Source organism: Hakea prostrata, chromosome 1 (assembly GCF_041222555.1).
Source record: "Hakea prostrata isolate BN-2017 chromosome 1, UWA_Hpros_2, whole genome shotgun sequence".
Classification (NCBI taxonomy): domain Eukaryota; kingdom Viridiplantae; phylum Streptophyta; class Magnoliopsida; order Proteales; family Proteaceae; genus Hakea; species Hakea prostrata.
Genome location: NC_142600.1, coordinates 41583063 through 41727241, shown reverse-complemented (window position 1 = coordinate 41727241; position 144179 = coordinate 41583063). Strand labels below are relative to the sequence as shown.

General features: G+C 39.2%; 1 protein-coding gene and 1 pseudogene across 7 annotated transcripts; one reads left to right on the top strand and one right to left on the bottom strand.

The window, feature by feature from the left end:
* Positions 1–60639: 60639 nt before the first annotated feature.
* LOC149028974 (B3 domain-containing protein Os07g0563300-like) lies at positions 60640–122042 on the top strand. Its single transcript, XM_089139844.1, has 14 exons — positions 60640–61069; positions 62624–62705; positions 62905–63003; positions 75717–76062; positions 76148–76559; positions 76804–76900; positions 83828–84002; positions 86819–86898; positions 101279–101326; positions 101412–101675; positions 109730–109782; positions 115836–115949; positions 120048–120118; positions 120327–122042. Exons 1-14 carry the CDS (start codon positions 60942–60944, stop codon positions 121106–121108), a joined length of 2751 nt encoding a protein of 916 aa, XP_088995970.1. The 5' UTR covers positions 60640–60941; the 3' UTR covers positions 121109–122042.
* Positions 122043–125137: 3095 nt separating this feature from the next.
* On the bottom strand, positions 125138–134063 carry LOC149028973 (vacuolar protein sorting-associated protein 28 homolog 2 pseudogene; annotated as a pseudogene). Of its 6 annotated transcripts, XR_016170714.1 has the most exons (5): positions 133943–134062; positions 132885–133653; positions 127189–127232; positions 127016–127061; positions 125138–125976 (listed from the first exon to the last, which is right to left on the bottom strand). The product of XR_016170714.1 is annotated as a vacuolar protein sorting-associated protein 28 homolog 2 pseudogene, transcript variant X3 (transcript). The 6 variants fall into 6 exon arrangements; XR_016170712.1 differs by lacking the exons at positions 127016–127061; positions 127189–127232 and having other exon boundaries at positions 125142–125976; positions 132881–133653; XR_016170717.1 differs by lacking the exons at positions 127016–127061; positions 127189–127232 and having other exon boundaries at positions 125145–125976; positions 132885–133672; positions 133943–134061.
* Between the last annotated feature and the right edge of the window lie 10116 nt (positions 134064–144179).

The following is a 144179-nucleotide window of genomic DNA, read 5'->3' as shown; positions in this document are numbered from 1 at the left end:
GACTGGTGTTGAGTTCTAATCAACCTCGTATCAAGAGATCAACATCCTCTATGCAAATGTAAAGAAGAAAACTCAAATGAACACTTGGTGAAAGAAATCTTTGTTTCCCAGAGCATCTATCTCAAGCTCCAAATGAAGTAGAGCCAATTGAATAACCCTACATAACTAGGAACAAAGGATTTTTCAATCATTGTAGTAACATTTAAGGGGGGTGGTTTCACTTCAATAGATGAATGTAGTAACATTTAAGGGGATGTCCATCCATGGTGAAGTTGTACTAGATTTAATTTATGTTTTTGTTTAGTAACAAAGTTGTGCAAGGGAGGATACAGTCAAATAGGAGGTGTAATTCGCAACACAGAAGGCAGCTTCATTGGAGGATTCGTGAAGAGAAAAATGAAGATGCATATGAATATTTTAGAAGCTGAATTGCAAGCGATCTATGAAGGAATTAACATTGCACGCAAAAAGAATTTCATGCCTTTATATGTGGAATCAGACTCTCTCAAAGCTATTGATCTGTTAAATCCTAATGCAAGAATACAAGGGAAAGTAGCAAGAGTGGTGCATGCAATAAAGGAAGAAGTGGGAAGCTATGAAGGAATAAGATTCCAACATGCGTACCGGGAGTCCAACTACACTGCTGACTGGATCACAAAGAGACCGACTTCTTTAAGGGAACCTTCACGATTTTTTCTGGAGGTTGTGCTAGGGAGGTATGGGTTATATTTATAGGGACATTTACCGTTTATAGGGGGTGTAAATAGATTGGATTTGGATTGGATATAGTGGCAATAATATGTTTGCATCCTATTATGTTCGGATGGGGATTTGGATGATATTCGGATAGTTATTGTTACGATGGTCGCCAATATTTCTACTGAAATATTGGCCAGTTTTAGCCAGATTTCATCCCACAATTTTGGGGAGTATTTTAGGTCATTTTGGGCGCAAATTTGATGCCCATAAACACACTGGAATTGTTGGTTTTGCATAAAACATCACCTAAGTTGGTGTTCTTGATCAGCACTTACCCGATTACATATGGGAAAAACCGGAACTCTAGAACATTATTTTGAACAATTAAACCAAAATGAATATGCACAAGGACAATAAACATCATTACACAATACTAGTATACAAATACAACTAAGTATATACCTATGTTGGCATCACCTATATCATTTCAATACCAAGTACTATGCCTCGGTGGATCCATCTATTGTGAGTCCTTTGACTCATGTCCCATGCTAGAAGGCTTAAAGGCTGCAACTATGAGCTTCTCCTCCATCGTATTTTTAAAGTCACTCCATGACATTTCATTTGGTGGTTATTGAGGTACAGAGAAACTAGACGTGAGAAGAACCCTAGAGCTTCCTCCTCAAGCCCAAGGTTGATCCAAGCATCCAAATGAAGTTCCTCCATTGAATATTCTTCTACAAGGTTAGTATTCGATTATATTCTTTATTGATCTATTATCTTTACTGTTTCTACTCTTTGTTTTGATTGTGAGGAAGGTTTTACACTACTGCAATGACCTATTCTCAGATCCTTATAGTGTCACATCCACCCAACCAATACCCTAACCACGATACTCGGGTGTGTGATCCACAGCCCCAAAGATTAGTTCGTGGCAATCATCCTCACACATTCACAATAATATAATCGAGAACAAGACTATATCAATGTGTAAATATTATAAATGAATAATCGAAGAAAGATTCTTAGAAAGATTAATCTATTTTGAGTATGGAAAATGATACCAATAAAATAAATCAAATATAGAGTGTGGCAGAAAATCACTTTATAACAGCAACGAAAAAGTATATCAAAACGTAAATGAAATTACAACCGTTTCAAAATTATTAGAAAAGAAATAAACTAAGTTTAAACATAAGTCTCTTCGAATCTATAAAAGTTATGTCTAAACGTAAAGACTTCAGTATCCCTATGCCGACACACAAGCACCCGAATCTGACTAATTTTCCAATTTCACATTGGTAGTCTTCACCATCGTAGTTATAACAGCCAACACCTTGGGAACTGTATGAGTCATCCGCAGGGGTCTTGTAGTATTGTCCTTCATAGTCTTCAGTAACTTGTGGTAAGATCTAACAAAGTCGTTAAAAAAAATGAGTTCAAAAGAACTCAGCAAGGCAATTCATTTCACAAACAACTCATATAACATGATAGCAGAACATATAGAATGTAATATGATATGAAACAGATATGCAAGTACGCTTCTAACTCTATGTATGCTGGTCTCTAGTGGCAGACATGCTTTAAGTCATAGCACCATACTCCTCTGGGTAGGTCTCAAATCACTCTCCCTCAACCATCTCGGTATCTTGGGTTCTCCATTGGTAATTGGGTCCTGCATCTCTCTCAAACATTCCATGGCTGGGGTTTAGGTCAACACTCTCGCTCACCACCATTGGTCTGAGTATTGGTGCATATCCGGGTTAATCTTAGCCCAATCCAAGTCATCTACTTAGTTATATCAACTCAGGGTTAGAAACTTCCATTCCTCGCCTCTCACGATCCTTTCCGGTATCCTTCCCACTAGAGTCATCGTATTCTATGGTACTGACCAACTCAAACTACGGACTCATTAACCCTATTGGTCATCCACAAATAATAGACGAGAAGCTCTCATGTCGTCTCACAGGTTGGTTACCAGTCTTGGGCCCCCATGAGCCCAAGTCTACTAAATGCAACCCTATTAATGAATGGCCCCTTACAATGTGATTCATGTCCTCTCACGGGTTGGCTACAGGTCTTGAGTGTCCACAAATCCCCATTGCTGCCACGGGTCACTCGGTCTCAATTCCCTTCTGAATCGGGTCTAATATAACAGGGTAATCCTAGCCAAACACTACTAGACATGCCCTAGGTATGTCAACCAGTAATCAGGGAAATAGTCAAAGGGTAGCATAAGAAAGCGTCCCATACCACCTCCACTGGTGTCCAAAGACAGAAATGCCAAAAGGGCATTCCCCATTCCTCAGTTACAACTTAGGCAAACACATCTCAATTCAGTCATTCATAATCATAAATGATAAACCATTCACATGAGTAATAACCAATCATTCATATTCAATATAGATAAGTGAATCACATGAGCAATGTCCTACTGTAGTTACAATAGTTATAGTAGCAATATAATTATGAACAAGTCCCAGAAACAGTAGTATAATAATGCAATTCACTTCCAATATAAGCAATCATGTATTTTAGGTTATTTGTGAAAAAATGTCCTTACCTTAGATAACTTCGTAAAACTCCGGAGAAAAGTCAAAGAATAGGTCCAAATTTTACCAAAGAAACCCTAAACAAACACAGGTTAGGCATTAGGAATAAACTCTCCTAGATTGGAGATGAAACAAATCAAAACAGAGCAACCTTGCTGTCACTGACCACTTTGGTCGGTCACCCTTGGTCGCTTGGAGCGACCAAGCCTGATCGACCAAGGCAGTACTGTATGGACAGAACCTCTAGTTTTTTATTCGAAACTCATCTTCTGGGATTCAAAAAATTTCAATGAAAAATTTAAAATGGTAAACTAAGATTATCTAGCATAGTCTAAGCATCAACAATGGTCAATGGAATAGAATTCTAATTTAATCATAAACTAGGCTTCTATCGAAATCAATCCACGGATTCTACGGAAAGACTTGAGAGAATGAGAGTTCACTCTAGGAAAGAAAGAACAATAGATCTTAGTCAAAAACTATCATAGGAATGAGTCTAGCATGCATTAGAAATCAAAAACTAAGAATGACTACACATTCATGAAGATCACACAAGATCTCTCTCTAAAATCAAACTGTGTAGATAACAAAAGCAATAGAGTGAATGGAGATTCACTCTAAACTACTGAGATTGAAAAAGAGGTCATGGTAACAACATAAGACCTTCTTCTTAATCATAGCGGTATGAAGAAATAAAAAAGAGAGCAGATCAATGAGAGAGTATGAGTGATTACCAACCTTAAGGAAGAAGATTCGCCGAAAAACTTTGGTGAATGGTTGAGGATCTTCCAAAGCTCCAAAGAGGGTGCTAAGAAGTGCTTCCCACGTTCTCTAGAGGCTTTAGAACATTATTGGGGCAGTTTAACAATGTTATAATATATAGAACTTCAAAAACCTAAGAACTCAGAGATTGACATATTTGGTCGCCCATGGGTTGGTCACCTGGAGCGACCAAGCCTGATTGACCAACACTCATAGTGAGGCCAAAAAAAAGGTTTTGGTACTCCAAAAACCAAAATTCCAAAGGGGGCTTTTCCCAACTCAACCAAAAGTCTTACCTAGCATTAAGGGACCTTCCAAAATGTGTCAAACTAGGGTTCAAGTCCATCATACAAGCTTTTCCTCAACAAGTTGCAACTTCTTCTCCAAGTCAGGTAAAGTTTCCATATAAGGAACTCCATCATCAATCTCCATAGTTTCTGAGTCAAACACCATAGGTTCAAATGAGATAGCCCATAATTGTCTTCTACCTTCACTTCGAGTCTTCGAACCTACAAACAAATAGATTATTTGGATTAGGGTTTGGGCTGGATTTCACATATAGTCTTAGAGTGAATTTGTAACAATTCTTGTAATTCCAACCCAGGATCTGTATTGTAGGTCCGATAACCCAAAGGTCCAATAGGAATAAGTTGTGGAATATCTGGATTGAAGGCCATGATCCATGCCCTGAGCCCATGGATCTGGATTTTGCTGATGAAGAACCTGCCTTACTGGGAATCGGAAGAAAAACTTGTAGAAACCTTGATGGATTGGGAAAGTGGATCACCAGTCAGAGTTAAGATGTATTTGAAGATGTCCGAAATCAAAGTAAGAACTCCCCCACATGTTGTATAGGGTTAGGTTTGAGTTGGGGATCAATCCCTCGAGCAAAGCACCCAAGTACTGAAAAGTACTAGAGGCGGTTGCTTAAAGCGATTGATTGGCCAATCAACCGCCCCAAGCGATCGCCAAGTCTACTTGCGGGTCTTTAACCCTAATTTGCCCCTAGTCTCATATATATAGCAAACACTGACCTTTTTACTAATTATTCTATTCGGGATTGTTGTTGTGGACGGTTAGGAGGCAGAGAACACGTGTTGGAAGGTGAGAGAAGAGTGGTTTGCGAAGGAGATCTAATCCTTCATCAGTTTTGCAAATCAATTGGAGGTAAGTGATCCCACACTCTCTATATTCTTTGCTCATCTCTTAGAATGGTGTGGATCTATCCCCTTTGGATTGGTGGTGAGTTAATTTTATTGGTTCTATTCCCCATCAATGATTTTGATTAGATCCTGTCTGAAAACGGATCATTGCATTCGAGTAAAGGATAGATCTAATCAAAGGAGATGATGTGAATATCGAATCATTAGAATTTTAGGGTTTTGTTTTGTGCTTGTGTTGTAGGCTCCTTAAGGACAAAATTCGGATTTAAATCTTCTCAAAATTAGATTAAAATTGGGAGATCAAAAGTCAGACTTTCAGATTTAGAAGCATTCTAGAATAGGGACTGTCGCTTATGGCGGTCACTTGACCCAACCAACCGCCCCAAGTGACCGGCTGGGTCACAATTGTCACATCCACCCAGCCGGTACCCTATCTGGCATACCCGAGTGTGTGATCCATAGTCCACAAGATCCAGTAGTTAGTGAAATCATCCTCCCACATTCACAACAATATAATCAAGAACAAGACTAAATCAATGTTAACAGTATTATTCAAACGAATCAAAGATAAGTAACGAGATAATCATCAGAGTGCGGAAAAGATACCAATAGATGTATAAATCAAAAGTAGAGTGAGGCGGAATCTCACTCCACGAGTACAGCGGAAAGTAGTTCGAAAATCAAATGGGATTACAACTGATTCTGAAGACAAGAAAGAAAGATATAATCTAACTAAACTAAAGTCTTTTCTACTTTATAAAGGATGTCCTCATAAACGTAGACTTCATCGATGATGCTCAGACGCTCCCACTCCATAGTAGGGCTAATCCTGGTAATAAGAGAGACCACTCGAGGAATCCTCACAGTAATCTTCGTAATCGCCAACACTTTGCGTATGGTACGCTTCTTCATCTTGCGCTTCCTCATATTGCGCTTCATAGCCATCAAAACCTATAGAATAGTCTAACAAAAGGTATTGTACAAAAAGGAGTGAGTTTCAAAAGAAACTTAGCAAGGCAAGTTATTCCATAATAGCATAAATAACATAGTATCACAAACAAAGCAATAAGTGATATGATATGAGACAACAATGCATGTATGAGTCTAACTCTATGTATGTTGGTCTCTATAGGCAGACATGCTTTAAGTCATAGCACCATACTTCTTTGGGTAGGTCTCATCACACAACGCCGATTGGTAGTGGGTCCTTCATCCATCTTGGACAATCCATGGTTAGGGGTTAAGTCACCTCTCTCTCACATCACCGTTTGGTCTAAGTATTGGCGCATGTCAAGGTAAAGCCTAGCCCAATGCAAGTCTTCTACTTAGTTACATCAACTTAGATCCAGATACGTCCATTCCTCCCCTCTCGGGATCCTTTCCGGTATCCTTCACACTAGAGTCAGCGTATCCAACTCTCTCAAATACGGACTCATCAACCCTATAGGTCATCCACATATAGTAAACGGGAAGCTCTCATGTCCTCTCACGGGTTGGTTACCGGTCTTGAACGTCCATGAGCCCAAGTCTATCCATATGCAACTCTACCCACAAATGGTCCCCACATGTGATTCATGTCCCCTCACGGATATAACTCACCGGTCTTGAGCACCCATGAATCCCCATTGCTACCACAGGTCGTTCGGTCTCAATACCCTTCCGATTCGGGTCTGATATAACAAGGGTATAACCTAGCCAAACACTGCTAGACAAGTCCTAGGTATGAAAACCAATAATCCGGGAAAACGTCAAAGGGCAACATTGGAATTATCCCATACTACTCCCAATGAAGTCCAAGGACAGAAATGTCAAAAGGACATTCCCGAATCCCAAATCATACCTAAGCAATCACAATCATAATTCAGTCATATCATCCACGACAAATATCTCATCATATGAAAGAGTATAATTAAATAAATAAAGAAACATACATGAGAAAGTATTCATACATAATCAAGTACATAAAGTAAATAAGGAAATAAGATTCTAATGTACTTGCAGCATTCATATCATAATAGAAACTAACATAACAGTAGCAATTCTAATTAGTTCCCAAATTAGAAACTAAATCTATGCAAATCTATGTTAATATGGTAACAACTTTCCTTACCTTAAATAGATCCGAGAATATTCCGGACGGACAAGAGGATGAATCCAAAGTTAGCAAATAAACCCTAGAATAGCATCACACAATCATTAGGAAGTAGTCCTAAAAGAATAAGCATGATTTGAATCAAATCGGACAAAGAAAACAGATTCTGCTGTTGCAGGTTGATTGGCTGGGTAGCATTGGCCACTCGACCCAGGCAGTCTACCCAAGAGCAAATCCGAAAATAAAAAGGGAATCTTGATCCGAAACCTATGCTACACAAACCAGAATGCGACAAAACTTGGAGGGATTGTCTAACACAGTAGTCTAAGACTAAAAAGCATAATTTAGACATCAAACCACCATTAAAACATTACTTACTAATTTAGAACCACAGTTTCTATTTTGGTAAAAATCATAGTTTTCATTGGAAACATGCTATGAATGAAAGAGATGAACTAGAGATGATTAGATCTCATTCTAGTACAAGAACATAGTAGATCAGAGGTATGAATAATCATAGAGAAGCATCTATAATGCTAGAATGAATCAAAATAGGAAATATTATCATAGTTTAAGAAGAAATCATAAGAATCATGTCAAGAATGAATGAGATGATCATAGTACAAGAGAATGAAAAGAGATTATAAAGATATGACTACAAGGTTGCAGCATCTTCATCATAATCTCAGTTCAAAGATGAGAGTGATCATAGAAAGAATAAATCAATAACATAAAAGATAGATTACTAACCTTTAATTGAAGAACAAGAGAGAGAGTTTGCAAGATTGCAAGATTAGGTCTTCTTCTTCACTCTTGGAGGCTTGGAGATGGTTTCCCTTCGTTCTCTAAGTGTTATGGAGGCTAGGGATACTAAAATCACGAAGTCATGGGGTATATATAGCAAGATTCTCAAAACAGAAGATTCTGTTCGAGTTCAGCAACTCTGGGTCGATTGGCTGGGTAGCATTGGCCAGTCGACCCAAGCACTCGACCCAGGCTGACAGCAAGGTCAAAAATAGGGATTTGAGGGTCTTCCACAACTCGGAATCAAACGAAACTTTAAACACATATTCTATAACATACCTAGCATGGAAAAATGGCTTTAAACCATATCCCACCAAGCTCTAAGGTCATCAACTAATCTTCTATTCATCAAGGTGTAGTCTCTTCTCTATATCCAACATTGTCTTCAAGTATGGGGTATCATCTTCAATCTCCATAGGTTCGGAGTCGAACACTATATCTTCTACCAATATGGCCCATAGTTGACTTTCACTTCTACTTCGGGTCTTCGGACCTACAATCAAAGAGTATTCGGGTTAAGGTTAGGGTAGGGTTTCACAACAATAGCTCTGTGAAGTTGGTATTTGCTCTGATTTGACTCATATCTTCGATGTAATTTTGCAACTCTATATTTAGGTGATCTCTGAGATTCTGTGAAACTGTTGTGGGTGAAGTCTACTTGCATTTTAGTAAGCTTTTTACATATTTACAAGTAAGGACATAATCTTATATATATGTGATGATATGCTCTATGATGAATTGTTTAATTCTTATATAAATCATTACTCTTTAACTTGCTGTAGTTGTATAATTCAATGATTAGTAGTTGAATGTATGTTGTAAATGATGTATATGTACTTTATTACTTTGTGATAGAGAATAAATGATTAGGTTATAATGGTTGATATGATGAAATTGTGATGGAAGGGTATCCATTTGGGTATCCATTGCTTGGGATATCGAAGGTTGTGGTATGTGACACATGCCTATTGATGCCCCCAGCACTATCATGATTGCTAGATGACATACCTAGGGAGTCTAGATTGCATGGATAGGTACCCATACTGTGAAACCCAGCCCTAACCTTGACCCGAAAACTTTGTTATTTGTAGGTCCAGTGACCCGAAGTAAAGTAAGAAGTCAGCTTTGGGCCATCCCAGAGGAGGACTTGGTGTCTGGCTTTGAATCCATGAGTGTTGATGATGAGGTTCTATTTATGGAAACTGAATCTTGATGAAGATCGGATTAGTTGATGGACTTGGAGTGCTCTCTATCATGGTTTGAAGGCATTTCTACCTATTAGGTAAGTCACTTGATATGTGTGCAAAACCCCTTTAGGATTGGATTTGATCTGGGCCTTCAATTCCCTGTTTAGGAGTTGCTGAACTGATTGGTCGACTCATTGGTCGACTGGACCAGTCGACCAATCCACTAGACCAATGGGTTCTGTCTTTGGTAATTAGGTCTTGCTTGCTCTATTTAAGTCCAATCTCGAGTCTACTTCTTATTTTCTGCCTCCAAACTCTTTGGAACAAACCAAAGACCTCTGCAAGTCATCTCCCTTGCGTCCGTGGTGTTTATCTTGACGGATCTTCGTCAAAACTCTTCCTCTTGCATCAAAGGTATGTCTACACTCTCTTCTTCTTCTTTATTCTTGTTTTCTTTCCTTTTTGAGTTGAGACAGTAGAGGAGATGCTGCATTCTCTGTTGCAAACATCTCTGGACTTGTCTCTCATGATCTTCCTAAGGATTAATGGCTAATGCAATGATCTTAACCATGATCATTGCAAGCTTTTGAAGGAATCATGATCAAATCATGATCTTGTCTTTGTTCATCTTTTAATTTAAATTCTGATCTTCTTAGATCTACCATATTGATCATGTTAGTAGTCAATCGCTGTGTTTCTTTACATGATCCATGATCTATCAATCTCTAGTTGTTTCTCTTCTACCATACCATGCTTTCTTCATGAATCATGACAGTTACATCTATGGTAGGTTTTGTTTCCTTATTTAGATTTATGCTCTTAGGTCTATTTTCTTGAAGATCTAAGTATGCCTTCCATGATATCTTTATCTGAATCAATGATTCATTCTCCTATTGTTCTTGTCTATGATTTCTATCTTGAATTCTTCAAGAACCATGATTGATCTAATTATGGTAACTTTTTGTTTCCTAATTTGTAACTTGAAAACTTGATTCGATTAGTGTTTTGAGGTCCTCTATATGTTAGGATACTATCAATGTAGTTTACCCCTTGTTTAGTACCCTTTTGAACCACCAAATTCGGTTCTTTATTCTTAAAACTCTGATTTTGTAGGCCATCGTCTCCATTGGTCGATCGATTGGTCGATCGGGACAGAGAGACCAATCCAATCGACCAATGAGTACAGCAACTCCAGATTTGGTCTGTTTTGGATGTTTTGATATCTTTTCTGTTAGGGATCTTTCCTAATATGTTGTATACACTTGTTTAGGACCTTCTTCTCAAAGTTTGTCAAGATCTTACTTGATTTCTTAGGATTCCTTTGCATGTTATAAAAGGTAAGGATGGTTACTTCTTTAACAACATAAATTGCATATCTTAGTTTCTATATTTGAATCTTGTTAATTTATTTCTTTAATTAGATTCTTGTAATGTTATACTACTGTGGTACTGTCTTGATATCAGTAGCATTACTTGTTTATATTAAATTGACACATGTATGATTTACTTACCAGTTATATACAAGTTGATTGTAATTATTGATTTCTTTCCATATATGAAGTTACCATATATGTGATGTTATGAATTGATGCTTGTGTATGCTTAAGTATGGTTTGGAAAGGAGAGGTGTCCTTTTGACACTTCTGTCCTAGGACTACTACGGGAATATTATGGGATGTTTCTGGAGATGCCCTCTGGACACCTTCCTAAACTGTTGAATGACATATTTAGGACTGTCTAGTAGTGTTTGGCTAGGATGTCCCGTTATGTCAGACCCTAATAGGAGGGGTATTGAGACCGAACTACCCGTGGTAGCAATGGGGATTCATGGGCGCTCAAGACCGGTAACCAACCCGTGAGAGGACAGGAATCACATTGTGGGGGCCATTTATTGGTAGGGTTGCATATGGATAGACTTGGGCTCACGGGCGCTCAAGACCGGTAACCAACCCGTGAGGGGACGTGAGAGCTTCCCGTTTACCATATGTGGATAACCAGTAGGGTTGATGAGTCCGTAGTCAGGGACTATGAGGACTCTAGTGGGAAGGATACCGGAAAGGATCGCCAGGGGCGAGGAATGGACGTATCTGGATCTGACTTGATATAACTAAGTAGATGACTTGCATTTGGCTAGGCTTAACCCTGACATGCACCAGTACTTAGACCAATGGTGATGTGAGAGAGTGGTGACCTATACCCCCAGCCATGGAATGTCCCGAGGGATGCCGAACCCACTACCAGAAGGCGTTGTGTGATGAGACCTTCCCAAAGAAGTATGGTGCTATGACTTAAAGCATGTCTGCCAATAGAGACCAGCATACATAGAGTTAGATTCATACATTCATTGTTTGTCTCATACCATATTGCATTTATGTTTGTTCTGAAATCCTGCCATTTATGTTATTATGGATTTAACTACCTTACTGAGTTTCTTTGAAACTCATTCCTTTTTGTACAATGTTTGTTAGACTATTCTACAGGTTCTGAGTATCATGACTGCTTGTATGAAGAAGCGCAAGGAGAAGAGGCATATCTCCAGGAAAGTGATTGCGGTTACGACAATTACACTGAAGATCCCGCGAGTGGTTATGCTCCGTACGATGCTTAGTCCGACCATAGAGTGGAAGCACCCTTGTGCCATTTATGAGATTTATACTTATAGGGATATTGCCTATAAGATTGAGAACAATTTAGTTACCTATTGTACCTGCTATTGGGATTAGATTCTATCCTGTTTCTTCTCTTTTAAAACTACTTTTCCGCTGGTTGTAGAGTGGGATTTCACCTCACTTTACTTATCTGATTTAGACATTCTGATTATATTTAGTACTCTGATTTATATATGATTCATTCTGTCCTTATTTGGATCTATGGTTTATCTTTCGCACATCGATTATTATTGTTCATGATTATGTTATTGTTTATGTGGGAGGTTGATTACTTGATACCTGATCTTCGGGTTATGGATCACACTCTCGGGTATGCCAGTTAGGGTACCGGCTGGGAGGATGTGACACATACATGCTACTACCCTTTCAGTAGGGTAATTGAAGCCGAATGACTCGTGATAAAAGTGACATGACTCTGTTTCATCCTACAACGGTAACCAGTCTGTGCGGTGATTCAGTGGTCCACTGTTGATCATGCATTGGTAGGGTTGCATATGTTAGGGTTTGGGCTCATGGACATCCAAGGAGCAGCCGGGTGTCGTGAGGGGTCATGAGAATATCCACCCTAACAATATGTGGATAACCATAGGATTAGGGAATGGAGTCCAATAGCGGTGGCCAGTCCATGAGGGTTCTCATTCTTAGGTAGAGAAGGATATTGAACCGAGTTGGTTGGTGCCATAGGGTAAGTATCTGGACTACGAGTAGTATGTTACTATATGACCTTGCATTGGATTAGAAAATCCGACATGCACCAGTACTCATGTCAATGGTCGTGGTAAGAGAGTTATGACCTAAACCCCAACCATGGTTGATTGATGAGGACTGAACCCCTTTATCCGGGATCCTAATAGAGGTAACCAGTCCGTGAGGAATCAGAGTGACTAAACCTACCTAGGGGAGGGCTGGTGTTATACCTTAAAGCATGTTCACTGACTAAAGACTTGCATAGTTAGATTCTAGCTGCATTCATATAATTGTATATCATTATTACAAATGTGCCTACTTTGATATATTGTCGATATGGATGTGAGATGTGTTTTCCTTATTGAGTTCGTCATAACTCATTCCTTTCTTTGCATGTTAAATTATATTGTACAGGTGGTATTCTCGAATCAGGAGAGGTTCCATATGATTGGGGAAACTCCTGTGAAGAAGATGTGGCAGCGTCAGCGGGTGACGGAGATGTATGTCATGAAGCCTCCTGTGGATGCATGGAGTGCACCTATAGCTCCCATTGACAGCAGAAGGAGACAGATCGTCCGGCATTTTGAGAAGTCTTTGGAGCAAAGCTGGATAGCTCCCCATATTGCTAGGACTGAAGCAAAAGTTATAGCCCAGGAGCGAGCTACTAGAATAAAACTATTTCTCGATAAATTTTGGAACTTGGCTACTTTGATTCTTTTCCTTAATTTATTTCTTGGAGTATTTGGACTCCTGTAATCCTTTTTTATTAATTATTTGAACTTGTTCTTGCTTATGATCATATTACTTGCATTTATTATTATTGATGATAAAACTGTGGATCCTGTGACGGATCGCACCCAGGAGTTGTCGGGCGGGACCGATACTGATGGGTGGTGGGGTGTGACAGAATTCTCATTCACTCTACTCTCTCTATAGACAATATGGTGTGATTTCAATGTTTTGATCTAACATGAGACCATGATCTATTCTTACTATTGTTATTTGATTCTAATCTATGTTAGATCTATTCCTAGGTTGTTTTCTATGCATGATCTACTATTTTCTTATCTTTAGAATGAATATCCCCATTCATTCTAGCCTTTCTGTGAGAATTTGCGGATCAAGCCTATTAGGTGATTTATTAGATTTATATTCCAATGACCTTGTTTGATGTTTAGATCATCATAGATAATCTCTATATGTTATTTTAGAATTTTCCTATTAATTTTGGAGTGTTCCGAGGTCATTCGGAGAGTTTTCAACCAAAGTTGGAAGTTTCTGTCCGTACAACATAGCTTTGGTCGATTGGATCGACCAAAGGCCAATAGACCAAAGGGGTCTGTGATAGCAACTAGCTCCATTTCATCTTCAATCATTAGGGTTTGTTCATACTCTCTACATGTTTGTTTTGGGTTATTTTGGTGGTTTTGGACTTGCTCTTTGATCTCCTACTTGGAATTTACAAAGTTGAATATAAGGTGAATACATTCACTCACAATTTGCACAAATACATGCTTTCATATGTTAGGAGTTATATGCATGATTTAGCTACTGTAGTTATACTTTTTCTATATTGTTATACCATTGTAAATTACAACAGGCTATTCATGATATGATTTTCATACTTGTATTGAATATGAATGATGTGATTGTGAGTTGGACTTTATAGTGATATTTATGAAATCATGATGTGATGTGACTGTCTAAGTGTGGTTGTGGATTGGAGAATGCCCTTTTTGGCATTTCTGTCATTGGACATCAGTAGAGGTGGTATGGGACGCTTTCCTATGGTGCCCCTTGGCGCTTTCCGTAACTAATAGATGACATACCTAGGATTGGTCTAGATGAGTTAGGCTAGGGAAACCCTGTCATATCTGACCCTATTGGAAGGGGTATTGAGACCGAGTGACCCGTGGCAGCAATGGTGATTTCTCAAAAGACGTGCATCAGAGCCGTGAGAGGATGTAAATCACATTGTGGGGGCCATTCATTGGTAGGGTTGCACATGATAAGCCTGGGCTTATGGGCACCCAAGACCGGTAACCAACCCGTGAGAGGACTTGAGAGCTTCCCGTTTATCAAATGTGGATGACCAACAGGGTTAAGAGTCTACCTATCCGACAAGGAGACGATGACTCTAGGGAGAGAGATACCGGAATAGACTACCTAGACATGGAAGCGAGGCTATCATACCGGAGGAACGGACTGTCTAGTGCATGGAAGGGAGGTATCCGACTCCGAGTATATGTGACTCAGTAGATCACTTGCATTGGGCTAAGTATAACCCTGACACGCACCAGTTGTCACACCCCACCCGCCGGTCTCGGTTACCCACCCGACAACCCGTGGGAGTGATCCGCCATAGGATCCACGGTTTTAGTCTATCAACAATATTAAATACAAATAAAGATAATCAAGAGCAACAATTGTTCAATAAATGAATTGAAGGAATTACAGGAGTCCAAATACTCCAATAACAATAATAAAGGAAAGAAATAATGAATAAGAGCTCAGCGGAAGTAAACAAAAGAATTATATCAATTTCTTCCCAGTTTCCTTTTCTAAATTTAAAAACTTAGACTCAAGTTTAACAAGGTGAGGAGTCCTCCAGTTCTTCTCCATTCGCTGATCAAACTTTCTGACCACCTTCCGTCTATGACCATCAATAGGTGCAATAAGCGCACTCCATGCACCCGCAGGAGCTCTCGCACATGCTATCTCCATTTCCCACTGACGGTGCCACATCTTCTTCATACGGGATGGTTCCTTCATAGGAAACCAGTCCATCTTCCTATACAATTCCTTCTTCTGTGTAGGCTAATAAACATATACAAAATAAAGGCGTGAGTTCTAAAGAACTCAGTAAGAAACAATCACGAATCCCATCAATTATCCAGCAATGCCAAAATGCACAAATAATATGAATGAATGCAAAGTATGAATGATACTATGATTTCTAACTATGCAGGTCTCTAATGGTTGACATGCTTTAAGATTTACACCAGCCCTCCTCTGGGTAAGTCTCATCACTCTGACCCGGCAAGGACTGGCTACCTTTGTAGGGATCCTGGGAAAAAGGGAAAGTCCACACCTGGCTCTCATTTCCATGGCTGGGGTTAAGTCAACACTCTCTCACCACGACCATTGGTAATGAGTACTGGCGCATTTCGGGGTTTCTAATCCAATGCAAGGTCATACTGGTTACATGTCTACATGAAGTCCGGATACATCCCCTATGGCACCAACCAACTTGGTTCAGTATCCTTTGCAACCTAGGAGAGAGAATCCTCACGGACTGGCTATCGCTGTTGGACTCCACTCCTTAACCCTATGATCATCCACATATTATTGGAGCGGATGCTCTCATGATCCCTCATGACACCCAGTCCGATCCTTGGACATCCATGAGCCCAACCCTAACATATGCAACCCTACCATTTCCATGACTAACAGTGGACCAATGTCACATCACTATCATCACGGGTCACTCGGTTTCAATCCCCCTACCAAAAGGGTAGTAGCATGTGGGGTACCTAGCCATGCAATTCTAGACTCTACCTAATAATGTCATCAAATAGTAATGACAGTGCTGGAGACATCAGCAGGCATGTGTCCCATTCCACAGCCTTCTGATATCCCTAGCTAAGATATCCCAAAATAGATACCTCTTCCATCAGAACCATATACCAACTATCATCAATACATAACATTCATAATCAACAAAGTATGTATGTAAGCAAGACAAACAACAGTAAAATAACAAGATTTATATTTAAGACATGAATACAACAGCATATATAAAGAAATACAATTTCTAATAGACAATAGATTAGCATATTTCAAGTCTATTCAAAAGATAGGATGAATTGTCCTTACCTGCATATAAGTAGACTATCCCTAAAAAGAGATCCATTAACTATTACAAGTCTTTCTTTTCAAACAGTGTATACCTAAACACAGTGTTACAATATTATATAAGTTAATTGAATCAAGGTAGATCAAAACCAAAAGTCATTTGGTCACTGTTTACCAGCCGGTCGCTTAAGTTGAGCGACCGCCACTAGTGACCGCCCCAAAAACAGAGAGTTTCAATCCGAAACTCAGGCTTCTAATTACTCGTTTTCAATCTGGATTTCGAGTAATCATGACCTAAGTCTCAAATCTAATACTCCCAAAGCCAAAGGGTGAAGGAAAACCTAGCAATTACCATCATTGGGTTACCCAGAACTGTGAAATCCAGCCCAAACCTAGCCAGGACACCCTATCTATTTTGGGTGAAGAAAGGTTAGTTTAATGTTACATCTTGAAGTTGGACCTTGATTTCAGTGTTCTGTCTCCTTCTTCTCTCTTTTCTTCTTCTTACTGTTCTATCTTGATGTTTTGATTGTGGAGAAGGTGTTACACTACTATAACTACCTATTCTCTAATCTCTTTATGTCTTAGAGTGAACTCCCAATCACTCTATGCATTCCTTGAAACCACATGGTGAATCTCCTCAATTCTTCACTGATTTTGATTGAATTTTGGACAGCATGATCATTCTACTGTAGCTTCTTTTCTCATTAATGTTTAACATGTTTGATCTTAGCCTTTACTGCTGTTCCAATGTGTTTCATCTCCTTGAATCAATTCCCCTTTCTTTCTAGCCATTTTAGCCTTCTATGTTGACCATTGATATAAGCATTCTAGTAAGTTTCTATTTTTGATTCCTCTCATTCTAGGATTAGTATTCTTTTGATTTTCTATTTAGTTATTCTTGCCTCTGATATGTTCTTGATATTTCATTAGAGAGAAGCCTTGTTCTCTCTAATTCTTCCCTTGAATCCATGGTGAGGTTGCTATGAGAACCATGCTGTTTCCAATTTAGAAACTCATGTTCCCAAGTAATAAAGTACTGATTTTTGGACCATGGATGATGCCCAATTCATGCTAGATAGTCATAGTATGTTTGTGTGAAGTTCCCTTTCGAATTTCGGATCAATCGGACTTCAAACGAAGAAGTTATGACCAAAACAGTGCAATTTGTACCTTGCTGTCTCCATTGGTCGACTGATTGGTCGACTGGGCCAGTAGACCAATCCAATCGACCAATAAGATCTGTTTTCCAGATTTAGTTCTTTCTTGCTCTATTTAAGTCCAATCTCGGGATTAGTTCGTCTCCTCTGCCTCCTAAGCCTCTGGAACGAGTTAGAACTCCATTCTAATCAATTTCCTTGCATCCTTGGTTGATCCCTCGCAAGAACTCAAGTAATCTTCTTCCTCTTGCATCAAAGGTATGTCTACACTCTCTTCTTCTTCTCCATCTCTGTTTTTCTTTCCTTTTTGGGCTGAGATAGTAGAGAAGATGCTGCATTCTCTATTGCAAACATCTCTCTACTCATCCCTCATGATCTTCCTAAGGATTAATGGCTAATGCGATGATCTTAACCATGATCATTGCAAGCTTTTGAAGGAATCATGATCTAAATCATGATCTTGTCTTTGTTCATCTTTTGATTCAAATTCTGATCTTCTTAGATCTGTTTTATTGATCATATTAGTAGTTAATCGCTGTGTTTTCTTTACAAGAGTTGTAACCTATCAATCTCTAGTTCTTTCTTCTTGACCATACCATGCTTTCTCCAAAAACCATAACTGATACATTTATGGTAAGTTTTGTTTCCTTATTTAGATTCATGTTCTTCAGTCTTAGATCTATTTTTCTTGAAGATCTATGCATGCTTTTCATGATTTCTTTATCACAACCTATGATCCATCATCCTATCGTTCTTGTCCATGATTTTTACTATGAATTCTTCAAGAACCATGATTGATCTAATTATGGTAACTTTTGTTTCCTAATTTGTAACTTGAAGACTTGATTTGGATTAGTATTTTGAAGTCCTCTATATACTAGGATACTTTCATAGTAGTTTCCCCCTTGTTTGGTACCCTTTTGAACCACCAAATTCGGTTCTATAGTCTAAAAACTCTGATTTTGAAGGCCACTGTCTCTATTGGTCGACTCATTGGTCGACTGAGACAGTAGACCAATCCAATCGACCAATGAGTACAGCAACTCCAGATTTGGTCTGTTTTGGATGTTTTGATATCTTTCCTTCTAGGTTTCTTTCCTAATATGATATGTATACTTGTTTAGGACCTTCTTGCCAAGTTTGGGAAGATTCTCCTTGATCCTTGGAGATTCTCTTCAAGTTATATAAGGTAAGGATGGTTACTTCTATAATAGCATAGATTGTGTGATTTTAGTTTCTATATTAAAATCTTTTGGATTTGTTACCATAATTAGATTCTTTTATGAAAATATTACTGCTGTATTTACTTCAATTACAGTAGCATTATTTACTTACGTTCTTTAGTTTATGAAAGTCTTTATTTGTCAACTGTATATGAGATGAATCTTATTATGGTATATTTTCTATATACTGTAAATGTGTATGATATGATTGATTTGTGAATGTGATTGATTAAGTATGGTTCAGGAAGGAGAGGTGTCCTTTTGACACTTCTGTCCTTGGACAACTACGGGAATATTATGGGATGTTTCCGGAGATGCCCTCTGGACACCTTCCTAAACTGTTGGATGACATATTTAGGACTGTCTAGTAGTGTTTGGCTAGGATGTCCCATTATGTCAGACCCTAATAGGAGGGGTATTGAGACCGAACGACCCGTGGTAGCAATGGGGATTCATGGGCGCTCAAGACCGGTAACCAACCCGTGAGAGGACAGGAATCACATTGTGGGGGCCATTTATTGGTAGGGTTGCATATGGATAGACTTGGGCTCACGGGCGCTCAAGACCGGTAACCAACCCGTGAGGGGACGTGAGAGCTTCCCGTTTACCATATGTGGATAACCAGTAGGGTTGATGAGTCTGTAGTCAGGGACTATGAGGACTCTAGTGTGAAGGATACCGGAAAGGATCGCCAGGGGCGAGGAATGGACGTATCTGGATCTGACTTGATATAACTAAGTAGATGACTTGCATTTGGCTAGGCTTAACCCTGACATGCACCAGTACTTAGACCAATGGTGATGTGAGAGAGTGGTGACCTATACCCCCAGCCATGGAATGTCCCGAGGGATGCCGGACCCACTACCAAAAGGCGTTGTGTGATGAGACCTTCCCAAAGAAGTATGGTGCTATGACTTAAAGCATGTCTGCCAATAGAGACCAGCATACATAGAGTTAGATTCATACATTCATTGTTTGTCTCATACCATATTGCATTTATGTTTGTTCTGAAATCCTGCCATTTATGTTATTATGGATTTAACTACATTACTGGGTTTCTTTCGAAACTCACTCCTTTTGTACCATATCTGTTGTTAGACTTCTCTGCAGGTTTGAAATATGATGACGGTCCATATAAGGAAGGGCAAAGTGAAGAAGATGAAGACTGAAGATGAAGAAGAGCCAACTGAAGATGTGGATTAGATTTATCTTGTTTCTTTTAGACTTATCTTTTACCTTACATGTATTAGCTTAGAGGTTTACTTAGATTTTGATCTACCTTCCGCATATGTCTGTGGAGTATATTTCCGCTATACTCTACAGTTGTCTTTTGATTTGGTATCTTGTTATTCCGCACTCTGATATTCTATAGTGATCCTTCTGAGATCCTTTCTTGACTTTTATTATAAATTACTTGAACATTATGATTTGTTCTTGCTTTTGATTATGTTATTGTGCGAAATGGATATGATCGTTCCTAAACTTGATCTTTTGGGCTGTGGATCACACTCTCGGGTATGCCAGTTAGGGTACCGGCTGGGAGGATGTGACAACACTAAACACCATGACTGGATTATCAGAGAGCAATGGTCACAGAGACCTCTTTTGCTGTTGAATTTTTGAAAATGTGATTTTTGCCTTATGGATTATTGTTTGATGACTATATGGATATATTTAAGCATGATTTAAGTTTTCAAATCATTTGGACTTGTGGTTTATGTTGAAACTTCAGAAACCAATCTGGCATAAATGGGCTGATACCAATCTATGTTTTGACCATTGGGCTGTGGATCACTAAACTCTCCCCTTGACTGGATTATCCTTCTCACGAAAACAGGGTTTCATTTACGGATAATTCATCTCAAGTAGATTGGAAAGAGAGTCACAATGATCAAAGAGGGTAACCACCATGACGAGGGGATGGGTTAACACTAAATTAACAGACAAAGAGAGTAAAGAATAAAGGATAAATTCATTACCTCATGTCAGAAAGCCAGAAAAAGGGAAGGACTGATCTCCAAGTCACTGCCAGCACTTCAGATCCACTTTCGGAACTTCCCCGCAGCCGTCTAACCTCCAAATTTAGCAACCACAAATAAAATATTTGTTACTTAGACGAGGGTTACCTTTTATAGAAGTCAGGGGGCAAAATAGGGCAAAATCCCCGAAAACCAGCCGGGCGGTCGCTTGGTTTGATCGACCACCACTAGCAACCGCCCCCCATGTAATTTTCCATACAAGGGTGCTCTTGCTAGGGGGTTGATATCCAAGTACAACCTAGCCCTAAAGAAGAGACGAGGGAGATCTTACCTTCATTCCGGACATCTCCGAACAACACTTGACTTCCAGAATTCCAAATACCAAGCAAGGGCAGGCTCTTCAGACAAAGGATCCAGATCTATGGGTTCAGGGTATGGATCATGGACTTCTATCTGGACACTCCACAAATTTACCCGACTAGACCTTCGGGTTCTCGGACCTGAAATACGGATCTCGGGTTAGAAATACGGGGGTTGTTACACCAGTACTCAGACCAATGGTGGTGAGAAATAATGTTGCCCTAAACCCCAGTCATGGAATGTCCGAGAAGGATGCAAGACCCAATTACCATCGGAGAACCCAAAAGACGTGCATCAGAGCCGTGAGGGAGAGTGATTTGAGACCTACCCAGAGGAGTATGGTGTTTTATCTTAATGCGTGCCTGCCACTAGAGACCAGCATACTTAGAGTTAGAAGCATACTTGCATTCATTGTTTTATATCATTGCATCATGTTTGTTTATGAACTACTTGTAGTTGTTTATTGTGATTGAACTGCTTGTTGAGTTCTGTTGAGCTCACCCTTCGGGGGATATGTTTTTAGATGACCTTGCATGTTCAGAAGAGATCCCGTGCACCAGTACGGAGGACCCTTCCTTATTTGTTGCAGTTGTGGACTCAATGGGAGAGGCTAGTGACCAGTCGTACGGGTCGTACACAGATGTGGACCACTCTGATGGCTCTATTGATAGTAGCAGACACCATCTCATTCGTTGTTGGGATCATGAGTTAGATGCTGATCCGAAGATGTAGTTGCATAAACCCTTGATGAAGAAGACAAAGATTGAAGAAGAAGAAGACAAAGAGCCTATGGAGGATTTAGAATAGCTTTAGTTTTCTTCTAGACTTTTATTTCGATTGTAATACTTTAAAGCTACTTTAGAGTTTGATCTACTGTTCCGCATTTTGATCTATAAAGTTATTTTTTTGCTATACTCTATAGCTATTCATTGTTTGGTATCATTTGATTATGCACTCTGATTATATTTCAAGATTATTTATTTGATTAGTTTCTTCATAAAGTTTAACATTGATTATTCTTTGCTCGTGATTGTGTTATTGTGTAATATGGGTATATGATCGCCTTAAACTTGACCATGGGACTTGTGGATCACACCTTTGCGTATCACGGTTAGGATACTGGCTGGGGGGGATGTGACACCTTTAGTCCTATAATCTTATGTGGGGTTGCAGTTAAACTCATATCGAAGATCTTCTCAGAGAGACTGAAGAAATCACTTGCAGGTGTCATCTCTCCTTGCCAGTCATCTTTTGTTCCAGATAGCCTCATTTCAGATAATGTGTATATAGCCCATGAGTTGTTCCCCCACATTAGGCATCGAAAGAAAGGGGAAAAAATTCCTTGCCCTTAAATTGGATATGCGTAAGGCATATGACCAGTTAGAGTGGCCCTTCGTCTGTGCAACCCTAATTTGGTTGGGATTCTCTATTAAATGGGTTGACTTTGTTATGGAATGCATTTGTTCAGTTTCCTACTCTCTCTTCTTGTAAATGACGAGGAATCTGGTTCTTTTACTCCCTCTGGGGGTATCCGGCAAGGAGACCCCCACTCTCCTTTCTTATTCATACTCTGCTCTCAAGTTCTTAGCGTTGTTAATTAGGCCGAACAGGGTGGATTAATTAAGGGTGTGAATATAAAAGATAGAGCTCCTGGTGTGACTCATCTCCTTTTTACAGATGATTGTATCTTATTTTCAGAAGTGAAGCTACAGCAGGTGTGTAAGCTCAAAGACTGTCTTGCTCTTTATTGTCAGGCCAGTGGGTAGGCAGTGGAACTTGCAAAAGTCCATGGTTACCTTCATCCCAATACCCCTCTTAGATTCCGAAGATGGATTTCTCAAGTACTAAAGATCAAGTATGGATCAGGTTCTACCAAATACTTTGGCCTCCCTACCAACTTTGGTCTGTCCAAAACAACTCTCTTCAAGGAAGTGGGGTGAAAAGGTGTCTAAGAGGGTACAAAGTTGGAAACAAAAATTGCTAACCCAAGCGGGTAAGGAACTTCTCATCAAATATGTGGGTTCATCTATGGCTACTTATGCGGGATCTTATTTTCTATTGACTTCTAGCATTTTGTGTGATGTGCAAAAGGAATTATCAAATTTATTTTGGGGTTGCAAAGATAAAGAGAGGAAGATTCATTGGATTTCTTGGTCTAGGTGGGCTGGGCTTTAAAGATCCTCATATCCATAACTAGGCTTTACTTGCCAAAGCGGCATGGAGACTTTGGGCTTTTCCTACACATATAGGGCTAAGTTCACAAAAGCAATTTACTTCCCCCATTCAGATTTTCATGAGGCTAAGAAAGATTCCAACTCTCTTGGGCTTGGTAGAGTATTATTAAAGGTAGGGTTGAAATTGGGCCTTTTTAATATTATTGGTGATGGGGTGAATACTCGGATCTAGAACACCAGGTGGATTCCGGGCATCTCTTCTCCCAAGCCCATGAACTTGGTCAGAAGGAGAGACAGGGTTGTGTAGGGGGGGTACGAAGAACAATGTGTTTTCAATTAAGAGTGCTTACCATGTTCTATGCAATCACAGAGATTGGAGACAACGACAAGGTGAACCCTCTTCTTGGATATATAGATTGGGGGACGTAGAATCTTAGTCTTGGAGCATAGTATGGAAAGGGAAAGGCGTGCCTGAAGTCAGAAATTTCATGTGGAAGGCCCTAGCTCAAGGTCTTCCACTGGGGAGGAACTAATGAAGAGACAGGTGCATATTAACCCTACCTACAAGAGATGTAAAGGTGGTGTGGATTTTGTTGATCACATACTATTTGTCTGTGACCATTTGAAAGCTCTACGGTTCGAATGTGGGCTTCATCCCATCATCCCTATTGATGAGGAGCCATGCTTGAGGAAGATTGTGAATCATTTGAAACCTTCATCCTTTCCAAGCAAAGAGGTGAACGACTATATGTGGAGTTTATTCTGCTACATATGTTGGAGTGTATGGTTGGCTTGAAATGAACTTTGCTTAAATGGAGTTGCTATGTTACTTGAAGAGATAATGAACAAGACCCGGTTGGCCCATCATGGAGCTTGGGCTATTTTTACAAGGAAGGATGGCCCCCAAGCCCATGGTGCTGCAGGTCCTCAACACTCAGGCTGGTCGGCTCTACCCTCAGGTTGGGTAAAGTTCAACAGTGACTATGCCTTCTCAGGCGAATGTAGAAAAAGAGGTGGTGGTTTTATTGCTCGTGAACTGTAAGGGCCCCCTTTGTTGGCTGCCTCAATCCCCTTCCTTGGTTTGTCTATTCTGGCTGGAGAAGCATTGGCACTGAGGTTCACAGTATAGGTGGTGGTTCACTTAGGGATGCAGTAGGTATTATTCAAAGTGGGTTCCAAGAAACTGGTGGATTTGATCTCCTCCAAATTGGGAGACTGTCCTGTTGATGTTCTCATCAGTGTTGGTGATATTTTGGAAGTTTCGTATCCTATGGCTACAACCAACTCGTACTACGGACTCATTAACCCTATTGGTCATCCACAAATAGCAAACGGGAAGCTCTCATGTTCTCTCACAGATATAACACACCGGTCTTGAGCGACCATGAGCCCAAGTCCACTACTTGCGACCCTACCAATGAATGGCCCCACAATGTGATTCATGTCCTCTTACGGATATAACACACCAGTCTTGAGCGCCCACAAATCCCCATTGCTACCACGGGTCACTCGTTCTCAATACCCTTCCGAATCGAGTCTGATATAATGGGTATTCCTAGCCAAACACTTCTAGACATGCCCTAGGTTTGTCAACCAGTAGTTAGGGAAAGCGTCAAGGGGCACCATAGGAAAGCGTCCCATACCACTTCCACTGGGTGTCCAAAGACAAAACGCCAAAAGGGCATTCCCTTTACACAACTACAACCTAGGCATTCACATCATGTCATGACTCCATACAAGTCTCATTCACATTCATATTCACATCATAGTCCATATCATATTCACAACGTGAAATCATCAATTCCAATATGTAAATAACATTATAAACATGTTACTGTAGTTACAGAAGTGATACAATGCTAAGAAGTAAAACAACAGTAGTCAAGTCATGCATACAAGTCATATCACAAAAAAACATGTAAATAGGCATATTGTGAGTTGGAATACTCACCTCGTAATCCGAATATATAACCTTCAATTGAGAGATCAAAGATCAAGACCAAAATCACCTAAACAAGCTTGAGAAAACATGTATAGGTCATAAGAAGTAAATCCAAGAGATAGAAGTCAAAACGGATCAAAACAGAGTTGCTGTCAACCTTGGTCGATTGGTTGGTCTACTGGCCCAGTCGACCAGGTGAACAGTACACGACAGCAAACACTACATCGGTCATAACTTCTTCATTTAAAGTCTGATTGCTCCGAAATTCGAAGGGAAACTCCACATAAACATACTAAGACTATCTAGCATGGATTAGACACCATCTATGATCAAAAGCAATACCTACAACAATACTTACTAATTTGGAAACATGACTTTCTAATTTGATCAAAACATGGTTTTCAATGAAAACACACCATGGATTCAAAGGAGAATTTAGAGAGAACAAGATTTCACTCTAAAGCAACATTAGCAATAGATCAGAGATAAGAAATATCATGAGAATGGATCTAACATGATAGAGAAATAAGATTAAGCATGCATTCATGAAGATATCAATGATCTCTTCTAAAAAATCAAATATGGAGATCATAAATCAAATAAAATAATCAAGGAAAGAATAAATAAATGCAAGTAAAGACAATCACGAGCAAGAAAATGTTCAGTAATTAAATGAAAGAATTACAGGAGTCCAAATACTCCAATAAAATAATCAAGGAAAGAATAAATTATCAAAATGTAAATGAGTTCAGCGGAAGCAATTCAAAAGGTTTAAATAAGTTTCTTTCCGGTTTCTTTTTCAAAAGCTAAAAACTTAGACTCTAGTTTATCAAGATGAGGGGTTCTCCAATTCTCCTCCATACGATGAGCAAACTGCCTGGTGACCTATCTCCTCCGCCCATCAATGGGTGCTATAAGCGCATTCCATGCACTCATAGGAGCTCCCGCACAGGCTATCTCTATTTCCCATTGCCGGTGCCACATCTTCTTCATACGAGAAGGTTCCTTCATAGGAAACCAATCCATCTTCCTGCATATTTCCTCCATCTATACAAGCTAATAAAACAAATAAAGGAATGAGTTCTGGAGAACTCAGTAAAAACAAACAATGATTCCCAACCATATGTCAAACAAATCAGAAAAGCATAAATGATATGTATGAATGCAAAAATATGAATACCGCTAAGATCTAACCATGCAAGTCTCTAACAGTTGACATGCTTTAAGATATACACCAGAACTCCCCTAGGTAGGTCTAGTCACTCTGATCCGGCAAGGACTGGTTACCTCTGTAGGGATCCTGGGTAAAATGGAAAGTCCACACCTGGCTCTCAAACCATGACTGGGGTTAAGTCAACACTCTCTCACCACGACCATTGGCAAGAGTACTGGCGCATGTCGGGATTTCTAATCCAATGCAGGTCATAATGGTAACATACTACATGAAGTCCAGATACATCCCCTATGGCACCAACCAACTCGGTTCAGTATCCTTCGCAACCTAGGAATGAAAACCCTCAAGGACTGGCTACCGCTATTGGACTCCATTCCATAACCCTATGGTCATCCACATATAGTTGGGGCAGAAAGCTCTCATGACTCCTCAAGACACCCAGTCCGTTCCTTGGACGTTTATGAGCCCAACCCTAACATATGCAACCCTACCATTTATATGACCAACAGTGGACCATCGTCACATCACTGTCATGATGGGTCATCCGGCTTCAATTCCCCTACCGAAAGGGTAGTAGCATATGGGGTACCTAGCCATGCAACTCTAGACTCTACCTAGGTATGTCATCCAGTAGTTATGATAGAGATAAAGACATCAGCGAGCATGTGTCCCATACCACAGCCCTTTGATATCCCAAGCTAGGATATCCCAATGGAACACCCCTTCCATCAGAACCACAAACCATCAACCATTATCATATCATATTCATAATCAACAAAGTATAAGTAAGGACAGTACAAACAACAAGCATATAATAAGATCAGCATGCTAAACAAGGTTACAACAGTATATGAAATGAAAGAACAGTAATAACAAACATTGGACTAGCATGTTTAAGTTATTTCATAAAGATAGGATTGTGTGTCCTTACCTATAATTATGTAGAATCCCTCTAACTTGCAATCTAGAAACTATTATAAGACTTTTATTTGAAACAAAGAACACCTATATATAGGGTTACAATAAGGTATAAGTCGAATGAATCAAATCGGATCAAAACCAAAAGTCATTTGGTCACTAGAAACCAGCCGGTCACTTGGGCCGGTCACTTAGGTTGAGCAACCGCCACTAGTGACCGCCCCAAAAACAGAGAGTTTTCAATCCGAAACTCAGGCTTTTGATCATCCGATTTCAATCCGAATTTTGAATGATCATAGTCCGAATTTCAAATCTATCACTCCCATAACCACGGGTGATACTAAACCTAACCAAAGACATCAAATTGGTTATCCAGAATCCTCCCTCTTGATTAGATCAGCCATTTTCACAAAAGCAGGGTTTCATTTTCGGATCTGATCTCACCAAGATCATCAAAAAGGTAGATAGTGCAATAGAAGGATCAAGAACAACCAAAGGGAAACACTAATCTACTTTTATCATAGCAAGTGGTGAAGTATAAGTGAATAGGGAATCACTTACCTCAACCAGATCAACTATGAAGGACAGTAGAACCTTCTGGGACTCTAACAGAACTTCAAATTTGCTTCCAGGACGTCTCCACAGCCGTCTAACCTCCAAAAACAGTAATCCCGAATATAATATTCGTAAAATAGGCGAGGGTTACTATTTATAGGAGTTTGGGGGCAAAATAGGGCAAAACCCCGCAACCAGGACCAGGTGGTCGCTTAAGGCAGTCACTTGGTTTAATCAACCGCCACTAGCAACCGCCCCCAAGTATATTGCTATATAAGGGTGCTTTGCTCAGGGGGTTGATGTCCAAGTACAACCTAACCCTAATGAAGACATGGGGGAGGTCCTACCTTCATTCCGGACATCTCCAGACATCACTTGCCTTCTAGAAGTCCAACTACCAAGCAAGGCAGGCTCTTCATCAAGAGAATCCAGATCCATGGGTTAAGGGTATGGATCATGGACTTCTATCCCACAAATTTACCCGGCTAGACCTTCGGGTTCTCAGACCTGCAATACGGATCCCGGGTTAGAAATACGGGGGTTGTTACTGTGAGATCCTACCTATTCCTAACCTTGCTATTATACCAAATACATATATACCATATGCATTGTTCGATTTATTCTCTACTGTACGAATTGCTCGTTTGGTAGAAGTTTACCCCAAAGTTGATCTATTCTCTCCACGATTTCTTCTTGTGCCTTACATTCCCTTTGATAAGAGGATGATCTTAAATCATTCCCATGACTGATCCTTCTATCCCTGCTGTTCTAGAATGGATCTCCATAAACTCTATAACCTTGTGAATTCTGCACATGATGATTTCGAAGAGAAATCAAGCGTGATCTTCATGATTTGTTATTCCTTCTAATTGTTTCAAGACTTCAAGCTTTTCATCCCCTATTCTTCAATCAAAGAATTGTAATCTCTCTTGTGTTGTATTGATCTACTCTTACTATGATTTATTCTTTGAGATTGAGATTATGAAATAGATGTTGCATCCTTGCAACATATTGATCCTTGCAACCATCTCTTCTACTGCCTTTTTGAAACCAAGTACTCTCCCAGTTTCGAGGAAAAAATTATTTTAAGGGGGGGAGAATGTGAAATCCAGCCCAAACCTAGCCAGGACACCCTATCTGTTATGGGTAAAGAAGGGTTAGTTTAAATGTTACACCTTAAAGTTGGACCTTGTGTGAAACCCAACCCTGACCCTAATCCGGAAACTTTGTTATTTGTAGGACCAGTGACCCGAAGTAAGGCAAGAAGTCATCTTTGGGCCATTTCTGTTGAAGATTTGATGGCTGGATTGGAATCCATGAGTGTTGATGCCAGTGTCCAAATGGTGGAAACTGGACCCGGATGAAGATTGGATTAGTTGATGGTCTTGGAGTGGTCTCTGTATTGATTCAAAGGCATTTCTAACTCCTAGGTATGTCACTATAGGTGTGTGCAAAACCCCTTGATGTTTGGACTTGATCTGAGCCTTCAATTCCCTGTTTTGAAGTTGCTGTCTTGATTGGTCGACTCATTGGTCGATTGGACCAATCGACCAATTGATTCTGTTTTTGAAATTTGAATCCTGTCTCTTCTATTTAAGTCTAATCTCAAGAATACTCCGCCTCCTCCGCCTCCTAAGCCTCTGGAACGAGTTAGAACCCTAATCTAACCCATTCCCTTGCATTCTTTGGTGATCTCTCGCAAAGACTTGAAGAATTCTTCATCCTCCTACAGCAAAGGTATGATTTCACTCACTCTCTCTTCTACCTCTGATTTTCTTTCTTTAATTCTGTTCTTCGTTGAGATCAGGAAGAAGATGATGCACTCTTGCAACCATCTATTCCATGATCTCATCATGATCTTTAAGATCCATGATCATCATCATGATCTTAACCTCAGCCAGTGGAATCTTCGAAACCCTAACCCTAATCCTTTAAAACCCTAACCTGTGAGATCGTCTGGAGAGCTTTTGGTAACCTCCCTTGTGAAGGAAAATCTTCTTGGGTAATATTGTGTTAACCTAAACTTCATCATTGAATGACCCTTCTTGTTATTTTTGGCTAACAATTTATCTCCCTTCATCCAGAGCTCTCAATTATTTTCCGAGGGAACCAAAAAGGGTAAAACCCTAATTCTTGGGTGAGATCAAGAACCTCTAGTTTGATCATGGTAACCCAATCAACGTGTTTTCTTTACTATATCTGTAATCCTCATATCCTAATTCTTGAATCTTTGATTATAATATTTTTCTCTCATAATCTATGTTTAACCTAGTAGGTTAACCTTTGTGTTCCTAGGTTATAATTTGGGAACTTGATTTGATTTATGATTTGATATCCTCTATACCCTAGAATACTATCATAATAATTCCCCTCTAATTTGTACCCTTTTGAACCATTGAATTCGGTTCTGGACTCTCAAAATTCAGATTCTTGCAGGCCACTGTCTACATTGGTCGACTCATTGGTCGACTGGTCCAGCAGACCAATCAATCGACCAATGAGTACAGCAACCTCAATCTTGGTCTGTTTCGATTGATTTATGATATTTTCCTTTATGCATCTTTCCTAACATGTTGTGTGCACTTGTTTAGGATTGTCTTCTCAGGTTTAGTCAAGATCATACTTGATTCTTTAAGATCCCATCCAAGTTAGAAGGTAAGGACAGTTAATTCCTTAACTACATAGATTGCTTGTTCTCTGGTTTCTACTTTATGAAACTATGAGATTACCTACTGTTGTTGTATTTTAATTCTGATCTCCTACTGTGGGAACAGTAGCACTTGTTTATATCATCTTTTTCATTATTCATGTTATATGAATTACTTATTACTGCTTAATCTAATGTTGCTTTTACATTCTCTTTTATATGATGAACTAATGGTTGTGTATGTCATGACTGATCTGAGAATGTGTTTGATTAAGTTTGGTTTGGGATTGGGAGGTGTCCTTTTGACACTTCTGTCCTTGGACATTATCGGAAATATTATGGGATGTTTCCGAGGTTGCCCATCGACACTTTCCCGAATCAATGGTTGTCATACCTAGGGATGTCTAGCAGTGTTTGGCTAGGATATACCCCTGTTATATCAGACCCGATTCGGAAGGGTATTGAGACTGAACGACCCGTGGTAGCAATGGGGATTCACAGGCGCTCAAGACCGGTAACCAACCCATGAGAGGACGGGAATCACATTGTGGGGGCCATTTATTGGAGGGTTGCATATGGCTAGACTTGGGCTCATGGGCGCTCAAGACCAGTGAAATGATCCGTGAGGGGACATGAGAGCTTCCCATTTACCATATGTGGATAACCAATAGGGTTGATGAGTCCGTAGTCAGGGACTATTAGGACTCTAGTGGAAAGGATACCGGAAAGGATCGTCAGGGACGAGGAATGGAAGTATCTGGACCTAAGTTGATGTAACTGACTAGATGACTTGCATTGAGCTAGGCTTTTCCCTAACATGCGCCAGTACTTATGCCAAATGGTTGTGAGAGAGTGTGTTGACTTAACCCCCGACCATGGTTTGTCCGAGAGGGATGCAGGACCCATTACCAACCGGCTGCCCAAGATACCTTAAATGGTTGAGGGAACCCAAGATATCTTATATGGTTAAGGGTGTGAGCGGACTTTCCCTAAGAAGTACGGTGCTATGACTTAATGCATGTCTACCATAGAGACCAGCATACATAGAGTTAGATGCATTCACACTTTATCTGTTTCATACTGCATTGCATCATGTTATGTTTTGCCACATGTTATCTATGATGTTATGGATTAACTACCTTACTGAGTTTCTTCGAAACTCATTCCTTTTTGTATATTCTTTGTTTAGATTATCCTGCAGGTACAGATTATTATGACGAGCAAGATGAAAGAAGCACAAGCCAATGAAGCGTATTACATGCAAGGTGTTTGGCGACGATCAAGATTACTCGATGATCCCCGAGCGGATCAAGCTGCGTACTACTTTTGAAAACAGCATAGAGTTAGAACGGATTCATTGGATTGACGAAGTCCATACTTATGAAGACGTTATCTATAAACTAGAAGACACTTGATCTTAGTTTATTTCTTAGTACATTTGTTTCAGTTGTAATTCCTTTTGACTTTCATACTATGTTCCGCTATTTTGGTGAAGTGAGTTTCCGCCTCACTTTACTCCTTTTTGATATCATTGGATATCCGGTATCTTTTCAGCACTCTGATTATACTGATTATTCATTATTGTTTTGAACCTTGTTTATAATATTAAACCTTGATTAATTCCTGTTTATGATTATGTTATTGTATATGTGGGAGGATGATTTCCTTGATACTTGATCTTCGGGGCTGTGGATCACACTCTCGGGTATGCCAGTTAGGGTACCGGCTGGGAGGATGTGACACCTTGATTTGATCTTAGCTTGTTTCTTGTAGACCCTTTTGGTTGATGATTTGGTGTCGGAACCCAAGCCCATGGACATTGACGATGATGCCCCTCACTTGAGAGCATTGTCAGTGTTAGTTTTGAATCTGCACACCGAAGAGGGGTGAATTAGTTGAAATACCTAATGAACTCCTGTGCCAAATCTGAATATATTTCCCGAAACTAGACTTCTTGATGGACTTTTAGGAGAAAACCCCACTCAATTTGACCCCATATAGCCCTCCAAATCTCTGTTCGAAGTTGCTGAACTATGTCTGACAAATCCTGCTTTCGCATCAAAGAAGATGAGCTTAGTTGGTAGACCTAATGAACTCCCATGCTTGATCTGAATGTATTTCTGGAAGCTATACTTCTTGATTGACTCGTAGAAGAAAACCTCACTCAATTTGACCCTGTATAGCCCTCTGAATCCCTATTGGAACCTTGTTGTCCTGATTGGTCGACTCATTGGTCGATTGGACCAGTAGACCAATCCAATCACCAATGAGTTCTGTTTTTGCTAATTAGGTCGTGGCTACTCTATTTAAGTCCAAATCTTGGGATTACTTCGCCTCCTATGCCTCCTAAGCCTCTGGAAAGAGTTAGAACCCTAATCTAATCAATTCCCTTGCATTCCTTGGTGATCTCTCACAAGACTTGAAGAAATCTTCATCCTCCTGTAGCAAAGGTATGTGTATACTCACTCTTTCTTATATCTCTGATTTTCTTTCTTTAATTATGTTCTTAGATGAGATCAGGAAGAAGATGATGCACTCTTGCAACCATCCATTCCATGATCTCATCTTGTTCTTTGAGATCTATGATCATCATCATGATCTTAACCCTAGCCAAATAAATTCCTTGAAACCCTTGTATGATCTTTCTGGAAACCTTTTGTAACCTCCCATGTGAGGGAAACATCATGGGTCATATTTATGTTAATCTAAATTTGACCTTCTATGATTTTCTTGTTTTAATTGGCCAATCATTAATTCCCTTACATTCTGTGATCTCAACCTTTTCCTGCGAGCCAAAAAAGGGTGAAACCCTAACTTCTTGGATATATGTTATTGACCCTGTTAATAGCCAATTAATGTGTTTTCTTTACTAAATTGTAACCTATCATCATCTAAATTCCTTATCCTTGATCATCTATATTTTCTTGTTTTATTGGCTAGCAATTTACTTCCCTTCATCCGGTGCTCTCAACCTTTTTCATGGGAGCCAAAAAAGGTGAAACCCTAACTTCTTGGATCAAACCAAGAACCCTTAGTTTGATCTTGTTAACCTCCAATCAATGTGTTTCCCTTACTAGAATTGTAACCTATCAATCTTTAATTCTTTATCCTTGATCATACTATATTTTCTTCATGATCCATGTTTAACCTAATTAGGATTTCTAAATTATTCTTTCTTCATTCTTGTTCTTGATTGAGATCAGGAAGAAGATGCTGCAATCTTGCAACCATCTATTCCATGATCTCATTCCATCCTTTGAGATCTATGATCATCGTCATGATCTTAACCCTAGCCAAAAGGGAGAGATTTTGAGGGGAAATTCTTGGGTAACCCTCATGAGAGGTTAACCAATTTGGGAACCCTTTTATTTCTGTTAATTCATTGGACCCTCCCCAAAACCTTTCTTGATTGTAAATTCTTTACCCTAGGGTGAATCTTTATTCTCCCTAGTCTTTCTGTGGGATACATGGATCCTTGTTAGTAAATCCCTAATCGTATGATTAGAATTTCTTTCCTTTCACTTTAATTGAGAACCTTATTTTCTCTCATTGGTAGACCCTTCCTAATTCCATTCTTGATTTTGAAATACTAATGAGATATTCCTTTATCTATCTTGGGTTGTTTTTGTGAGAGTTAATTATGGGTAACTCTTGGGAGGTAACCAACTCTTATGAAAAGTAACCATATCTGAGACCCTAATGTTCTTTTATCTATTGGAAACTTCCCAACACCTTTTCTGATTGTGTATTCTTTGTTTCTCTTTCCCTAGGGTGAATCTTGATTACCCCTAGCCTTTCCATGAGAGCCATCAGTTATGTATGATGAAACCCTAACCCCTTTGTTATAGACCTTGTGAGATTGATTTTCGGACTAAGATCTCCCCCATGTCTTCATTAGGGTTAGGTTGTACTTGGTCATCAACCTCATGGGCAATGTTTTTATTAACCTAAACTAGATTTCCTATGATTTCTTGTTATTTTCTTGATAACAATCATTCCCTCTCTTTCCGTGATCATAACCTTTTTATGGGAACCATTAGGTTGAAACCCTAATTTTTCGGTTAAATCAAGAACCCATATTTTGACCATGACTTGATGATTTTATCTTCCTATATGATTCTAATACATCCTAGGAAGTTCCCCTTCGAATTTCGGATCAATCCGACTTCAAACGAAGAAGTTATGGCCAAAACAGTTTTCACTATTCCGTACTGACTCGATTGGTCGACTGCTTGGTCGACTGGGTCAGTAGACCAAGGCAGTCGACCAATGAAGTTAGTAGCTTCAATTTTCGCTCAGTTTGATTCGTTTGCTCTCTGATCTTTTAGGCATCTTTCCTAATGTTGTATCTATGATTGTTAGGGGTTTATTTGCTAAGTTTGGAGCCTCTCTCTTTGATCTTTGGATTATCTTTGGCAATAATCAAGGTAAGGACAGTTATTCCTTAACTGCATAGATTACTTGTTCTCTGGTTTCTACTTTGTGAAACTATGAGATTACCTACTGTTGTTGCACTTTAATTCTGATCTCCTACTGTGAGAACAGTAGCACTTGTTTATATCATTTTTTATTATTCATGTTATATGAATTACTTATTACTACTTAATCTGATTTTGCTTTTACATTCTCTTTTATATGATGAACTACTGGTTGTGTATGTCATGACTGATCTAAGAATGTGTTTGATTAAGTTTGGTTTGGGATTGGGAGGTGTCCTTTTGACACTTCTGTCCTTGGACATTATCGGAAATATTATGGGATGTTTCCGAGGTTGCCCATCGACACTTTCCCGAATCATTGGTTGTCATACCTAGGGAAGTCTAGCAGTGTTTGGCTAGGTTATACCCCTGTTATATCAGACCCGATTCGGAAGGTTATTGAGACCGAACGACCCGTGGCAGCAATGGGGATTCACGGGTGCTCAAGACCGGTAACCAACCCGTGAGAGGACGGGAATCACATTGTGGGGGCCATGTATTGGAGGGTTGCATATGGCTAGACTTGGGCTCATGGGCGCTCGAGACCGGTGAGTATATCCGTGAGGGGACATGAGAGCTTCCCGTTTACCATATGTGGATAACCAATAGGGTTGATGAGTCCGTATTTGAGAGAGTCGGATACGCTGACTCTAGTGGAAAGGATACCGGAAAGGATCCCGAGAGGGGAGGAATGGAAGTATCTAGACCTGACTTGATGTAACTGACTAGATGACTCGCATTGGGCTAGGCTTTTCCCTGACATGCGCCGGTACTTATGCCAAATGGTTGTGAGAGAGTGTGTTGACTTAACCCCCTACCATGGTTTGTCCGAGAGGGATGTAGGACCCATTACCACCCGGCTGCCCAAAATATCTTAAATGGTTGAGGGAACCCAAGATATCTTAAATGTTTGAGGGTGTGTGTGATTGAGACCTTCCCTAAGAAGTACGGTGCTATGACTTAAAGCATGTCTGCCATAGAGACCAGCATACATAGAGTTAGATGCATACATACATTACTTGTTTCATATTGCATTGCATCTTGTTATGGTTTGCTTCCATGTTATTTATGTTGTTATGGATTAACTTGCCTTACTGAGTTTCTTTCGAAAATCATTCCTTTTTTGTGCAATCTATTGTTAGACTTCTCTACAGGTTCGGATTTCTTTGACGGTCCATATAAGGAAGCGCAAGGTGAAGAAGATGAAGACTGAAGGAGAAGAAGAGCTGACTGAAGATGTGGAATAGTTTTCTCTACATTCTTCTAGACTTATCTTTTACTTTACTTGTATTAGCCTAAAGCTTTATTTAGATTTCGATCTACCTTCCGCATGTGTTTGTAGGGTATATTTCCGCTATACTCTACAGCTGTCTTTTGATTTGGTATCTTGTTATTCCGCACTCTGATTTTCTATAGTGATCCTTCTGAGATCCTTTCTTGACTTTTATTATAAATTACTTGAACATTATGATTTGTTCTTGCTTTTGATTATGTTATTGTGCGAAATGGATATGATCGTTCCTAAACTTGATCTTTAGGGCTGTGGATCACACTCTCGGGTATGCCAGTTAGGGTACCGGCTGGGAGGATGTGACAGTTACAGGCCGGGAGTCATGAGGGGTCATGAGAGCATCTGCCCCAACAATATGTGGATGACCATAGGGTTAGGGAATGGAGTCCAACAGCGGTAACCAGTCCATGAGGGTTCTCATTCCTAGGTAAAGAAGGATACTGAACTGAGTTGGCTGGTGCCATAGGGAAGTATCTGGACTACATGTAGTAGATTACTATATGACCTTGCACTGGATTAGAAACCCTGACATGCACCAGTACTCACGCTAATGGTCGTGGTAAGAGAGTGTTGACCTAAACCGCAGCCATGGTTGATTGACAAGGACTAAACCCCTTTACCCGGGATCCCAACAGAGCTAACCAGTTCGTGAGGGATTAGAGTGACTAGACCTGCCCAGAGGAGGGTTTGTGTCATATCTTAAAGCATGTCAACCGTCTAGAGACTTGCATAGTTAGATTTTAGCTGCATTCATATATTTGCATATCATTCTTTACTTATATGCTTACTTGGATATATTGTCAATATGTATGTGAGATGTGATTTTCTTACTGAGTTCATTAAAACTCATTCCTTCCTTTGTATGTTAAACTATATTGTATAGATGGTTTTACCGAATTGGGAGAAGTTTCGTGTGACTGGAGCAACTCCCATGAAGAAAATGTGGAACCATCAATGGGAGACAGAGTTGTTGACCACGAAGCCTCCTGCAGATGCTTGGAGTGCACTTACAACACCCATTGGCAGTAGAAGGAGGCAGATCGCTCAGCATATTGAGAAGCCCATGGAGAAGAAATGGAGAACTCCCTATCTTGCTAGATTAGAAGAGCATGTTTTAGCCCAGGAGCGAGCTACTGGAAAGAAACTGATTTAGTTTATTAATTGCTTCCGCTGAACTCAATAAATTTAGAACTTGATTACTTTGATTCTTTTCTTTGATTCATTCTTGGAGTATTTGGACTCCTGTAATCCTTTTTGAATAATTAGTTGAACTTACTCTTGCTCTTGATTGCTAATACTTGCTTTTATTGATGATAAAACCGTGGATCCTGTGACGGATCGCACCCACGGGTTGTCGGGCAGGACAGAGATCGGCAGGTGGGGTGTGACAGTCATCCTCCCACACCACACAATAGTACAATCATGAGCAATAATAAATCAATGTATTAATGTAATGAAAGAATAAAATCAAAAGTAAGGATCTTAGAAGGATCTCAAAACCAATATTAGAGTGTGGAAGTGATGTCAAATAATTGGAGTAATATAGTGCAGAAGAATAATCAAATCTAAGGTATACATTCGAAAGAATAATGAAAGACCAACATTGTTCTAAGTATTACAAAAAGTATGTTTCCTTATTAAAAAGGTAATGTCTAAACTCAAAAATTTCCATATCGAGTATGAGGTAGACCAGCTAATGAGTTGAGCTAATCCCGGTACGCGCAGTTGACACACAAACATTGTTCACCGTGATATTCTTGATAGCCAACACCTTGTACACTGTACGGATCACTCGTCGAGGTCTCGTATTCTTGGATCTCGATATCATCAATACCTATAGCAAAGTCTATAGCAAACATTGTCCTCAAAGGGTGAGCTCAAAAGAACTCAACGAGTAGTTCATATACAAATAACAATTACAATCCAATTCAAGAAAATAGCATGATACAATATGATATGAGACAATATGCAAGAATGCAACTAACTCTAACAGATGCTAGTCACTAATGGTGGACACGCTTTAAGATGGAACACCAGCCTCCTCTGTGAAGGTATTGTCACTCTGATCTCTCACGGGTTGGTTACTGATCTTGAGATCCCGGGTAAGGGGTCAAGGCATCCCCCTCGGATTATCACCATGGTTGAGGTTTAGGTCACCACTCTCTCACCACACCATTGGTATGAGTACTAGCACGTGTCAAGGTTATACCTAGCCCAATGCAAGTCATCTATTGAGTCACATCAACCTAGAGTCATCGTATTCTATGGCACCAACCAACTTGGACTACAGACTCTTAACCCTATTGGTCATCCACATAAACGAGAAGCTCTCATGTCCTCTCACGGATTGTCTACTGGTCTTGAGTGCCCATGAACAAAGGCTTATTATGATGCGACCCTACCAATGAATGGCCCCCACAATGTGATTGTGTCCTCTCAGGGGTTGGCTACTGGTCTTGAGCGCCCACAATCCCCATTGCTACCATGGGTCACTCGATATCAATACCCACGTTGATAGGGTGTAATATGACAAGGTTTCTAACCAAACACTTCTAGACTTCCTGGTCATGACATCCAGTGATCATGAAAAGTGCCAAAGGGCATCATAGGATTGTGTCCCATACCTCCACTAATGTCCCAAGACAAAAACACCCAAATGACATTCCCCAATTCACAACCACAACTTAACATACGCTTTACAATATGATTCCAATCACATTATCATATCATAAATCATTCTGAATACAAAACAATCACACATAGATCATATATGATAAACATCATTGCTAAACTATATTATGAAATTACAGAGTCATAGTGATCATGTCTAAATTATATAACAGCAATATAGAACATGCATTCAAGTTCTATTATAAATAAGAACGTAACTAAGGTTATATGTAAGTGAACGTCCTCACCTTGTTGTCTATTCGAAACCTTTGTAGAATAGATCAAAGGATGAGTTTAAACTTGTCAAAGAGTCCTAACAATATGATGATTCAATGCTAGAAACAAACCCTAAAGGTTTGGAGATGAAAAGAGAACAAAACCTAGACTTAAGTCTGTCAGCACCGGGCTTGGTCGCCTGAGGCTACCAAGGTAGGCGACCAAGGCAGGCAACCAAGGCTGCTGTGTATGGACAGTAAAAGCCTAGATTGATAGAAATATCATCATTTGGGTTCCAAACCACTCCGAAATTTACTAGAAAATTCTGAAATCATGGTAGAACATTATCTAGCATGGTTTAAGAATCAATCATAGCAAAAGGAATAGAAACCTAACGAATCTTATAATAGGTTTCTTCCAAAATCAAACCACAAGATTCACTAATAGACTAGAGTGAATCTCCATTCACTCTAAAAGAGAGTCATAGGTAAAGGTTTGAAATCAACATAGAACATGGTCTAACATAGTTTGGAGATTAGATTAATCAAAGAGAATAAAAATCCAATAGTATCTTATGCTAGGTCTTTACAGAAATCTTACCGTGTAGTTCACAGAAGAGCTAGAGTGAATGAAGATTCACTCTGGAACATAGAGAATAGAAAAATAGGTAGTAACAGCAAGTATAAACCTTGTAGAAGGTCTATACAGTAGGTAGAAACAACCGAAAGAGAAGAACTGGAATGAAGAGAATGACATCTAACCTTTAAGAAAGCGAAACGATGAACAGAAACCTTGACGGATGCTTCCAAACCTTCCTTCACCTTGGGGAAGGTTCTCTAGAGTGTCTTTAACGTTCTTTGACGGCTTTATAACATAATGACATGTTTTAGAACGAAAAATAATAAATAGGGCTTAAAATCTAATTTCCACAAAAACCCAATTTTGCCCCAAAATAGGTTGGCCACCTAGGGCGACCAATGCATGTTGCAAACCTCTAACTTTTGATCAAAAAGGGGTTTTTGGTATTCTAAAAGCCCTAGTTCTTCTTGGGTCCTTTTCTCAATTATAGAATGGTATTACCTGGTTTTTCGGGACCTTCTACTTATTTCATCATTGTACTCTTGATCCATCTACCAAGTCTGTCAACTTTCGAGTTAGTTCTTCTTCCGTAATCTAAAAAAGTTCCCAACTTTGCATCATCTTCATCTACTTCTATTGGTTCAAATTCAAATCCAATGGTTTCAATTTGGATGGCCCACAGTTGCCTTCTTCCCGCACTCCTAGTTTTCAGATTACAATATGGATTTTTGGGTTCGGGTTTTGAGGGGTTTCACAAATATGATTGACACTATTGCAGAGGCAGGTCCTGGATATGCTAGTCCCACCCCTAAAGAGGTGATGACCACCTTACTGGTTGAGGAGAAGGAGGAGCTGCAGGAGTACATCAGTGGTTTGAGATCCATGTGGTGGTCATATGGATGCACCATTATGTGATGGATAGACCGGTCCGACAAGAAAGTCAATCATCAACTTTATGGTGTATTATTTTTTTGAAACTTGTGGATGCTACTGGCCAAACAAGAGATCGTAGGTATATACTTGGACTCCTGTAGGATGTTATTGATAAGGTTAGGAAGAATAATGTGGTGCAGATTGTCACCAACAATGGCTCCAACTTCAAGAAGGCAAGTGAGGTACTGATGAATACACCTGGATATAATCTCTATTGGACACCCTGCGCAGCTCACTGTATTGACCTCATGTTAAAGGACATCGGTAAGATCAATATTATCTAGACCACAGTGGAGAGGGCCAGGCAGGTAAGTAATTTCATCTATAGTCGCTCTAGTATGATGAAGCAAGCATGTGAGGGTGAGTTAGTCCAACCCAGTCCGACGAGATTCGCCATGAATTTCATCGCCCTCAACAGTATTTAGGAGAGGAAGGCTAGCCTCAGATCTATGTTTGCGTTAGAGGAGTGGTTCTCATGGGTTGGATCCAAGTAAGTATTTTTTTTTTCTCTACTATTTGATTTAACAAGTTCTTATACATTTATCCTATGAATATCTAATATGTAGTAATTATTACTAACTTAATGTGTTTGTGATAATTCAGTACAAGTAGTGGGCACACAACACAGACAACGATCTCCCTAGATGAGTTTTGGAAGAATGTGACTATTATGCTGGAGACTTTGGATCTCATAATCAAGGTCTTACGTATGGTTGACTCATTCCTGAGGGGCCCACTATGCCCCACATTTTGCAGCCCTTCAGTGCATGAAGATAGCCATACAAAGAGCTAACCCTAGAAGTCACACCGCTTACCTGAATATTGTGCACGCTAGATGGACTGCTCATCTAATGCATTCGATGCATAGGGCGGGTAAGTAATTAGTGTGGGAATTAATCTGTATTGTAGACTTGTACTAGATATTAATAATTCATTCAATGACAGGTCTAAGTCTTTAACTGTGAGTTTGTGAATTATGCAACCTATTATCTTAATCCCAAATATCAGTATAGTATAAATTTGGGGTTAAGGTCAGACCTGCTCAATGTCATCATGCAGGTTATCTCGAAGTTGGAGCTGAACCTAGTGGTCCAGTCAAATTGCCACATGGAAGTTAAAACTTAGTACTTGCTTTTTATTTGTGAAAGAATTTAGCTAATCATCAATACAAATGATTGTAGATAAAGATATATAGGGATGCACTGGGGGTCTTTGGTTCAGATGTTGTTGTACATAATCGAGAAAATTATGATCCAGGTTAGATGCATGATTATTATTATTATTATTATTACATTTTACATATAAGTATATAACTATAAGTAGGATTTTTTATTAAGCATTAAAGTATTAACTTAATTTATTCATAATAATGCAGATGAGTGGCGGGTTTTGTATGGGGGCAATGCAGAGAACCTCCAGAGAGTGGTAGTGAATATCCTCTCCTAAACTTCCTTTGCCTCTAAGTGCAAGAGGAATTGGAGTACATTTGGCATGATTCACTCCAAGAGGAGGAACATGTTAGGAAGTCAGCACTTGAATGACCTCGCGTGTTGCCACTACAACATAAGGTTGAAGATAGACCATGCGTGTGAAATCCAGCCCAAAACCTAAATTAGACACCCTATTTGTTTTGGATGAAGAAGAACTTGTTTGATGTTTGACTTTGAAGTTGGACCTTGAATATGGTGTTGATATGTTTAGAAGATCCTAGAAAGTCAAGTCGAACCTCTCCCTTAGTGTAGATCTAAAGGCCCGAAGTGAAGGAAGAAGGCTTGTGGGCCATCTCAGTTGAAGACATGGTGTTCGACTCCGAACCCATGAAATTAGACAGTGATGCCCCATACTTGAAGACCTTGGTTGATTTAGAAAAGAGACTACGCCTTGATGAAGAGAAGATTGGTTGATGACCTTAGAGCTTGGTTAGATATGATTCGAAGCCATTTTTCCATGCTAGGTAAGTTATAGTATATGTGTTTAAAGTTTCGTTTGATTCCGAGTAGTGGAAGGCCCTCAAATCCCTGTTTCCGGCTAAGTTGACAGCCTGGGTCGACTGGGCCAGTCTACCTAGCCAATCAACCCAAGAATACTGAATTCGGGCAAAATCTTCTAAATAGGGTTATATTGCTATATATACCATAGGACTTCGTGTTTTTAGTATCCCTAGCCTCCAAAACACCTAGAGAACGAAGGAAACTCATCTCCAAGCCTCCATTGGTGTAGAAGAAGATCTACATTCAATTCTCAAGCTTTCTCTCTCTTGTTCTTCAAGCAAAGGTTAGTATTCAATCTATTATGTTATTGATTCATTCTTACTATGATCATTCTCTTCTCTGATCTGAGATTATGAGGAAGATATTGTAATATCCAGCCCTATTCTAACCTTGACCCTGACTCGGATCCACTGTTGTATTCAGGTCCGAAGACCCAAAGTGGTGGAAGAAGAGATTTATGGACCATTCTGATTGATGATCATGATTCGGAGACCGAGCCCATGGACATTGACAATGATACCCCTTGCTTAAATGCATTGTCAGTGTTTAAGGAAAGTCTGCGCATCGGAGAAGATTAATATGGTTGATGTACCAAATGACCTCCTGTAAACAATCCGAAGGTATTCCCCGAAACTAGACTTCTTGATTGAATTGTGGAAGAAAACCTCACTCAATTTGACCTTGTATAGCCTTTCAAATCCCTACTTGAAGTTGCTGTTCTAAACCTGAGTTTTCTGCTGGAAATATTTTGGTCGATCCTTTTGGTAGATACCATCGACCAAGGACCATCGACCAAAATATCCCAATCTGCCAAGTTAATGATTCCATGGAATATTCATTTTCTATTTAATATGACCTCGAGCCTTAAGCCTTTTGCAATCATTTTCTCACCTGGGAACGTGGGGAGAGCTTCCCAAAGCAGCTCCTTGGTTAGTGTGAAGGGTACCTCATCAAAGACACTTAGTTTATCATTGATTCTTGTCTTCATCTTCCACACTAAGGTATGACTCCTCATTCCACTCTCTACCCTACCATTTTCTACTCTTTTCTATTGTCACCTTGCTGATGAGACATTTGGAATGGTGCTGCAACCTTGCAACCACCACTCCAAGTGCCTACTCATGTTCAATCCATGATTTCCTTAGCTATTCATTGATGCTATGCTTCTATCTCATGCTTAGCATATGTATTCTATGATTTACCTATTAACATCATGCCATTTGATATCAAACTGAGCTATAGAGTGTATTATGTTCATGTTTAACATTGCCATATGATGTTCCTCTAACTATTGCATGCTATTCCTCATCAATGCAATCAATTCCAACTCATGCCATGATGTTTATCACTTGAACTTGATAGCTCAAATTGGGGCTTTTTAATTAGACCATTGGATTGGGTTAATTCCTTGATTTATAGTGTCCTACTACTGTTGTTAAGTATGCCTCCAAGTTTCAGATTGATCCGAACACCGGAAGACTCATTTCGGACCAAAATCCCCAAAATCCACTATTCTGCCCCGAAGACAATTTTGGTCGATCCTTTTGGTCGATACCATCGACCAAAGTTGTTGCTGACAGCAACCTTGGTCAGTTTTGGCCCAAATGACATCCGATCTTCCCGACTTCTTTTCTAACTTATTATTGATGTTTGTTTAGGGCCTTAACAATTCTATTGGACTATTCTTGGTATTCTCAATTCATCATCAATTCATCCAAGGTAAGGATGGTTATATCCATAAACATATAAGTCATCAAATATTGAACTGTGCTTTATTTAAAGAATGAAATCCCTAAATTTCCTTTCAATCATTATGAGACTGTTACATATGTGTTCGAACAGTAGCATTTAAATCTTTATACTCTTGTTGTTTTACTTTATCATTTTGATTTGCTTATGTTTATAATGATTCGTTTCAACATCATGATTTGATTACTATTATGAATATGCATTGGATGCATGAGAAATGATGAGATTGGATGTGTGATTGCTTACGTATGACTTGGGATTTGGGGGTGTCCTACTAACACTTCTGTCCTTGGGCATCGGAGGGAATAGTATGGGATGTTCTCCGATGGTGCCTATCGACACTCTCCCGAGTTATTGGATGACATACATAGGATTGTCTAGTTGTGTGGCTAGGTTCATCCTTGTCGTGTCAGACCCGAATCGGAAGGGCATTGAGACCGAACAACCCGTGGTAGTGTATGGTTGGATGGGCGCTCTAGGCCTGTAGCCAATCCGGTAGGGGACATAAACCATGCTACGGATACCTGAAAGGGGCCATTTATTGGTAGATTTGCATATGGATAGACATGGGCTCATGGGGGCTCAAGACCGGTAACCAATCCGTGAGAGGACGTGAGAGCTTCCCGTTTACTATATGTGGATGACCAATAGGGTTGATGAGTCCGAAATCTGGGATTTCGCTGACTCTAGTGTGAAGGATACCGGAAAGGATCGCTGGGGGCGAGGAATGGACGTATCTGAATCTGACTTGACCGACTGAGTAGATGACTTGCATTGGGCTAGGCTTTACCGTGACATGCGCCAGATTTTGACCAAATGGTGATGTGAGAGAGTGGTGACCGATCCCCTTACCACGGCTTTTTGATGACTTTACCGATCTTCCCCAGGCATTCCCAAGATATGGAAATGGGAGAGTGACTGACGACCCAGAGAAGTACGGTGCTATGACTTAAAGCATGTCTACCCTAGAGACTAGCATTCATAGAGTTAGGCTCATATCTGCATCATACGTTCCATATCGCATTGCATTATTATATGTTCTGAATGTGTATGATTTCTAATTATGGAATAACTTCCTTCTTGCGAGTTCTTCGAACTCATTCCTTTTTGTGCAAATGTTTTAGATTACATTCCAGTGCACCGAAGATTACGATGGCACCTCCTATGAGGCGGACTATGATTCCACATACTACCCTCCGGGTAGTGGCGTCGGTGAGGATCCGTATATTGGAGCCGAGGAGGATTACTATCCGCACCAAGGTTAGCCCCACAGTTGTGCGGGATCGGCAGCGTTGGGTTTACTTCATCCGTACTGTTAAGGAGACTACCATTAGTATAGAAGAAACCCTAGCATAGTGCCCCATTCCCCTGGTGTATTTGTGGAACCTTGGACCTTGTAATTAACTTGTTTTTGGATTATTCTGGTGACACTTGGATATGTAACTAACTTGATTTACTTCTTTTCCGCTGCTCTGAGAGGGTGGCTACCACACCTTCTCACCCTTTATGATTTTGATCACACTCTATTATTATCTATATTCCGCACTCTGATTTAGTTAATCTTATCTTATTCATGATACTTAGTATTAACTGTTTTTACCATTGATTATTACTGTTCATGATTGTGTTACCGTGTATGTGGGAGGCATGGACCTCAGATCATTGATCCTTGGACTGTGGATCACATCCCGGGTATTCCAAATGGGGTACCGGCTGGGTGGATGTGACAGATATTGCATCTCTGCAATCATATCTTCTACAATCTCTTCTCATTCTATATGCTATGATTTCATATTCATTCTCAACATGATTTTCATGATTTCTTCTTAAACTATGATCGTGTTCTTATTTTGATTTCTTCTAGCATATTAGATGCATCTCTATGATCATTCTTACTCTTGATTTACTGTGTTCATGTACTAGAATGAGATCTCATCATCTCTAATTCATCTCTTTCATTCATAGCATGTTTTCAATAAAAACCATGTTGTCCACCAAATTAGAAAGTCTTGTTTTCCAAATTAGAAAGTATGATTCTAAATTAGAAAGTCATGAATTTTGATCATGGATGGTGTCTAATCCATTCTAGATAGTCTTAGTATGTTTGTGTGACGTTCCCCTTCGAATTTCGGATAAATCAGACTTCAAACGAAGAAGTTATGACTGATTTGGTGTTGCTATCGAACACTATTCTGGGCAGATTGCCTTGGTCGACTAAACCAGTCAACCCAGTCAATCAACCCGCAGTGACAGCAACTCCGTTTTTGATCTGTTTCGACTCCAATCTTTTGGAATCGCTTCTTATGACCTATACATGTTTTGTCAAGCTTGTTTAGGTGATTTTGGATCTGTTCTCTGATCTCTTATTTGAAGACTATAAATTCGGATTACGAGGTGAGTATTCCAACTCACAATATGCCTATTTACATGTTTTATGTATTATGATATGAATGCATGATTTAACTACTGTTGTTTGGTTTCCTTTACACCATGATACTTCTGCAACTACAGTAGCTTGCCCACATTGTTAATTTCATATTAGAATTGATTATTGATTATGAAAATGCGATATGGACTATGATGTGGATATGGGTGTGATTATGATATGTTTGGAATCATGATGTGATGTGGATGCTTAGGTCGTAGTTGTGGAATGGGGAATGCCCTATTGGCGTTTCTGTCTTTGGACATCAGTGGAAGTGGTATGGACGCTTTCCTATGGTGCCCCCTTGACTCTTTCCCTAACTGCTAGTTGACATACCTAGGATTGGTCTAGCAGTGTTTGACTAGGAATACCCCTGTTATAACAGACCCGATTCGGAAGGGTATTGAGACCAAACGACCCATGGTAACAATGGGGATTCATGGGTGCTCAAGACCGGTAACCAACCCGTGAGGGGACATGAATCACATTGTGGGGGCCATTTATGGGTAGGGTTGCATATGGATAGACTTGGGCTCATGGGCGCTTAAGACCGGTAACCAACCCGTGAGAAGACATGAGAGCTTCCCGTTTACTATATGTGGATGACCTATAGGGTTGATGAGTCCATATTTGAGAGAGTCGGATACGCTGACTCTAGTGTGAAGGATACCAGAAAGGATCCCAAGAGGGGAGGAATGGATGTATCTGGATCTGAGTTGATATAACTAAGTAGATGACTTGCATTGGGCTAGGCTTAACCCTAACATGCGCCAGTACTTAGACCAATGGTGATGTGAGAGAGCGGTGACTTAACCCCCAGCCAAGGTTGTCCATAAGGTGTACCGACCCATTACCAACTGAGGATGAGTGAATTGAGACCTACCCAAAGAAGTATGGTGCTATGACTTAAAGCATGTCTGCCAATAGAGACCAGCATACATACATAGAGTTAGAAGCATATTGCATTTATTGTTTCATATCATTGCATATATGTTTGTTTGTGAATGCATGTGAAGATGCTTATTGTGTTTGGATTACTTGCTAAGTTCTTTTGAACTTACCCTTCAGGAGACTTGTTTTTAGATGACATTGCAGGATCAAAAGAGAACTCGTGCCCCAACACGGAGAACCTTTCCTTATATGGTTCAGCTCCAGAAGTCCTTGGACAAGATAATGAACATCGACGCAGCCAACACTCGGATTTGGACTGCATTGATGGCTCCCATTGATGGCAGCCGCCATCATCTTATTCGCCAATGGGATCGTGTACTAGATGCTGATCTGAAGCTTCAAGAGCATGACCCTAAAGTGAAGAAGATGAAGACTGAAGAAGAAGAAGAGCCGACTGAAGATGTTGATTAGATTCTCTTGTTTCTTCTAGACTTTTATTGTATTAGCTTAGAGCTTTACTTAGATTTCGATCTACCTTCCACATATGTTTGTGGGGTATATTTCCGCTATACTCTACAGTTGTCTTTTGATTGGTATCTTATTGTTCCGCACTTTGATATTCTTTAGTGATCCTTCTGAGATCCTTTCTTGACTTTTATTAATAAATACTAGAATAAAATGATTTGTTCTTGCTTTTGATTATGTTATTGTGATAAATGGATATGATCATTCCTAAACTTGATCTTTGGGGCTGTGGATCACACCTCCGGGTATTCCAGATAGGGTACCGGCTGGCAGGATGTGAGAATGCCAGGATACATGCTAACTATGACATGGACAAGGACATCCCACCTTGACGATATCTTCGAGGTCACTGCAGATGAGTAGCATCCTCTCACTGATTGGTTGTTGGACTAGGGTGAGCTGGTATTAAACTAGCATGGAGGTAGGCCAGATCTAGTCATTCCTCAACCTGTGGGAGTTAATGTAGATGAGTACATGGCATCTCGAGAGGGGCATACACATGCACAAGCGGCTGCTACCACTCTGGATGAGGATTGGATGGTGGAGCCTATAACGCATGAGGATGATCTAGATAACACCCTTACTTCCATCCCAGTCAAACTCGAAGGGATGATGATGATGATGATGATGATGATGACGATGGTCTTGGTGGTGGCGGAGGAATACATGAGCGATTACATGTTCCATTACGAGAGACACAACATCCTCCAGAGAGATACAATGGAGAGACTCAGTACACGCATGCCATCCAAGATGACAATCATTGTGAAACCTAGCCCTATCCTAACCCTGACCCTGACCCGGAACCTTTGATGTTTGTAGGTCCGAAGACTCGAAGTGGAGGAAGAAGAGACTTGTGGGCCCTCGTAGTTGAAGACTTGGTGCATGATTTGGAGCCCATGGATATTGACAGTGATGCCCCTTACTTGGATACACTGTCAGTGTTTAGTGAGAAACTGCACCTAGAAGAGGGGAAGCTTAGTTGAAGTATTTGATGCTCTTCCGGTCTTGTTTTGAAGGTATTTCTCTACTTTAGACTTGTTAATTGACTTATAGGAGAAAACCCAACTCAATTCGGATCAATCTAGCCCTTCATTTCCCTGGATCAAGCATGCTGTCCATGCTTGGTCGACTGGGCCAGTTGACCAAGCTAGTCGACCAAAGGATGCCCAAATCCGAGAAAAAGATGCTTTTTGGATATTCTCTTCTCGACTTAAGTGTTTCTCGAGTCTTGAACCCTATTTTACATTTTAAGCTTGCTGAGAACGTGGGGAGAGCTTCCCAAAGGACCTCCTTGGTAGTGGTGAAGATTATTCCAATCATTGCTTCTTGTCTCCATTTGCACCTACAAGGTATGATTCCTCATCCTCACTCTCTATTCTACTCTATTCTTTTCTTTTCTTGCTGTTGTAACCTTGAAGTTGATGCTGCAACCTTGCAACCATCACTTCAAGTGTTCACTCTTGCTTAATCTATGATCTCATTATATTCCTACCTATGCTATGCTCTCATTTTGATTCTTGCATATGCATTACTATGATTCTCTTCTTAACTTCTTGTATTCTTGTCCTAAAATGAAGTATGAAGTGTGCTAGGTCTATGTTCTATGCTAGCATATGATCCTAATCCATTTCTTATCAGTTCCCCTAGCTAAATCCTTCATTTCCATTGCAATTTCATTTTATTTCAATTGATGCTATGATTCTTGTCTTTAGAACTAAGGGTTTCAATTTGGGGATTCCTAATTAAACCATTATAATATGCTAATTACTTATTAGATAGTGTTCTTATACTGTTACAATGAATCCCTCCAAGTTTCGGATCGATCCAAGCCCCAGAAGATTGGTATCGGGCCAAAAATCACTATTCAGCCCTGACACTGTTCACTTGGTCGACTGCATGGTGACTGGGTCAGTCGACCAAGTCAATCAACCAATCAGTTGCTGAATTGTGTACGTGGGCAATTTGATCCGTTCGACCTCCGATTTTCCCGATTTCTTTTCTAATCTTTCATTTATGTTTGTCTAGGGTCTTAATACCATCTTTGGATCATTCTTTTGTGACCTTTGGATTATCATCATCGCGACTTAAGGTAAGGATGGTTATACCCATATAACATAGACTATGTGATTAAAACACTGATGTTGACAACTTAGTAGGCTTAGCTTATGAGTTGTATTTGGACATCATATGACTACTGTAGGTACTTTATGACAATAGTATCATGCTTACATACTCTTGCTTATCATGATTATTAAATTCTTGTCAATTTCATATATGATTGATCATGTGATGTTATGACTTATCTTTCAATATGATGAAGTATCATTGTGAAACCCAGCCCTAACCCTGACCCGGAAACCCTGTTGTTTGTAGGTCCAGCAACCTAAAGTAAGGCAATAAGTCAACTTTGGGCCATTTCAGTTGAAGACTTGATGGATGGAGTGGAATCCTTGAGTATGGATGTTAGTGCCCCTGCTATGGAAACTGCACACTGATGAAGAGTGGATTAGTTGATGGATTTGGAGTGCTCTCAGTATTGGTTCGAAGACATTTCTACCTACTAGGTATGTCACTTTAGGTGTGTGCAAAACCCCTTGATGTTTGGACTTGATCTGAGCCTTCAATTCCCTGTTTTGAAGTTGCTGTTCTGATTGGTCGACTGGACCAGTCGACCAATCAATCGACCAATTGATTCTGTTTTTGAAATTTGAATCGTGGCTACTCTATTTAAATCTAATCTCGGGAATACTCAGCCTCATCTGCCTCCTAAGCCTCTGGAACGAGTTAGAACCCTAATCTAATCGTTTCCCTTGCATCCTTGGTTGATATCTTGCAAGAACTCAAGCAATCCTCATCCTCCTACATCAAAGGTATGTGTATGATCTCTTTCCTCTCTATTTCTGATTTTTCTTTTCTTGAATCTGTTCTTGATTGAGATCAGGAAGATGATGCTGCATTCTTGCAACCATCTATTCCATGATCTCATCATGTTCCTTGAGATCCATGATCATCATCATGATCTCAACCCTTGCCAATTGAATACTGGAAACCCTAACCCTTGAAACCCTAACATTGTGTGGTCATCAGGGGAACCTTTTGGTAAACCCCCATGTGAGGGAAACCTCATGGGTAATGTGGAGGTTGGTCTAAATTCAATATTCTTAAATTCTTCTTGTTATAATTGGCCTATCATCAATTCCCTCCCTCTTGTGATCTCAACCTTTTTCATGGGAACCAAAAAGGGTGAAACCCTAATTTCTTGGGTAAGATCAAGAACCCCTATTTTGATCATGTTAGAAGACTCTCACTTTATTTTCTTTACTAGAATTGTAACCTATTAATTTTATTTCCTTACCCTTGATCATGTTATATTTTTCCGTCATAATCTATGTTTAACCTAATTAGGCTAACTTTCTGATTCCTGAGTTGTGACCTGGAAACTTGATTTGATTAATGGTTTGTTGTCCTCTATAGACTTAGATGTTTTCATTAAAGTTTCCCCCTTATTTTGTACCCTTTTGAACCACCAAATTTGGATTCATATTCTAAAAATTCTGTTTTTTTTAGGCTACTGTCTCTGTTGGTCGACTCATTGGTCAACTGGGGCAGTAGACCAATCAGTCGACCAATGGGTACAGCAACCCCATTCTTGGTCTGTTTTGATTGAATTGTAATCTTTCCTTCCATGTATCTTTCCTAACTCATATCCGTGAGAGGACGGGAATCACATTGTGGGGGCCATTTATTGGAGGGTTGCATATGGCTAGACTTGGGCTCATGGGCGCTCGAGACCGGTGAGTTATATCTGTGAGAGGACATGAGAGCTTCCCGTTTACCATATGTGGATAACCAATAAGGTTGATGAGTCCGTATTTGAGAGAGTCGGATACGCTGACTCTAGTGCAAAGGATACCGAAAAGGATCCCGAGAGGGGAGGAATGGAAGTATCTGGACTTGACTTGATGTAACTGACTAGATGACTTGCATTGGGCTAGGCTTTTCCCTGACATGCGCCGGTACTTATGCCAAATGGTTGTGAGAGAGTGTGTTGACTTAACCCCCCTACCATGGTTTGTCCGAGAGGGATGCAGGACCCATTACCAACCGGCTGCCCAAGATATATTTTAAAGGGGGGGGGGAGAAAATTTTTTTTTTGTTGGTGGGGGGGGGGGGGGCCCCCCCAAAAAAGAGGGGGGGGGTTTTGTTTTACGTCCTCGGCGCCGGGGGCCGCCCGGCGTGGGGGGCCCCCCCCCCCCCCCCCCCCCCGCCCCCCCCCCCTGTTTTGCTTGAAGTCGGGTTTTATTTAATGTTGACTTTGAAGTTTGACCGTGATTTCAGTTTTTCTATCTTTGAAAATCTTAGGAAGATGTCTTTGTGGGCCATCTCAGTTGAAGATATGGTGTTTGACCCAAAACCCATGGATATTGATGATGGTGTTTCCTTATGGAAACCTTACTTGATTTGGTGTTGAACTATTTATTTGTGAAGAAGAACTTGATTGATGGACCTAAAGCTTAGTTGGACATAGTTTGAAGACTTCCCTCCATACTAGGTAAGTAGTACGATGTATTGAAAGAAGCCCATCCAAAAATATTGAAGTTTAGCCCATTAAATCCCTATTTTTGAATAAGCTGTCCAGGCAGTGGCATTTTGGTAAATATCTGTTTTGAAGGTTTTCAAAAGCTTTATTTCTTTTAATTTCGTGGTAAAATATTCCCACCATGTTTCTAAACCTCTTGATAGTGTGGGATCGACCTTTGAACTTCCTCTTTGGCAACCAATCAACCACCGGGGTCAATTTGGTCAGTTTGGTGAAACCCTAGTAACTCTTGAACTCTTTGTGCTATTTAAAAGGGGGAACTCCATGTGTTTCACTCTCAATCTGTTTCTAAGCCTTGGGAGAACGTGGGAAGATTCCTATAACCTCTCCTTCGAAGCCAAGAAAGATCCTCAAGCATCTCTTCAGATTTCTTCATCGGTTTCTCTTCTAAAATGTTGGTATTCAATTCGCTTCTTCTTTAATTCATTCTTTCTTCTCTACTTCTGATTTTCTGATCATGAGAAGGGTGTTACACTACTTTAATGACCTCTTCTTTAATTCTTTTAACCCTAGACTGAATCCCCCAATTCACTCTATGATCTTGAAGCCATATGGCGATGATCCTTGATTTTGATTCCACCAAAGCTCTTAATGATACTTTCCCTAATTTCCTACCTATCTTTATTATTGTGGGGAAGGTCTCATATTATTACCATGACCTTCCCTTGTGTCCTCATGATTGAGGAGTTGATCCTTGTTTTTCTTTGGAACAATTGGCAACCCTTTTATTTTCTATTAATTCATTGGACTCTCCCCAAAACCTTTCTTGATTGTAAATTCTGTGCCCTAAGGGTGAATCTTTATTCTCCCTAGTCTTTTCGTGGGATACACGGATTCTTGTTAGTAAATCCCTAATTGTATGATTTGAATTTGTTTCCCTTCACTTTAATTGAGAACCTTATTTTCTCTCATTAGTAGACCCTTCCTAATTCCATCCTTTATTTTGAAATACTAATGAGATATTCCTTTATCTATCTTGGGTTGTTTTTGTGAGAATTAATTATGGGTAACTCTCATGAGAGGTAACCAACTCTTATGAGAGGTAACCATATATGAAACCCTATTGTTCTTTTATCTGTTGGAAACTCCCCAACACCTTTTTCAGATTGTGCATTCGTTGTTTCTCTTTCCCTTGGGTGATATTTGTGTTAACCTAAACTTGATCACTATATTTTATTCATGATCCATGTTTAACCTAATTAGGATTTCTAATTATTCTTTTTTCGTTCTTGTTCTTGTTTGAGATCAGGAAGAAGATGATGCATTCTTGCAACCATCTATTCCATGATCTCATTCTATTCTTTGAGATCTATGATCATCATCATGATCTTAACCCTAGCCAAATAAATTCCTTGAAACCCTAACCCTTGAATGATCTTTCTGGAAACCTCTTGTAACCTTCCATGTGAGGGAAACCTCATGGGTAATGTTTCGCATTAGCATAAACTAGATTTCCTATGATTTCTTGTTATTTTCTTGATAACAATCATTCCCTCTCTTTCCGTGATCATAACCTTTTCATGAGCCATATGTTATGATGAAACCCTAACCTCTTTGTTACAAACCTATTATGATTGATTTTTCGGACTATGATCTCCCCCATGTCTTCATTTGGGTTTGGTTGTACTTGGTCTTCAACCCCATGAGCAAAGCACCCTTGTATGACAAATTTCATGGGGGCGGTTACTAGTGGCGGTCGCTTAACCTAAGCGACCGGCCCAAGCGACCGCCCGGTCTGCTTTTTCGGGGATTTTGCCCTATTTTGCCCCCGGCACTTCTATAAAAGGCAACCTCCGTCTCATTAACGATTAATTTATTCGTTATTTCTTATTTGGGAGTTAAGACGGCTGCGGGGAAGATCCGAAAGAGTCTCTGGAGTACTGACAGTGGTTTGGAGGATCAGTTCTCTTCTTCTCTGGCTTTCTGGTGTGAGGTATTGAACTAACCCTTCGTTCTCTACTCTTTTATCTCCGTTAGTTTGGTTTTACCCTTTTTCCTCGTCACTGTGATTACCCCTTGGTTATTCTTTACCCTTTTTTTTTATCTGCGTGAGATGGAATAACCATAAACAGAACCCTGCTTCTGTGAGATGGAAAATTCAATAAAGGAGAGGGTTAGGGATAATCCACTGATGATAGGGGATTGCTTTCTCTTACCCTTTTGTCTTTGGGAGTGTTTAATTCGAGACTTAGGATGAGATTACTCGAAAACCGGATTGAAATCGAGTAATCAGAAGCCCGAGTTTCGGATTGAAGCTCATCATTTTTTGGGGCGGTCACTAGTGGCGGTCGCTTAACCTAAGCGACCGGCACAAGCGACCGGTCGGTAAACAAATGACCAAATAGATTTCGGTTTTGATTCAATTTGGTTTATGTGACTTATACATTCTTGTAACCCTATGCCTAGGTGTTCTCTCGTTTCAAATAAAAGTCTTATAATAGTTTTTGGATTGCAAGTTAGAGGACTTCTACTAAATTACAGGTAAGGACATGCATTCTTATTTATATGCAATTACATATACATGATGTTTCCGTTGTTCTATTTACTATTCTTTGATCATGTAACTTGTCAGTAATTGTATAAAGCATGTGAATCTTATTGTACACTTGTTGTTTGTGGTATTCCTTGATGTACTTCATCTTTTATGATATTGCACAACTGTTCATGGTATGATAAAGAGTGTTGTAGTGTGATTGTGATGAAAGGGGTATTCCATTGGGATATCTTGGCTTGGGATATCAGAAGGTGTGGAATGGGACACATGCCTGCTGATGTCTCCAAAGACTATCATGATTACTTGATGACATACTTAAGGAGTCTAGAATTGCATGGCTAGGTACCCCACATGCTATTACCCTTTCGGCAGGGGAATTGAAGCCGGGTGACCCGTGACAATGGTGACGTGACTATGTTTCATCCAACAGCGGTAACCAGTCCGTGCGGAGACTCAGTGGTCCACTGTTGGTCATGTAATGGTAGGGTTGCATATGTTAGGGTTGGGCTCATGGACGTCCAAGGAGCGGACCGGATGTCGCGAGGAGTCATGAGAGCATCCGCCCCAATAATATGTGGATGACCATAGGGTTAAGGAGTGGAGTCCAACAGAGGTAGCCAGTCCGTGAGGATTCTTACTCCTAGGTTGCGAAGGATACTGAACCGAGTTGGTTGGTGCCATAGGGGAAGTATCTGGACTTCATATAGTATGTTACCATTATGACCTTGCATTGGATTAGAAACCCCGACATGCGCCAGTACTCATTGCCAATGGTCGTGGTGAGAGAGTGTTGACTTAACCCCCAGCCATGGTTTGAGAGCCAGGTGTGGACTTACCCCTTTGCCCAGGATCCCTACAGAGGTAACCAGTCCTTGCCGGATCAGAGTGATGAGACTTACCCAAAGGAGGGCTGGTGTATATCTTAAAGCATGTCAGCCATTAAAGACTTGCATAGTTAGATCTTAGTAGCATTCATATTTCTGCATATCATCCATATCATTTCATATGTGCATTCGTGGATTGTATTGACATATATATGAGAATTGCTTGTTCCTTACTGAGTTCGTTGGAACTCATTCCTTTCATTGTATGTATTATATAAACTGTACAGATGGTTGCACAATGTCGGAAGTTGGAGATGATTCATATGAAAGAGCTTTCTCGTATGAAGCTGATGTGAGACAGACAGTGGTACATGGACTTGCAGAGCATGAAGCCTCATGAAGATGAAGATTATTTAGTTATTCTTTTTGCTTCCGCAGAACTCGATATTACATTTGATTCTTGATCTTCCTTCTTTGATTATTTCTTGGATATTTATCGGAGTATTTAGACTCCTGTAACCTGTTTATTAACTATTGCACTATTCTTGCTCTTGATTATCTGTATTTGTATTTATTATTATTGATAGACTAAAACCATGGATCTTGTGACGGTTCACATCCGCGGGTTGTCGGGCGGTTAACCGGGCCTGGCGGGCGGGGTGTGACACATAGAGTTAGATGCATTCATACATTATCTGTTTCATATTGCATTGCATCTTGTTATGTTTTGCCCCATGTTGTTTATGTTGTTATGGATTAACTTGCCTTACTGAGTTTCTTCGAAACTCCTTCCTTTTGTACATTGTTAGACTATTTTGCAGGTACTGAATTCTATGGCGAACAGTTCGATGAAGCGCAAGCCGATGAAGCGTACTACACGCAAGGTGTTGGCAACCATCAAGATTACTTTGATGATCCCTCAGTTGATCAAGATGCGTACTACAATTAAAGACAACGTATACGTGGAACGTCTCAAATGGATTGATGAAGTCCACTATTTTGAAGACGTTATTTATAGAATAGAAAACCCTGATGTTAGAATTTTATCTTAGTTCCATTGTTTTAGATATTATTTCTTTTAGACTTACATTCTGCGTTCCGCTGTATTTTGTGGAGTGAGTTTCCGCCTCACTCTATTTCTTTTGATGTGATTACATCTGGTATCATTTTGCACTCTGATTATATTGATTATTCATTTCTTGGCTTTAATCTTTTGTTTATAATATTTTAAACCATGATTATTTCCTGTTTATGATTATGTAACTGTATATGTGGGAGGATGATTTCCTCATTACTTGATCTTCGGGGCTGTGGATCACACTCTCAGGTATGCCAGTTAGGGTACCGGCTGGGAGGATGTGACAATCATGGATGTATGATATGATGAAACTGAGAATGTGATTGGACAAGTGTGATTTGGGATTGGGGAATGTCCTTTTGACATTTATGTCCTTGGACATCGGAGGGAATAGTATAGGATGTTCTCCGAAGATGCCCATCGACGCTTTCCCGGATTATTGGATGACATAGGACTTGTCTAGATGTATTGGCTAGGACATCCCCGTTGTATCAGACCCGAATCGGAAAGGCATTGAGACCGAATAACCCGTGGTAGTAGTGTGGTTTGATGGGCGCTCAAGATCGGTAACCAACCCGTGAGAGGACATAAATCACACTGCGGATACCCGAAAGGGGCCATTCATTGGTAGGTTGCAAATAGCTAGACTTGGGCTCACGGGCGCTCGAGATCGGTGAGTTATATCCTTGAGAGGAAGTGAGAGCTTCCCGTCTACTATTTGTGGATGACCAATAGGGTTGGTGAGTTATATCCGTTGACTCTAGTGTGAAGGATACCAAAAAGGATCCCGGAATGGGAGGAATTGCTGTATTTGAGTCTGACATGATATGACTAAGTAGATGACTTGCATTGGGCTAGGCTTTACCTTGACATGCGCCACTACTTAGACCAAATGGTGATGTGAGAGAGTGGTGACCGAAACCCCAGCCATGAATTGTCCGAGATGGATGCAGGACCCAATTCCCACCGGTGCTGAGTGATTGAGACTTACCCAAGAAAGTATGGTGCTATGACTTAAACATGTCTACCAGAGAGACTAGCATATGTAGAGTTAGAATCATACTTGCATCATCTGTTTCATATCATCTTGCATCATGTTATGACTTGTATCATATGGCTTATGTATTATGGAATAATTGCCTTGTTGAGTTCTCTTGAACTCATTCCTTTTTGTGCAATTGTTTTGTTAGATTTCTCTGCAGGTGTCGAAGAAGTTGACGGCTCCTTCCTTGAGATGGACCCGGATTCCTCATACTACGCTGAAGGTCCTGGCTACTATGAAGGTCACAGTGAAGATACCGAGGATGGTTACCCTCCGTACAAAGATTAGCCCGACCTTAGTTTGGGAAAGGCCATGTTTGGTTTGCTATGTTTATACCTATGAGGATATCTTTTATAAGACCGAGGAGACCGTAGTCTAGACTTTGATACAGTCATACTCTTTTAAACTTTGGATCTGTAAACCTTAACTTTCATTGATCTACTTTCCGCTGTGTACTGAGGGAGTGAATTCTGCTCACCTCCTTCCTTTTGATTATACATTTGATATTGTTTTATTCTGCACTCTGATTATCTATTCTTATCTTATTATGTCATTTATTATATGCTTTTACCTTGATTATTATTGTTCATGATTGTGTTATCGTGTATGTGGGAGGCATGGTTGCTCGATACTTGATCTTTGGGACTGTGGATCACATACTTGGGTATGCCTGATAGGGTATTACCTGGGTGGATGTGACAATCATGGTGGTGAGTTTTATCGTGGTCATCATACGAGCTACACTAAGCCAAGGAGGGGGGAAGGGTCAAGGGGGGAGTAGCAGCGAATGGGTATGGATATGGTTATAGTGACGATACTCGATCTTATGGCTCATACAACCATTTCGATAAGACGGACAACTTGTCAAGAGCAATGGGGTCCATGAGCTTGGAGGAGTCTGTAGGTTTCACATCTGCTTATGGCTACGAGGCTTATGGTTATGGTGTCCCTCCCGCTTATGGACACGATTGTACATACTTGTCTTCTAGGAGTTCGTACTACTATAGGTATAATGATGGATCATCCATGAGCTTGGGTTTGCAAGACGACAACACACCTACTTATGGGGATTATGATGGCTGGGGTCATTATCATCAGAGTATCTCGATTATGCCTCCTTGGCTCGGAGACAATTGCTATGTTGGAGACAATATACCAATATCATTTGAATGTAACCCTACCATCCTATAAAACAACATTAGCACCACCACACCCACCAGGGTTTCTTGACTCTCTTCCATATCTCCATTCACATTACCCCTGATCGGAGTAGTTTTGCATTTATAGATGACATCAATTACAAAGCTCTGATTTATCTGTATGTCAACAACCATCAGAATGAAATGTCATTAAGTGATTTAAAAAAATAATGGACGAGAAGTTCATATTTGTAGCCTTTGGGCCTTGTACTATGGTATCATAGGACATACAACAGATGGATCTACCGAGGTATAATACTTGGTATTGACATGATACAGTGTGGTGCCAACACAAATATATGCTTAATTGTATTTGTATATTAATATTTTATAATGATATTTATTATTATTGTGCATATTTATTTTGATTTAATTGTTTAAAATAATGTTATAGAATTTCAATTTTGCCCGTATATAATCAGGTATATGCCGATCGAGAACACCAATTTGAGTGAGGTTTTAGGCAAAACCAGCAATTCTAGTGTGTTTATTAGCATCAAATTAGTGTAAACACCAAAATTGGGCCCAAAATGACAAAAATACCTCTTGAAATGGGGGTCGAAATTTGCGAAATCAAAAATTTGTTGAAATTTCTCCGAAATTTCGCGTGTTCGCCGGGTTTGCCAGGTAGGGAACCCGCAAAATTTCGCACCTGGGTATGGAGCGTGATCTGCGCGTGGATGTTGGAATGAGCCAACGTGAGCTGTAAGACTGCCAGTGGTACTTCCGTTCAGCTTTACTTCTTTTTTTTTGGGTAAATGTTCAGCTTTACTTACGTATGCCTGCATGACGTCTGTTGAGCGGGCCATGCATTCTTATGTTGTAAACCCATATATTTATGATATTTTTCTTGAAAAAGTATTAATAATATTTTATAAATTTATATCATAAGTTTGCCGTTTTGCATTTTTATTATTATTTAATTTAATTGATTAATCGATTTGGATAGGAGGAAAGTGAGCGTTAAACTCGGATTTTCACCCATTTGACGACGACGACGAGAAAGGAGGGAAGTGTAAGAAACAAATAGCAGAAAACCCGTAAGAAAGCAAAGAGAGGGAGAAAGAAGAGAGACGACGACGATGACGGCACGCCTCGTCGTCGTGTTCTAAAGGCCTTTGCCTTTTTATTTTTTTATTTTTATTCCTTTTCTCTTATACTCTCTCTCTCTCTCTCTCTCCCTCTCTCCGTTCCTCGCTCTTTACGTTTCTCAGTGTTTCTCTAATCCTTCATTCATGATTACTGATCACGGCAGTAACCATTGGCTTCCTTACTTCTTTTCTTGTTCTTCCATAGGGTTTTATTGCCTCGCATTTGTTCCCTTTTCCTGAACGAGGATTTAAGAGCCTTGATGTCGTCGTCTTCTTCTGCGAAAATCGCTTGCTTGAATCCGGTATGTAAAGAAGCAAAACCGGAGCAGTTCCGGAAAGGATGGCGTCTTCGGAGTGGAGAGTATGCAGACCTTTGTGATCGATGCGCGTAAGCATTTTCTCGGCTTCTCGGATAGTTCTCTTAGTGGAGTTTTCGAATCAGTTCTCATGGGATTCTGTAATGTCTCGCTATCAATTTGTATGTTGATTTAGTGGTTTTTATTGCTATTCTGGACTTGTGCTTTAGTTAATTTGGTTTTCTTGAAGCTAGAACTTGAGTTTTTTCTTGACTGGGCTTCGTTCCTGTGTGGACAACTTCAAGTGTTCTGTTTAATACACATTTTAGTTTCTTGGCTGCTTTCACTGTAGGCTGCTTATTTTACGCGGGAGCTTCAGTGGTTAGTTTCCCGTGTATTGCATTCATTCATCGTACGAGGCTTTTCCTTCCTTTTGTTTTCTGTATTTCTCTTAATAGAAATCTGTTATCAATCATTTGTTTACTTGTTGCGTGTATTGCATTCATCGTACGAGGCTTTTCCCTCCTTTTGTTTTCTGTATTTCTCTTAATAGAAATCTGTTATCAATCATTTGTTTACTTGTTGCCCGCTTCTAAGATTATTATTTGGCACCGATAAATTTTGCTTTGAGATTTGTTGCGGTCTTTATCTCTAGCGGATTACATTCTTACACTACGAAACAATTTTTGGTTCTTATTTATTTAGTGAGGCGGGAGTTTTCAAGCCTTTCTGTTTTTGTTTTTTCTCCTCATTTTTATTGTCTTGTAGGTTTCATTGATCATTTTAAAGCGTGTTTGACTTTTCTAAACTTTGAGTAACTTTTCGTCAACTACCTATTAAGTTATGATTTATTTAATAACCTCTATTTCCCTCTCACATTTGTTTGACCTGTATTGAGAAAAATGAGATGATTGATTAACCTATTCTTTTTTTCGATGCTCTCATCTGAATCTGAGCTGTTTCTATGCGAGTCTTTGGTGTTGCTAGTATTAGAACAGGCTTTCATTGGTATGGCATTATGTTTCAGTCGAGCTCCCTTCAAGTTATTCTTAATATTTTCTTGCGACTGCCAAGAGCTGTTAAATCTTTCGCAATTGGTAACCACCTATTTACAGAACTCCCTTGGTTTAAAAATATGGAAGTCTATGGGTGGGAAGGCTGCTCTCTTTGTGTGGGAAATTTAATTATTCTTTTGTTGTTGCTTATTTGAATGCACTATGTAATACACATTGACCTTTAACGGATTTAAATCTATGCTACCCGTATGCAGCAAGAGTGAGGTATGCACAAGGCATATATGTGGAAATGTCTCTAAAAAATACAAAATCAATTCTGAAATGTGTTGGTGAAATAGATCTGCATCCATTATCCATATTCACTATGCTGCTGCAGTTCAAAGATTTAAAGGTTCCCATCTTAAAATAGAGTCCAGTTAACCCCCTCATTCACCCAAAAAAAAAAAAGAAGCATTCCGACTCTCTTTATCCTGACATCCCCCCTTCTGAAAGAAAAAAAGTGGATCATGGCCTATTTACAATCAGTTAAAACTGATGATGTTTAGAATATACATTGATAGGTATTTACTTTTTCTTTTAATATTTAGATTCCTTGTCAGTTAATTTGTGATATTACTTATGTGACTCTAGTTCTGCATATGAGGGGGGGAGGTATTGTGAAACGTTTCATTTGGATCCTGCTGGTTGGAGGAACTGTGAATCTTGTGGGAAGGTGAGTTCAAAATTCAACATATTAGCTTTGATGTTTACCTGTCTGTCCTTTTGCTAGATGCATATAGTTGCTTTTGAGAAGTTGATACAAAATGCTTCTCCTAGCATATTTCTTTCATTATTATTATTATTTTTTTTGGAATGTCATGGCTATTTATGTTCTGAACCTCCTAATGATGGTATTGCTTCCCTGCCTACAGCGGGTGCACTGCGGATGTATTGTTTCATTCCATATGTTTGCACTATTGGATTCTGGAGGCGTTGAGTGCATCGATTGTGCTAATAAAAATTTCATCAGGGTGATACCTCTTTCTCTGGCACTAAATTCTTTTTTTTTCCTCAGCAGTTCTTTATCTTCCTAACCCTATTTCATTCTTATCCCTATGAAAAGTCAAATTTTGTTTTGAGTCTCAGCTTGATCATTTGTTTTTAAATTTTAAATAAAATTACCATTCTATATTGTTATCAATGGCACAGGGATTTCACTTCTATTTTTAGTGTCTGTTCAAAGCATGATTGCATCACAAATAATGGTTCTCATTTCTATGGGGTCATAATATATTGATTGGTAAACTGGGTCTAGGAATATCTGGACCCAACTAAACATGGTTCATCAAGTTCCAATTTTGATATCTTCTTCTTCTTTATTTTTCTTCTTCTGTGGAATCCATTGAAAACAATTCATAAGTTTGCTATCTCCTAGATTCGAATCCAAATCAGACATATCATGCTCATCAGGAACAGGAACAATGAAAGCATAAGAAGGAAAAGAAACAATTTGGGAAGTTAAAATTTTTTTGTTCGTTTGGTAACATAAAGTGGAGGGGCAGGTAAATAATAAGAATAATAGAGATGCATAACTTTGTGGGGTATTTAAAAGAATTTTACTCAAGAAATGAGAGATGGTGATGCACTGTGGCATATGGATAATTATAAATATTTGTTTTCTTTATCCTTGCATGTACCCAAGCATGAAATAGATTCTTGGAATAAAAGGTTCTGAGTTGATACTGTCGGCTGCAAGAGCCAGACATTCCATTTTCCTGCTCTGATATTCTCTCTCTTTCATCTCAGGTATAGTCTACTCTACCTTTATATGCTTCTGTCATTTCTTGCTTTTCAATTTTCATCCTTCCTTTTCACTATGATTGTCAGTTCGTTTCCTCTGTTCTGGGCTCTCAAACTCATTGGTATTTGAATACATGATACTCTTTAATAAGCAATCCATTGAGCCTGAGCCTTATGTCGAATAATGCCTTCCGTAGGGTGATCAAACACCTTGAATCCCTCCTCACTACTGTGTGAAATCCAACCAGTTGCTGCTCTGCAAACATGGCCAGCCAGCAAGCTATTATAGGCGCTCTCCTATTATTAAGATGGGTGTCTGGCTTTGCTCTTACCTATGTTTTACAGTCTTTGCCTCTTTGATTGTGAACACATTCCTAGACCCCTGGTTGATTTGATTCTTCTCAAGGGAAGACAGCCATCCTCTGTTGCTTTGAACCATGTTTTCTCCCTTTCATGTCACCTGTTCTTTACCTTATTCTACACTTCACTATCTTGTAATGGTTTCCAGTTATAACACCTTTTCAAGAGTTATATAAATTGCGTCATAGAAAGGCATTACCTTAAGTCCTATGTTCTTCCTTACCTTGGTTGGAATCTCATCTGTGTCCCTAGCTTTTACTACTTTCATCGTTATTAATGCCTCTTTTACTTTGAAGACAGTTTTGTGAAAGAAACTTTATTTAAAGGCATCTATGAAAGGCGCTTTCCATTGCCATGACAGTCATGGCCCTTTGATTCTTCATCATTGATATCAAATATAATCTTTTCTTGTTGCTTCTGAATTTTAAGTTAGTTGCAGAATTGGCATCCTGTTAAGATTGAGTTATTTTCTACCTTTGTGGGGCCACAGAGATTTGAAATTTAAGGCTTCAGAATCAAGGTGATACCAACCTAGGAGAGATGGTGATGTCAGGAGAAGTTCCACCAAAGCACCTGGATCCCAGGCAGTGCCTAGGTGACCTTGGAAGCTATGCCCAAGAGAAGTTATTGAAGAGGAGCTTAGTTTTTAAATAGGAAAAGCAGATACATGGATAAGACCAAGAGAAGTTATTGAAGAGGAGGTTAGTTTTTAAATAGGAAAAGCAGATATATGGATATGCAACAGAAGGTTCAGACTCTTCAGAGTCTCAAACTTCTAGCCTCAACTCTCCTTCCTCTGGTGTTTAATGGGTTTAGAATGTGTTCTTTCATTTTGGGAGAGGCACAAGTCTGATTTATTCATCAGGTTATCCTGATTAAGTTTTTGAATAATAGCTGGTGACATGAATGAAGAGTGTGGCTTGAACAAGTAAATTTGCTCGATCTAATGCTTAGATGTTCAAATTCGTGAGTCACTCTTGCCCATTTCATTTTGATAGTAACAAATACCTCTTGATTTTTGAATGCTAATATTCTATGGTTTTATTTCCATCTTTTTGAAGTTAAATTTTCAGTACTCTAAGGGGAGGCAATCACTGCGGCGGAGAGAACTATATCTTTCAAGCACAAGTCCAGGACCTGACAATATTGGGTAAAATGTCATGTAGGATTCAGTGCTGTAAACCTCAGAAATTGAACCACTCAGCTGGCCAACAGATCCTAGTTCATTGGTGATCCACTGATGAGAAATTTAATTATGAAAAACCAGAAATAAGAAATGATTTTAAATATATACGAAGAATTCAGGCAGATAGGGTAAACACCCTCCACCCACAATAAAAATCCTAATCTTCAGCCCTTGAACTATTAAGTAGAAAAGTGAATAATCAGTAAATGATTTAGGATTGATTAAGTTGAATATGATTTGGATCTCTGGATTTTGTGCACTTCTAAATTTAGAAGTCGTATAGCCTTTGTTTCATGCACACAGACACACATACACACATACACATGCACGTGCACAGACACAAACAGACTCTGAAAGAGTGGAAAGGGTGGTAAACAGGAATAGGACATAGGACACTGGGTTCAAGGGTTTCCAAAAAAAATTACTCATTTAAAAACTCTCTTGGATGATATTTCAGTTAACTCAGGTTTTATTTCCGAACCCACTCAGTCTATCCAAAGAATTGGATTCCGTGAGCTGAAAGTTTGAAAGGTGAGTTGTCAAGGTGACTGATCTCCAGTGGATCAGGTGATTCCTGAGTTTCAAGTCACAGAGGAATACAACCGTGGGTGCCAGATAGCATAGTCAATGATAACTCCATATTTCCTGAACTTTTTTTTGGGTACGAATACAAAATACCTTTTTCTAGTGCTCAGTTACAGGTGTGAACTAATTTTTATTTTTCTCAAGGAAACTTGATCATGTCATTGAACGATTTTGTTGTAAAAGTGGAAAGTTATGGTGCATTTCATCGTTATTTTCCTATTTTTGTTTTTTATAGTCTATGGACTTTGCTGAAAGCTGAATGATTTACCAGTGTCTCTTTACCATGGATCCTGCATTCCTTTTAACTCTGATACTGTTTTAGTTTTTCTTTTTAGGCTTATAGTTTACTATTGTTAGTGTCAGTTTGTAGAACTTTCAAAATATGTACTGTTTGTATCTTTTGTCTGTATGGGATCTAAGTTCCTCCCTAATTACCATTACTATATTTACTCTTTTTGGATTTGGATAATGTATTTTTTTGTTAATAAATTTGATGAATATTGCCATCCTTATCTCATGTGCAATCTGTTGAGGCTCACCCGTTTCAAATCCTCAGTCATTCTTGTTGAAGTATGCGATAGTCAATGGGTAGTTCCAGAATTATGGTTTATTTTGTTTAGATCTGATTTGATGCGAGCTGTGGAAGTTACTCTTTTTCAATTTTTTATATTTTGGAAACTGGACAAAAGTATTCCGTCCTGGTCTCTACTCTCTTTTTATATAAATGAGGGGCCTGCGGTTATAAGAGCTCAGTCCAGAATCAAGGAGAGCTTCTTCCAAGCTGGTTCAATCTTCCCTTCTTCTTTCTACGTCTCTCCTTCTTGGTCTTGGGTTGATCATTAGTGATGACTTTCTAAATTGCTGCACTTCTTACATGGTATCGGTCATCAGAGCCTCAATCTGATTTCGGGGTTGCTATTTTCTCCTGTGATTTTGAGTCTTACATAGTTCTTGGTCCTGTTTGTCTACTTTCTAATTACTGATCAGGCAATTACAGAGATGAAGGTTTAAAACTTTTTCAAGTCTGATCAGTATTGCTACTGGCCTGCAATGGGATTCTCCTTCCAAAAAAAACTTGATATATGTCACCTTCTGGGTTTTTTTGGCTACTCCTGCAATGCTGGCTGCTGCCATTCGATGAGGCTGCTATATGAAGATTCTATTCTACCCTTCACAAAAGTGCTACTTGATATGAGGATTTTTCACGGCTTGATTTCCCCCTATCGATATATCAGTGTGGCTACTCTGTTATTTCACAGTCTTTTGGTGCTCTGTTTTCTGAAGATTTTCCTGCAAGTTTCATGCTACAGTTATCTTCTCTCTGTTCAATGGCTCAGGCCCATACTCTGGGATATTTTTGGTTTCCTATGCTAGGGTTGTTCAATGTAATATGGATCTGATCCCGGCTGTTGCTGTGTGGTAATCTGTGCCTCTATTAGCTGGTGAAGATGTTCTGCTTTTCTAAACCTACTCTGACAAAATTGATCCTGTTTATATCTCCAAACCTGCTGACCCATTTTCTTGCTAATTTGGAGTCTAGTCCCTATGATTTTGGTCATCCTACTACTTTGAATCCTTTCTTTTACTTGTGATTTGCTGTTGTCTCCTTCTGTTCTATTCGATTTGGTCAGTATGACTGAATCAAAACACCATCAATGATATGTTGCATGTTCAGATCAATTAAAGGTTCTTCATTCCTTGTTTGATGGCTAGAATTAATTTTCTTCGAGGTTTTTATTTTTATTTTTAGTTAAACTTGTGGCTGCCCTATTGTCAACCACTGCCTACTGCTGATTTTAACAAATTATTCTACTTACCTTTGTACCTATTACAAGGTAAATATATATGATGCTTATCATGCTTTTTCCTCCTTGTTTCTGATTAGCTGTGGTTGTCCCTATACATCTCCCTCTTTGTCTATATTTTGCGTATCTTAGCATTAAATTCTGTCTATACCATGAATTTTTGCCATTGGACTATTTCTATCATTAATCCTACCATATGTTTACCATATTACATCGATTGTTCCAGATCTTGCTCTCGAGGGCAATCTCGCCTTTGAGAAAAGGTGAGATCTTGCTCAAGATCTGGTAATTTTTCCCTGCCTAACTCGAGGGTCCATCTTGGGGGTTTTTAAGGGTCAGGTTGGGCTCAAATGCTGTATTTAGCCTATTTCAAGGCTTCTAATCACACTGGTGGCCTTAGGATTGTGAGAAAATAACCTTATGTATGAGTTCTAACTTGGCCCTAAGTTTGAAATTGAAATGTTGCATGAATGAATATGTAAGGTTGTAAAACATGAAATATAGAACAATGAAGACATATAAGTGAATAGCAAGTGTTAAGATACATCAAATCGTTAAATACCAACAGATTTCCATCCATATGAGTACAATAGGACATCACATTCTCCATTCTCAAGAATGTAGTAGTGCAACCATCATAAGTTTAATATAAATCATAACATAACAGAAGAAGGTGAGTTTAAATCCATCAAGGCCCAATTCCACCGCCAACTCCACTAGCAGCTCCACTAGCACCACAACCACGTCCTGCAGGTCCTCTACAGTCGGCTTTGTCGCTCAGCCAACTCTATGCGGTGGTCTATAATATCATCCCTCTCAAAATCAGGGACAACAAGGCACTTGGGTGTATCCCTAAAGTTTCGAGCCAAGTCGTCCTTGAGCCTTAGTTTTCCTCCAAGTTGCAGTAGTTACAACTCATGTTCTGTCACTGGATCCATGGTTCTCCATGTTGCCAAGCAATATCATTGTCCTCCACAATTTATCAACTTATTAATAGAAATAAAACCCATCTTATTCAATTTCAATCAATGGTAAAGTGAAACAATTAAGTTACTTGTACACTTGTAAAAGTTCGAAGTTTCAATTTTCAAACCCAGTGATTGGTTGACTGGTGAGTATCACTTGGCATTTGCCCACATCCAATTTCAGCGTGGGTCACATAGGACTCCCAAGTCAAGGAGTTACTGTAGTACCTCTTATATGTGTTTATGTGGCTTAGATATGTGTCATAGTTGAGATACCAAAGTAACAAAACTTTGGGGTAACCTTCAATTCATCGTGACTACCAGCCAAATTCCTCTTATTGTTGGTGCTCATATTGAACCTGTGGTTATGGGTACCTCCCACCTGTACTCCCATATGAAATTCTCCAAGGCTAGGGTCTTGAGGAACGTGATGCTTGCATAGGAAGAGTAGCCATTATAATTGGAACCGGTGGTGTGATCTCTGTATGCATAGTCCAAGGTTTGCCAATTCTAATGGTGAGTACCACTAGCTCTAGTGTCTTTGCTCATACTCTTTGCCCTTTACCAAATCTTGCATGCTTATATAACTTGTGTCTCGATGGCCACACCTTTTGTACCTGGGCTGATACACAGGCACCATGTTCAACATCCTGTGTGGCATGGGGACACTGGGTCTCTCTAGTGAATCTGATTGGTTTTGGTGGTGGTGACCCCCCGACTAGTAGTAACATGTATACCACTACCACCTCCATCACTAGCACTGCCTTCTTGATTGGGATACTGGCTTTGAATTTGACTCAGAGGAGATTGAGTCGCATCATCATCACTGTCGGTAGAGTCCCACTCTCATCAGTTGTAATAGGTCAGCTAGGTGGCTTCTCAAATGGTACATTACTGGTTGTGTAGCTGCTTGTGAGTGCAACACATCCTCATCAGAAGAATAGTAGGATCCGACTGCTGTTCTGGCTGAACCATGACTTGTCCACCTTGATCCTTAGCCCACTGGTCTATCACATCCTCCTCCTCATCCTTTGCGGGTGGCTTGTGAAAAATTTTCAACAACACAATTGGGTCCTGAGCTTCGTCGTCCATATCTTCATGTGTTTGCGCTACTCTCAACCTCATGTCATAGTGTAAATACCTAACTGCTCGAGTTTCTTACTCCCCAATCTGTTTGTCTTATTGTGGATGAGAGAGAAAGTGCTTTAGTTCCTCTCGCAACTAGAGGATGAGCATATTCTGCGATAACACCCAAATGGCTATCTTTATCAGATTTGGAGCACTACTTTTGTGTTGCGCCCACCAGTCAGCTGCATCACAAAATGTAAGAATGCATTAGCCTTAAGGTCTTGGCAAGTAAATCTTAATATGTATAGACTTAGTAGTACTTAATTACTTGGTTATATGCTTAGTTGAACTAGCTATACTTACTAGGGTCTCCCATCTTCCTAGCTGCAATTGTAGCAGGCTTGCCAAAACTTCCAAAGCCACCATCCTTAAAATCCTTGATCTGTACAACCATCTTTCAAGTTTATACACAAAGTTAGTACAAGTACTATATTTGTAAGAGGTAGTGAAGAAACCATGAAATAAGTTTTCACCTCTCCATTGATTATCACCTGCATGCTGGGATCTGGCACTGAGTTCTCCACCACCTCTTGCACTGCAGTCATGAACTGGACCTCAAGCCCCAGATCCTGCTTCTACAAGTTTTTGGACTTGAGGTAGTAAGCTTGTGTTGACGGAATTAAAAACTTGGTTAGTGACTTAGTTGTTCATTAAATGCAATCAACAATATATATATTATACAACGTAAAGTGACTTAGTAGCCAAGTGCAAATGATGCATCAAGTGCTTCTCGCATCTCTCATCAATGACCTTGAGAGTTGAGGTAGGCTTTGGAGAATATAAGGGCAGCAGCTTGGACCAGCTCCTTCATCTGCTGGAGGGTAGTGTATTTGTGGGGCAATGTGGGCTTCTCGGTGTCCACCATCATCAAACCAAACACAATAGGCTCCAATATGCTCACTATCTTGTTATGCTTCTCCAGGAGGACTCATTTGCAATAGTTTGTTGGGCCATTCTTCCTTTTGGTGTGCCATATCTAGGCCAACCAAACCGTTCCTGACTTGCAAATGTGTCCAAGACCCACCACTTTCTTCTTGAAGCTTTTTAGTGCCACATAGTCAGTTGTAAATCTAGTCAAATCAGGCCTCACTAGATCACCACCACACTTATTAATGTATCCAGCCCCTAGTCAGCCCCAAAAGAGCCAAGAAGAGGGCCCAAACTAGGGGAGCCGAATCTGTCCAGGGGTAAAATGGTCATTTTCCTACCCCTGGATGGAGCTTAATATATTGACCGAATTATTTCTGAATTTTAATTCTGTTTTTTATTTCCCAAATTGGAGTCTTAGTAGTTGAGTATTTTGGTATTTGTTTGCTAGTGATAGGGTTTTATTTTAGAAAGTCCAGTTTTGGTAAGTAATTGGGTTCCTATTTAGTAGGGAATTCATTAGTTGAGTCCTAAATAGGTAAATCTTAGCTACTTGGGAACTGAGTTTCATTGTTTGAGTCTATTTGGGTTAAGTGTCTATAAATAACCTAGCCTTATTGTAATTTTTCAGATTCGATGATTAATGAATTGACTGAGTTTGAAGAAAGACTTGGTATAGTTGTGGGATCCCTGGGACGGTGATGTGTGGTTGGGTTTGAGCTAGTGTTGCAATTTTCAAATTCCTTCTTCTTTTTCAAGCACTCAAGCATTTATTCCAGCATTCACATGAACTAGCAATCGAGTTTTGAAGTTTCCATCATCAAGTCTAGCAACATCCTTCAAGTTTCCAACAGCCCAAGTAAGTTACGGACCCCTTCACAAACCCTAGAAGCCATCCCCCATCTCCTTCTCCCATGTTTTCATATCCCATCCCAGCTAGGACTCCCCCATTCCAGCCTCAAACACCCCATTATACCCTCTTTAGGATCGCCTAAGCCTGCTGAACAAAGATCTAATCTTATTTCCTGCAAACCTACCTTGGTTAGTGACTTTTAGAAATTCTGCACTTCATTCTTCGTTGAGAAAGTTGCAGTGTGTTTAAAATTCCAGAAAACCATAATTCCTTTACACCTTAACCCCCCCTTTCCCTAAATCAGTTCTAAACTACAGATTAGAGGCATTACCACTTCTGGACTGCAGAACAACAACCCAATCCCCCAAACCCTAACCCTAGCCGAATCCCAGTTCAATTAGGATTTGAAATTCAAGTTTGAGTTTTGGATTCTACTAAATTTTAGACTTGTTCTAGCATTCCAGCAGCTTTAAAAGCCCCTTAAAACCCTAGCCGAAACCTCAGAGAGCCCTAATTAGCTGCTGCAACCTTATTAGAAGATCCTGGAAGCTAACCCTAAACCTTGGGTTACATCACTTATCCCTCATCATACACATGATAGACCCATGGTTATATATGAAATTGCTCACTTGTCTTGTTCTCTGAACAGTATTGCCGATAAATTTCGTCTTCCCCAAGTCTTTCAACATAAGATCAATGGATGTGCTGCACATGGTGTCCAGAAGAGCTGAATCCTGCTGCTTTTCTTGTTCATAAGCATTTCCCAGGTCTTCTTGAAGTTAGCACCTTATCCGTGTCTACTTGGATAATGTTGCTTGTCCCCACCTCAAGGGCCACCGGCCTCAGAAGTTTATATAGGTAATAGGTAGTTATAATCCTTTACCTTGTCCGATGCATCCAAACTTCAAGAGCACTATTCTGCCATTGCAGTTCACCATGAAAATAATGCCAAACTGTCTAGTAGGACTGGTCCATCCATTAGCCATCATTGTGGCAGCGGATGTCTCCCATCGTGGCCTTAGTGTCTTGATTTACTCTAAGCTCCTTCGCCTTATGCAAATATTTGTTCATTGACTCCCATGTTGTTTGTGCTCTCACCCCTACATCTGCCTTGGCAGTAGCATCAATCATCCCCTGGTTATATGGACTTTCGGCTATGTTAGGTGCAATTTTGTTGTAGAACATGAAGTTGCTGATTTCATCCTAGCCTGATCCTCCTCATTGCCTCCACCAAATATCTGAGGGATGGTTGGTTGGTAGAAGTCTTGCTGCCTGAAGGTGGTGGGGTCTTGCTCAAGTATAGGATCCACCCTACTGTAAGCATGCTCCTCCCCATGTCTGGTTTTCTTTCTCCTGCCTCCCTCCTGAAATCTAATTGGAGCTGCTGACCCTGACCTAGATGCAGATGCTCATATTGCCTCACATTGTAAAATGACTGTCTGCTAACTTTAAATGCATCCTTTATTTGGCTCCACTCAGCTGCTGACTCTACACCCATACTCCTTGCGACCTCATCGTCATCTGACTCCTCATTGACATCAATGAAAGGTCTTTGTAAGACTGCCTCCTCAAACATCCTCTGCTGGCTTACCCTCTCTGCCTTCTTCTATCTTCCTCCTTTTAGGTTGGCTGCAATGGCTTGCTGTACTTCATAGGCACCTTAGCACACTTGGCCATATCCTTGTATCCCCCCGCCAAGTGTTGTTCAATCTGGTTGCACGACCAGAATTCAACACCTTCAAGCCATACTTGCAGACTTCTTTTTATCAGTGGTCAAATCCTCACTGTATTGGCAAGCGATGCCTTGTGCCCCAGTGCCTGTGCCACTCCCTAGCTCCACGATCAGCCATTTAAATTGATACACTTTACATTACACAACATAAATATACATTCCCATATATCAATAGAATAATCAAAGTAAACAGCTAAACCATTCCATCACACTAATATATTCAACTATCACATTGATAGAATAACATATCCAACATCTAAAAACACTAAATCAATGAAAAATTATTTTTAGGTTAATTAAAAACATATAAAAATAATTTATAAAACAAAAAAATACACAAACATAGAATGCTTATATTAACATGGTTGTATTTTTAAGATACACATAAGAATCATTTAAAAAAAAGATAATTTTCATAAATAAATTTTTTTTGTATTTATTTTAATCAATTTATTAAGCCTGAAAATAAAAAAATAAAAGAAATAGCAACAAGCTTGAAAATAAGTTTTGACTCCATGAGGTTGTAGACCTTCCAGTGGAGTCTAAAATATATTAGAATGAGTTCATAAAACCTAAGTATTTTTCAATATTTTTAATTTTATTTCCTTAATCTGAAAATTAAAAAATATAAATTAATAACAGAAAATTAAAATTTTTTCCATGGAAATGTAGATTAGAGCAAGATGTTGTGGACATGTTTAATCCATACTCAAAGACTTGCTCTAGAACATAATATTTGAGGAAATCAAATTTGGGGAAAAATTTCACCTTGGTTGAAGAATTCCTTCAAATGGCCTTGATTGATCTTTTTTTCTTGATGTAGATATGCTAAACCTTGCTTAGAAGTGTTGCAAGTCAAGATCCGGTGAGAACTTGGCAAAAAAAGGGACGAAAATCAAGTTGGGAAGCTCATTGGCAAGATGGGAGGCGAGAGGAGTAAGACAGGTTGAGACAATACTGGATCTTGACCTGTCTCGCTCAAGTTTTCTAAATTAAAAGGGTGGGTTGACTGAGATCTCGGTCGACCATCCAAAATGGCAAAATCTCGGTGAGATCTTGCAAGATCACTGAACGTGATTGCATCATTTGCTACCATGAGGGGAGCATGGAAATTATTTTCTTGAAATGTTATTTGCTTGAGTATTGTTTATACCATGGAGGGAGCATTGCAAATTAGTGCTTTTTTGGGTAAAAATTGTAAATTAATGCGTAGGATCTTACCATTTGGTTGTAGTGCTAATTTTTCTTATTGGATTTTTTATGGTGATTATACTTTGAGAGACACTAATTAGCTGTTGTTATTTGTCGATGTGTAATTATGCCTGCATGTGAGAGGCAGATTGGAGACTAGATGTATTCTAGAGAATGACGACTATCTAATTGGTCTGTAGTAACCCATACTGACTTTTGCCTACCTACTTGGTTTGCCACAACCTATACTGCCTATTTGGTTCACAGTAATCTATATTCGACTTGTAGGGACCTTTGTTTGAGGCTGTATTCCTACCTTTGGTTGAGTAGAAGAACTACCTATTACCTACTGCTGGCCTTTTTTGTGAAGAGCTTATTTGCAAACATTGGAGCTGCATATTTATCTACTTATGTAGGCATTAAAGTTACATTATTTATCTATTTGTGTGGCCATTGGAGTTGCATTTTTATCTTCTTTTATGGAGATCCTACCTCTCGTGTGCCATTAGAGATGATACACTTCTGAGACAATTGCTACTTACTACTACTGTCGTTTTTTTGATAGTGCTTTTGATATTATTGTTGCTGCTATATTGTGGATGTGGCTAATGTTGACTACTGCCTATTCCATTGTTGGATAGTTCATTCAACATGAAGATTATTTATTGAAGTTGCTGAGGATTATCTTGTGGGTGAAGTTTTCTCAGTGTGTCCTCGCATATGCTATTGCTACATATGCTTGAGATTGATAAATTTTTTAATATATGCTCTTGTTATTTCAAGCTGGATCCTTTGATATGTATACTCTAGCTTGAGGGGGAGTGTCAAAGTATGTAATAGCAATGGGTAGTTCTAGAATTATGGTTTATTCTATTTAGATCAGATTTGAAGTGGACTGTAGAAGTTACTTTCAGCCTTCCTATTTTTTTGGAATGTAGGCAGAATATTCGGTCCAGATCCATGTAATCTTTTTATATAAATATAAAGGGCCTGCAAATCTAGGAGGTTTGTCCATAATCGAAGGGAGCTTCTTCCCGAGATGGTTCAATTCTCCCTTCTCCTTTCTTCATCTCTCCTGCTTGGTCTTGGGTTGATTGTAGGTGCTAACTTTCTAAATTGCTGCACTAGTTACAATTGTAAGATTTTTGCTGTAAATTGGTTCTCCCATGTTGCCTTATCTATGTGCTGGAATTCTTTATCCCCTTCTCTGCTTTCATAAAAAATGATAATTTGTGATGCATGTTTAATAATCTGTCTGTATCTTGTTATCAGGCACCAAACCCTGTTTGGCCCTCTCCTTTCTTTCTGCATCTACCTCTTCCTGAAAGACTTAAAGATCTCTCTGTTGAAAACTGGAATCAATTCTCCGGATCTAGTGCAGTTGCTTCACAGTGGCGTCATGCACCCAATCTATGGAATACAGCTATGGCTCAGTCTGAATTACATCTGAGGATGGCTTATGAGACTGACAGAGTAAATGGGATTGACAAACTGATTTCTGGTGAGCGTCCATCTGCTTTGGCCATGGAGAAGATGAGAAATGAAGATTCACCTGAAAAAATCGCATCTAGCAGCCTGAAAGATTTTTCGTCAGAAAGAGTTGCAAATGGAAATGCTGGTATTTAATAGTGCATGGGCATTGAGTAGATTCCGTAGAGAAGTAATTGTTTTGGATGGTTCACAACATTCATGCTGTTTTGCAGGAGATAACAATCTGGTAGAGACAAAAAGAGGAGTGATTGTAGAACTTGATAAGAAAACTCCAGCAGGAATGACCTATGAGGCACAGCCAAGTGTGAACGTTTCAGTGCAGTCTACTCCAAAGGATGATACATCATCAATGCATTCTGATTTTGGTTTACCTTATGCAGCATGTAATGGGACAAATGGTCTTAGCAATGTTTCTGCACCTCAGTCACAAGACTCACAACGACTAATGCCTCCATCCTCAATTACAAAGCCATTCATGGCTGGTCCACATAATGTAGTGGAATCATCTAATGAAACTCTAGTACGTAGTGGAAAATCCCGTGGGGATACAAGGGGGAAAAATAATTTACTTCCTCGGTACTGGCCAAGGATAACTGATCAAGAATTGCAACAAATCACAGTGGAGTATCCACTTTTTTATTTAGTCTTTTGACATCATAATTTTTGGGTAGGCTTGGTATCAATAATCATAATGACAAAAACTTGAGATTTTGATCTCAGATACACTGATATTCTGGTAGGTTGCATAATATTTTAGACTTGTAGCCTACAAATTAGTTGCTATATAATTCCTCTAGTATGATATTCCCTGCAACCTTTTGGATTTTGCTGAAAATTTTGCATGTTATGAACCTTGACCATATTGAAGCTCAAACATGATCGTTACTCCTTTATTTGAGAAGATGTTAAGTGCCAGTGATGCGGGGCGAATAGGGCGTTTGGTACTCCCGAAAAAATGTGCAGAGGTGAGTGTTTACTTTCTTCAAAATTTTTCATTTAGCTGTAGTATCATTATAATCTAAAAGTGTGTCTCCTTTTATTAGTTTGAAACTCGCTACAAGTTCTGATAATAGATGCGAACCAGCGCTTTAGGTTTCAAAGGGGAATATGGCATATAGGTTTATAGGTCGGTAGCAGCAATTTTTATGGTACAATTTTACCTCCTAAATTTTAGGTCAGTGAGAGTATTTAGGGATGCCTATTTAATGGGAGGTTTCTGGGGGATTTTGGGGATGGGTTTTCGACCTAGTGTTGTTACTGTAATGCGGTAGCCATCCAAAATGATGGGATTACAATGGGTATTATGGAATTTTTTATTACTTTTTTTATTTTTGGGGTTTCTTTTTGTTTGGGGGGGGGGGGCTTAGGGAATTGATTACAGTTTGGGGAAAAACCAGAAAATCAATAGGAAAAGGAAGGGGCAAGAGGAAGGGGATGGATTATTCAGTTGGAACTGTTGTGGATATTCTTGCAGTAAGCTTGATTGATGGGGGTAGACGACTGATTCCAAAGTCAAATCTGGACTTGGGTATTACCCATTAAGGTTCAAACCAGCAACTTGGATATGACTCACCAAGCTTCACTCTGAATATAACCTACGATCATCTCATGATGAAGAAGAAAGCAGTGCAAGTTGGTAAAAAAATTCTCAAATTCAAATTTATTACTCATCACATGCTTGGGGTATTTAGAAGGGACTTGAACAAACCAATTACAGAGTCAATTTGGAATAGCCAATAAATATAACTACTTCATTATATTTGAGCTAAGTTCAAAACTCAACTCTCCCATGGGTTGGAAGTAACTCTATCCTTAATTACGTAGCTAATTAATATGAAAACTAAGGAAATAACTTCTATGTCCCAACTTAATTTCTCCACCATAATGTACAATTAACCAATTAAACCAAGGATCAATTAAAAGAACAAAATACTGAAAATAGACCAAGTAAATTAACCTATTTTCGTACCTGGGGTTAGTACTCATGCTTAAGGCTCACAAATTTGGTTCGTTACCATATAAACCTTGGAAAAAAGGCCGAACTCCTATGTCTATCAACCCCAAGTTGATTCCAGGAGCCCAATTTGGTACTGGATCTGCATTAAAAAGAAGTCATGAGAATAGTTTGATGAAATTGTTTGGTTAGTATTCTCTTAACTCTATCATTTCTTCATTCACGTCACGTGACTTAGGTGCCAAATTACATTTTTGTCCCTGTGCGAAAGATAGATAAGAGATGAAAATAGGCATGTCACATCAACTTACAACATAATAGCGCATAAGATACCCTCATTTAACACTCAAACTCAAGTTAGAGAATAAATGTAGTACATTACTAGTCTGCGTCGAAGGTTACGAATTGATGAGCATTATACCTTTGGCAAAGAGTTCTGCTAATGGATCACTAATCCTTATAAAAACAAGGTTCAAGATCTCACTCTCGAGGGCAATCTCGCCCTTGAGTAGGTGAGATCTAGAGTGAGATCTTATAGTTTTTTATGGGCTATTCGAGTGAACTTGAGGGTCCATCTCGAGGGTTTTAAGGCTCAGGTTGGGTTCAAAGTAGGTATTTAGCATATTTTGGGCCTTTTGAACACACTGGTAGTTTTAGATTTGTGAGAAAATAACCGTAAGTATGAGTTCTAAATTCGACCCTAAGTTTGCAATTGAAATGTTGCAGGAATAAACATGCAAGATTATAAAACATGAAATCAAGGAACAAGTTTCAGTCCAAACCAAGATTTTGACGCAAGAAAAGGCCTAAATTTTGGTTGAAACATATGATTTTTTCTTTGAAATTTTGACCCTAGGTTTCAGGCCTTATATGACGTCCATTTCATCTTATTTTTTGCCTCCTACCTATTTAAAGCATAACAAACACAATGGAGCTAGTATTTTGCCAAAAAAAAACCAGTAAAAATTTATCATTCAGGTATACTAACAAATGACTGGTTCCAACAAATACAAATTGTATTGCATACAAGCATAAAATCATTAGCATACATGAATTGTTTGATAGAATGGTTACATAAACAACGAGTCAATAAAATAAAATGACCAACTAAATCAAGTGATGGTGTCTCACATATATTAAGTTGAAGCCCATATATCATATATATATATATATATATATATATATATATATATATATATATAGAAGTACTTTAGAATATAATTATTAGAACCAGAAAGTGAAAAAATGGTAGCAAATAATAAAAAAATAAGATTAATGAAACACAATCTTAGATCATAGTCCTAGGCTAAACATATATTAATTTCAAGGCAATACAAGATCATTAAGGCATGAACAAGACAAAAATAAAAAAAGGGAAGTTTGGAACTGTTGGGTATGGCTCATGCTTCACATTCTATTGCTGCCAGAGTTTCCTTTGTAGCTATTGTGGCTTGGGAGGTGTTTGGAGGCAAAATATGAGAAAAAGAGGTGCTTGAAGGTGAAGGAGTTGTGGAAATTAAATGAAAATGAGATTAAAATCAACAAAAATTGAGGAAAAACAAGTTGGAATGTTGAAATGGTCAAAATTTTGGTCGAAACCTCCGAAATGGTCGAAATCTCCGAAATTTCGGTCGAAACCTATAGTTTTTCCGAAATAATTGGAATTTTGTTTTGGTTTTCAAAAATGCAGGCATTTCGGTCGAAATTTCGACTGAAATTTCTTCTATGCATGAAATATAAAATTCTTAGTACATATAAATGAAAACCAAGTGATAAGATACATCAGACAACTTAAATACCAATAGAACCCCATCTATATGAATACAATAGAACATCGCACTCTTGACTCTTGAGAATACAATAATACAACCATCATAAGTTTAGTGTAAATCATAAGTTCATTTCAAAAGAAGGTGAGATCAAATGAATCAAGGCCTAGCTCCACCAGCAGCTCAAGCACCACGGCTGCAGCCACGTACTCTACCAACGACTTTAGTTGCTCATCCAACTCGATGAGGTGGTCTGTGATATCATCCCTCACAAAATTTGGGACAAGCAGGGCACCTGGGTGTATCCTTATAGCCATCATCCAAGTGTTCCTTAAACATCCGTTTGCCTCTGTTGAGGACTTTGCTGGTGTAGTTACAATTGATGCTTCGTTGCCTTGGATTATGGGGACTTTGTGTTGCTAAGCAATATCATTTCCCTCCATAGGTTATCAACCTATAAATAGAAATAAAAACCATCATATTCAATTTCAATCAATGGTAAAATGAAACAATTAAATTACTTGTAAAAGTTTAAAGTTTCAATTTTCAAACTTGGTGACTAGCTGACTAGTGAGTATCACTCAACATTTTGCCACATTTGATTCTGAACGGTGGCCACGTAGGACTCTCAAGTCAAGGAGTTACTGTGTATGTCTCATATGTGTGTATATGGCCCCAATATATGTCAATGTTGGATACTGGAGGAACGGAGCTCTTTGGTAACTTGCAATAGTAGGTGACTGTCCTCTACTCATCTCGCTGTTGGTGCTCATACTAAACATGTGGTTTGGGTTCCTGAACTAGTTAGTTAGCATTCCACCTTCACTCCCATATGATTACTCTCCAAGGTTAGGTCTTAAAGAACATGATGCCCTCTATATGAAGAGTAGCCACTATAATCCGAATTGGTGGCGTAATCTCCGGATGTATATTTTGAGGACTGCCAACTCTATTGTTGGGTACCAATATGGTATTTGCTCATACTCCCCATGCTCTTAAACAGATTGTGCATGCTCATATCACTCATATGCCCTTCTTCCTACTATACATCCGGGATGGGGCACATGCACTATGGTTAGCATCTTGTGTCATGGGTAAGCTAGGTTGGTCTCTGCAGTGAATCTCATCGGCTTCAGTGGTGGTGACCCCCTTGACTTCCACTTGCACCACTAGCACCTACATGAGCGACACCACCAACATTGCCTCCTTGACTCAGTTGAGTATCATCACCGTCATCATTTGAGTTCCCTCTCTCATCTGCTGTAGTTGGCTGGCTAGGTGGCTCCTAAAATGGTATAGCTGGTCATGTGGTTGCAACTGTGTGCACCAAACCTTAATTAGAAGACATGTGGGCATCTGCATCAGCTGGGTCCATAGTAGGAGCAATAGTAGGATTCTATCGCCCTCCTGGCCGATCCAATGATTGTTCCACCTCGATCCTAACCTACTGGTATATCACATCATCCTCATCCTCTTTGGGTGGCTTGTGGAAAGTATCTGACAACTTGATCGGGTCTCGAATATCATCGTCTATCATCACGTACGTGCTCTACTCTCAACCTCATGTTATAATGCACGTACACTATTTGCTCGTGTCTCTTACTTCCAATCTGTTGTGTGTCTTACTGCGGATGAATGAATAGGTGCTCCAATCCCTCTCTCAACCAGAGGATGTGCATGTCTATGATAGTACCTTAATGGCTATCTCCCTCAGATTTGGGCACTAGTTCCTTATAGCAGCCATTGATCAGTTGCATCACAAAATATAATAATGCATTAGCCTTAGGGTCTTGGAAAGTAAATATTAATATTTTTAAACTTATAGACTATTGTCCTTGATACTTACCAAGTTTTTCCCTTATTCCTAGCTGCAACTACAAGCTTGCCAAAACTCTTAGAGCCATCCCTGAAACCCATGTTTCAAGATTTGACAAAAAAGTCTAAGTACTGTGTATGTAAGAAGGTGAAGAAACCATAATATAAGTTATGCTTGTACAAGTACTTGGGCTTGAGGTAGTAAGCTTGTCTTGATGGAGTTAAAAACTTGGATAGTGACTTATTTGTTTATAAAAATTCAATCAACAATATATAAATTACACAACATAAAGTGACTCACCAGCCAAGTGCAAAGGATGCATCAAGTGCTTCTCCCATCTCTCATCAATGATCTTGAGGTAGGTTTTGGAGAATATAGGGGCTACAACTTGGACCAACTTCTTCATCTATTGGATGGTAGTGTATGTGTGGGGCAATGTGGGCTTCTCAATGTCCACCGTCCTCAAAACAAACACAATAGAATCCAATATGTACACTGTCTTGTTAAGCTTCTCCAGAATGATTCATCCGCAATGGTTTGTTGGCCGATTCTTCCAGCCAAACCACTCCTGATTTGCATACACGTGCCGAAGACGCACTTTCTAGCCGTATAGTTGGTGGTGGTCGGTGAGACCTGGTTTGAGTCGTTTGACTAGATTTGCCACTATTGCTGATTGATTTCCTCTTCCCCAAATCCTTTAACATAAGATCAATGAAGTGTACTGGCACATGGTGTCCGAAGAGGTGAATCTTGTTGCATTTCCTATTTATCAGCATTTCCCCGGCCTTCTTGAAGTTAGCATTGTTATCTGTGACAACTTGGCTAACATTGCTTGCCCCTACCTCAAGGTGCACCTGCCTCAGAAGCTTGTACATGTAGTTAGAATCCTTCACTTCCTTAAGGTCTTGTTTGGTTATCTGAACTAGGGATTTGAAATCCCTAGATTCATGAATTGGAGATTTATACTTGTTTGGTTGTAAAACATCCTTGGATTTATGAAATCCAGGGATTTCACATTTTTGCCTAAAAACATGAATTAAGCCATTCTTGGGCATTGGGTGAAATCCATGGATTCCACCCTAACTATAAGATGGGTGAAATTTGCGGATTCATGCGGAGTAACCTGATGGGACTCTACGAACTTCGACAGATTTGAGGCTAACCAAATAATTATTTTTTTGAACCATGAATCCATACAGTTGAAATCCAGGGATTTTAATTATTTTTTGAACCATGAATCCATACATTTGAAATCCCATTTCATTTGAAATCCTTGGATTCATATAACCAAATAGGCCTAAATGCATCCACAGACTTCGGAAACATTGTCTTTGCCATTGCAATTCGTGAGGAAATTAGTGATGAACTATCTAGTGGGATGAGTCCATCCATTAATCATCACAGTGACACCGTATGTCTCTCATTGTAGCCTCAATGTATAGATGTAGTCCTCTACCTCCTTCTTCGCTTTGGGCAAGTATTTGTGCACCAGTTTCCATGCTGTTGGGCCTCTCACCCTTACACCTTCCTGAGCTACTGCATCAATCATCCCCTGGTAATATGGAATGTCGTCGAGTTGGGAAGCAAGAGGAAGCGAGAGGAGGTGAGTTAAGTCAAGTTCTCAACTTGTCTTGCTCGAAACTTGGATTTTAAAAGAATGGGTGGACTGAGATTGAGATCTTGACTCAACTGAGATCTTAATCGAGATTTTGCATTCCGTGAGACTCGCCTTAGATCTCGTCTCGAGACTTCACAAAAGTGAGACCTTGAGTGAGATTTCATGAGATCTTGAACCATGGAAGAAAGAAATGGATATCGCTGTTTTGCCCATCAAAAGAACCTTTTACCATGTGCTCTTTAAACTGCAATTTCACTTTTGAAATCAAAAGGACTTACATCTACTTCTGGACTTCTCATTCGGTTGATTTATGTTTCACTGAAATAAGCTGCAAAAATGAAAATCAAACAGTTTCCAAAACTGAAATCATCCCATGAATGAATAGAGGCTAACCTCTTCAACAATTATATGATATTAAATACCACATTACCCAATAAAATATTAACCAATTGACTGAACAGAATATTAAATGGCCTACATTCTCATGCCAAAAAATAACAAACTTGCCACTACTCATTTGTGAAATAAAAATAATTTAACACTGCAATTAAAATAATAAAAGGAAACAATGATGCTTACACTATATGGAAATATTATTAAATTATTCTTAAAAACATTAGAATATTGGACACCTAAACTAATAATAAAATAATCATTTCATGCATTTGGGGAGTTACAATGTTTAGTTTGAAGCTGAATCCACCACTATTACTGATACGCACTTTCTATTATCAGGCTTACTTTCCTGCGATTTCGCAGCCAGAAGGGTTACCCTTAAGAGTCCAGGATGCAAGAGGCAAAGAATGGGTATTCCAGTTCCGTTTCTGGCCCAATAATAACAGCAGGATGTATGTTTTGGAGGGTGTGACACCTTGTATTCAATCAATGCAATTGCAGGCAGGTGACACAGGTATCCGCTGAATTTAATTTTACTTGGATGTCATACTTGTTTCATATTCTTTCCCTGTTAGTTGATGTGTTCCTCTAAATATCTAGAATACTGGTGTATTTGAACTTTGATTGACATGTTAGGATGATAACTTGAGGGCTTGAGTCTAGAGCTGCCTTATGTATCACACTTAAAGGACGAAGTGCAGACCTTGTATCAGATTGGGCCTTATTAATCAAAAATAGTTTACACTTTACACAGGATTATGTCTGTAAACATGATCACCTTCCAATTTCCTTTTAGTTGCTTAAATGGATGCCCGTTTATCAGTTATGTTTTGGCATTTAGTGAAGGATGAGGGGAAGGAAAAATCTTCTGGATTATAATTTTGTTGAACTGATTTTCTACTAGTGCTAGTGGACCTCAGCAGAATGTTAAGGGTGCTCTTTTGCAACCTAGTGTTTGTGGACTCGATGAAACTGCTTCTCTATGAAGCATTGGTAAGTCTGCAGACAATTTGATCTCCCCAGACTCCAGTCACTCCACTATTCAGGAAGCCTAGTTGGTGCAACCCCCTAGTCGAGGGCCAGTCTTCAGGATCTCTTTTGTAAGACACAGCAGCAAAGAAGGATTCTTGAAATTCAACTGCTAGGGTTTTCTAGGGTTTCATTCAACTTGAAATCGGCAAACTAGGTTATACCTGTGGCTAAGGGAAAAGGCTTCTAAACCCTGCGGTTGAGGCTGCTGGGCTTAGGGGGTCTATGGTTGTTGGGAGTGTGTATTAGGTTCAGACAAGGGCTGGTAAAGGTGGTACTTGATTGGAACTAATTCTAATTTTCTGTTTTCCTATCTCAGAGTTAATTCTAGAGTTTTGGATTTGAGGGGAGCAAGGGGATGAAGAACTACGGTTTCGGGGTTAGGGTTTGGGCTGGTACTTAGGTTGAAGGTCAAGGGGAGGGGGGTTGATGGTACTTCCTAGAGGGGAGGGGATTTTGATGAGGGGTTGGTAAGTTAACTGGTTTAGGGTTTGCGGGAGAATTCCTAGGTGCCGCTTCTGTCGCCAGCTAGAAGAGGAAGATTTTTTTTTTGGGGGGGGGGGGGTGAGGACATGGAATATGAGATAGTAGAAGGGGAGGGATGATGATCTACTTGCCTAATTCTGCTGTGGAATTGATTTTTGCTGAAGTAAGATTAGTCAAACAAAATGCCACAGGATTTCCTCAAGGTTGGAAACCCTACATCACTGCATCACTCTCTGGCTGCAAACCTATCTTCTCAATTTTATTAATCATCAATAACTGAATTGTTTACAAGCCTAGGACCTTGAATTTATAGACTAAAATAAAGAAAACCAACTAGGGCTCAACAAACAAATAGTTTTTTTTTTGGTGATTAGTCCTAATTAAACCAAGCTAATAATTCAAAGGACTCCTACTTTGACAGAGATTCTATCATAACTTATGAATTAAGACTTCAAATAACAAAACAAAAGTAGATAGGAACTTAAAAATATCCTATGCTTAAATAGACCCAGTAGGACTCCAAATAAAGGGGCAAATGAGCTATTTTCTCCTGATGCAGCTCGGTCTTCTGGATGGTGCTGCAAGAAAAGAGCGACTGTCCTAGGCTCTCTTTCGACCCCTCTTGGAGTGGTCTTGACTGGTTACATCACTAGTGTACTACATGACGCTGTTCTAGGATTCTCTATCCCCATTTGTTTGACAGATAAAAAGGTGATGGTAACTTGTGAACGTAGGTCCCATATGTGGGTTGTCAAGAAAAGGAAAGGAAATAATGGAGCAAGTATATTAATGGGGGTGGATTTGGTTGGAGAAAGATGAACTAGATGTGAGTTGCAGTTTGGTGGGAAAGAGAGGGGAGAGGTCAACACAAATACCTCTTCCATGGGTAGTGCTAAAGTTCCACCAGCTTGGTAGGACTTTGTAAGTGAATGGGGTTGAGAAACTTAGTGTCACATTACTAAACCTAAACAAGACTAAATGCATTTAATGGGCTTGGCCAACCATTACTATTTGAGGTTTGTTTGGAAATGAGTACAAGTTTTCCACCCCTTGTTTCGATTTCCCATGAAACAAACAGGATCTACTAGTTCTAGAGAGGATGTTCTAGAGTTGTTATATGGAATATATACTAGTGCTAGAGCCCCCAGCTGGTATCGTAATGATCTATTTAGTTCCTTGTAACTGTCTTTTCATGGAAAGCTGTGACTTCTATAGTTCTATTACTGATATGATCTGATAACTGTATGTCTGAAATTCCACTTGGTTTTTGGTTTTCAGATATGCATTATATATACACAACCTCGGCTTTTTATGCAATCTCAGTGGAGTCTGTTGTGTTTTAGTTTTTCCTTCTAATGGTGGAACTCTTTGTATATTTTCTGGTGATCATCTAAATTTTTATTAATTTCTCTTTTTAAAAATTTGGGATTCAGCCTTGCACTTCGAGGCTTATGCGTTGTGCATTTCATAGTTCAAAAACATCCCTCTCTTCTTGACTTTTAGAAACATTGAGTTGCCATCTATTTTCAATTTTTCTTGCTTCTCTCATTTGTAAACAACAATGTTTGATGTGCTCACGTCATGCAAAGGCTTCAAAATAATTTTGTAGCTTTCCAAATCCCTCTAACTTTCATGTTCTTTCAATTTCATTCTCCTCGGTTACTGGTTATTTGTGGCCATAACGCTGTTGTTGCAGAGATTCAACTCTTTAGTCTTTTCAACTTCTGATTCCATTGTTCCGTGTATTTACGGTTTTTGTTGCTTGTGTATCTTGCTAATGATAATTTTGGATCTGATAGTTATTGCTTTTTTCAGTAACATTCAGCCGCATTGATCCAGAAGGAAAGTTGGTCATGGGATTCAGAAAGGCTTCGAATGTTCCAGCATCTGACCAGGTCAAGATCATAATAGAGACAAATCCCTTATTTCTTTCTTCTTCTTTTCTTTTCATTTCCTCTCTTTTTTCTTTTTTTTTTTTGTTTGGTCTGGGGGTGGGGGGATGGGATTGAAATGATAGTATGGAGAACATCCCTGATAGTCATTCTGATTCATTTCTTGCTGGATTTTCTTTTTGTGGTGTCAAGTGTTTTTTATAATTGTTCGTTGCTTATTCTAACAATGTCAACACAGGATATCAGCACTATGGAAGAGAAAGGAGAAGGAAGATATGATAACACACCCTCTAGGGGAGAAAACAAACTTATGATTTGGCTGAATGCCTAACCATGAGCATGATGATGTATCATATTACATATCATCTCAATAGTTAGCCCTGACTACGGGATATATATAAAAGACCCTTAAAGCAGAATTATATATGTTGAAGTATATGCAAGTTTTGGGTTGTTTTACTGTTCATGTGAACAGTAACGTGAATAGTATTATGCCAGTGATCCTATTCTACTTTCTATTTCTAATGTAGGTATCTTGCTATACAAGCTTTGGGAGTTTCTGGAAAGCATAGTTTCTATTTTCTGTTAGTTACTAATTTCAGAACTTTCCGATTTCAGTACTTTCTGTTTTGGATAGATTTTAAGAGTTAGAAGACTAGAAAATTCTGTCCTCAAGTTATACTCTTTATTTCCTTTTATAAAGGGCATGATGGCTTGCTTCTCAAGTTGTAGTCTAGATTATTGATATCTATAAATAAGAGGCTGCAATTCTAGGAGTCTAAAGCTAGAATCGCAGGCTTATGTGATTCCTATCAATTCTTCTTCTTCCTTTTTCTCTTTTTTTTCTTTCTTCCTTCTCCTTAGTTCTTCTTGTTATTGCATTGTTTTGGTTGTTAAAGTTTATTTTCTAACATGGTATCAGAGCATTAGTCTGATTCATGGGTTGCTTTTGATTGCCGGTTTGTGATTAGTTTAGGTTACTAGTTTGAAGAACAGAACCCTAGTTCAATGAAGATTGCAAACTATTCATTGAACTGGGCTCCCATAGAAATTTAACATTTAAAAAATAAATAAATAATTTCAGTAGTTCGTTTTCTGTTTTCTGACCTTCCATTGGAGGTTTTGCTCGGATTGGAAGTACCGGTTCTCTACAATTTATTTGCATACTGAGTTTTCTGCAATATGTTTTCTGGTTTCTGAATTTGCTGCGAGCTGACTTTGAGTTCTCTAGTGAGATCTACAATCTGTTTGTGAGATTTGGTCTTTCTTGTCCTTGCTTTGACTTTGCTTTCAGCAATTAGTTTGGTTGCGGCGGTACTGGTGGTTTCTCTTTGTGCAATTTGTGCAATCTGCGTCCCTTCCATTCTTTCCCTCTCCTCTAGGATTAATATTTCGTCTTTTTTTGGAAAAAAGGGTTTTGATATTTCTCTCGTTCCATGAGGAAGAAGATGAAGTTTTGGTTTGTTTTTGGTATATATTTGTTCAGTGTTGGTTTAGTTTTTGGTTGAAATCTGGGTTCATTTCTTGGTGTAGTTTTGGGATCATTTTTGGTCCAATTCCTGATTAGTTTTTATTTTGGTTTTGATTCTGCTTCCCTGTTATGTTTTTGATTCTTTTTTCTGGTTTTATTCTTAATTTTGGTTTCTGGTTTTCTTCCTAATTCATATTTTTGTTTCCGTTCCATACTTCACAGACTTGCTTTATTTTGTGTTTCCATATTTAATTAGGATTAGTTCCCACTTTGTTTCCTAAATTTAGGCTTCCGACTCTGCCCTCCATTTGTAAATCTAGTTCCTTCCATGTCCATCACTTCTTTATTTACATCTAGCCTCTTGAAAAATCTGATTTATTATAGAATTGCCATTAGGCTTATATATTTACCAGTAACCCCTTAAAAAATTCTGGTTTATTACAGTGTTACCATTATCTTAATCTACCATGGGGAGAGTTTGGAAGGTGTTTCTTGGATTCAGACTTGCTGGAAGAATGAAGATTATATCTACCATAAAGGTCTCATTGGAAATTGTTGCTTGGGATTTTTTTATACTGGATATTGGTTGTCATTAATTGTCCACGTGTAATGCTACATATGAGGGGGAGAATGATGCCTTATTCTATATCTACTCAAGGTGTGCTGAAGGATATTAGTTGCGAAGATCTTTGTCTTCCCAAGATGGTATTCTACAATAATACCTTTACCTACCTACCTACCTACCGTTACCTACCTTTACTTATGGATTTTATTTGTTTTCAATGCTATCGATTGTTTTCATTATTGGATGGTTCGTTAGACATGAAGAATTAAAGTTTTTTTTTTAGGTTAGTGTTGATTATCTCTTGGGTGAAGTTCTCTCAATGTTTATCGATGTTTGCTATTGCTACACGATTCAAGATTGGTGATACTTTCAAGTTTATTCTTATTGTGCAATTTGGAGTGTTCTTTGTGTATACTCCAGCTTGAGGGGGAGTGTTGAAGTTATGCAACTTTTGGGTTGTTTTGTTGTTCATGTGAATAGTAGCATGAATAGTATTATGCCAGTGATACTACTCTACTTTCTATCTCTAATGTAGGAATCTTGCTACACATGTTTTGGGAGTTTCTATAAAGCATAGTTTCTATTTTCTGTTAGTTACTAATTTTAGAACTTACCTTTTTCAGTTCTGTTTTGGACAGATTTTAGGAGTTAGAAGAAGACTAGAAAATTCTGTCCATAAATTGTACTTTTTATTTCCTTTTGTAGAGGACAAGATGGCTTACTTCTCAAGTTGTAATATAGATTATTGATATCTATGAATAAGAGCTGCGATTCTAGGAGTTCAAAGCTAGAATCGCAGGCTTATGTGATTCCTATCAATTCTTCTTCTTCCTGCTTCTTAGTTCTTCTTGTTATTAAATTGTTTTGGTTGATTAAAGTGTATTTTCTAACAATATATCCAAGATTCCCCTATGGTACATTGGTTGCACTTACACAATAGCAATACTCTACGAACCTAGGAACAATCCTCAAGGAAAGCTGGGCAAATCAATCCTTTGTTTAACATATATCCTAGCTGATTCCAAGAGTTGACTGAGTAGAAACAATCTCATAACTGCTGCATCAGTCACAAGTGTTCGTCAACCTCAATCTGTTTAGTCCTCTCATGACAAGCTGGGTTATTGACAGTATAGATGGTAGTTGCATTAACAAAAAATGTATTCATGTGTTTAGTACTCGGAAAATCAAGCTGCTAAAGAAGAGATCTCAACCACTTCAATAATATATGCTTGTTTCATCAGGAGTAAGTCTAGGGTCATGTTATATACATGATGGGCCTTTGATCCCATGGGTTCTCAATATAATAGACATCCTTTATCTAGAAAGGTATTCTCTGTACAGAGAGACTTTCAGGCAGAACTTGGGCGTCACTTTGGTTGGCATTTGGCAATGGTAAGCTGATTTGCTTCTGGGATGATGTTTGTCCGTGCCACTCTCCTCAAAGATGTATGCTAGAATTAATATCAATTCATGAGGTTCTCATGACCTCAAAGATGACTTTTATGGACCTAAACTATGGGTGATAAATTTATGTACAAAATTAGTTAGTTTGCTTCTTTACTTGGCTTATTTTGAGTTGTTATCTGTAAACTCAACCTAATCTATTTAATTTGGTTCAATTTAAGTTGCAAGTAATTGTTAGTAAATCTTTTCTGGTTTTTTTTATTTTTTTTATTTTTTTGGGTGTTGGGGGTGGGGATGGGGGGGGGGGTTTAGGGGTTTTGAGTATATTTCAGTTTAGGTAATAGGTAGTATAGGTTACTAGGTAGGTTAGGGATTTAATTAGGCCTTTCCTTTTTAGTGGAGTGTATTTCTGTCTTTTGTACAAGATTTTAAAGGGGCAAGTACTGACATGGTTTGAAGTTTGATAATGAAAAGGCTACTGACATGGTTTTGATCATGAAAAGGCTTTTTGCTGCTCTCTTTGCCATAGCCATAGATTTGCCGGGTTCAACTAAGGAGCTGCTGGGAGATTCAAAGAAGACACCAACTCGATGAGGGTGAAATGTGAATTCTGTCAATATTAGGATCTTTTGAAGCTAGGATTCGCACTAAACCAGGATTAAGTTTCTGGGATGATGGGGGATGTGTAACAGTCCAAATTAGGGCTAAAAGTGATGGTGGGAAGGGGGTATTCTGAAATTAATGGTTTTGGGGGAAAGTAGGGCTTGATAAAACATTTGGAGCGAAGGAGGCTTGGGGCTGAAAGGTGGATTGAGTGGTTGGGTTGGTGTGTAGATGGTTTCCTCCAAAATTCAGCAGATTCTAATGGTGGGAAAAGGTTGATCTAAAAATCTGCGGAAAGGTTTGGTATTTACTGAAATTAGGGATGAAGGGATTCTAGAATTTTAATGGACAAATGGCTGGACTTTAAATTGAAAGAAAGGGTTTGAGGATGAGTCCGGGTCCAAGAATAAGAGTTTTCTGATGGTGGAATATGCTGGAACTTACAATGGTAAGGGTTAGGATTCGATTTGAGTAGGTTGATGGAGAAGGCGAGAATAAAATAGCAGAGAGGCAGCAAACCTGTAATGGCAGATCAAAAGTGTAACCTGTAGGAACTAGGACTGGAAGTTGGAACTGCCTAGCAAATGGGGAGATCCCTCTTGGACTTTGAAACCACCAGGAAATTTACTGCAGCTCTTCACTCAGTAAGAAACCAAAGAAGTAATTTTCTCAGCAAAAATAACATGAAATGAACTGATGTATTCATCCATACAGTGGTGTATAAAATGTATCCTTATCAGCAATTTATGCTTTGCAGCTTCACAATAGGGATCCTTACACCATTGGGACTGGGGTTGGGACACAAATATTAATCTAATTAGCTAATTGGGCAGCACATAACCCTTTGTGCCTGCAGATGGTCCGACTTAGCGTCTTTGCCTAGACATGTGACCACTTGAGTGAGTCACATGATCACTTAAATTGACCCACTAATTACCCAGCTGAACCAACAAACCTGGTCCAACCAAAATAAAAACAGAAAAGACACAATAACTGGAAGAAAGAAGTATACCACTTGTACTACTGTTTGTAGTACTACTAAAAAAGGGCGTACCCAGTGCCGAAGCTCCCACACTGTGGGGTCTGGGGAAGGGACTTTCTAGGCAGCCTTACCCCTGCTTTTGGAAAATGCTGCCTAGAAAGTTTTTTAGAACTTTAAATTACTTGTTATTTATGCTCTTGAGTACTTAACCAATGTATACATGTATAATTGTACATAAGAATCCAATAATATACGGCAAATCAAGGGTGAAAACAAAACAGCGATTTAGGTTACTATTTTTGCAATATGGTCATTTAAATGTGTTAATAAACCTAAAATAGGGTTTCCATGAATGTGAATTTTTACTTCAAGAAATTTTAGATGTGTGAAAAAACATTCAGATTCAACTGCATACAAGCAAGCAAGAGTGTGGAGCCAAAAGACCATTATGGGTTGGTCTTTAATTGAACTAACCATGGATATTTGTTAAGCTGCCTAAGAAGAATCAGACCCAAAAATATGGCTAAAACTCAACGAAATATACCGCCGGAATCTGGCAGACCTTTACCAGATTTCAGCGGAAATCTTGGTATCACGGTCGTCTCAGTATGGTCAAGATACTGAGATGTTATGAGATCTTGAACTGAGGTATTACTTAGGCAGCCTGTTCTTGGACTTCTTGCAGATGTAACCCTGTGGATCTGCCTCACTAGTCCATTGAAGACTGTTATCTTGTGTCTGGTTACTCTGGTATGGCTGGTGGGACTGGCGTTTGATCTGATCAATGGCTTGAGATGCGAAACCCACGTGGTTCATTTGAAGGAATCAATGTTTTATCCAATTGACACATTGTGGAATGCACGCCGGGTGGTTTTTTGAATTTTTCTTGGAGGGAAGCACAAGTTGAAGTAGTACCACCAATAGTGGAAGACAGATCACAGTTGAGAAATGTAGAATATCCTTCTTGCACCCTCTACTAATCTTCCTCTTTGTTTGAAGTTCTTAAAAACTAGTAAGAAGAATAGAACGTAACAGAACAACTAAGTGTGCTAAAGGGTTGGCTAACAGATAGTAGGCATCTTAATTAAGCTTCTGCGTGGCTGAATGCAAAATTCTGAACAGAAAATCAATCATTTGATATATGCTTCTTTTCTGGAATGCAAAATGGTTATGTTTTCCAAGAAAAAATATTATACCATGCCTAGGTTCAGAGATCGTATCAATGTGTTTTAGGCCTTGTCTTAAGATGACATCCAAAAGTGAAAACTTTGTGTACTATGTATGGCAAGAGCTGCTGGACGCTAAGAATGCGTTTGATAATGCTCTTAGAAAACATTTTCTTGTTTTCATGTGTTGTGAGAACAAAAAACAGCTGAATTGTCTGCTTGGTAAACTGGTTTTTTTTTAGTGCTCAAAAAATGTACCGACTTTAAATCTTACTGAAAAAACAGATTTTACAAAACAACTCTGAGGTGTTTTGCTGTTCCAAAAACAAATTTGATGAAAGTGTACTCTATAAAATCGTGAAACCAAGGGGAGAAGGTGTGTTGCATCATGGAGACGGAGGTCTCCGTTGATCCCCCCGTGGTGTCCGTCGATCCCTTGTTTTCTGTCAAACTCCACCGTGGCGTCTGTTAAGGTTCCTGAGCTTTCATGTGCAAAAGCGGAAGTTTTTCCTACAGTTTTTAGAGTCTCCAGTACTTGTTGAAAAGGCGGGAAAGTTCGTCATAGAGCTGAGAAATTCATTTGGGGATCTGCAGAAGTAGGGTGTCTTTGCACTTGGAGTTGATGAGCACTCTGTGTCAGTGGTTTCCTTATTATCTGGTGGTGCTTCTCTGCTTTGCTTTAGTGTTTCTGGGATTTGGTTCGAATGTTGATGGTTCAATTGATGAATTCCAGTGATCTCTGACCGGAATCTGCATTGCTGTGTCATTGTAGTAACTGTATCTTTGAAACTCAACAATGCGTGTAGCACATGAACAGATCAAGGACCTTCTTGAAGCTCACCTCCAATATGGAAGCCTCAAAAAACCATTTCAACCCTGTTTTTTCCCATGTACCTGTCCCTTTTGATATTTACAGTCATCTCTTCAAAATATGCTCCAAGCTTGCAATTGTTGAAGTCAAGAAGGTTGAATCCCATCTTGCAACTTTTCATCCTTAACCATCAACCTTTCTTCTCAGCCGAGGCATTGAAGCTTATGGGAAATGTGGTTGTCTGAAAAATGCAAGAGAACTGTTTGAAGAAATGCCTCAGAGAGATGCTGGGTCATGGAATCAAATAATCACTGCTTATTCAGAAGTGGCTTTGCTGAGTATAGAGGATAAGATAACAAGCAATTCAAATTCAAATTCAAAATTTGAATTGCTCTAGCACACTTCTGAAATAATAGGAAGTGGTTAGCTTAGCCGCCATTCCATGATAATAGGAATTGGATGTGTTCCAACTGAAACTCTAAGATTTCATGTATCTCATAGGTGTTGGACTCTTTTGAATTTCGAAATACTGGTGTAACCATCAACAATAAATAAACAAACCCATCGTTTGAAATGGTGTGGTGGATTTCTCTCTCAAACAAATTCTTTGTATCAGTTTCTAAGCCTTTGACAGCCACCGACATTCTTAGGACCTCTCCTTCTCCCCACGATGAGTTCCCCTTCTTCCACAAGCTCCTCCGTTGCGGAAACCCCCTCTCTGATTTCTCCCTACATCGTCTCCCTCCTACCCGTGAAGCTAGATTGCAGCAACTACTTCCTATGGAAATCTTAATTTCTCCCACTGCTACATGCCCATGAACATTATGGATATGTTGATGGAACTAATCCACCTCCTCCCATTACCATCACTCCCTCCCCAACAACATCCACGCCAACCCCAGTTCCTAATCCTGCATATTACCAATGGTGCAAACAAGACCAGCTGATCCTATCCAGGATCATCTCCTCCGTCTCTAAATGTGCAGTCTCCCAAATAGTTGGTCTCTCCACATCCCATGCAGCTTGGAGCTTTCTTGAGTGCACATATGCATCCCAATCTCAAGCCCGAATTATGTAATTGGAATATCGGTTATTGCATATATGAAAAGGCCACTCTTCTATGGCCAAAAATATCCAGAAAATCAAAAACATTGTTGACAGTCATTGCTGCTCAATCTGTACCTAATGCTGATATCATCCTCACAATGCTTCGTGGCCTAGGCAAAGAATATCTGTCTTTTGCCGTGTCTTATACCTCCCCTCTCCTTGGATGATTTCATTGGACTATTGCTGAACCAAGTAATCTACAAAGATCAAACTCGACAACATCTTGACCTACCTATCTGCTCCCCAACGTTCTTATCGAAATTGTGGCCATTTAAACACCAATGGCAGAGGACGAGCTTGAGGTTATTCCAATTGAGGTCGCAATGTAGGCAATCTTCCACCTCTCCTTCCAACTCCTACTGTTGCATGTCAAATATGCAACAACCTTAATCACACAGCAGTGCAATGCTACTTTTGTTATGCCCCTAGCTCCAATGAAATAAGGAATACTTCTCCATCATAAGCTTTATTGGCTGCACTCATGGCTTCCTATGATGCCTCTTGGTATCTTGACTCAGGTGCCGCCCATCATGTCATGTCCAAATGTAACACACATGGATACCGCAATGCCTTATCATGGTATTGACCAACTTCATGTTGGAAATAGAGTAGTTTTTATATTAAAAAATATTAGGACTGCATTTCTATCGACTCCATCATAGATTCTTACTTTATCAAAAGTTCTACATGTTCCTTCCATTACTAAAAATTTGTTCTCTATGTAAATTTACATGTGATAATAATTCCTATATGGAATTTCGTCCACATTCTTATTTTGTGAAGGATTTGCTGTTCTACTGCAAGGATCAACTGAAGCTTGCCTCTATTGCTTCCGTCCATTATTTGCATCTCACTCTGTTTATCTCACCGAATGTGTATCTCAAGAAGTTTGGCATGATGATTAGGGCATCCGTCAAAGAGAATTATGGACTCTCTCCTTTGCAATTCTAGGCTGCAGCATCTAGGGGTGCAAGTTTGGCCCTGGCGGCCCTGACCCGCCCTAAGCCCGCCCTGAGCCCGAATAGGGCTTGGGCTAAAGATTTTGGCCCTAAGGGCGGGTTAGGGCCAAAATATTCTGGCCCTGAACTAGGGCCAAGGGCGGGCCTGGGATTACTCTCTGGGGCGCCCAGCCCATCCCGGCCCGTCCCTGATTTTTGGCCCTGACCCAGGCCCTGATCCTAGCCTTGATTTTGGCTCTAATCCTGGCTTTGATTTTGGCCCTGATCCTGGCCCTGATCTTGGCCTTGATTCTGGCCCTGATCTTGGCCCTGATCCTGGCCCTGATCTTGGCCCTGATCCTGGCCCTGATCTTGGCCCTAATATTAACCCTGATCCTAGCCCTGATTTGAGTCTAAAGACTCTGGACCCTCCACCCACATGGAGAGGAATTAATTGTTATACATATGGGTGGATACTTGACACGTGTCAAATTTTAGAAACATGATCATGTTTTGTAGAAAATTAATAAAAATAAATTATAACCTCATTACCAATGTAATAAGCATCTATTTGATTTTGGCTCTGATCCTAACCCTAATTTTGGCTCTAATCTTAATATTAATTTGACGATGATCATGTACTACAGTACTAGATTTTTACCCTAATCTTCATGCTAACATTGATATGAGTCTTGATTTTGACATTTAGTCACTTTGATCATATTAGACTATAAATTCACTTTTTATATTATTTTTAAGGTAATTTTTATTTTTCTAACAAAGTCATTTTTAGTTCAATAAAATATTGATTTTGTTTTTTGACTAAGGCGAGATAATATATTATAAATAATAAAACTATTACATAAAGAATTAATATCTAACAAATCTATACCCCAACTTCTCATCATGAATATCTAACAAATCTAGTGTGATATTTCAAAAAATTTTATTAAAAACATATAGCTATGTTTGTAACTAAAACATCATTTTCTTTAACTATGAAAAAAAAAAAAATTTGTTGAATATTAAATTGTCGTTGATTTACTTGTTAACAAGGTTTTGAATATGAATTTTTTTGTATTGAATAAAGATATCAATTTATTGAACAGTTGTGAATGAAAACATACCCACCTACGGCTTAAGTTCTTGACTTTGAAGATAAAATTTTCATTTATCAGATTCCTTTTGAATTATGAATCTCTGATGTTTATAAGTTTACAAAAAGAGTTTGTGTGACATTCTCTATAATTGACTTGACTTTCAAATATGCCTAAATTTAATTACAATTCTTCTCTCTACTTATTCTATTTCATGAATATTATAACTCTTTGTTGCGGGAGAAAAACCAAAGGAAAAAATAGAATAAAAGAGAGAGAAAGAGAGAAACTTGGGGGAAAGACAAATTAGAAATGAAGTTTGACCATTAATGTCTTAGAAGTTAGAAAATTAATTGAGAATTGAGATAAATATTTTTCTTTTTCCCTTCGAGCTTACATATAATAACCATAATTTTCATCGAATAGCAAATTAAAAAACCCTAGAAATTTGGATTTCTCTATTTCTCTAAAATCTTAATGGGTATAAATAGTTAAATACATATTGAATATAAGTTTTGGATTATTTGTTGACATCTTTACTATTTTATTTTCCAGACCTGAGTTTGGAATTTAAGAATTTAATTACTTTAATATGTATTTTAATTACTACCTGTCTTACATTTGATATTTATGACCAAAGATATGACCAATTAAAGCTGGGGACAAGGCCAATTAGGGCCTAGGCCAATCAGGGCCAGGGATAGGGCCAATCAGGACCAAGGACAGGGCCAATCAGGGCCAATCAGGGCCAGGGACAGGGCCAATCAGGGCCAATCAGGGACAGGGACAATCAGGGTTAGGGCCAATCAGGGCCAATCAGGGCCAGGGACAAGGCCAACCCATCCCGACCTGGCCCAATTAGGGCCAATTAGGGCGGGAATGGGCTTGGCTTGGCCCTGTAGGGCTTAGGGCCAGGGACAATAATCATTGGCCCTGAACTAGGGCCAGGGCGGGAATGGGCTCAAATTATACCATATAGGGCTGGGCTTGGGATTGCAAAAGCCCGGCCCAGCTTGGCCCAGTTGCAGCCCTAGCAGCATCTTTCATCATCAACACCAATTTATCGTTTCCCATGCCAAATGGGAAAATCACATAAGTTACCTTTTTGAGTTAAATAAATCTATAATTGCATTTCCATTCCAATTGGTCAACTCTGATATTTGGGGCCCCTTCCCATCTACACAGGGTTACAATTGACAATCTTATTCCTTTCTCAAATTCAAATTTTGGAACCCAAATTCCCCCTCAACCTAACCCACCCAAACTTTCCCCTCAACAAAATCCACCTGAAAATTCTCAAACCCACACTTCAACTACCACCTAAGTACCCACCTCCGAACCTTACACTTCCAACCCAACCTCCTACCCAAAACTCTAGCACCCCCGCGACCTCCACCTTTCCAATCTTCTTGAACCGAGCCATATCAGGTGCTAGCCAGTCCAAAACGGGTCACCGAAAACTAGTTTCAAAATTAACCTTTTAGCCACATCTCTTGAAGCTCATCCTTAAATCGGACACACTTCATATACGAATGCTAGTAAAAACCCTAAATGGAGAATTGCTATGAGCAAAGAATTTGATGCTTTCTTACACAATGGTACATGGAGTGTTGTTCCTCATCAATCATATATAAATTTAGTTGGCAATAAATGAGTTTACAAGATCAAACAAAACAATGATGGATCTATTTCACGTTATAAGGCACGTCTAGTCGCCAAGGGCTTCCATCAGCATGAAGGAATTGATTATTTTGATATGTCTAGTGCAATTGTGATAAATGCCCCTATATGAAGAAGTGATATAATCCAAATTGAAGGAACTAGAAGAGTTAGGGGTAGACCTAAGATGACTTTAAAAGAAGTGATGAGAAAGGATATGCATACTTAGGCATTGTATCTAGCATGGCCTAAAAAAGAACTGATTGGAAGGCAATAACCCCATTCGATAAGGCTTATTGTTGTTGTTGTCTAGTGCAGTTGTGAAACCCACCACCATCCAATTGGTTCTCTCGATGGCAGTTGAAAAAGGATGGACTCTAAGCCAATTAGATGTTCACAATGCATTTTTGAGTAGTGAATTAATTGAAGAGGTTTATATGGTCTAGCCACAAGGTTTTGTTGATCCGGAGAAGCCAAATTATGTATGCCACCTAAAGAAAGCCTATATGGTTTAAAAACACCCCCCCACAACCTAGTGTAGTACTCATTTACTCTCACTAGGATTCTCATAGTCCTCATCCAGCACAACACTGTATTTTCGTCGTTCCGCACATCAAACTGTCTATGTTCTAGTGGATGATGTCATACTCATTGAATCGGGTTCTTCTGTGATTCAATTTGTGATTACAGGTATTGGCAATAAATTGGCTACAAAGATCTAGGTGACATGAGCTACTTTGTAGGATTGGAAGTCAGTCGGTCAAACCAAGGCTTACATCTATGTCAATCCAAAATTCCGAAGACCTTTTGTGGAAGACAAATATGTATGAAGACAAAGCAGTGATTACATGCCTACACTTATCTCCATCACCATGGCAACATCACAAGACCCTACACTCTATGATGATCCATTACAATACCCTAGTATAGTGGTTTCTCTTCAGTTTCTGATTCTCACATTCCCTGATGTAGCCTTCACTGTCAATAAGGCATGTCAATATGTGCATTGGCCTAAGTAGATGACTAGGTTGTAGTCAAATGAATCCTACATTATCTCAAAGAGAACCCATCCCATGAGGTTCTATTTTGGCCAAGAACCAGTTTCTCTCTCACTGCTTACCGTGACGCAGATTGGGCCAGTTCGAGATTGATCAACGATCCACCAGTGGCTACTGTGTCTACTTACGCCCTCACCTAATTTCTTGGAGTTTGAAGAATAATTGAGCATGGCCCATTCCTTTATAGAGTCCGAGTACAAAGTGGTTGCTAATGCTATGCTGAGTTGACATGGTTATGCTAACTTCTATGTGAAATTGGTGTGGTTACTCATGCATCAACTCTATGTTGTGATAATATTGGTGCCACTTATTTCGTTGCCAATCTAGTTTTTCATGCACAAACCGAACACCTAGAAAATAACCACCACTTTGTTCGGGAATAGGTAGCGGCCAAAAACCTATCAATTTGGTTCATTCTCACAGGAGATCAGATTGCAAACATTCTCACCAAAGGGTTACCAGCTCCAAGATTCAAATTGTTGCAATCCAAGTTCACTGTCCATCCCTAACCAATGAGCTTCCAAGGGAGTGTAGAGGATAATAACGAGCAACTCAAATTCATATTCAAATTTTGAAATTTGAATTGCTCAACGGTACTTCTGCAATAATAGAAAGCGGTTGGCACAATTGCCATTCCAAGATAATAAGAATCGGTTGTGTTCGACCGAGACTCTTTAGATCTCATGTATCTCATATGTGTTGGACTCCTTCGAATTTTGAAATACTGGTGTAACCATCAACAATAAATAAACAAACTGATCGTTTGAAACTGTGTGGTAGATTTCTCTCTCAAACGAATTCTAACTCTAGAAAGCATTGAAAAATTCTCCCACATGCATAAGTTGGGAGTTGCTCCTAGTGAGATCATCTTTCCTAGTGTTCTTGGGTCCTGTGCTGTGATTTTGTCTTTGTTTCTTTCCAGACAAGTGCATGGGCTTATATAAAATATGGTCTTTGCTGGAATGTGATTTTGGGTAGTTCATCGGTTGATGTTTATGGGAAATGCCGGATTATTGGTGATGCTCATAGAATGTTGATAATGTCATTTTCGTAATTGTCAATACTTGTTAAAAGTTAAATTCCAGCAACATTATAGTTCCTAGAATGTGTTTATGAGACGTATTCTTGTTTCGAATATGTTTAAGAAATATTTTTGGAACGTACTTATCAGACTCTCAAAATTGGTCTAAAAATATTTTCTAAGCATAGAAGCACCAAAATAGGTTCTTTGTGAAAAACAGTGCTCCTAACATGGAAATGTTATCAAACACATACTAAGGTTTCATTAGCATAAGATTGTTTATCTTCCATGAAAAGTGTTCTTTCCTTTACCATGAGGGTGTCCTCATTATAAAATAGATAGTGCCAAATCGCTGCTCTATAGCCAAAAGATGTTCGTTCTTTTATATCATTACCTTTCCATTTTAACAGATATTGAAACCATACCATTGTAGTTTGGTGCAGCAAATGTCCCAGTTTTTGTGCACTAACTACATTTATTTGACTCATCTTTTATTGACAGGAAATGCAGGCAACTAAGGCTGGGAATTCTGTCTCAAAAAATAGAGAGGTTAATACTGAAATTTCCAGCCTATTTATTCCCGTTTGTCACTCTAGAAGTAGTCCTGAATGCACTAGTTACTGATTGTTAACAGGTTAATTCCGTAGATCCAAGTTTTTGGTCCAAAATTGATAAATCAGGATATATAGCAAAAGAAATACCTGGAGAGAGGGCTTCCCTCCCAACTAAGAGGAAAAGCAGCACTCTAGGTTCAAAGAGTAAACGCCTACGCATTGAAAATGAGGACTTAATAGAGCTCAAGATTACATGGGAGGAGGCTCAGGTTCTGTTTCGACCATCTAATGATCACGATCCTAGTGTTGTGACAATTGATGGCGAGGAAATTGAGGAATTTGGGGTATGCACTTTGATTGGTATTTATGCACTTGCTTCATTTTCAGCATCTACATATTTTGCTTTCTTTTGATATTTATGATCCTGCAACTAATAATTGCCAAGGCTGTGAAAGGGGTTGAATTAGAACCGATGAATTCTCTTCTGTAAATGAGCCAAGTATTGATGCTCTTTTGTGTGGACATAAGAACAGCTCTGGTGAAGAAACTAATCGTTTTCTCAGTTTGTTTCTTCATCCATCAAGTTATTTCAAAATGTCTAAGTTGTCTTTTTAATCATGTACCCCTTTAGAAAATCGTTGCTAGATAAAGATATGACCCAAAAAAAGCAAAATATGAGGCATTGTGGGATATTATGTTGGTGATTTATTCTATGCCTTGAGTGGAAGAGGAGCAATAAAGATAACTAGGGTTAGAAGACAACTTACCTGGGAGTTCCATTGTTATATTTGATATATGCTACAAATCATGAGCTTGTTTGGACTAGTTGTATCACTTGATGGGTTTACATTAAGCTTTGATAGACTTTTTCATTTAGGGAAAGGGTTTGGTTGTTTAAATGTGAAATCTCTTTCTATTTTGCCATACAAGACCAAGATGAGAGAACTGCCAAACTCTTTCTGGAACTGTGTTATTGAGGGTGTCAAGCAGTAGGGTTTTGGTATTACAGCTAGAAAATACCTATCCAAAACCGAAACCATACCATACTGCAAAGATCTACTTTTGTGAAACTGTTTTCATACCGCTGCGGTATGGTTTTGGTATGTTATGAAAACTGTAATATCTAAGCTGTATTACAGGTTCAAAATGGTACGAAAATGGTTATCCAGCTGATTAGTGCTAATAATACAAGATAAGCCTTCAAATCACCTATTTATGTACTTATTTTATTCTAACTAAACCCCTATATATAATACACCAACAGATTTGAACCATAAACTGTTCCTATACCATACTGCACCCAGTACTGTTTTTGAAACGGTTTGGTATGGTACGGTTTTATGTGTGCGGTTTCAGTTTATGCTGTTATATTATCAAATTTACACCCTTAAGTGATATTTTCCATGAGTTGCACCTGACCATCTTTATGTACCCAGATTGGTAGGTGGCCAACTAGAAGTCAATAAACCTTGACCTTATATGAATAGTATAATTTGGGGAGGCTAAAATTGATTAATCTTGGTCAATTTAATGGTTGGTTTTGTGCTGTAGATCCAGCACCAAATTGAGATATATCCCCTTGTAATCAACCTTGGGTTGATAGATGTAGGTGTTTGACTTTTATTCCATAGGTTTATTTGGGAATAGGCCTAGTCTATGGGCCTAAAACTGAGTAGCCTAAGTACAAGAATAGGTTTAAGTAATTATAAAGTTCTGCTATATAGTCATGTGACCACATTAGATGCTACATGAAAGAGTTTTTAAGTAGGAACCCATAGCCTTGGTGCAGAGAGCATAGAGACTGTGTTATGTTTTTGTCTTTTATGCTCTCCTAATGTAATTAGAATTGGACATAAGGCTTTAAGCCTCCCTATTAAAACCCTATCATGGAGGAATAAAATTGAACTTGAATTAATAGAAATTGCTCAACGTAGCTGCTCCTGTTCCCCAGATGCAAACCCAATTTTAGGGTTAGGTTTTCTTGGGAAGATCCCCTAAAAATTATGGTTTGCCTAGATCTTTCAGCAATCAATGGAATTTCTAAGCTACCAAGGATGTTCCTAAGATTATTATGGGAAGGTTTGGGTAATATTTGGTCTAACAAAACTAAATTGGCTGCAGAATTTGGTTAACAGAGAAATGTGGGATGGATTAAGGTTTTAACAAATTAGCATGGGAAGATTAGGGAAAACCTAAATCAACAAAAATACCCAGGGAAGTCTGCAGTTGGGTTTGGAGAGATTTAGGATAAATCTTTTGGGTGAAAGTAATTGATAAAGAGAATTTTAAGATTCAGGGGATGGATTCAGGATGGGGGTTTGAAGATCTTGGAAAATTTTCAATCTTTCTTTCTTTTTTCTCTTTTTTTCTTCTTTCTTTCTTCTTTATTTCTTTTATTTTCTTTTTTCTCTTTTTTTCTTTGTCTCCACCATAGTTGTTAAGGCGACAAAGCAGTCAGGGCCAGTTGAAGCACTTAGGTGGTGGTTGCTGGCTTTGGCGTTTTCAAGGCATTGTGTAACTCTATAAATATATATTTGTAGTTATCTTACTTCATTATATATAGAACATGGCTATGCTCTCTTGAGACATGATCACTATTTCCCTAGCTTTCCTCTTTCTTTATATGGCTGAAGGCCTAAACTTATCAGCCTAGGAGTTGGGATTTGGGAAGCAATCCAACCACCCCCATCCCCCAACCCTGCAGGGGAATTCCATAGGCAAGGAAATTAAAAAACTCAAAAAAATTAATAAAACATACGTGTTCCCCAAGTCAAAACGGGATATTCCAAAACAGCATAAATTGAACCACTGATTTATATAGAAAATGAAAATGAAACTAAAGTAAAGAAGAAAAAACTAGTGTTTAGGCACTTGCTCTTCTTGTGGATGCAAGGAAAAAATTTCGATCGATATGGTAATTTCGACCTTGAAAAAGGTCGAAATTTCCATGTTTCGGTTGAAATTTTGACCGAAACTGGATACTTTTTTTTTTGACTCTTGAAAAGTCAATTTCGAGCCTCAAATGCACTCAAATTGATTTGGATTTTTGCATACTACCTATTTCAAGCATAATAAACATCATAGAACTACTAGTTTACTAAAGAACTACTGAAAATGTAACATCCAAGTATCCAACATTCCAAGTATATAGTACATGAATCAAAGAAGAAGTGGGAATGTTATTACTTACAAGTTACAAGTCTATTCTATTCAAGCCTCAAGGTCTCCCTCTTTTGTCTACACCCCATACAAATGACAATACAACTCCCACAATGTTTGCCCCGTATAGTTTTGGACATAGTCAACAACTGCATCTTTGTACGTGGCCTCATCCACATGCATAAGATTTCCTGACGATGGGAAGTTGTGAATCTCCAAAGGAACTGGTGGTGGTGGGCCTTGTGGCTGTGGAATAGTGTGGAAGATCTGCTCAACAAATGAAAGAGCACCCTGGCTCTCAGGACTAGGAGAAGGATAAGGATACTGATAAGGTCCCAGTGGCTGACCCCGACAATCGACAGTGGGAGGGACACCATAAGCTCCATAGACTGCTCCATAACCATAAAGCTCCACTAGTGGCTGACTGGCTTGACTCTGAATTTGATAGTGAGGAGGGACACCATATGGTCCATAACCATAAGTTGACTCGGTAGAACCAATACTCTCCACAGTAGTATCATATGAGGACTCTGCAGGCCTATGCCATCTGGATCCTCTGGAGGTAGAGGAGTCTCTAGCACCATCAATGCTCATCGATCTCATAGATCCCACCAAGCTCTCGACATCGGGTGGACGGTAGGATCCATATGATGGCATGTCCTCTGTGCTCCAGTCGTGCTGTCTCCCCTTCCCCTTCATCAAATATGTAGAGGAAACATTTTTGCCTCGAGATGCAGCTCCAATATGGTCTGAATCCTGTGTCACGTGGGTGAACTGACTCTTGACTGTGAATCTCGGTGGTCGTCCTCCCCCCCCCCCTTGACTCTCACGTACTGCTAGTGGTGGTGGTGGTGTGTCCCTAGGATCAGCTGAATCCTGATCACAAGGTCCCACATCCTCCTCATCCCCTCCATCATCACCATCATCGTCATCATCACCACCATCGTCGTCATCGCCGGAGGCCTGAGTCACCTCATCCTCAGTGTCGGACCAGAGAATCAAATCCTCACTCTGGGTGGATGCACTAGGGTGTGGCACGAAGGGACGGGTGGGCTCTGCATGTGCCCTCCCCTCCTGGGCCATGTACTCATCCACATCAGCCACCATCTCCTCTGCAATTTGTCTACTGGGATGACCTCCCTCCTCATCCAGCAATGGCTCTTCCACTATCCTTGATCCAGTCAACTACTGGGTTATCATCATCATCCATCTCAAATATGTTGGCTAACTCGATATTGGTGCTCTCTCTGTCCATCCCCTATCTAATATGATCCTCTCTCAATCTCATATTATAATGTATGTAGACAAGGTCCTCTAGACTCTTCAAATCCAATCGGTTGCGCCTCTTCGAGTGAATGAGGCTGAAGGTGCTCCAGTTTCGCTCACAACCAGTGGCAGAACATGTTTGGGAGAGCACTTTGCTTGCAATCCTACTCAAGTTGTGTGAATCACGTCCAAATTGCAACCACCAATCAGCTACAACAAACATAGACTCCAAGTCATTTTAATACTTAAATAACTAAATTAAAGATAGAATATAATAATTAAATGTATAATAAAATAAATGAATGAACTTACCTGCAGGGGCGGTTTCCCGTCCCGATACGGCCACAGCACGACCGAAGCTCCCAGTGGCATCCCTAAAAGCCTTTAGCTAATATATAAAGAGAAAAAACAATAACTAGTTACTAGGTTAATAACTTAGTATAAAACTATGAATTGTGAATATCAAATGATTCAAATCACTATCTCACCTCCATAAGGATGACTGCTTGTTTAGTTGAATTCGGTTTGAACTTCTCCACTACAGTTTGGACAACATCCATCAAATCTTGCCTCATCTCAAGATTGTCCTTGTAATGGTACTTGGGATTTAAATAGTATGCTGTGTAAAAAAGAGTATGTCATAAAATGGGAATAGTTAATGCTTAATAGTGTGATAACATAATGAAAATTAAATTAAAGACTAGACTTAACAACTCACCAGCCTTATGCAGTGGATGCTGCAACATAGACTCCCATCTAATGTCGATGATTTGAAGGACTTTCTTGTTGCTGCGTGGGTGGACCTGAGCAACTTGTTGCTTCATCCTCTCTATTGCAGCAAATATGTGTGCTAGGGTAGGTTTTCTCTGCTGATCTACCATCCTCAACACATTCACCACAGGCTCAAGCATCTTCACCACTATCCTCACATTGTGCCAAAAAGTCTCATCGAGTATGGTCAACTGTGCTCTCCTTCCTCCCACTGATGAAAAATCCTCCCAGTTAAACCACTCTGATGCAAACATACTCCTAAGGCCAGTCTTCCTACTCTCAAAGCTCTGCAGTGCTATCCAATTAGTAACAAATCTGGTTATGCCTGGCCTCACTAACTCCCTCATCATCCTTAATGCATAGGTGTGGTTATATATGAAGGTGCTAACATGTCGAGCTTGCTCCACGGTCTTCTTCACAAGCTTGACCTTTCCAATGTCCTTCAACATTAAATCAATGCAGTGAGCAGCACAAGGAGTCTAAAAGAGCCTATATCTGTCCATCCATTAAGGCATCAAGCCATCAATACAAAGTTATAAAGTGTACATGTATATGTGTAATGTAAATATATGTATTTACAAATGAAAATTAATACTATATGTTTAAATACCTGGAGTTCTCTTGCATCTTCAACCCAACTTTCTTGTAGTTGGAGCCATTATCAGTCACAATTTGAACCACATTTTCCACTCCAACCTCCTTCACCACTTGCTTCAATAATTTGTAAATGTATTTTGCATCCTTCTTCTCACCGGATGCATCTACTGACTTGAGGAACACTGTCCTCACATCACAATTCAACATGAAATTGATGATGGACTGTCTAGTGGGAACAGTCCAACCATCAGCCATCACAGTCACTCCATAATGATTCCACATGGGCTTTAATCCCTTAATGTACTCATTTAAGTCCTCTTTATGCTTAGGCAAATACACATTATATCTCATATGGAGTAGGGCCCTGTACACCACTCCCAACCCTACCTATCTCCTCAATCATATCTCTATAACAGGGCCCCTGGGCTGTATGTGCTGGAATACTATGGTAATAGGCTCATTTGGAGAAAGCCATCCCCACTTTTTCCTTCACACTCCCCCATAAGTGCTTTAACTTCCTCTGCTTTTGCTCAGGCCTCCTAAATAGGGCCGGATCATTGCAAAGAATCTCAAGATCCAGATCTGTAGGATGTGCTGACGAAGCTCGACCCCTTGTAGGGGCTCGTGGGATAGGAGCCTCCTGCCTCACACTCTGAGTCCTCCTCATAGGGACTCGGGAGCCATTTGTGCCTCCCATACCTACTGGCTCTCTAGAGGACCCACAACCCAGACCCCTCTGTTGCCTCCTCATGTCATCAATCCTCTGTTGCTCGCTACTCATCATCATCGCCCTCCTCAGCTGATCGGCCTCTGGATCAGGGTCACTATCTCCTGGCTCATCCCTACCATAATCCTCAGGATCTGGAAGGTCATCTAAGCAGGCATCTTCGAACTCATCCCTCTGTGTTCTCTTCTCTTTCCTCTTTTGCTTTCCACCAGTAATATATGAGGCCATTGCCCTCTTGACCTCTACGGGCACCTTGTTACCACCAGCTAGATGCAGCTTCAATCTAGTGGCCCCACCTCCTTCTATTTGTTTCTTACAATAATTACACTCGCTCTTCTTCCTATCAGCTATCAGTGGCCTCCCATGTTCCCAAGCTATGTCTGACATCTTTAAAAGAGAGTGCTTGATACAAGAAACACACACTAAGTATCTTGAAAAGCTCCACAATATGCTCCGAAAATGACATACGTGCTTCTAATAATAACCTCCTATTTTTAAATATAAAAAAAAATATATGTATAACTATATAAGTATTTTTTTAATATATAAATAATTTTAAAATATATAAAATACACACAAACTATCTTAAAAATATCCACAACATGCTCCAAAAATTACATACATGCTTCCACTAATACTCCGCTGTTTTAAAATTTAAAACAGAAAGTAATTAGTTTTTTTTAATTATTTAAATATATATTAAATACAGTAAAATTACATAATTAACAGAAAAAAAAATTAATTCAATACCATCACAGCAATATGGTGTCTCAACTCTCACATACATTCATTTGAAGCTTATACATGTACTATACATATACATTTTTAGCAATATACATAATTTAGTAAATAATTTTTAATAACAGAAAAATAAAAAATGAGTTTGACACTACAAATTCATAGATCAACACTCTAAAGTAAACATACATAAACTTGGAAGCAATCTAACATGATTTAAGGCACAAATGAAACAAAAATAAAAAAATGAGGAAGTTGGTTACTCACCTTGCAAGATTTGAGAAAATGCACAAATGGAGGAGCAAATCAAGTGTTTGAAGGAAATGGAATGCTAGAAATTAGGTGTAGAAGCGGATGAAAGCAAGAGAAATCAGCAAAAATTTCAAAAGGAGGTCAAAATAACTCTGGCGATATGGCTTGAAATCACGATATGTTCTCGGTAGGTCAAAATAAGCCTTGGTTTGGATACTTTATAACCTATGGAAGTGTCGTTTCGGCCCGATATGGTATCGGGCCGATATTTCGACTTGTATCGACGGATATACAAAACGATATGGATACTTTCTGTTCCTACAACTACATTTCGTTTCTAATTCAAAAAATGCAGACATATCGATCGATATTTCAACCATATCGATCGATTTTGTTCCATGTGTGGATGTAAGTTTTCAGATCTATAAAACATTTCTGCCAGGGGCGGGGGGAGAATGAATGAAATGACTGAAATGTCATAATGGACTAACTGAAATGACAAATCCCAATGCTTATTTCACATCCCTTTTTTTAAATTATTATTTATTTTCCCTCAGATATGCCAAAACTACTGAAATATTCAAAGTTCTGCTGAAATTTCTGCTAGTTTTCAAACTATGTTTTGTTGATGTTTAAGGAACTTGCAGGGAAGCAAAGCTATGCCCTCTGCTGAAGCAGTATTGTCTTGGATACATGAAAGAATTGCATTGTAATAGCAACTTGTTAATCTTCGTATATGATATGTTCTATACTATTTTTGTGTCATTTGTTTCTTGTAATTATTTCTAGTTGTGATCCTTACAGCGAAATTCTTTGTGTGGTAACAAATGAAAGTATAGAACAGTGATAGCTGCCTCTCATGTGGATGTCTGACTTTGTTGTTTACAGCAGGAAGCACCAATAATTGGGAAACCTACAATTTTCACAACCAATCAAGTGGGGTAAATCTCATCTTCTTTTTTAATCGATTTATTTATTTGAAGTGCTATTTTTTAATAATTACTCCTTTTCAAGCTACAACTTGACATGTGGCAGAATTTCTTGTTTTTCTTCTGATATATGGGGTCTGGTTTTTAAGTTGGTTAGGGCTGTAATTTTGATCCCTCTATGTCTGGCAATGAGCGTACAATCCTCCTTCCCACCACTGACAACATCCCCCAACCCCCCCCCCCCCCCCAAAAAAAAAAAAAAAAAAAGGATGCCAACAAACCTTCACCCAGTGAACTTCTCTCCATATTGTCTATACACATGCTTTATGGCTTCCTTATCAAATGCTCCAAAACTTGACCACAGTCATCATGAAGTTGTCTACGTCATGTGTGAAAGTTGTGCTGGGTGAACAAAGTTAATTTCCTTTTTTCATAAAGAAATAACAGTTGTGATCCCCATTTTAAGTATACTCAAACAATAGTATAAAATAGCAATTATGACTGAAGTATTCCTCATATTCCTCTGGCACACCACATTACCATTAAAACTAATAACTTCAGAACCAATTCCGTTACGCTTCCCGCCATACTGGAGCATATTTGTCTCATATGCTGCAACTTGAAACAAACAGAACACTGGATTGGCATAAGCTCTAGCTTAAAGAAATATCTTAGAAGTAGAGGCTGTAGGCCAGCAACCACACCCAGAGATACATAGCAAACAAAAGAACTGCAGAGTGGAAATTCTTCCAATACTGGCACAAACAGACTGGACTAGCTTACATTCAATCAGATGCCAACCAGAATAAGTAGAAACAGAGAGAAGTCTTCATCAAGAAGAAACCCAGATAAATAACCTCCCAAATCCCAATACAAGTGGCATAAAATATGTGCTGCTGGCCGGGGAACAGCAATAACAACATCATTAGTAAGAAAGAAATCTTCAATAAGAAAACATGCAAGTCATCTGCAACAAGAAGACATGCAAATAATCTTGTTGAGTGATATTTTTACAACTCCAATAGCTCCCAACATCTCCATTCTCCACCTGAAGTACAGTTCTACATGTGGACAGATAACATTGGTGGGAGTAAAAAAGACGATCTGCTCAGTCCAGCATGACATTGCAGCAACAACCAGAATCAACTAAACCATGTGATAGGGAAGAAAGATAGCCAGATTCAATGAACCTAAGCAGAGGAAAAGAATTTATAGTCAACAACACAGTCGTCCTGGGAACCATCAATGCAGAGTTTCAAATAGCAGACTCAAGACTTGGATCTGATACCGGTCACAGTTGGTGAAAGATAAAAATATCAGAGTCTGAAGTTGACCAATGGCAACAACATATGCACACCCAGATGAGAAGGCGAAATAAATCTAGAATTTAGGAGCAATCTGGTGGAGACAATGTCATGGCCGATTGCCTGATTTAATGTGTAAACAATTAAATGCACATACAGATCAATCCAATGAATGGATGAAGAAATGCTGCACTATCTTATTTGGAGTAGGACAACTGATAACAGACAATATACTGCTCTGCAGGGAAAAACTGCATTCTTCAATTGTACACCTGAAAACCACAGGGAGGAGAAACGGTAAGAAACAACACATCAGATAAGCAATGACATCAACGAAGTAGCAGCTCGCAGGTAAAAACAGCAGTCATAAATCGAAATTTCTAACAAAAACCATCTCTCATATTCCATGTCACAGTGCAAACCAAAACTCCAGATCTTAGGAAGGGCTATGGATCACTGCTAGAATAATCAGCAATGCCAACTGGAAGAAGCAGTTAAGAAGGAAGATCGAAACAGAACTCTTAAGCCACAATACAAATATGTGATAAAAGTTGAACTCTACATTACAAATCAGTCATCCAGGCACAAAAAAGGATCAGGTTAGGAGAAAGTATATATCAAAAAAGAAAAAGACCCATCTAATGATTGAATACTCAGGTCACTGATTGAATAATCAGCAATACCAACTGGAAGTAGCACTTGAAGGAAGATTGAAACACAACTCTCAAATTAAAGTACAAGTACGTAATTAAAGTCATCCACCTTGCAAAACCAGTCATTGTAGCACAGAAGGGGATCAGATTAGGAGAAATTATGTATCTCAACCTTTATCAACTGCTCCTTATAATGAGTTGGAATTAGCTAAAATATGACAAGGATTGGATGGGGCACTGCACCCAAAATACAACTTAAGTTCCTTATAACGGGAAACTGAAGATTCACAACTCTTTGATCAGATGGGCCTGTATCCATGATCGAATGGCAATACAAAAGGGAATAAAACCTCAAAACTACTCTTCATCCAAATATTATATTTAGGTATTTGACCATTTTTTTGGTACAAAGATATATGACATTGACCATAGTTGTCAAGGCGTCGCCTAGGCGTCGCTTAATCGTCGCCTCGGCGTCTGGGCTCCTTCGGAGCGCCTCAAATTGGCGTCGCCTTATTTTTAGGCAATATGGCGTCGCCTTATTTTTAGGCAATAAGGCGTCCGCTTTTTTTTTCTATCTTTTTTAAATCACGAGAAAGATGCCTAATCGAAGGCATATATTGAAATACTTATTAGATTCCGATTGTAAAGTATCTATTGTTTGAACCTATATGCATATGTATAATGACGCTACATGTGATCAAATGTTAAAATAAAAATAAAAACAAACAAAATTGAAAGAGAATAAGTTCTTGACTCAAGTCTCACACTCTCACTCTCACTCTAATCCCTAATCTCTTTCTCTCTTCCTCTCTTCTTCTCTTCCATTCCCGCAGCGACACTCCGGCAAGCAGTGGCCAGTGACAAGCAACTTCTTCTCTTCCTTTCTTCTTGCGACTTTTTATTTAGGACTTATTATGTGTGGTTTGTAGTATGTTGGATGACTTGAGGTAGTCTGATATTAATTTTTTTATTATATAAGATATGATAGATTTAGAGTGAATGAGATGTACACTAAAAATTTCACTTAAAACGCTTCAACCGCCTCAAAAGCGCCTCGGAGGGCACCTCGTCGACTCATCGCCTCAATTAGCCTAAACCGCCTTGCATCGCCTCGTCGCCGTGACAACTATGACATTGACTGAAGAAGAAGAAGATAATTACCATAGGGTTTATAACAAAACTTTGATTTCACTAAAAGAGGCAATGGAGAAATCACAGAAGCTCCATATAGCAAAGCAGAAAAAGGATTAACAAAACATAATCTTTGTGGAAAAGGACCATGCAGGGGGATGAAACTTACGTCACATCATGGGAAAATTTTGATCAAAATCATAGTATAAAAAAGAAAATTTTGTGATCCTGAGGAAAATTAGCCTTCAATAATGGTTTAAACAGATTTCATAATCAGTGACACCTCAAAACAAACAACATCAATAGGGCGGCCTTGGTGCCGAAGGCTTCCACACATGCAGTGTCCTAGGAGGAGGGGGGGGGGGCGAGTTTTTTCTACGAAGCCTTTCCCTGCAATCAGTGTTAGAGATCTCACTCCCTCAAAAAATTGAGATCTCAGCTTAGATCTGGCAAAAACCCTTGGTCCACTCGACCCAACTCGAGGCTCATTTCGGTGTGTATTAGGGTTCAGTTTGGTCTAAGATTTGGTATTTAGTCTATTTTAGGCCATCTAAACATAGTAGTGACTTTAGGTTTGTGAGAAAACAAGTGTATCTAGGAGTTCCAACTTGACCCTAACTTTGAAACCGATACATTGAAGGAGCAAATTTATATACTTATAAAACATGAAAGAACAATCATTACTTGATATAAATGAAAACATAAAGGTCTGAAGCCAATTAATACATCAAATATGTTGTGTCGTTCACAATTTCACAGTACGACATTGGTGTACTCATATGTTACACCACAAGAGTACAAGAGTAAAATCAATGACTAAGCAACTCCTGCTGCTGCTCCACCAGCACCAGCACCAGCACCACCTCCATCAATTTAGAACATAGTTTTTTAAGAAAATAATGTTTGGGAAGAATACTCACATTGCATCAAGATCGGCTTCAAAATTTATATATCTTTGTTCTAGAGGAGCTAAATAGCTTGTTGGTGCATTCTAGGTAGAGATCTGGCCAACTTTCTAGCGAATTCGGCCAAAACACCAAAACCTGCAAAGGCAGAAGGAGTATCAATATTGAGATATCTCGACTTGTCTAGACCGAGATATGGTATATTTAGATACTGGATTGAACTGAGATCTTGTACTTTTCTAGGACCATCTCATTTTGCACGAGATCTCATCTTGAGGTCTCAAAAAGAATGAGATCTTGCGAGACCTCGAACTATGCCTGCAATTTATGCTAGAGGCTGTTTCGATGCCTTCTATTGTTTGTTGCAAATAATTTATGGTTTCTTATTAGACTATAATACCAATTTCATGAAGACCAAAGATCACTGATTATTAAGGCTCAGATTCCATGTAACAAAGCAATATAAAAATAAACAGAAAGGGAGAGATTACATATACACCTGCAAAATATGTGTTTTCAAACAATAGCATAAAATAAAGGCAAAGAAGTACTTTCTATCAAGGTTTAAAGTATCGGGCCATATCATATCGTATCAGCCGATACGTATCGGTATCGCAAGCCACCAATTCGATATAGATTGATATGTATCTAAACTTTTGTTTTTTCGAATCATATCTCGTGTCTCTCAATGTATCGGCTAATACATGTTGATACAATGCAATACACACCGATACATAGCGATACAATGCAATACACAATGATACATACCCATAAGTATCGATCTAGCTTAAAAGAGGGAAAAAGCCTGGTCTCGTGATGAGCTGCAGACTCTTGCATTTCTTACTATTTGTGACTAGCTCGCCCGTTGACACTAAATCTTGTACATGGGGAGAAATTTTCTAGATTTGCACATCACCAAAACTTAGGGGAACTTAATGTTCAGACTGAAGAATGTGTTATATTGAAGAGAACAGCTTCCAAACCCCTTAGGCCTTGGACATACACTAGAAGATGTGTTTGGCACCAATCGAGCAAAAATATGAGGTGAAACCTTGAATCATTGAAGGCATGAGCTGCTTCAGGGCAATCTGCAAGCCATGTGACTAGCAGTTGCAAGATAATGGGTTGGACATACGAGCCTCTCAATAGAATTTTTTGTTCTTATGGCCATTTTCCTTCTTTCTCAAGATAAAGTCTACTGTTTTCTATTTAAATTAGATTACTTTCATATGTATTTTGATAATTTATATTCTCTTATTCACCCATTGATACGTATCTTCGATATGATACAATACGAACGTCAACGTCTCTTAAAATTGCCTAACCGATACATTACCGATACATTACCGATACACGATACTTTAAACGTTGCTTTCTATGGAACAAGAAATTACAATAGGGATTTGGAAACCTATTCCCAAGCATGCTTGGTATTAGAAACATTTCATCTAACAGTCATTTGTTTGCAAGATAAAAAAAGGGGTGGGAAAATAAACAAGTGAGACCCACTAGTAGTACAATGGGGGAGCAGAAAAAGAAATGAAAGGGTTTTATGAAAAAGTTGAAAATGTGGGTTCTACTTTCATCATTTACCTCCCTTTCCCACAAAGTCCCACTAAAGTTGTAGGACTCTTAAAAGAGATGGGGTGGTAAAAGAAGAGATGGGGTGGTAAAAGTGGGATGCCATGTCAGCGGACAAGCTTCCTTAATTTAAGGAAAGCTTGTCTGCTCTTTTTCCCACCCTTTTTCTCTCACCCAACTTCAAATTTTGCAAGAAAATGGTGCCCTACAGTTTAGTGTTGATATTGGAAACTCTTGCTTTTGCACCTTAACACAATAGAAAGACGAAGTAGGAAAAAGGGCTGAAATACCTCCTTGATAGGTGTCCACTTCATTTAGCATTCCTCAGGAAAAGGTTCTCGATAGCCTTTGTTCAACTATTAGTCATTAATGGGGTTCATTTTCCTTTTATACCTAGAAGCAAAATGAATTTTTATTTATCTTTAAAGAGGATTATGTTTATAGCCCCTTGCAAAGTGAATGCTAATGCTGTGCTTCATATGTGACAGTGTGAATATTCAATGGGTCCAATGTGAAGACTGTTCTAAATGGCGGAAACTGCCATTCAATGTGCTTCTTCGGTCAAGGTGGACCTGCTCTAATAATTCATGGGATTCCAAAAGGTCAAGTTCTTCCATAATCTTCTTTGAGGGGATGGCCATCTATGCCTTATATAAAGCTGTATATGCTTCTTGACTTTTGCTTCTGATTGCTTCAGCAGTGAAAATTGCGCCGTTTTTGTCAATTTCTCTGTGTGGCGAATGACAACTTAATTAAAGAAAGAAACAGAATCTACAAAGAAATAAGTGTACAATTGCCTGCAAAATGAACACTTCCTTGCCTTTATATATTCTAGCCATTGTTACTGGTGGTAACAGTTGTGTTCATTGGTATGAGGTATCCAGTTGCAAACGAAGGTGGTGATTTGCCTAATGACCTCTAGTTTCAGTGTAGTCAAAGAACAGTCAAAGAATCCTCTGAACCCAGAATATTGTTTAATAGAATAACTTTTCTGGGTATCTATGGACTGCCCTCAGTGCACCTCCTTGTGCCATATGTGGCAATCCCAATCGTTGGAAATCTAGTAAATGGACTGGATTGGCCATGTCAAATTTCAGACTCAATAATATATTCTTCAGGAATCATTACCTACTGCTGCAAATGAGACTATCTTGCATCAGTGCTTCTCCTACAACGAGGTCTCCAAGATTCTCTTATGTGAACATGAAGACCCCCTGCCAAAACCCTAAGTGGGGCCCCCTGGATGGCTCCAAGAAGCCCCCTTGATCTGGCTGAACCCCTTAGTAGGGGTATTTAGGGCATTTTAGCCTCTTTTAATACTGCAATTATTTCCAGATTTAATTCTAGAGTTTTATTTGAGTTTAATTGCTTAAGTTGAATTGTATTTGAATTAGTCTTAGGAGTTGTGTTTTGATTAGAATTTGTTTTGTTGAATCCTTGGTTATCTTAAATTGGCACATGTGCTTTAGAGTCTGAATTAGAAAAGAATTCAGGCATGTGTTTATTTAAATTAACTTACAGTCTTATTTCGGCATGTCTTTAGTAATTAGGTTCCAAATCAAGAATCCATGCGAAGTAGTGTGATTCTTGTCTATTAAAGAAGCCTGTTGGGTCCTAGAGTCTTTTGAAAGCTATAAATAGCTTAGCATTCTATGTTTCAGTTTTAATGATTGATAAAACTGATTAAGCTTGAGGATCGTGGTTCCCTAAGCTGAGGGGGCCATGGTTGAGTAAGGATTTTGTTCAATGCCAGTACTTCCACCCTTGATTAGAGCTTCTTCTTCTTCATTCGAGCAAGCTTCACTCATTCCACAAGCAGCCAATTCTCATTCCAGCAGCTTCCAAGTACAGAATCTCTCCCACCCCCTGCCTCCTCTTTCACTCGCACCCTCTCCCTGCCCCTTTTTCCCTCCTGTGCAGCCCTTAGAAAATGCTCCCTTCCCATTGCAACTCCCTCTCCCTCACTCCCCTGTAGGTACAGCAGCTTCCCTACCCTTCCCCATCTTCCCTAGAGCCCACACACTCATCCCCTGCCCCTACCCTGTTCTGCGCACAAAAGAACCTCCATTCCCAGGACCCCAAAGGCCCTAGAACCGTTTTCCCTTGCTGTTTAAGACCTCTAGACATGCTCCCCACTCTCCTGCGATCCTTCTAAGCCCTTCCCCCAACCTGTCCAGCCCCTGTGAGTCCCCTTAAACTCCCCTCTCTCGGTTGTGTCGGTGGAAATCAGAAAACAGACTGGAAAAAAAATCAGAAAAGAAGAAAAGAAAACAAAAAAGAAACGAAGGAAAAGAGAGAGTGAAGAGAAAACAAGCAGGAGAGGATTCAAAGAGAGGTTTCCAATTTCTTCCCATATTGATCATTCCCTACTTTTCACCATCATCTCAGTAGAACCCATCTGGTATTCCCGAAGTCTTTCCTTTCAACTCCCACCTAATTCAAAGCTATCCTTAGGATTCCCATACAATTTTTTTGGAATATTTGTTGGAAGATTCTGGGCAAATCTGAAATTCTATGGAGATCCTCTTATAAACCCTAGCCCTAGAATTGGATACATCATTCTATGAGAATTACATATTGGAGGAATATTGTCAACCCCATTTCCTTGAAGCCTGTCTGTTACCTCTGCAGGAAAGCTCTAGGATTATATAGTCCATACCCTGTTCGCTTAAATTCCATTTTGGATTTTTCTCCGCTGATGTGAGCTGCTAGATTTGTTGGTATCATAGGTTTCAGAGGGGACAATACTTTCTGTAGTTAGGATTGCAGACAAGAGCAAGTAGAGATAGATGAAGAAGTTGAGGGGAAGAGCTACAAACACAGCTTCTATGGAACCTGTGAGAAAGGACCAGAAGAAATTTCTTCCACTCCAGTCAAAACCTAGAATTAATCTATTAGGACAGTTACCATTGCCGCTGCTTGAAACTACAGAAACAAAATCCTGAATTAAAATAGTACAAAAACATAATGATTTAAATATTATTAGATGAGTAAATGAAGAGACTAAATTATCTGCATGCTTTTTCTTAAAAGCCAGGGGACCTAGATCCTAGAGATAGGATAACAGATCCCATTTCTAGATCTTTTTATTTTTTATTATTTTTTTAATATATATAGATATTTTTTATTTTTAAATTGTGGTGTTGTTGTAATGTTGTGAATATTAGATACTATTGAAGTATCCCAATGAGAGAATAAATACCTTTCTCTCTCTCCCTCTTCCTCCCTCCCCCCCTCTCTCTCTCTCTCTCTCTCTCTCTCTCTCTCTCTCTCTCTCTCCATCTCTCTGATTTGGGAACCTAAATTGGTGAGTGGAGGATTCTTTCTTCTAACATTAATTTCCTGAAAAATGTTATATTAATTTACGCATATTCAGTTACTGAATCTGCTTCTCATTTATTGGTCAATTCTGTTTGTAGTTACTAAGGAGTTATCAGTTATGATCACCAATGATTTTCAATGGTGATTTTCTTAAAAGGCCAAAATGAGAATGAAAATTGATATAAAAGAGAGTGTCAGTTATTAGCTACCTTAGCTATTAGCTAAATAGAAATACAAGGAAAAGCAAGCTAATAGAAAGTGAAGTAAATGAGAAACTCAATCTTGGTGGCTCCCACCAATCCCATCTTATGGGTCCATATGGGCCAACAAATTAGTGAAAAGATCTAATTAACTTTTTCCTGTTAGAAAAGGGCTTGGTTTAGGCTGGTTATAACTACTTGATGTCAGGGGACATGTTTTTGTTTTTCTTCAAATACAGTCCTGTTGTCCAGTTTGCTTTGCCGCTGGTCAACCAGAGTCACCTGGACTATGTAGAGGCCTGTTTTATTTGACCTTCTATTCTAAAATTATATTAGGTCGATATCTTTAAGTCGTCAAGCATAGATCTGGTAGTGGTTCTGTTTAGTTAAATGAGGTTTGCTTTCAAATATTGTTGGTGGTATTGGGAAGTCTTAAAGTTGGTTGAAACTCTAGTTTTTACTTTCTAAAACAGGTGTAACTTCTAATCAATTGAGATTTACTGAGGAAGTAAATTATGGATATTGGGATCTGGTTTCTGTACCATTCTCCCCATTGATTTTACTTCTTCACTTTCTTTGTCAATTTGTATTGTCTTCTTGTGGCAGGTCCACCCTTTTCTCTTCTCTTCCATTCGGCTGCGCCCCCCCCCCCCCCCCCCCCCTAAAAAAAATAATAATAAAAATAAATAAATAAATAAGTGTTCTACCCAATCCCCACCATCCCCAAGACAAAATAATAATAATAATAATAAATAACTAAATCAAAAAGAAAAACAGAAGGGCAGTGACCCTGTTCTTCCCACTGATTCTCTTTCCCTTTCCTTTTCTCCTGGCAACATGGTGTCAAGGTTCACCACTCTGCTGTAGACACTGGAAGGGTAACAAGTTCTGTCCCAGGGTACTTTGGGGCCAGTTGAATCTGAGGTTCATGGCCCTGTAGATTTTTTGGACTGTGTTATGGACCCTCTTGGTACTCTGTTTTTTTTGGTACCCTATGTTTAATACTTGGAATATGGATGATAGCATTTCCAATGGTCATTTCTCTTTTTCCTATTTATTGATTTTCGTAGTGACAGATCTTGTGATGGTTGGTCGGGCTGATATTTCATGACTAGTTATCTGTTTCATAAACAGGATCTTAAGTAGTTCTATTAACATTTCTTCATTTCATGCAAGCAGATCCACATGTTCATCGCCACAAGAATTAACTACACAACAGCTTGAAGATCTGTTGTCCTCTAAGAGCACTGGTATGAACAACTTGAAATATGATTGTGATGACATTTTAAAAACATGACTATTTGTGGAGCTTGGGTGCTCTTTGAGTACCACTTTGTTTTAGTTGTATTGTTACAGTACTGGTAGTTGTGTCATGATATACTGTATCCCCTGATTCTCAAATTCCTGAAGTATCAAAAGATGGAATGTGAAAATCTTCTTGTGGTTGTGACTGGGCAGCTGCTCCCAAGAAAACAAAGACTGCAAAACAGGTGACCGAGGCTGTTGAAGCTTCAGAGGGGCTTGACACACTTGCAAACCTTGCCATTCTAGAAGAGGGAGAGGCCCACCCTTCATCATCTCAGGCCACCACAAAGCACCCTCGCCATCGGCCTGGCTGTACATGCATTGTCTGCATCCAGCCTCCGAGTGGAAAGGGCCCAAAGCACAAGCCGACGTGCACATGCAGTGTATGCCTCACTGTAAGGAGGCGCTTCCGTACGCTTATGATGCGGCGCGAGAAACGACAATCAGAGAAGGTAGCAGAAACTGAACGTAAGAAAGAGCAGCAGCTCCAGCAGTCTCTGAAGACAGAAGCAGAGGATGATCCACCAATGAGTAGTAGCACAAGTAACAGCAGTTCAACCCCGAAACACCTGTTGCCTAATGAGTTTGTTGATGATGAGAATCCCAATGGTAAAAGACCCTCCTCTTCATCTCTTAAAGGCCAGATTGACCTGAACATCCAGCCAGAGAGGGAGGATGAGCCATCAGCACTGTCAGATTCTTCTAACACAAGTTTGATCCAGGATGCCACTGAGAGAATTCTCAGGGAACAGAGACCATCAAGTTCTGCAAGTGATGGAGACCCAATCACTGATCAAATAGAAGCAGCCAGCGGTGGAATGCTGGAGGAGAGGCTTGAGGGTGTTACATGTGGTAGTGATCAACTTGATGGTGACATGGAGCATCGGATCACCTTCCCAATCTCCATGTCAACATCAACATCTGCAACAGGCTAGATCCTTAGCACTGATATATATCAATTGAAACATTTCAGCTGTTGGGGACAACTTCGTTGTACAGTCATCAGGCACCGACAGGAAAACTTGTACATAAAAGTAAAGAGTGGTGAGAGTTGGATAACATGGTCAACCATCCAATGGGTATTGAATCAATTTGGTGTGTTGTGATTATCATCCTCTTTAACAGCAAGAGTCAGCGGTGGGGTGGTACCTCGCTTTTCCTTCTTTTTTTTTTTTTGTGTTTTCACCCCTTTAATGTGCTCATCTCACTGAGCCTCTGGACAACTTGGCAGTTCTCTTGATACCCAACTTTTTGTCCCTACTTGTTTTCAGGGAGGGAAAAAGAAAGAGAAAAAAACTAGTTGAAAGTCTTAGATATCTTCACATTGCTTTCTGGTATGTGCTCCGCTAGGTGGCTATTTGTGTTGTGTGACTTGATCAATCAGTTGTCTTTTACCACTGAAGCTCTGGATTTGCTGTGGGAGTACAGATTTGTGTGGCTATCAGTTGGTATATTTTTCACCATTTACGTGGGAATAGGGGTATTTATGAATATAGCAGTACCAAGTGATTGCTTCATAGGTTCTTGTTCGTGTGAACATTCCACATATGGTTGCCTTATTTTGCCGTTTACCAGTAGGCAGGTAGCCGTCTAAAGCCATGGAGATGTGATTGGCTCTGTACATACATGTGTTCCAGAGTCACGTCAATTAATTGAATCACTCAATAAATGAACAGACAAGAACCAATTGGTTGATATCAATCAAAGACCGGTTGCGAGCATTGTATTTTTGTGCCAAAAATAACTGTAGTAGCTGCAGATAAAGAGCATTAATGAGCGGAAGTCCACAATATCTTCTAGAAAACTTATGGGGGCAAGCTAGTGATAGAATCCATGTCCCCAAGTCCTCCCACACCTACTGAAAAGTTGGCAACAGTTACAAAAGACCAGCTAGAGCTGCATGTTGAGCTTGGTCAGTTGGCAAATTAGAGGTAGTTGCGCATAAGCATGAGTGTCCTGTTTTCAAGTTGTTTCAGTGGAATTTAAGAGCTAACCGAGTAGTGGTACTAGCGAGTACGGTATGCCCTCCAATAGGTGAAGAATGGAATTCCTGCAGGTGTTATTTTTGGAAATTGATGCGCAGGACGGAAGCTGAATTTTGGATCATTGGATTTTAAATTTCGGTCGATATTTCGATCCAGCGGCCGAAATTGTTTTGTTTGACAGTCTTGCACATTAAATATGCAGGACTGAAGCAAGGTCCATTATTTTTCACTAGAGTCATTGGGTTTTGCAATTCTGCTCGTCTTCAATGATTATTGTTGCTAGTCAAGTTGAAGCAAAGCTTTGGTGATCACGCTCTAGTGTTGAATTCTTTAGGAGAAATGTGCCGTCATGCATATTATCTGATTATTATCCGTTCCGATAAAAATATCCATTTAAGTTATTTTTTGGGATTTTTTTGCTTGTTTTATAAAGGACAAATTATATATAGATCACCGTGTTTTCAATCAATTTCATCTATTACCCCTAAAAAAAAGAATCAATACAAATGCCCACTTGTTGCTTCTACGGAGCTGTCTATTTATAGCTTTCAATTCTTAACAGCAAGGGGCATCTGTAGTTGATTTTTTTTAGGAATAGTTGATGTAATTGATTCCAAACACAAGGGATCTATATGTAATTTTTTTTCTTTTATAAAATTTATACTTGAGATATGTAAATACTTTTCTGAAATTTTCTACTAAACTAAGGTAAATACATTTCTGAATTTTCTATTAACTAAGTACAAAGGAAAATCAATTGTGAAGAAATTTAAGAAAATCAAGGACTAAAATGAGTAGAAGAAAGGAAAGTTACTAAATTCTTAAGTTTCAAATTTAATCCACATAAATACAATGGTAAAGATGTCAACAATTGTCAACGCAGAGCTGTTCTAGTGGTTGAAACCAACACCTCTTAGTGAAGAGGTCGTAGGTTCAGGTTCGACTCTTGCTGAGGCATGCCAATTGTATTCAATCTTTGTATTCATCCCCATTTAGAATAATCTATTTTAAAAAAATAAGTATCTGAATGTCATCCGAATCGTTATCTGAATTAATCTAAATATAATATGATACATATATGCTATTACCACTATTTGATCCGTTTACACCCCTAAACACCACCCTAGCAGCATCCGAGCATTACCAATGGTCCCCCACAGAACCCTAGACTTATTAGACAAACAAGTAATAAGAATCAGAAGTCCCTGCTCCACTAACCTGATCCTACTTAACAACTAGCAAGATCTTCTATTTAGCAAGCTTGCCCCTTCCAGGGTGCAAGAGGTAGGGCAAAACCAGAATCACATCCACATCTCTACCTTGATCTTATCCCTCATACCCCATCTTTCATGTCTCCGTTTAACCTCGAATACCAATTGCAAAACTAGCCTAAGCCTAACACATCACCCCCAAACCTACTTGCCTCTCATCAATTTATCCCAAACCCAAAAATAAATAACCCGAACCTTTTGGACCTTACCCATCCACCCGCTTCAATACCCATGACCACTGAATCTGCCCACCATACCCGATCCATCCCTACGTGAACCCATATATCAAGTGAGCTTTACATAACCATGGAAATCCACCTTCTACAAACCATACCAAGGGCCATTACAGAAGCCTACCTCAACCTTGCCAAGAGGGGTAAGGAGTGTATGGCAGCAGTTGTGCATTCTTGGTTGAAGGATCATTGTCAACCTCTTCCCCTCTAATTCGCTCAGATGAAGCTTTGTGTTACGGGAAGCATGCGCGCGCTACACACACAAGTGATCAGGTTGGATCTTTACCCAGGATATCCACCCGGCCGGGTATTCAGTAATGTATTCTTCATTCACGCAAAGAGAAAGAAGGTAAGAACGACATAAGCAGCAAGTCTATCCCGGAGACAACCGGGCGTGCCTGTAATCGAGCCCATAGTCGGGATCCTATTGGCTCTAATAAGGTAACTTATGCACTATTTAACGAGGACTCACCCCTTGGGTAAGACACGAACATTTTCTAATGAATCCTTAAGCAACACTCGCTCGGGACCTTAATATGATCCCGACTGACTTAGCCATTGGAGGCAGTTTCCCGGCATCCTAGCCGGCCTGCGCTAACCTCTTTTGCAGGTTTCACCATCTTTTGCTTAGGAGATCCTCGGGAGTCAATCCAAATAGGTCAGGACCAAGATCAGATATGAGACACAACACTTTGAAAGAGAAAACGGACGAGTATTGACTTGTTGAGATAGTTTTTTTTTTTTTTTTTTTTTTTTTTTTTTTTTAAACAAAGACACTTCACATCTAGGGAAATTGGGGATGAGATATTACATATGCCGCCGGCAAGGATTAAACACACAATCTAGTTAAATCTTTGACGCCCGACATACATTTTCTAATGGAGACAAGATATGATGATAAGAAGCTGTCGAGATCAACTCGATCCCTGAAACTTGATGATTTTTTATTCGATTTCCCCAATCCATACAACCAGTGGATTATGTATTTCGTGGAAATGTAACGTAAAGGTCCAAGTTAGTTACTTTAATAGCCGACTGTTGGATCGTGTCTATGGTGATCCAAGCCAAACTAATAGATGAAAGGGGTAGGAGAGTAAATTATAGTCTAGTAACAATAGATTGCAAGAGCGTACATGTCACAATCCTAGATACTAATTGCAGGGCTGTCACAATCCTAGACACTAATTACAGGGAATTGCAAAGGTGTTACTTGTAAAGGATGTAGATCCTTTAGTTTCCCCTAAATAGATAAGGCTAATTTCAATTATCTATTCACAGGCCTGTAGGGCCTTTATCATGCATTCCTTTCCTGCTAAATCCTCTACAATTCACTAGCCCTAATTCCATGCAATTAGTATCTAGAATTGCAACATATGGCATTTAAGCATCCAACCGTCACAATTAAAATCCAACTAAAATTGCATCTAATAAATCACTAAAATTATTTCTCCCAATTTTGTCTTTCCTCTTTCTTCTTTCTTGAGGCTTAATTTTTGAAATTTATTATACTTAATTTCTAATTGAATTCTAATTGCGGCAATTGTATAATTAACTGTCACGTGTCACAATACTAGATACCAATTACAGAGAATTGCATAGGTGTGAATCATAGAAGATCTAGATTCAATTCACAATTGTAATCTATTCACAACCCTACAATTTTATCTAGCATTCCTGCTCTCTCCCATTTCCCCTTGGTAGGGGAGGGATGATATCAAAAGAAGGTCCTCGTATCGTTAGATGGCCATCCAAGAAGTTCAAATGACAGCGCATTTCTAATACAACTTTGTATCATGACAGCATCTAAATATCCCATACCACAAAAATGAAACCTTCATCAACAAATATGGTGATTCTACTTTTTCAATAGTAATCCAATTTCTTCTTTGAATCAAATAATTTTAATCGTCAAATGAATTAGAATTTTACAAAACCATAATCGAAATGTTTTGAGATTATTTACACATGGGCATAATGAATACAAAAATTTCCACTATGGTATTTACTTTGCACAGAAGCCTTCTCATAAACGTTTTACAACAGAACCTTTCCCAAATAGGCAAAATGCATGCATCAGTATGGTGATTAGGAGAACTATAAAGATCCAATGAGGACCGTAAAAATGCAAAATAGTAACTTGCCATTAAACACTATAAAAACCAAATAACGAAGAGCCTACAATCAATAATATGATGCGACCTGCCTTCACTACCATGGCTAAAGATTGCCATTTTGAATGTGTTTTCAAATCTCCAAAGTTTTCCAGCTTCAGCAGTTACATATGACTACCCATCTGCAACCCAAAAAAGGAAACCTGCAAATCAACGTTATCAGTTATCACATACCATAATTTGCCTTCCAAAGTAGAGAGTACTTTAGAATCTTCACACATGATTGCCACATCCGAATTTAAGAACTTCAATTATTTATGGGCAAATTACTCAGACCTCCCCTGATTTATCTGACAAATATTTTTATCAAACCTCTGTATTTCTTACAATTACTCCATTACCCACTGAACCTAACAATACACAGCGGTGTATTTATACCTTGCTTCAGAAGAGCAAAACCATTAAGCCCTTATTCACCTTAACCTCCACTAGCCCCCTGAACGTTAGAACTGACCGTGTGAAAGAAGATGAAACCCAATCTGCTCTTTCTGTTCTCTCCTAAAATCTGCTTCTCTTCCTTTGTTCCTTTGTTTGGTCAATCTTTGCTCTCTGGTTGGGTTTTGTAGCTACTGGGTTTTCCATATTGAATGGTAGTATACATAGTCGTCATGGCAATGAGGCGATACAAAGTGGTTTAGGCCACTTGAGGCGGTGAGGCAATGAGGCGCCCTCCGAGGCACTTTTGAGGCAGTTGAGGTGTTTTAAGAGAAATTTTCGTGTACATAAAAAACACTCTAGTTCATCATAAATATAGCATATCTTACATAATAAAAGAACTAACATTAGGCTACAAGTCATCCAACATACCACAAACAAATCAAGTCAAAGTCACTGTACATCTAGCAATTAAAGACCGGCGTACATCTTAACTTACTTTGATCCCTGGGTAACACAGATTTCGAGCTCTTATTGCATAGTGGGCCAGTGGCACGGGGATGGATTTGCAGTGCAACAGTAAAAGCAAAGACCAGCTTCAACATATTACACATCCATGGCTAGCTGGGCTACCACCGGCATTCATAAAACCCAAGTTGGGATAATCGTTATCAGGAAAGGAATGTTGTCGAGGGAATGAAAGCAGTAGAAGTGAGAGAGAAAATATGTGAGCCTCCATTAGAAGAGGGGGAAAAAACAGCTGGAGAGTTTATGAAGAGAAAAAAGTGTTGTTGGAGAGGGACATACCTTTTCCAGAGAAGAAAGTCTAGAAAGTATCACTTGAGAGTTGCCGCTGCAAGGGACTAAAGTGTTCAGTTTTGTAAAATTGTAACAAAGTTTTGAAAAAAAAAAAAAAAAAGTCGCATGAGAGAGAGAGAGGGAGGGAGGGAGGGAGGGTGGGGAGAGAGAGAGAGACATACCTTGCCGAAGAAGAGAGTCTAGAAAGTATCACCCGAGAGTTCCCCTGCAAGAGACAAAAAGTGTTCGGTTTTGTAAAACTATAACAGAGTTTTGAAAAAAAAAAAAAAAAAAAAAAAGTCGCAGGGGGGGAGAGAGAGAGAGAGACCTTCACTGGAGAAGATAGTCGAGAAAGAATCGTTGCAGAGTTGCCACTTTGAGTGACGAAGGTGTTCATTTTGTAACACAGTAATAGAGTTTTGAAAGCGAAAAAGAAAGAAACAAAAAAAGAGTCACCAGAGACGGACAAAACTTCGCTAGAGAAGAGAAACAAGAAAGAAACGTCGGAGAGTTGCCATTCCGCCACAAGGTTTCCATTTTGTTACCTCCATTACAAAGAGTCATATTTTTTTACTTTCTTAAAGAAAAAGAAGAAGAGAACAGTCGCTGGAGTGAGTCGAGTGACATAACTTCGTTCTTCGCCACAGAGAGAGAGAGGGTTCACTGAGAAGAAGAGAATCTAATACGGTCATTGCAAGTCGCCAACGGTCGCTGCTCGAGAGAAAATTTCAAAACATGCTCTAGTCTGGTGTTGCAATTTGCGAATAGCCTTAGGTTAATCTTGATAGTATTTTTTCTTTTAATGTAATATGTTGATCCCATGTAGCATCAGAGTAAAATTAATAATAGAATAGGAATTTTCAGATCATAATCTAATGCTCTATGTATCACATTTTTTGTTTTAAAAAGAATTAAAAAGGCAGACGCCTTAGAGGTCCAAGGCGTCCGAGGCACCTGAGGAGACTTCTTGGACCCCAAGGCGACCGCCTTACAGAGCTTCCATAAGGCGAGGCTCTCCAGTTCTAAGGGCACCTAGGGTGATGCCTTAACAATTATGGTACTATACTAGGTTTCCACCTCTACAGCAGCATTCTTCTTTCGAAAGAACATACGGCTCGAACGTGACCTTCCAATACCTCAACTCTCTATATTGCTTCACGAGAACCTTGTTAATGCAAGCAAATTTATCTGTTCAACTTGAACTTGAAATGGGTTTTAAATAAAACCTCATTTAATTCCCAAATCCAAGAAAAATCACAAATTATTATCTGATACCTGCAAAGGAAATGGGGAATTCAAAACCAGAATGAGCACAAGACAACTTGTGAAATCCCCCGAACCCATGCATGTGTTCAGGACCGCGAACCCGGGCCTTAAGTCAGCGACAACTGTGGGCCATCCGAGTTGAGCCCGAAGGTTCGGAAGTGACCCAATGCAAATGGATGACTCTAGTGATGACTTGACACCTCTTCTAGAATTTAAAAGGAGAGAGAAGTTTAGTCATGAAGGTTTTAAAAGGTGATATTGGCACGTCCGTAAAATGATGATAGAAAATCCAAATGACGAGGTAACTTCGCTCATGCGTAGATCATTGAAAGACCTTTCTACCAAGCCAAAAATCTCCTAATTTGGACCCTGTTTGGCCTCTCAACCAGGGCCAGTCGATTGGGCCGATTGAACGGCCGGTCGACCGCCCCCTACCCAGTTCGGGGCAGAATCGGGTTTTTACTGTTTAAAACCCTATTTCTTGCTCTTTTTCTCTCATACTCGCATTTTATATTGCTAGTCCTAGGCTGAGGCTAAAGGAGGAAGAGAACCAAGGGAAATGAAGGTTTCTAACCATTCGGAAGCGTGCCGGCACCCGAGTCATTGCGGATTCATTAGAAAAGGTAAGAATCCTCAAACACTCTTCTTTGAGCTTGGTTTTGAGGTGTTCTTCGCAATAAATGATAGATTTGGGTAGTTGATGCATGTTAGGTCTATTGAATGCTTGTTTTTAATTATGTTTATGTTTCTCATTAATTTATAAGTGGTTTGTGCAAATCGTTGCGAACGGTTTCGCATTTTGACTCTTCGAGATGCCCGCGGCCGATTCGAAGAGCCAAATTTGGGGTTTTTTGATCTAGGACGAATTAGATCAAATTGAAGGTACCCTTAGGACCCTATTGCTGCCAATTAAATATTCCCAAAGTTTTATTTCTATTCGACTTCAAATCAGTAGCAAAATATTGAATTTTCACCGAAACTAGGTTTAGAACGGCGGGTTTGAACTAAATTGTCAGATTGGGTTTTGTTGGGTGATTTTGGGAACTCTTTTGAAACCCATTTGAATTTTAATTTGTGTCTATTATTCTTCTTGTGTGATTAGGAATTTTTGTGAGTTTAATCGCTGACTCGAGTGAACCAAAACTGTGAAATTAAGAAAGAAACCGAATTGAAAGCTGAGGAATGACTAACCATGTTGTGTATTATTAAGTGATGTTATTTTGGATCCCATTAGTGATATAAATTGCTCTAAATTGTTATCTATTATTATATGCCTATGTGTGACTTTGCGCGAATGGAAGGTAAGTTTGACGTTGGGTATCTTCCTTTATTTGAAACTTTATATTGATGATATGTATACAATATGAGAATGTATGTGATGAATATTGAATGGAATTATTATTCTTAGCTGATTTTATCAACTGGGGTTGTGGGTTTGCCCATTACCCTAGTGACCTCATGTGATGATATTTAGATTTAAATTGCATAAATGATAGGTGTCTAGAAGTGTTGGGGTGAAGAAATCCCTATGAGTACTACTAACATTCTGGTAGGGGTATTGAAGCCGGTTAACTCGTGATGCTAGTGGCTAGGTCCTGGATGTCAAATAGGTCCACTATCATCATAAAGAGGTAGGGTTGCATAAAATAGATAAGGGTTCTTGGGCGTTCAAAACCGGTAACCAATCCGTGAGAGGACATGGAGAGCATCCTATCTATTATATGTGGACGACCACTGGGTTAATGAATGGGTCCAACAGTGAGAGGACATGGAGAACATCTTGTCTATTATATGTGGATGACCACTGGGTTAAGGAATGGGGTCCAACCGATGTCTCCCGTTTAGGATTCCATTCATAGGTGAGAAGGTATTGAACCAAAAGGGTACTAGGCATAAGGGGAGATATTCGGACCATATGTAGTACGAGACTGTATGACCTTGCACTGGGCTTACGCTTATTATTGACACGCGTCAAATCTCATACTAAACGGTGATGTGAGAGATTGGTGACCTATACCCCAACCATAGTTCGACAGGACTTTACCCAACAACCGCGGAAAACCCAATAGACGTCTCTTGTTAAGAGAGAGTTACTGAGACTGCCCAAAGGAGATTGATGTTTATACTTAAAGCATGTCTACCATAGAGACTACATGATAGAGTTAGGAACATCGTATCATAATCATACTTCATTTTAACTATATTGTTAATCACATGCTTATCTTATGTTTATGATGTGGAAATGATTGATGAATGCATGACATGAATGTTAGTTAACCTTACTGAGTTCTATGAACTCACTCCTTTATTTGTGTATATTTTTAGACTCTTCTTCAGGTTATGACAACCCTGCTCCCACGGAGGATCCACTGTCAGGTGATTACCACGAGGGCATGATCAGGGAAGATATCGATGCACACGATACATCATACTCATGCCAAGATTGTTCTTATGGTGTCACCTTCCATTAGAATGATCCTTAAAGATATTCCACTGCAAACGATTTACTATCTCTTCAACTCTGATGTTCATTTGATTAACTTTAGTTAACTTCTACTTTAGTTGTTGGATGATTGTAATTGATATTTTGGATTTTTTGTTTCAATACTTGAACTTGATTATTCTTGTCCTTTTAATTATGTTATATCATGTGTTGTATGGAATTGTCACTGAACCTAGGTCTTGCGATGTATCACCCCCACGGGTATTCGGGTATGACCGGATCCAGCTGGGTAGGGTGTGACACAACTTGTTAGGCATTGCCCAAATCCCTTCCCCCACCTTCTCTCCATAACCCTCTATCTCTGTAGTTTTTCCCCATTTCACTTCCCTGAGGAATTTTTAGACCATTGCCGTGCAAGTAGAGATAACCTGGGGCTTCCTTTGGTTCTCCACTTGAGAACTTCGTTGTCTCCATGTAAAGATGGAGGATTAATTGGATTTGTAAGTTAGGGTTGAAATGAGACAATTGGCTTGAGTTAGCATTTCCTTGAGAGCAACACGGTACTTTCATTGAGGAGAAAATCAATAACATCAGCCCTATCAAGTGTTGTATGGTCAATAAAAAAATAAAAAATAAAATAAAAAAAGATTTTCAAATCAAGCCATTACCTAACCTTAAAACACTAATAAGCTAGGGCTGAATGATATAAAGTTTGCAAAGTAAAGGAGGTTAAAAATATTCATCAGAAATACAGGGGGTTTATGCTTGTTTATAATAAAGGTCAAAAGAGGTCTGAGTAATAAGCCCAGTATGTATATATATCTTAGAGCTTCAGCTCTTCATCCAACTAACAGTATCAAATTTCATATGAATAGACTTTTTAGTATAGAATCAAATTAGCAATAAATTTTTTTCCAAGAATTAAGTTCCACGATTAGCTGCAATGAGTGGAAACTATAAAACAGCTAGAACCATCAGATCCTTCTTCAGACACTGTCCCTATTTTTGATAAATATGTCTGTTATCCATTCTTACCCAAAACATTATTATTTCATAGATGTTAAATTTCATTCTTTTGGAGGCTTCACTGAACTAATGCTTTAGTGTGCAAGTCAGAGAGTAACCAGTACTAGGAGGTAGATTAGGCATCCAGCAGCATAAGACTAAGACCTGCACTAACAATGAAGTTTTGGGGTTGTATGCTTTTCTATTCATCTTTATGGTCTAGTGGGATCCTGCAGGAGAAACTGCCCGCCCTTTTCATTGTGCCTCTTGGAAGTGCCTTTCTGTCTCTTTAATATATTCCATACCGACACGAAGAAGACCCAGAATATGCAAGACATAAACAAATCATTCCTGCATTGCAACACCACAAGACATTTTCTTGTAGCCAATCTCTTCAACCACCCCCCAGTCCTTCGGGGGTTGTTCAGAAAGCTTTTCATCAACTAAGGGGTAACAAAGAGAGCAGGAATTTTGGAAGGATCAGTTCATAAGTTATGTTCCGAACTGTTCAATGACAGTCCTCTATCTAAATTGAAAACAATAGCATATGAGGCAGCTGTTATGAATGGTTGCTCAGGTTTAAGTCCATATGAGTGTTCACTGTATCCTTTGCAGGATTTTCAAGTACTAGAAGCCAAAGGGTACTGTAGAAACTTATCAACATCACATGATATGCTTCAAAAGATGACTCAATGTAGATGCACAAAGAGAAAAGAACTGTTTTCTTTTTCAACTCAAAACTTCATTTGACATTCATAATATAACTTCTCATATTCAAATATATTTCTCCAGATTAATTAGACAACATAAATACAAAAATAAATAAATAAATAAAAAGACTCAAAAAAGCAGTGTGCACCAGCAGAGAAATCTATATATCAGAATCAGATATTCTACACAACCCACCAAAAGAAAGAACAGGCAGGACATCAAATCTGATGTGTCATAACATGCTGTTTCATTTGATGGGCACAATATGCAGGCTGAACTTCCTTGATGTTGAACAAAATATAGTTTCAAAGATCTACGTCTTGTTAGCATCTAAAACAAATGTCAATTTTTTGGAACTATAAAAGGATTCATGGTAACAACAAACATTAACAAAGCAGCACTAAACAACCATTACAACTGATATATCAAAAGGAAATAGAGATCCTTACTTACAAGCTGAAGTGAAACAATCAGGATCCAGCATTAGGCAAAGCAGCCATGAAGGAGTTGTAGGAAGACTCCAGATCAAAGTGCAACTGTCTAGACTGTTGCTCTGTCAATTCATCAGCAGCTCCCATCTTAGACAACCTCCCAATCCATTCTTTCATCTTCACTCTTCCCTCGAAATCAGGTGGCAGTATACTAAGCTTGATAAGAGAAGCAGAGAGGTCAGAAAGCAAAGGATAAACCTGGTCCACAGCTACCATGTTGAGCTTCAACGAGTCCATTGCTGTAATGAAATTCTGCACACACTCAGCCACGGTTGCCGCCGACGTTGACGAAGTAGCAGCTGCTACTGCCCGGTGTTCAACGGTGGCAGGGACTCCAGAAACAACGAGACGGTTGAGAGCGGCAGGGCAATCCATCTTGTAGGTGTCAACAAAGCGTTCAACGCTGGGGACAGTATCCTTGAGCGTGGAAGTCAAGGTCTTGAACTGGCCAATAAGCTTCAAAGACTCTGGCTCGTACTCGGCAGATGAAACGATGTCTCGAACATAGGCTTTCTCGAGCTTCTCGGTGACCTTGATAATGGCGTATAGGTCAGCAAAATTATCATACATCTCACGCTCCCTCTTGTCGCTCCATAAATTCACCTCCATTGAGACTGGAAGAAGCAAATTTAGGGTATTTTATACAGTTGACTTCCTTCTTATTTCAAAATCCGAGCTTGGATTCTGGAACTGGATGGAGAAGACTACGGGCCACGCGCAGAGAGGACCTTCTTTAATGAAATATAACCACTAAAATTTGAGAATTTAGATAAACCAATTCAATAATAAGAAGGCGATCAAAAGTCGAAATACATAACAAGGGGAAATGGGGCGAATTCAGAAACCCAATTCTGGAAGCTCTACTACAACCTAAAAACGCGTCTAAAACCGATTTCTGAAAAATGTGTCTCAGCAATTCAGAATGATAGTAAAATTCGATGATTCTTTCTTCAAACTCTAACGCTAAAAAAAATCGAAAACCAGAGATAAAGCAGAAGCAAAGAAAGGGAGAGAACTTACAGAAACGTCGAAATCGGAGGTTCCGCTGCGCAGATTGAATTCGGAGGAGAAAGAGGTGATGATGACGAAGGGGAAGGGGAAGGGGAAGGGGAAGGGGGAGGAAAGAAGCCAGAAGGTGATGGTTACGTATTGAAGGAGATCAATGACGGTAACGTGTACGGAAGAACAGCGCATAAAAAAACTGGAATTTTCTTTTTCCTTCCTGCTGCCTGCAGCCAATGAACCGGATCTTATTACGTAATCATAAAGAAATCGGACGGTCTAAGGTGAACTAGCGGGAATTTTGCTTTGAACATGTTTTTCTTATGTCAATACAGGATTGGTAAAGTCGTAATATTCATAATTCTCAGTGGAGAGGACATGAATTCAACCCTTGGAAATGACAAAGCCCCTCTGAGGATGAACCTCGGACAAAAAAAAATTTTCCTTATTATATTACATTTAAGGGTTTTACATTTTTAAAATTTAAAAAAACAAAAACCAAACTCTACGCAACTCTAATCCCTTATTTCACAAGTCCTAGTTTTTCTGAGTTCAATTCTTTAAAATCAACGATTATCCCATTTATATACTCGGATTTAAGAGTGATTCATCTTCTTCAAGAATCATTGGATACGGTGACATCCTCTTTTGGTTGTAGATCTACATTTGGTTTTTAATTTTTCAATTTGGGTTTTTTAGATGTTCGGATTTGGATTTAGAGTTGTGCCATCTTGTTTGCGGGAAGATCAAGGAGGTGGATATAATGCAAGATGAGAAGAAGTTGGTGATGATGGAAGCAAGGAAAATGATTTAGGGGAAATAAATTCCGAAAACATACATAATGTTCAATCCACCCCACTGAAACTGGGTTATCCACTAAACTATGTCGTAAGAACAAAAAATCAATTCACATGCCTCCTATTGACAAACACTAGCGTGACTATTTTTTTGGTCATCACTAAGGACATTTCATTAAGTAAAAGCATCCAAGGTCATAGACTTAGATGAAAACGTAGAAGGAGATACAATAAAACAAGGTGGGATGCCCCATTAATGTCGAAGAAGTTTGAAGCGATTTGCTCCCCTAAAGGCTACATACACTGTAACAACCCCCATATATTTCTAACCCGGGATCCGTATTGCAGGTCCGAAAATTCGAAGATCTAGTCGGGTTAATTTGTGGAGTGTCTGGATAGAAGTCCATGACCCATACCCTGAATCCATGGATTTGGATTCTCTTGTTGAAGAGCCTGTCTTGCTTGGTGGTTGGACTTCTATAAGGCAAGTAATGTCTGGAGATGTCCGGAATGAAGGTAAGACCTCCTCCATGTGTTCATTAAGGTTAGGTTGTACTTGGACATCAACCCCCTGAGCAAAGCACCCTTGTATAGCAATATACTAAGGGGCGGTTGCTAGTGGCAGTTGATTAGAGCAAGCGACCGTCTGGTCCTGGTTGCGGGGTTTTGCTCTATTTTGCCCCCAGACTTCTATAAATAGCAACCCTCGCCTATTTTACGAATATTATATTCGAGATTGCTGTTTTTGGAGGTTAGACGGCCGTGGAGACGTGTTGGAAGGTGATTTGAAGTGTTGTTAGTGTTCCAGAAGCTTCTACTGGTCTTTATAGCTAATTTGGTTGACGTAAGTGATTCCCTGTTCACTCATACTCCAAATTTAGCTATGATAAAAGTAAATTAGTATTCTTCTTTGGTTGTTCATGATCCTTCTATTACAATACTTACCTTTTTAATGATCTTGGGGAGATCAGATCCGAAAACGAAACCTTACTTTTGTGAAAAGGGCTGATCTAATCAAGAGGGAGGATTCTGGATATCCAAATTGATGTCAATTATTAGGTTTAGTATCACCATTGGTTATGGGAATGATAGATTTGAAATTCGGACTATGATCATCCAAAATTCGGATTGAAATCGGATGATCAGAAGCTTGAGTTTCAGATTGAAACTCTCTGTTTTTGGGGCGGTCACTAATGGCGGTCCCTCAGACCAAGCAACCAGCTGGTTTCCAATGACAAAATGACTTTTGGATTTTGACTGATTTGATTCATTCAACTTATACCTTATTGTAACCCTGTATATATGTGTTCTCTGTTTCAAATAAAAGTCTTATAATTGTTTCTGGTTTGCAATTTAGAGGAATTCTACTTATTTACAGGTAAGGACATACAATCCTATCTTTATGTAATGACTTGAACACGCTAGTCCAGTGTCTGTTATTACTGTTCTTTCATTTCATATACTGTTGTAACATTGTTTAGCATGTTGATCTTATTATATGCTTGTTGTTTGTACTGTCTTTACATATACTTTATCAATTATAAATGTGATATGATGATGGTTGATGGTTTGTGGTTCTTATGGAAGGGGTATTCCATTAGGATATCTTGGCTTGATATATTAGAGGGTTGTTGTTACATCCCCCCAGCCGGTACCCTAACTGGCATACCCAGGTGTGTGATCCACAGCCCCGAAGATCAAGTATCAAGGAAATCATCCTCCCACACATGCAATAACATAATCATGAACAGATAAAATCAAGTATAATATTATAAACAAAAGATCCAATCAGGAAATGAATATAGTATAATTCAGAGTGCAAGAAAATGATATCGATGTAATCACATAAAAAAGAAGTAGAGTAAGGCGGAAACTCACTCCATAGTTACAGCAGAAATGTAGTACGTAAGTCTAAAAAGAATTACAACTGAGTTTAAAGGAAAACGAGGAAAGAATGTCAACTGAACTATGAGTTTTCAATCCTATAGATAACATCTTCAAAATAGTGGATTTCATCAATCCAACATAGATGTTCCAACTCTACGTTACGCCTAATCGTAGTACGCAACTTGATCGCTCGAGGGATCATCAGTGTGATCTTCATAGTTGCCAGGACTTTGCGTGAAGTACGCTTCATCAGTTTGCGCTTCATTGTACTGTCCTTCATAGTAGTCAGTACCTGTAGAATAATATAACAAAAAGATTGTACAAAAAGGAGTGAGTTCGAATGAACTCAGCAAGGCAAGTTAACTCATAACAACATAAATAACATACAACAGATCATAACAAGATGCAATGCAATATGAAACATATAATGTATGTATGCATCTAAACTCTATGTATGCTGGTCTCTATTGGCAGACATGCTTTAAGTCATAGCACCATACTTCTTTAGGTAGGTCTCAAATCACTCATCATCAGTTGGTAATGGGTCTGGCATCCCTCGGGACATTCCATGGCTGGGGGTTAAGTTACCGCTCTCTCACATCACCATTGGTCTAAGTACTGGCGCATGTCAGGGTTAAACCTAGCCCAATGCAAGTCATCTACTCAGTCACATCAACTCAGTTCCAGATACGTCCATTCCTCATCCCTAACGATCCTTTCCGGTATCCTTCACACTAGAGTCCTAATAGTCCCTGACTACGGACTCATCAACCCTATTGGTTATCCACATATTGTAAACGGGAAGCTCTCATGTCCTCTCACGGGTTGGTTACCGGTCTTGAGCGCCCATGAGCCCAAGTCTATCCATATGCAACCCTCCAATAAATGGCCCCCACAATGTGATTCCCGTCCTCTCACGAGTTGGTTACCGGTCTTGAGTGCCCGTGAATCCCCACTGCTGCCATGGGTCGTTTGGTCTCAATTCCCTTCCGAATCGAGTCTGTATGATGGGGACATCCTAGCCAAACACTGCTAATCAGTCCTAGGTATGACACCCAATGATTCGGGAAATCGTCAATGGGCAACCCTAGAAACATCCCATACTATTTCTGATAATGTCCAAGGACAGAAGTGTCAAAAGGACACTTCCAATCCCAAACCATACTTAATCAAACACATTCTCAGATCAGTCATGACATACACAATCAAGAACTCATCATATAAAAGAGAATATAAAAGCATGATCTAATCATTGAACAATATAGTAATAAGCAATTCATATAAGCTTGAATAATGAAAAAGAAAACATAAGTAAAGTGCTACTGTACTTACAGTAGTACATCAGAAGTATAAAATACAAGAACAGTAAATAAACTCAGAGTTTCTTAAAGTAGAAACCAGAGAGTATGCGATATGTTATTATGAAATAATTGTCCTTACCTTGATTATCGACAAAGATAATCCAAAGATCAAAGAGAGCAACTCCCAACTTAGCAAATAAACCCCTAACAATCATAGATACAACATTAGGAAAGATACCTAAAAGATCAGAGAGCAAACGAATCAAACAGAGCGAAAAACGAAGCTACTGACATCATTGGTTGAGTGCTTGGTCTATTGACCCAGTCGACCAACCGAGTCAGTACGGAATTGTAGAAACTAGATCGGTCATAGCTTCTTCGTTTGAAGTCGGATTGATTCGAAATTCGAAGGGGAACTTCCTAGAATGTATTAGAACTATATGGGAAGGTAAAATCATCAAGTCAAGGTCAAGAGATGGGTTCTTGATTTGAACCAAGAAGTTAGGGTTTTAGCTTTATGGCTCTCATGAACAGGCTAGGTGTGACATCCAGCCCAAACCTAGCCAGGAAACCTGATTTGTTTTGGGTGAAGTAGGGTTTGTTTAATGTTGACTTTGAAGTTGGACCGTGATTTCAGTTTTACTATCTTTGAAAATCTTAGGAAGCCATGTCAGACTTTTCCCTTAGGGTTGATCCAATGTCCCAAAATGAAGGAAGAAGTCTTTGTGGGCCATCTCAGTAGAAGATATGGTGTTTGACCCAAAACCCATGGATATTGATGATGGTGTTTCCTTATGGAAACCTTATTTGATTTGGAGTTGGACTACTCACTTGTGAAGAAGAACTTGGTTGATGGGCCTAAAGCTTAGTTGGACCTGGTTTGAAGACTTCCCTCCATACTAGGTAAGTAGTATGATGTGTTGAAAGAAGCCCATCCAAAAATATTGAAGTTAAGCCCATTAAATCCCTATTTTTGAATAAGCTGTCCAAGCACGGGCATTTTGGTAAATTTCTATTTTGAAGGTTTTTTAAAAGCTTTATTTCTTTTAATTTCGTGGTAAACTATCCCACTATGTTTCTAAGCCTTGGAGAATGTGGGAAAAGCCCTAGAACCTCTCCTCCAAAGCCAAGGAAGATCCTCAAGCATCGTTCAGGTTTCTTCATCAGTTTCTCTTCTAAAAGGTTAGTATTCAATTCGTTTCTTCTTTAATTCATTCTTTCTTCTCTACTTCTGATCTTCTGATCATGAGAGGGGTATTACACTACTGTAATGATCTCTTCTCTAATCCTTTTAGCCCTAGAGTGAATCCCCCAATTCACTCTATGTTCTTGAAGCCATATGACGATGAAGCCATATGGCGATGATTCTTGAATTGGACTCCACCAAAGATCTTGATAACACTTTCCCTGATTTTTCTACCTATCTTTATGATTGTGGGGAAGGTCTCATATTATGGCCATGACCTTCCCTTGTGTCCTCATGATTGAGGAGTTGATCCCTAATATTCCTTGGACCATTGGAAATCAAAAGGGAGAGATTTTGAGGGGAAATTCTTGGGAACCCTTTTATTTATGTTAATTCATTGGACCCTCCCCAAAACCTTTCTTGATTGTAAATTCTTGTGCCCTAAGGGTGAATCTTTATTCTCCCTAGTCTTTCCGTGGGACACACGGATCCTTGTTAGTAAATCCCTAATCATATGATTAGAATTTCTTTCCTTTCACTTTAATTGAGAACCTTATTTTCTCTCATTGGTATACCCTTCCTAATGCCATTCTTGATTTTGAAATACTAATGAGATGTTCCTTTATCTATCCTGGGCTGTTTTTGTGAGAGTTAATTATGGGTAACTCTCATGAGAGGTAACCATATATGAAACCCTAATGTTCTTTTATTTGTTGGAAACTCCCCAACACCTTTTTAGATTGTGCATTCTTTGTTTCTCTTTCCCTAGGGTGAATCTTGATTCTCCCTAGCCTTTCCATGAGAGCCATAGGTTATGTATGATGAAACTCTAACCCCTTTGTTATAGACCTATTAAGATTGATTTTCGGATTAAGATCTCCCCCATGTCTTCATTAGGGTTAGGTTATACTTGGTCATCAACCCCATGAGCAAAGCACCCTTGTATAGCAATATACATGGGGGCAGTTGCTAGTGGTGGTCGATTGAACCAAACGACTACCTGGAGCGACCGCCCAGTTCTGTTTTCGGGGTTTTGCCCTAATTTGCCCCCTAACTTCTATAGATAGTAAACCTCGCCTCTTTCACCAATATTTTATTCGTGGTTGCTATGTTTGGAGGTTAGACAACTGTGGAAACGTGCGGGATTCAGTTCTGAAGTGCTATTAGTAATTTGGAGATCAATCCTTCCCTTTTTCTGGCTTTCTGGTGCGAGGTATTGATTTCACCCTTCATTCTTTATCTTCTTTGTCTTTTAATTTAGTGTTAACCCATCCCCTCATCATGGTGGTTACCCTCTTTGTTCATTGTGACTCTCTTTCCAATCTACTTGAGGTGATTTATCCGAAAACGAAACCCTACTTTTGTGAAAAGGATAGATCCAGTCAAGGGGAGAATTCTGGGTAATCTATTTATGGTGTTTGTTAGGTTTCTTGTCACCCAGTGGTTATGGGAGTGTTAGATTCGAGATTTAGGCTATGATCACTCGAAATCCGGATTGAAAACGAATGATCAGAAGCCTGAGTTTCAGATTGAAACTCTCTGTTTTTGGGGCGGTCACTAGTGGCAGTCGCTCAACCTAAGCGACCTGCACGAGCGACCGGCTGGTACACAATGACCATTTGACTTCTAGATTTGATCCGTTTTGATGCATTCAACTTATATCTTATTGTAACCCTGTATATAGGTGTTCTCTGTTTCAAGTAAAAGTCTTATAATAGTTTCTGGAATTCAAGTTAGAAGGATTTTACATAATTACAGGTAAGGACATGCATTCTTATTTATATGCAATTACATATACATGATGATTCAGCTGTTCTATTTACTATTCTTTGATCATGTATCTTGCTGTAATTGTATAAAGCATGTGAATCTTATGGTATACTTGCTGTTTGTGGTGTTCCTTGATGTACTTCATCTTTTATGATATTGCACAATTGTTCATGGTATAATAAAGAGTGATGTAGTGTAGTTGTGATGGAAGGGGTATTCCATTGGGATATCTTGGTTGGAGATATCAGAGGGCTGTGGTATGGGACACATGCTCACTGATGCCTCTAGCACTATCATGATTACTTGATGACATACCTAGGAGAGTCTAGAATTGCATGGCTAGGTATCCCACATGTTATTACCCTTTCGGCAGGGGAATTGAAGCCGGGTGACCCGTGACAATGGTGACGTGACTCTGTTTCATCCTACAGTGGTAACCAGTCCCATGCGGAGACTCAGTGGTCCATTGTTGGTCATGCAATGGTAGGGTTGCATATGTTAGGGTTGGGCTCATGGACGTCCAAGGAACGGACCGGGTGTCGTGAGGAGTCATGAGAGCATCCGCCCCAACTATATGTGGATAACCATAGGGTTAAGGAGTGGAGTCCAACAGCGGTAGCCAGTCCGTGAGGGTTCTCACTCCTAGGTTGCGAAGGATACTGAACCAGTTGGTTGGTGCCATAGGGGAAGTATTTGGAGTCCATATAGTATGTTACCATTATGACTTGCATTGGATTAGAAACCCCGACATGCGCCAGTACTCATTGCCAATGGTCGTGGTGAGAGAGTGTTGACTTAACCCCCAGCCATGGTTTGAGAGCCAGGTGTGGACTTACCCCTTTGCCCAGGATCCCTACAGAGGTAACCAGTCCTTGCCGGATCAGAGTGACTAGACCTACCCAGAGGAGGGCTGGTGTATATCTTAAAGCATGTCAGCTGTTAGAGACTTGCATAGTTAGATCTTAGTAGCATTCATATTTCTGCATACCATTTCATATATGCATTCGTGGATTGTATTGATATATATATATATATATATATATATACCATCATAAGTGCGTGGGTGACATAGCGCGTATGCGAGAGCCACACATGGGCGGGAGCGAACGAATCGTTTAATCTCCTCACCGTTGATCACGTGATTTGATTTTATTTTATTTTTACCACAGTGTGTGTGTGAGTGCCATGCACTTGTCTTTCGGTGATTAACAGAATTGGGTTCTGCCTGAAAGACGTGAGGGTCAAGTGACCAGGACTGTTATGGTGACAATAAAAACTTTCTCAAATCTCAGATTTGATTAAATCATTGTTACTCCGAATCCTTCGGTGCACCACATGCCTTTTCCATATTAACTGATCTTACACAATCAAGATGCCCAGCCACTACCTACGTTGCCCTAAAGCACATAGCAGGCAGGACTTACTTGCAGGACTTTAGGACTGGCACATCAGATCATGTAGTGCTCAATTTAATTAGTACACAGGTCTTATAGGGAATTTATGCCAGATTCATCCCGGTAACAAAGATAAAACTTCCTTTGAAATTTGTGATAAAATAGAAAATAAAGATTAAGAAGTGAATATACATATGAAGTGCAGATGATGCATGATGTCAAATTTTAGAGGGGCCTAGGAGAGATGATAGAAGCACGACTGTAGGCTTTCATCCTCAAATCCTTCCTCTAAGAAATTAATAGAAAGAAATATATATAAACAGAGGCTTAAGATAAGCTGCATCTTAACCACTTAGGGTTCCCTTTCAGGATCCCCGAAGTGTTAACTAAATACTAAGTAGAGAAAAGATCAAAACATACCATTATGAAAGCTTGTCTTTATTTCTTCAAGAGAATGTTACAAAGTAAGAACTTGTTACAAGAGTGAGCACCATTACACTTGGAGAGCCAAGAAGAGAAAGAAACTTCACACTCATCTATTCCCTCCTTATTTAAAAATGGTATCAGAGCAGTGTGAAGTTTCTTTCTCTTCTTGGCTCTCCAAGTGTAATGGTGCTCACTCTTGTAACAAGTTCTTACTTTGTAACATTCTCTTGAGGAAATAAAGACAAGCTTTCGTAATGGTATGTTTTGATCTTTTCTCTACTTAGTACTTAGTTAGCACTTCGGGGATCCCGAAAGGGAACCCTAAGTGGTTAAGATGTAGCTTATCTTGAGCCTCTGTTTGTATATATTCTTTTCTATTTTTTCTATTAATTTCTTAGAGGAAGGATTTGAGGATGAAAGCCTACAGTCGTGCTTCTATCATCTCTCCTAGGCCCCTCTAAATTTTGACATCATGCATCATCTGCACTTCATATGTATATTCACTTCTTAATTTTTATTTCTTTCTATTAATTTCTTAGAGGAAGGATTTGAGGATGAAAGCCTACGGTCGTGCTTCTATCATCTCTCCTAGGCCCCTCTAAATTTTGACAATATGCATCATCTGCACTTCATATGTATATTCACTTCTTAAATTTTATTTTCTATTTTATCACAAATTTCAAAGGAAGTTTTATCTTTGTTACCGGGATGAATCTGGCATAAATTCCCTATAAGACCTGTGTACTAATTAACTTGAGCACTACATGATCTGATGTGCCAGTCCTAAAGTCCTGCAAGTAAGTCCCGCCTGCTATGTGCATTAGGGCAACGTAGGTAGTGGTTGTATATATATAAATCGTATGAAAGAGCCTTCTCGTATGAAGCTGAACTTGCAGAACATGAAGCCTCCTGATGATGCTTGTGTGCACTTTTAGCACCCATTGATGGCCAACGGAGGCAGATTGCCAGGATTTTGATGATCGTATGGAGAAAGATTGGAGGACATCTTTACTTGCTAATTTAGAAAACTAGTTTTTAGATTTAGAAAAGAAAACCAGAAAGATGATAATTTAGTTTATTTATTTTGCTTCCGCTGATCTCGATATTATGTTTGATTCTTGATTCTTTCCTTTGATCCTTTCTTGGATATTTATTGGAGTATTTGGACTATTGTAACCTTATTATTAATTATTGCACTTTTCTTGCTCTTGATTACATGTATTTGTATTTATTATTATTGATAGACTAAAACAGTGGATCCTGTGACGGATCGCACCCACGGGTTATCGGGCGGGTAACCGAGGCCGGCGGGCGGGGTGTGAAACTAGGGTTACAAGATGAAAGGGAATAATTGCTAACAAGAAAATAACAAGAAAATCATTGGAAAAGAGTTTAGATTAACATAGATATAACTCATGTGGTTACCCCCACATGGGAGGTTACCAAAGGTTCCAAAAAGATCAAACAAGGGTTAGGGTTTCAAGAAAAGTTTCG

Coding starts and splice junctions, on each gene's coding strand:
- LOC149028974 (XM_089139844.1), top strand. CDS start 60,942: ATGTCGTCGTCTTCTTCTGCGAAAATCGCTTGCTTGAATCCGGTATGT. Junction 76,063..76,147: donor AGTTGCAAATGGAAATGCTG/GTATTTAATAGT, acceptor GCTGTTTTGCAG/GAGATAACAATCTGGTAGAG. Junction 101,327..101,411: donor CTGTCTCAAAAAATAGAGAG/GTTAATACTGAA, acceptor GATTGTTAACAG/GTTAATTCCGTAGATCCAAG.